We start from the raw sequence: 135,560 nt of genomic DNA, 5'->3' as shown, positions 1-135,560 counted from the left end.
AGGTCGGCCACCTCAACAAACAGCTCCCTGGCCTCGGCCTCCCCAGCTCTGGCCGCCCCACACAGCCTTCACTCTGATACACCTGTTACCCTGCCCACTGCAGCCGGCTCTGTCTTGAATCAGGTCCATGGGAAGCACGTCCCTTCTCGGAGTCTGCGCTGTCCTCCTGCTGCACCCGGACGACCAGCAGCCTTGCGGTCCTTCCCTGTTACCCCTAAGTCAGCTCTGTGTTAAACCCTCACCTTTGGCTCTCCCCTGGGAGTTATCAGGTGCTGTCATATAGGCCCCTGGCAGGGAGCAGCAGTCCCCACGGGGAAGAAGAGAACTGGTAACTCGGCCCAGGCCCTATCAGACCCTCTGGCCACTCCATGGGAGGGAGCCCTTATTCTGTGTGGCCCCAGAAAGCCCTGCCTCAGCCTTCAGACCCACAGCCCTTTGGCTGCTTTTGCATCCCTGGGCTTTTGAGGGAGGAGGACCCTTCCCTTGGGCCAAAGGGTTTGTTTCCTGAGCACCAGGCCCCCTGAAGTGATGAGAGGTGTGGAGAGTCACATAGACTTGGGCTCCCCACAGTCCAATCCTGGGCAAAGAGGCAAAAAGGGGTTGTACAGTGATAGGGACCCTACTATTTGGGTCTGCAGGTCCTGGAGGAAGAGGCTTCTGGGAGAAGTCCCCAAGTAGATAACCCCTGAACCGTGCCCAGAAGGAGGCCTGGGAATTAGCCACACAAAGGAGGAGGAAAGGACATTCCAGGATGAGGATTGGCTAAGAGCAAAGACAGGAAGTGCTGAAATACCATGGTGTTTCTAGAAGAGAAACCAGCATTTCCAGAACTCAGGAATGTTAGGAATCAGGCAGGGTGTGTAGAGGCATGGAACCAGAGGGCCAAGCAGTGGCCAGACTGCCAAACAATGTGCTAAGGAGTGGGAGACTAGAGGGGTCCAAGCAGGGGAGCTGCAGAGGCCTCTGTTGGGGAAAATCCCACCGGCTGCTGAGTGGAGGATGGACGGGGAAAAGGGGGGACAGAGGGAGAGGAGACCACCTGAAAAGCTATAGGAGGCCAGGGCCGTGGTGGTGGTGGCCGTGAGCAGCGTGGAAGGAGCTGGCCTGCTCTAGGAGATGAGGAGGACCTGGAGACTTACTGAGTGTTGGTGGGGTGTGGAGCAGAGGGTGCCTCCCAGCTTTCCGCCTTGGGGCAGACCCGGCTGGTGCCCTGCCCCAGTTCTGGCCCCTGTACAGGGCGCGCACTGACGTGACCTTGGCACCAGCTCTCACCTGGTGCTGAGGCCCCTGACCCGTTTCTGCCCCCAGGATCGTACTTCTCTACGCTGGACCGGCATGAGGCCCAGGATGGGCGCTTCCTGATGCAGCTCCCAAACGTGCAGCCACCAGCCAGCGGCGTCTACAGTGCCACCTACCTGGAAACCAGCCCCCTAGGCAGCGCCTTCTTCCGGCTCATCGTGAGGGGTTAGGAGCAGAGGGCGGAGCTGGCGGGTGGGATGGGAGGCTGGGAGCCCTGCGGGCACTTCCTGTGGGTCCCCAGGGCTGCCCTAGCACTCAGCAGCAGTGGTCGGTGGGTGAGGGTCGGCTGCTGAAAGCACATTCCTCCAGGCTGCGGGGCAGGGCGCTGGGGACCGGACTGCACCAAGGAATGCCCAGGGTGCCTGCATGGAGGTGTCTGCCATGACCAGGACGGCGAGTGTGTGTGCCCCCCTGGATTCACGGGCACCCGCTGCGAGCAAGGTAAGGAGGACAGGGAGCTAGGAGCTAGGCAGGAGAGGCTGCCTGGCTGGGGGAAGACTCTTGGACCAAGAGGATGGAGCTTGGTGGGTGGTGAGAATGCCAGGTGGGTCCCGGACCCTGAGGCCCACACGCTGTGTTTCTAGCCTGCAGAGAGGGCCGTTTTGGACAGCGCTGCCAGGAGCAGTGCCCGGGCACATCGGGCTGCCGAGGTCTCACCTTCTGCCTCCCGGACCCCTACGGCTGTTCTTGTGGATCTGGCTGGAGAGGAAGCCAGTGCCAGGAAGGTATGGACTGACCTGCCCTCTGCAGTCCCTGACCCAGACAGCTGGCCACAAGCTGGACCCTCCGCTTGGGCCCTGATGCACGCACCGGGCCCTCCACAGTCCCTGCCCACCCAGCCTGTCGTTACCCGGGCCCCAGCTGTGCCCTCGCTGCCCCTGACCTGTGTCCCTCTAACCACAACCCCTCTGTTCCCAGCCTGTGCCCCTGGCCACTTTGGGGCGGACTGCCGTCTCCAGTGCCAGTGTCGGAACGGTGGTACTTGTGACCGGTTCAGCGGCTGTGTCTGTCCCTCCGGCTGGCATGGAATGCACTGTGAGAAGTCAGGTACAAGGGTCTTTGAGATCCCTCAAAACAAGTCAGCCTTCACCAGACACATCTCTCCTTGGCTCCAAGTCCTGTGCTTGGGGAGCTCCGGGTTCAGGGGGTATTCTCACCGCCCAGCCCACATCACCCATGCAGGGCTGGGCAGCAGCCCAGAGTGGGTAGGAACCCAGAGGAGACCCCCAGTCAGTCTGAGAGGTTCAGAGAGGGCTTCAGGGGAAGAGGCAAGATCTGAGGTGGGGTATAAAGGATGAGCGTGAGATGGCTGGGGAAAGAGCATGGGCAAAAGCCCAGGGGTTGAGGACTCAGCGTCGGGTACCAGGAGAGTGGAGTAAGGGGAGGCTGGGGAGTGGTCAGAAGAGTCAAACCTCAGGGACTTGGAACAGCAGGCCAGCAGGTGTGCTGGGGGCAGGAGGGAATTGTTGAAGACGCAGAAGGCAGTCAGATTTGAGTTTGAGAGAGGGTGCACGCAGCTGGACGGAGAGTGGAGGCAGGAGACCCAGAGGGTCTGTAACAGCCCAGAAACGAGTGAGGCCTGAACCAGTGTTTGGCTGTAAGGCCAGGGAGCGGTCTGCTTTGGCCGAGAGAGGACATCGCGTTGGGGGCACAGGAGGTAGACCCTGCCCCCAGAGGTGGAGTACAGGAGCCCTGTAGGACTCTGCTGCGTTCAGGCTCGAGCGACTGCACAGATGGGGGCACCTCCACTGAGATGCACGACACGGGACGAGGGGCAGCTTGGTGGTCAGCGTCTGCCCCGTGGGGCTCCAGGATGCGTCCTCTCTCTCCCTAGACCGGATCCCCCAGATCCTGGACGTGGCCTCAGAACTGGAGTTCAACTTAGAGACTACGCCCCGGATCAACTGTGCGGCCGCGGGGAACCCGTTCCCAGTGCGGGGCAGCATGGAGCTGCGGAAGCCCGATGGCACGGTCCTCCTGGTCAGCCCCCACCCTGACCCCTTCCCACTCCCACCGGCCTCACAGTTGGTCCCTAAGACCCCGAGCCCTCAGGGCTTTCCATAGGCTCTACCCACTGGCCTGACTACGGCTCAAATGGAGTCAGGCCGATGGTTGAGAAACCACCACGGGTCCTCTGTCCCCTCATCAGTCCCCATATCGGCCACGTGGGTGCCCATTCTCTATGGTCTGTCTCCTTCCCCTGTCTCTCTCAGTCCACCAAGGCCATTGTGGAGCCGGACAGGACCACAGCTGAGTTCGAGGTGCCCCGCTTGGCTCTTGGGGACAGTGGGCTCTGGGAGTGCCGCGTGTCCACGTCTGGTGGCCAAGACAGCCGACGTTTCAGGGTCAATGTGAAAGGTCAGTGATGTCCTGGAGCCATGGAGGATGGACAGTGGGCTGAGTGGTGCTCAGTGGGCTGATGCCGCTCAGACTGGGCATTGTAGCAGGAAGGGCAAGGGCACCAAAACTCCCAGCCCAGCACCGAGCAGAGAAGAGGGCTTGTCATCAGCCCGAGGTCTGGGCTGGCCCGTGTCAGGGCAGACGCATAGCTGCATCTTACCTGGAAAGGACATCCCATGCCTTAGAAGCAGCATACCCTCTGGCCCTGCCCAGCCTCCTGCCTGGCCATGGCAGCCCTCTCCACGTCCCCACAGCCCCTACCCACCATGTGCCTTTAATGCCTCTGGGGTGCTCCTGCCCTCTCTGTGTCACCCCCTGGCAGTGCCAGGACAGGGGAGCACGTGGGGCACCTAAGCTCAGAGGGTGGCCGCTGCCCAGAGAAGCTGCACGGGGTTTCCCAGGGGAGTAGGGAGGGGGCTGCCCGTGCCCAGGATGGCCCAGAGCAGGGCATGACCAGGTTGCTTCACCTGCACTAGCACCCTAGCTCCTCTTGCCCTCTGCTCCTGACAGCCCACCTCCCCCCACAGACGCCCAGACCTCTCCCCTCTTTCTCTTTCTCTTCCTCCCCACTTGCTTTCCTCCCCTCCAACGCCTCCGAGCTGCCCCTTGAGCAGGACCAGGACCAATCCGTGTGGCCCGGGCTCCGCCTCCAGCCTGTCTCTTCTCCCCGGGCTTCCGATCCTAGGCAATTTGGGTTCAAATCCTCACCACAAATTCCAGGCTCCAGAGCCTTTAGCAAGCTGCTTAGCCCCTCGCAGCTTATTCCTCTCCGCATAGGCGGGGTATCCACACTCACCAGGGAGGGTTGTGTGAAGCAAGTCAGACGGTGCATTTAATGCTTGAAGTTGCTGTGAGGTTAGATGACGTATTTAAGCCCCGAGCGTGGGGCCTGACGCAGGGTATGTGCTCCATGTATGTTGACGTTTATTGTTACGATTATTTTTTTGAAAAATTTAATATATTTATTCAAAAGAGAGGGAACGAGTGAGCAAGCAGGGGGAGGGGCCAAGGGAGAGAGACAAGCCGACTCTGCACTGAGCACAGAGCCCAAGTGGGGCTCGGTCCCAGGACTCTGAGGTCATGACCTGAGCCAAAATCAAGAGTCAGACGTTCAACCAACGGAGCCCCCCAGGCGCCCCTATTGTTACTATTATTAAAGTGCTTCTCCCAAGGTTTCGGCTGTTCTCTGGCAACTCCCGCTAGGATCTGCGGTCTAGACCATCCCCCTGAGCTCCGGACCCATTTGGTGGGACCTCCAGAAGTGGGGGTCTGGTTCTAAAGTCAGTGTGGAAGGGTGGACCCACTTTATAGCTGGCCACCCCCTGCACAGCTAAGCTCTAAGCCCTAGGCACCCAGGGCTCCAGGGCTCCAAGCCCAACCCTGCTCTCACCCCCTCATGACACGCTGACACCACCACTCCTCCCACCCCCCCAGCTTGCAACCCTGCATCCTCCTCCCAGCCTCCTGCCCTCCCTCGCTTCCGGCCACCCATTCATCCATCCACCCATTCTTCTTAGAACAATCAGTCTGATAAGTGTTTGGGAGAGGCAAGGGAAGCAGTCACAGTGCGGATGTGATAACCTGGTAAGGAAAGCTCAGGCGGAAGTAGGAGCCGTGAGCGGAGTGAGGAAGCCAGGCAGGAACAAAAAGCTGTTGAGGGTAGAACTGGCTGATTCTAGGTGGCCTGGCCAAACACCTCATTCAAACCCTGCTTGTACCTCCTGCCGGCTGCCTGGCCATTGGCAAGGCAAACGTCTCCGAGCCTCAGAACACAGGGGAAGAGCCCTGTCTGGAAGGTCACAGGTGAAAGTAGAGACCGTATGTATGAAGCAGCCGGGATACAGCAGGTGTTTCATCACCCGCTTACTTTTTTTTCCCCTCCAATGAAGAGAGTGATAAATGATGGGGGGAGGGCGAGAGCAGGCTGAGAGCAGGCTCTCTCCCTGCCTGGGGTCTCAGCCTCCTCTGTGTGCCCTCCCCCAAATCCAGCTAGCCACGTCAGACCTTACTGAGCATCTTTGGGACTCTCTCCTGTCTTCACTGCCGGATCCTTGTGCCCCGAGCTGCCCGGGGGGGCTGGACGCTGGCCCTTCTGGTCATCAGTTGGGTTTGGTCATTTCCCAGCCCGGAGGGGCCCCAGTTCCAAACCGAGACCCAGAGATATCTTTGCTGGCCAGAGCAGAGTCCTCTGATTTTTCTGAGGACTGGGCAGGCTGTCTGGACCCTGCCTTACCTTGGGTCTCCTGGCAGTGCCCCCAGTGCCCCTGACTGCCCCTCGGCTCCTGGCCAAGCAGAGCCGCCAGCTCGTGGTCTCCCCGCTGGTCTCCTTCTCTGGGGACGGACCCATTGCCTCTGTCCGCCTGCACTACCGGCCCCAGGAGGGCGACCTGGCCTGGTCAGCCATTGTGGGTGAGCCCTGGTGGGGGGTGGGGACAGCTGGGGGCGGGAGGGGGCTGGGCAGGACAGGGGTATTGGGTAATAATGAGGGGAAAGGGCAGAATGAAAGCGGGGAGGACGGCAGCTTCTCCGGAGGTGGGGGCTGAGTAATGTGTGCTGCCCCCAGTGGACCCCAGTGAGAATGTGACTTTAATGAACCTGAGGCCGAAGACAGGATACAGTGTCCGCGTCCAGCTGAGCCGGCCCGGCGAAGGAGGGGAGGGGGTCTGGGGGCCTCCCACCCTCATGACCACAGACTGTCCTGGTGAGAGGCGAGAGTCACCCCTTCGTGTCACCCCAGGGGTTACCGTCCTACGCCCTCAGGGGTTGCCCTGTCTTGTCCCCACGCCAGGGGCCCTTGCCTTTCCCACTGGAGGTTGTCCCACCCTGTCCCCTGGGGATCACTGTCCTGTCCAGCCCCAAGGACCAACTGAACAGTTCTGACTCCTGACCTCCGGCCCCAGAGCCCTTGTTACAGCCGTGGCTGGAGGGCTGGCACGTGGAGGGCCCTGACCGGTTGCGAGTGAGCTGGTCCTTACCCTCGGTGCCGGGGCCAATGGTGGGCGATGGTTTCCTGCTGCGCCTATGGGATGGGACACGGGGACAGGAGCGGCGGGAGAACGTGTCGTCCCCCCAGGCCCGCACCGCCCTCCTGACCGGACTCACGCCTGGCACCCACTACCAGCTGGACGTGCGGCTTTACCACTGTGCACTCCTGGGCCCCGCCTCGCCCCCTGCGCGTGTGCTTCTGCCCCCCAGCGGTAAGCTGTGCCTGGAAAGGGGCTTGTGGGGTCAGGATGAGGGGAGGACATGGGACGCAGGAAACACAGAAGGACATGGGAGGTTACTGGGGAGAACACAGGACGCGTGGAAAACGTGGGCATTAAGGGCAAAAGTAGGATGTCAGACAGACATGACCGCATGGAGGACATGAGACGGGCTGATATGAGAGGCCAGGGGGAGGTGGGTCCCCAGGAGCATACAGGACAGGGAAGAGATGGGGAAGCCAGGGTTCACGTGGAGATCAAGGGTCATGGCGAGGATGTGGTGCACCAGGAGGACATGGGATTTGGGGGAACACAGGGCACAAGGAGCATGGGGAGGACCTAGCATGCTGGGAGGACCTGGGCCGCCAGGAAGACCTGGCACATAAGGAGAGCAAGGGGACGCAGAATTTTGGGGGTGAAGGGAGCTGTATAGAGTGGAATTCAGCCCAGAAGAGAAAGGAGGAGGTTGGTGGGGTGGCTCCCGTTCCGGGGTCCGCAGAGCAGGGAACACGGCTAGAGTGGATCTGACCCCAGAGCCACATACCCTGCTCCCGTGTGAGCCCTGCCTTCCCACCCCTATCTCCCTAGGGCCCCCAGCCCCTCGACACCTCCGTGCCCAGGCCCTCTCAGACTCTGAGATCCAGCTGACCTGGCAGCGCCCAGAAGCTTCGGCTGGACCTATATCCAAGTACATCGTGGAGGTGCAGGTGGCTGGGGGCTCGGGAGACCCGCTGTGGATGGACGTGGACAGGCCCGAGGAGACAAGCACCATTGTCCATGGCCTTAATGCTAGTACACGCTACCTCTTCCGTGTGCGGGCCAGTATCCAGGGTCCCGGCGATTGGAGCAGCGTGGTGGAGGAGTCCACCCTGGGCAACGGTGAGAGAGCAGGGCCCCGGGGGCTCCGGGTCCTGGGGTAGGTCTCCCTGCCCTCTCCTTCCACTCAATCTCCAGCTTTGGAGCTAGGACATCAGAGGCCCTTCCCAACAAGTCACCCCAGTCCTGATCCTGGGCACCCTGACCCTTCCTTGCTTCCATTGTCCTAATGCTGGGAAAATCCTGCCACTCCAGTGACCCATCGGCCTTCGGCCTGACCCCCTGGTCCCTCCTGGTACTTGGATCTCTGACCTCTGCCTCCCCCTTGACCCGCCCCCCTTCTTGTGCGCAGGGCTGCAGAGTGAGGGCCCGGTCCAAGAGGTCCAGGCAGCTGAGGAGGGCCTGGATCGGCAGCTGATCCTGGCCGTGGTGGGCTCCGTGTCTGCCACGTGCCTCACCATCCTGGCTGCCCTGCTGACGCTGGTGTGCATCCGCAGAAGCTGCCTGCGCCACAGACGCACCTTCACCTACCAGTCAGGATCGGTCAGTGCCCGTGCGCCCTGCGCGTGCGCGTGTCTGTCGCGGGCATAGGACTTCGCTCAGCAGTGCTCAGGCGTGCAAGATACGATTTTCTTTATTTTTCTAGAACTGAATTCAGTTCATAAGTCAGTTTATGTTACTGGTGAAATAGTTAATATTCCCAGTTCAAAATAACTCTGTATGTCCATATCTTACCACGGTTAATTCAGGATTCTCCAGCTTCTCACTGGAGGCGCTGTAAGCCTAGGTAGCACGGTGATGACACGGGAGTGGGGGCAGGAGGACGCCCGGGCGTCACACTGGCCTCTGTCCTGGCAGACGCTCCCAGACTTGGGAGCCAGCACATACCTGGGGCTGATGCCCTCAGCCCTTCTGTGGCGTCCTGCCCACGGGCCATTGGAACTGTGAGTTCCTAGTCCCGGCCTCATCTCTGCAAAGGCCAGGGCCTCCTCTGGGAGACTTAAGAGCCAGGAGGCACTCCCTGTACCCTACGGAGGGCAGCGTGTTCTGTGGCCCTCACACCCTTCGTCGCAACCCCTGTTATGGCTGTTTCCAGCGCTCCAGAGTTGTGCTAGACCGTGGTTCACCTGTCGCTGCAGGGGACAAAGGAAGTACCGCCTCCACTCTCCCTGGCCTCGCTCTAAACCTGCCCGAGCTCTCAGTCAGTCAGTGGTCTGAGCCCCTCCAGCCAGCAGGCCCACGCTTGGGTGGGGGCAGGGCATGCCCCTCTCCCAGCACCCAGCCTCTTCTCTTGTCACCACCTCCCATCTCTCTCTCGCACCTGCACGTCCTGCCTCCTGTGAGATCTTCCCCAGCGCTGTCCCTGATGGTCCAGACTCTGCCCTTGGCCCTCCACACCTGGGCCCTTGATAGTTACAGCCAAGCTTTGGCATTTCAAAAAAACAAAAATAACAACAACAAAAAAAAAAACCCAAAAAACAAAAAACCCTCTTCTCTCTCAAGGGCTGATCCTTGTAATAGAAAGCCTAGTGTCCACGGCTACTGTCTCTGCCATGCCTTAGTAAAAAGTCCCTTCAGAGATTCAAGTGGCTTCTTTGTTCCAGCTGCCCCCTCTGAGGTCAGCGGGCACAGAAAGCTGTCACTGCTGAGGTGGGGGCAGGGTAACGGAGACAATGTTGAGGGAGGGAGGTGGGAGAGCAGCCTTGAACAGACGCATAATCCTCATATCTGCCCAGACATACCCTCCCTCGTGTGCCCCCACGAAGGTGTACGCGTGTGCCACGCAGGAGTGCGCGTAGGCGTCCACCGTGGGCGCGTCCGTGGGTGTCCGCGTGTGTCCCTGTGCTTGGGCCCCTCCCTGAGCACATGTGTGTACGTGCACCTGTGTACAGTGCCCTCGGCTGTGCGTGTTTCCTGTGACTCCATGTGCCCTGTGTCCTTAGCCGCTGGGGAGCTGAGCATCAGCTCACCTAGGGAGCCACCCCCCCCCCAGGTCTGTGTTAACCCTCTTCCAGTTCTCCTGTTGGCTGCGCCCTGGGTCCTGTCCAGCTGTTTCCTTTTCCTGCCATCAGCCCTGCCCAGGTGGACCGGCTCCTACACAGTTGGGGGAGTGGGTGTTCCTCTTTGTGGTGGTCTTTCTATCTTCAGCTCCTGGGTGGTTTCAGAGCTAGAGATGGAGGCCAAGTGGGTAGGCAGTCATCATCTCTGCTTCTGCTGCTGGGGAGAAAACCACTCCGCTGATTCCCAGCGGCTTGGTGCTCCGTAAATGTGTCCTAGCCCACGGCCCGAGGCTGGAGTCCTCTGCAGGGTGTCCCTGATGACGTGACATCGGCACAGTAATGGGAAGCTTGGTGCTTACCATCACAGCTCAATCCAGTTCTTTCCTGTTTGAAATGTGGAGATATCCTCTCACCATTGATTCATGTCTTCCTGGCTTCTAGCTGCCTTACCCACTCCTTGTTCCAGAGCCCCACATACCTGATGCCTGGCTGCGGCCTCACATCTCTCTTCTTGGACATCTGTCCACCCAGTGGCCCACCGATGGCTTCATCCCCTATGGAGATTCTGTCTCAGTGTGTGTCCTCTGTCTGCATGTCTGCTCCTAGCTGACCACCAGAGTGCCCTCTGCGGGGGTCTCTGTCCATTTGTCTAACTATTCTTTGATGCCTCTCTGTGCCTCTTGCTGGCCCCGTGTCTGCTGCACGGACTGTCTGCCCACTTGTCCCATTCTGTGAAGGGCGAAGAAACCATCCTGCAGTTCAGCTCAGGCACCTTGACGCTAACCCGGCGGCCGAAACCGCAGCCCGAGCCCCTGAGTTATCCAGTGCTGGAGTGGGAAGACATCACCTTTGAGGACCTCATCGGGGAGGGGAACTTCGGCCAGGTCATCCGGGCCATGATCAAGAAGGACGGGCTCAAGATGAACGCGGCCATCAAGATGCTGAAAGGTCCCCTGGGAGCGACCCTTGACCCCCCCCCAGGCCCAGCCCCCTCTCCTTTGTCCCCCAGATCCCAGGCCCTACCTGGGTCCCTCCAGAACTGACCCCAGCCCTCAGTAGCTATGCCTTTTCTCCAGAACTATTTCTGACTAAAGTGATATTGGATTCTTTACACAGAGTATGCCTCAGAAAATGACCATCGTGACTTTGCGGGAGAACTGGAAGTTCTGTGCAAATTGGGGCATCACCCCAATATCATCAACCTCTTGGGGGCTTGTGAGAACCGAGGTAAGCCCCCAGCTCCTCACCTGTCCCTCTTCCCAGGCCCCACCCCTGCTCCCAGCAGCAGCTTGCCAGCGCTTCAGGCTCCCTTCTCCTACCGTGGGGCCGCCGCTAGCAGTGGGCTGCCAGCCTGGGAACCGCCACCCTGTCCCCATCCTTCCCTCCCAGGTTACCTGTATATCGCCATTGAATACGCCCCCTACGGGAACCTGCTAGACTTTCTGCGGAAGAGCCGGGTCCTGGAGACGGACCCAGCTTTCGCCCGCGAGCACGGCACCGCCTCCACCCTCAGCTCCCGCCAGCTGCTGCGGTTCGCCAGTGACGCCGCCAACGGCATGCAGTACCTGAGCGAGAAGCAGGTGTGCGTGAGCGTGCGGGGGGGGGGGTGCGTGAGCGTGCGTGAGCGTGCGGGGGGGGGGGAGGGGTGGGGCCGCAGCAGACCGCCAGCGGGCGCGGGGTCGGGGCGACAGGGGCGGACAAGACCCCGAGCTGCTGGCCTGGGCGAGTGCCGAGAACACAGGCCCAGAAGCAGGTCTGGGGAGGTGTGGCGTACGAAGCATCAGCGGGACATCTCGGTGGAGACGTTGAGTTGGCAGTTAGCGATAGCAGCCTAGAACTCAGGAGAAAGGTCAAGGCCAGTGACGTTCTGGGAGCCGTCACCCCACAAATGGTGGAGAGTCTCATGACAAGGGAGTGGACCCTGTGAGGGGGCCAGTGAGGGGGTGGGTGGAGAGACCCGCCAGGACAGGGTGGAGGGAGGGGCAGGGAATGGAGGCCTGAGCCAAGTCTGAGGATACCCTGCTTGAATGGAAGGAAGGAGGGGACAGTAGCATGAGCATGAGACCTAGAAAAGACATTTTAAAGTTAGTGAAGTTTTGCGTGTCTTTGAGGCAAAGGAGTAGGGGTCAGTGCAGAGGGGTTGATGGAGAGAGGTTTCTGAGGAAGGTGGAGGGTCTTGTGGGGAGGACTTGGGACTCAAGGGAAAGGTCACTTCGGGCAAGAAGAGGCCTTCCCCACTTTCACCAAGGAGGGGAGAGGAAAGGGGAAAGGGAGCAAGTGGAGAAAGGAGGATGCGGTGTGGTCACCAGGGACAGGCCCACCCTTGTCCCAGGAAGAGGGACGCAGCCTGAGCTTGGCCATGGCCAGGTCCCAGGAAGGAAGGGACAGCCAGCAGCATGACTTTGCTGAGGCAGGAGTCGCTGATCCAGGATAAGGCCTGGCTGGCTGGGAAGAAGGGAAAGGGGCTGTTACGGGGGGAGGGCACCCACAAAGACCAGCTGTGAGGTCAGGTCCCTCACGGGCCCAAGAGTTTGGGCTTGCTCACCCCCAGTCTTTCCTGACTTCTGCCCACGCTTACAGTTCATCCACAGGGACCTGGCTGCCCGCAATGTGCTGGTTGGAGAGAACCTGGCCTCCAAGATCGCCGACTTTGGCCTCTCTCGGGGGGAGGAGGTTTATGTGAAGAAGACAATGGTAAGTCTCAGTTTCCCCACTCCAGTTCCATGCCTGCCCCCCAGAACCCCTGACACAGGCCCCTCCTCCTCAGCCAACCCCTCGAACCCACTCTCTCCCAGGGGCGTCTCCCCGTGCGCTGGATGGCCATTGAGTCTCTGAACTACAGCGTCTATACCACCAAGAGTGATGTGTGAGTGTGGGGCACTGGAGGGATTGGTCCCCCAAAGATGCATACAGACATAAGCTAGACACATCCTAGGCACGCCTCGGGCAGTATAAGCGCGATTTGGGCATTCCCAGGGTATGTTCCAGGCATGGCACAGGTATGATGCAAGCGTGTCCTGGGTGTACCTTGGCGATGCCCAGCATCTTAGTGGGAAGGCGGGGGGCTAGCTGGAAGGAGGCATTGTCTTAGAAGGTGTTTCAGTGCTAAGATTGGGGTGGGGACTTTAGAGCTCTGCTCGTCTAACACTGGGAGATACACTGGACACGGTCGGGAATGTGGGTGGATAATGCCGGGGTGGATGGGGACACCATTCAAGGAACGTTCTCACCTTCGTCTCTGAAGGGCGGGGTCATCCCCACCTGAGAACCTAACCAGAGCACGACCGCCAAGACCCCCTCGTTATGCTCCTCACTCCCAGGTGACCATATTGGCCCCCCTTCTGCTCCTCTTTCCGGGGAACCCGGCCTGCCTGGTCCTCCAGCTCTGGCTCTGCCCATTGGCCCCTACTGTCCACCACAGCGACCACCCCTCTGACCGCCACTCAGCTACTTCCTGCTTCTGCCCCCAGACCCCCTAGATGCCCTCCCCCCACTAGAACTTCCATCCTGGTCTCACCTGCATAGAGGTTGCTACAGTATAAGAGGCAGTTAAGAGCAAGGGCTCTGGACTCGAATTGTCAGGGCTTGAGTCCAGTTCTACCACTTAGAAGCTGTGTGACCTTGGGCAAGCTGGCCAATCTGCCAGCACGTCAGTATCTCCATCTGTAGAATGGGCACAACAATAGCACCTATATCATAAGGCTGGTGCGAGGGTTAAATGCATGAATGTATACGTTAGGTGACCAGTGCGTGTCCCAGAGCAGGTCATTAAAATGTTAGCCGTGCTGATGTTGAGCCTGGGAGCAGCTATGAAGGAATTTCAGTGGATCTAATAATCTGTGAACTGAATCTAATAATCCGTGGAACAGAGCCAGCAGCTGGCCAAGGTGGACACCTGCAAAGTAGACCCACTCAGGAGCTGGGAGGGGCTGCACCTGGGGCGGGTAGACACTAAACTGCTGGCCCCAGGGCCTAGAGGGGAGCTAAGTACGTCCTTCTCATTTCAGTTGGTCCTTTGGGGTCCTCCTCTGGGAGATCGTGAGCCTCGGTGAGTTCCAAACTCCCAGACCCCAGCCCTGTCCTTCCCCCCCACCCCCCATTCCGGGGCTGAGAGAGTGCCATCCCCTCCTGCAGGGGGCACGCCTTACTGTGGCATGACCTGTGCTGAGCTCTATGAGAAGCTGCCTCAGGGCTACCGCATGGAGCAGCCTCGTAACTGTGACGATGAAGTGTGAGTGTCCTCAGCCTGGAGCCCTGGGACCCCCACCCCAGTCGACCCTGACCCCTCCTCTCAGCAATGCCCCATCCGCAGGTACGAGCTGATGCGCCAGTGCTGGCGGGACCGTCCATACGAGCGACCCCCCTTTGCCCAGATTGCGCTACAGCTGGGCCGGATGCTGGAAGCCAGGAAGGTGAGGAGCCTGGGGGTGACGGGGACTAGGGCTCAGCAGGCTCCAGGGGTGCCACCGTCATCTGGGCCACCTCTCCTGACCGGGCACAGAGCCAGAGTGACACCGCATGAACGGTCAGCTAACCAAATGGATGGATGGGTGAATGAATGATACGGTAAGTGAATGAATGAATGGAGTTAGTGGATGGGTGATCAAGCAAACATATGAACAAACACATAACTAAGTAGCTGAATCTGATAACCAGGTGAATAAATGAATTATCAGGGAAATACGAAGGAAGAAATCGATCACAGTGAGCAAGTGCACAGAGTTCTTCACATGAATTACTGACTAAGTAGCTGTAGGGATTAATAAACTGTCTTGAGAATGAAGCTGTGGTCAGCGGCACCTGGCTGGCCCCATTGGGGGAGCACGCGACTCTTGATCTCGGGGTGATGAGTTCGAGCCCCACGTTGGGTGTAGAGATGACTTAAAAATAAAGTCTTTAAACAAACAAACAAGAATGAATGATCAAATAACCACGTAAATGGATAAATGATAAAAAATAGCTTTATGAATAGATGAATAAATGAATGAATGCATGAACAAACAATTCATTTGATGGGTACATAAAGAAACCTAAGATGAGCGGATAAAAAAGATGTGGTATATACAGTTGACCCTTGAACAATGGATGGGTTAGGGGCACCGATCCCCTAGGTAGTCAAAAACCGGCGTAAGACTTTTGACTCCCCCCAGACTTATTTACTAATAGCCTATTGTTGACGGGAAGCCATACCACTAACATAAACAGTCAACTAACATATATTTTGCAAGAAGATCATAAGGAGGAGAAAATATATTTACACCACTGTAGAGCGTTTATTGAAAAAAATCTGGCGTAAGCGGACCCATACAGTTCAAATCCATGTTGTTCAGGGTCATTGTGGGCGATGGAATATTACTCAGCCATCAAAAAGAACGAAATCTTGTCATTCACAGCAACATGGGTGGATCTAGAGGGTACTCTGCTAAGTAAGTGAAATACGTCAGAGAAAGACAAATACCGTTTGATCTCACTTGTATTGGAATCTAAACAAAAAATAAATGAACAAACGAGACAGAAACTCAAAAACAGAGAACAAACTGGTGGTTGTGGAGACCCCACCCTTGGGCAAAATTGGTGATGGGTAAGAGGCACAAGAGGCGTAAACTTCCAGTTACGCAATCAGCGGGTCCCAGGGATGAAGGCACAGCGTAAGGGATGTAGTCACGAATACTGTCCTGACTTAGTGTGGTGACAGATGGTGGCTGTCAAGTCGCTGTGTTGTACGCCTGAAACTACATAGTCAACGACACTTCAATGAAAATGTTTTAGAAGAAAAAACCCCTCGTAACAGTGTGACAAGGGGCTCTCACCTGAACCCCCGGCTGTGGTCTGTGCTGGCTGCCGAGGGCCGCCCTGGCCACGGGGCCATCTTGAGTCTAACTCAGGGTCTCCTCAGGGAGCGCTACCACATTGGGAGCCAGGGAGCTCCAGGCCAGAGTCACCTGCACCCCTGGCCCGCACTGAAGCCTGTTCCGCCCCCCAGGGAGCTCCAGGCCAGAGTCACCCGCACCTCTGGCCCGCGCTGAAGCCTGCTCTGCCCCCCGGGGAGCTCCAGGCCAGAGTCACCCGCACCCCTGGCCCACACTAAAGCCTGTTCCGCCCCCCAGGCCTACGTGAACATGTCGCTGTTTGAGAACTTCACTTACGCGGGCATCGACGCCACCGCCGAGGAGGCCTGAGCCGCTGTCAAGCCAGAGCCCGGCTCTGCTGGTCAGAGCAGACTCCACTCTCCAACCTGTGACTTCTGATCCTTGCAGCCTCTCATCTCAGCTGCCTCGAGGAATTTTTTTATTTTTTTAACTTAAGAAAAGAGGGGATCCGGGGCCCTTGAGTGGCTCCATTGGTTGAGCGTCCACCTCTTGGTTTTGGCTCCGGTCATGATCTCAGGGTCCTGGGATCGAGCCCCACATCGGGCTCCATGCTCAGCTCAGAGCCTGCTTCTCCCTCTCCCTCTGCTCCTTCCCCCACCCCACTCTCTCTCTTGCTTGCTCTCTCTTTCTCTCAAATAAATAAATATATAAAATCTTAAAAAGAAAAAGAAAGAAAAGAGAGGACCCAGGGCTGGGGTGGGCTTCAGGGACTCGGGTCCTCATCCTCTGCAGTTGCTCCCATGCCTTCAGCAGCTACTCTTAGAGTGAGTGACTCTTCCCATTCTCCTTCTAGTTGGGCTGCTCGACGTGTGTATCCTCTTCTGCGACTCCCCACACTCAAGCCCTCCTCAGCTCCTCCACCCAAGCCAGCACCCATTCCCCGTTCGTCTACTCCCCACTCCTGGCTTTATCATCCGAAAAAAATAAATGCTATGAGACACTCCATCCAATGGCTTCCTTTCACTGTTGGCCAATCCCAAGGAAAAGTTGAACCGAAGAGAAACTGGACTTTCCAAGAAAAACGCTGTCCCCAGTGACACAGTCGTAGGCCCAAGCCCGCTGTCGGGGTCGCCTGTCCATGCTGGGGTATGTTCTGGAAGACCCATTTTACACAGACCACCACCCACCTCTCTGTTCTATGAGAAGTCCAGTTTCCCCGGTCTCCTCCCTGCTCTCCAGCGCCCGTCACCAGCAGCTCTCCCTACATCTCTGTGTAACTGCCAGGCCAGGGGTCTGCTCTGTCCAAAGAGTCCATGCCAGGATCAGCAATAGCTCAGCCTCAGCTCAGACTGACGCCTCAGCACCAGACCGATTCCGGCCTGTCTGGAGCTTCTTACGTCTCTAGGTGGCCTTCCCTAGCTTGGTAGCCACCTTCCTGGCCGGCCTGTGGGCCCCCAAGGAGGAAGGCAGAGATCACTTCTGAGTCCAGCCAGCCACGGCAGGATTCCTTTCCTTCCTCAGGATCTATCTCATAGGGTCCTGGGAGGCGCTCCTATCCTGAAAGCTAGTCCCGTATCAGCGCCTCAGGCTGTGTGGCTGTCCTCAGATTTCTCTCCGACCAGTCCTTAAGAAACAAGGCTTGTCTTGCTTCACGCATTTCTGCAGTGAATCAGATGAAATCAAAGAAGGTATAACACAGCATGGCATTATAGATTCTGGAATCACATGGACCCATGTCCAAGTTCCTGCTACTATCACTTCCTGTCTGTGTGACATTGGTCAAGTCACTTAACCTCTCTAAGCTTCCGTGTTCTCCCCTGAAGACTGGGGTTAGTAATAGTTACCTCACTGTCGTCAGCACTAAATGAGAGCCCACAGGCATGGGCTGCATTGGGCTTGGTACACAGTGCGTGCTCAGTGTTAGCTGATATTCTATACAATGCAAGGAGTTTGGAAGGGGTGGTGATTACCAGAATCTGTATTCCAAAGGGACTTGAATGGATGGAGTGTGGGGCTGAATTTAAGAAGAAACAAACTGGAGTAATTAGGCTATGCAGGACAGGGGAGGTAGGATTTGCTAGAATGAAATTTCAGATCGACTACAGGGATATTTGAAGGTCCAGGATGTGGAGATTAAAAGGTTGTCCTGGGGGGGGGGGCACCTGGGTGGCTCAGTCAGTGAAGTGTCCAACTCTTGATTTCAGCTCAGGTTATGATCTTAGGGTCGTGAGATGGAGCCCTGCAGGGGGCTCCGCACTCAGCGTGGAGTCCGCTTGAGATCCTCTCCCTCTGCCCCTCCCCCTACTCTCTCTCTGTCCCTCTCTCTCAAAAATAAATAAACTGTTTAAAAAGTTGTCCTTGGGGGCACCTGGCTGGCTCAGTCAGTTGAACATGCAACTGTTGATCTCGGGGCCATGAGTTCAAGCCCCATGTTGGGCAAGAAGCCTACTTACAAAACAAAACAAAGTTGTCCTTGATGGAGACCAACATATAAACAAAGTGCCTCTGTGGGGTGACGTGTGTAAACACTGAAATATAGCATTATAAACAGAGTATGTTGTAGATCCAGGGAGGGGGCCTGGGAAACACAGAGCAGGTAGAGTCAGGAACACTTTTCCAGAGAAAGTGACATCTTAATTTAGGCCGTGAAGAAGGATCCTGGCAGAGGAAACAGCACCTGTGACGTGTGGTATGCTCAGGAGCTGCAAAGAGTTCTGCGTGGCTGGAGCAAAAGGAAACTCTGGTCTGTGTGGGTCATGAGTCCAGAGAGGTAACAAGGGACCGGACGGGGTGGGGCCTTTGAGGCAGCATTAAGGAGATGGGTCTTTATCCTAAGGGCAGAGAGCAGCCAGGGGAGAGCTGAATGCAAGGGTGTGCCGTGGTCAGATCTGCATCTTTTAACAGTGTGAAGAATGGGTTATAGAAGAGCAAGAGGGAAGGGGAAGAGTATGTCTATAAATGTAGATACCTTAGAGGAAAAGGACACATTCCTAGAAAGGAAAGAACTACTGAAGCTGGCTAAAGCAAACATAGGCCATCTGAATAGAGTGATAACAAGGGAAGAGATTAAATTAGTAATTTAAAAACTACCCACAAAGAAAAACTCAGGTCCAGAAGGCTTCACTGGTGAATTCTACCATTTAAAGAAGAATAGATACTTGTTTTTCACAGACTGTCCCCTCAAAATAGGAAAGAATAGTTCTCGATTCACTCTGCAAAGCCAGTATCATTGCCTTGCAACTTAGAGCAGAGCATAGACATCACAAGAAAACCTCAGACTGATACAGCCTATGAATGTGGACATGAAATTTCTCAAGAAAATACAGTTGACTCTTGAACAACATGGGTTTGAAGGACATGGGGTCCACTTATATGCAGATTTTTTTTCAAGAATTTACAGTACCGTAAGTGTATTTTTTCTTCGTTATGGTTTTCTATTTTCTTTTCTCTAGCTTAGTTTACTGTAAGACTACTGTAGATAATACAAATAGTCTATGAAACATGTGTTAATCAACTGTTAGCAGTAAAATTTCTGGCCAACAACAGGTGATTGATAGTTGAGTTTTTGGGGAGCCAAAAGTTATGTGCAGATTTCTGACTGTGTGGGAGGTTGGTGCCCCTGATCCCATATTGTTCAAGGATCAACTGTACTGGCAAACAGAATCCAGGAATGTATGAAAAGGATTATACACCATAAACAAGCAGGATTTATCCCAGGAATGCAAGGTTGGTTTAAGATTCAAAAACCAATTAATGTAATACAGCAATAGCCTACAAAATACAAGCTACACGATCATCTCAATACAGAAAAAGCAACTGGCAAAATCCAACACCCTTTCATGAGTAAAAAATAAGCTAGGAATCAAAGGAAACTTCATCAACCTGGTATAGAGCATGTAAAAAAAACCCCACAGCTAACAACCTATTTAATAGTGGAAGCCTGAATGTTTCCCCCTAAAATCAGCAACACGACCAGGGTATCTGCTCTCCCCACTTCTATTCAGTATTATACTGGAAGTTCAAGCCAGGGCACCTGGGCGAGAAAAGGAAAGAAACAGCATCCAGACTATAAAGGAAGAAGTGAAACTATCTCTATTTGTAGATAACGTGATTGTATATATTGGAAATCCGAAGGAATCCACTAAAACCTGTGAGAACTAATAAATGGGTTCAGCAAGTTTGCAGGACACAAGAACAGACAAAACACAGTTCTCTTCTATAGACTGCAATGGGTAATCCAAAAATGAAAAGAAGAAAACAGCTCCACTTACGATAGCATTTAAAAAAGTAAAATACAGGGACACCAGGGAGGTCAGTCGGTTAGAGGTCTAGCTCTTGTTTTCAGCTCAGGTCATGAACTCGGGGTCATGGGATCAAGCCCCAAGCCAAGCTCTGCACTCAGCACAGAGTCTGCTTGTCCCTCTCCCTCTGCTCCTCTCTCTCTCTCGCTCTCTCTCATAAATAAAGCTTTTAAAAACAAAACAAAAACATACCATTTGTAAAATAAATGAATAAATACTTTGGAATAAATTTAACAAAGAGTGCAAAACTTGTACACCATTGAAAGAAATGAAAGCAAGATTAAATAAATGGACAAGGCTCTCATGTTCATGATTTGGAAAACTTCGTATCAAATCCATCCGCAGACTCAATGAAATCCATATCAGAATCTCAGCCGGCTTCTTAGTAGAAATTGACAAGCCAGTTCTAAAATCCATATAGAATTGCAAAGGACCCAGAATAGCCAAAACAATCTTGAAAAAGAATAACAACGTTGCAGGACTCACACTTCTGAATTTCGAAACTAACTACAAAGCAACAAATACCAAATAAATGAATAGAATAGAATCAACAGTCCAGAAATAAACCCATGTGTCTAAGGTCAACTGATTTTTAACAAAGACACCAGGAGCATTCAATGGGGGAAAGAATGGTCTTCAACAAATGATGCTGGAACAACTGAACGGCCACATGCAAAAGAATGAAGTTGGACTTCTACCCAAACACTATATGGAAATAAGGCCTAAATGTAAGGGCCAAAACTACAAAACCCTTAAAAGAAGACATAAGAGTAAATCTTCATGACCTCAGATTTGTTAATGGACTTTAGGGACAACGGAAGGACAAGTAACAAAATAAAAAATCGATAAATTAGACATTATCAGAATAGAAAACTTGTACATCCAAGGACACTATCAAGGTGAAAAGAAAACCTACAGAATGGGGAAATGTTTGCAAATCATGTGTCTGCTCAGGGACTTGTGTCTAGAATATATTAAGAAGACTTATAACTCAGTAATAAATAAAGAGACAACCCAATTTTTAAACAAGCAAAGGATTCAAATAGCTCGTTCTCCAAAGAGCTACAAATAGCCAATAAGCACATGAAAAGATGTTTGACACGTTTAATCATCCAGGAAATGCAAATCAAAACCACAAGGAGATACAAATTCACAGCCACTAGGATGGCTGTAATCAACAAGTCAGATAATAACAAAAGTTGGCAAGGAGAAATCAGAACCCTCATACACTACTGGTGGGAGTGTAAAATTGTGTAACCTCTTCAGAAAATAATCTGGCAGTTCGTCGATTAAACGTAAGTTTCCATAAGGGTTTCCATAAGACCCATTCCTAGGTATCTACCCAAGAGAAATCAAAACATATGTCCACGCAAAAACTTGTACACAAATGTTTATAGAAATGTTATTCATAATGCCAAAACGTGGAAAGAACTCAAATGTCCATCAAATGATGAACAGATAAACAAAATGTGGTCTGTCCACACAATGGAGTATTATTCTGCCATTAAAAGGGAATAAAGTACTGATCTGTGCTACGGCATGCGTGGACGTTGGGAACACCATGATAAGCGAAAGAAGCTAGTCACGAAAGATCACCTAGTGTATTTGCTTGTGTTTCATTTATATGCAATGTCCAGAATAGGCAAATTTATAGAGATAGACAGTAGATTGCAAGTCTGTAGAAGAAAACTGTGTTTTGTGTGTCGATCTTATGTCCTGCAGCCTTGCCGAACTCAGTTACTAGTTCTCAGTGGTTGCTTAGGGCTGGGAGGAAGGTGGGGGGGTAGGAGGGCAAGAGCTCAAAGTTTCAGATTTCTTTCTGAGGCGATAAAAAAGATCTAAAATTGAATATGGCTGCACATATCTGTGAATACTAAATTCACCTTTTAAGTGGGTGGCTTGCGTGGCATGTGAACTGTATCTCCATGAAAGTATTAGAGAAAGAATGTGTGAACGCAGGGAGATAAGCCCCAGTCCTGGGCTAAGGGCAGGCCCCAAGGGCACCCTCCCCCAACAGAAGATGCCCACATTTCCACTGTGGCCTCCTAGCAGCCAGAGCCCCACTATAGACAAGGCAGCAGACCACAGGTCCAGAGCACCTGGATTCTTGGCCTCAGCTGTCCCACGCCTGTCTAGCTTCAATCCTCACTGCTTCCCCCTATGGCTATATTCTACCGCCCAGGGGACAGCCTGGGGTGGGCAGGCAGAAAGTAAGAGACAAGCCCAGCCCATTTGTTTCCAGAGAAATGGTGGGAAAGGGAAAGAGGAAAGGCCAGGCACACCTCTCCAAGCCCCATTAGGCAGATGGCCGGGAACGGCGGCCCCGAGCACATTTATCCAAGGGGCCTCACTCAGCCCGTCCTGGCCACAAAAACGGAACTCCCGCCAGTCAGCCCTGAGTCATTCCCTCTCGGCCCCCCAAGGAAGGGGTGATTTCCTGCCTGGCCCTCTGGCCGGCTCAGGCTCCTCCCACGGGCTAGGCATCCTCTTATCTCACCCCAGGCCCTCTCCCAGGGCGGCAGGCCAGCCAGTGTCTGACCGTCGTGGGCTGGGCCCCCTGTTTCCTCAGCAGGAAACATGGATTCAGGGGTCAAAGACAGCCCAGCAGCTGAGTAAGAGCAGCTCAGGGCCAGGCTGTCCCACGGAGGATGGAGGACGGAGGCCTGACCCCACTGGGTTCCCCGCAGCTCTCTCACTGGGGGTCACTGCTGGACGCGTACTGGTGGTCCTTTCCCCATTTACTTGAAGTAAGCCTCTCTTGACGCCTGTCTTGACTCAGCCTCCTACTGTGGGAGAGACTCACAGCAGCCCCTTGCCGGGCGCCTACCGTTAAGCGAATAAAACGGATGAAACGGTGCGAGGTGTCCATGTAACGGTGAAAAGAACAGGCTTTGGAATCAAACAGACCTGAATTCAAATCTCAGCTGTGCCCCTTAACGGTGACTTTGGACAACTCATTTAATTCATCTCAGCCTGCATTTTCGCTTCCCTAAAGGAAGGACAGGGAACCTGAGAGAGTCACTGAGGGAAGAAACCAGACGGGGCATTAGCATCGTGCTGGCAAGTAGCCGGTGTTCACTGGCGGTAGCTATGACGATGGCAGGACAGGGGTCGGGGAGGAAGAGGCAGGCCCGCTCCCACCCAACTCTTACCCAGGAAGAGGGAGTTAGGATGACAGTTCCCCTCTGGCAGGGTTCTCGGCTTATCTAGCTCAGGCAAGGCTAGCATAGCTGTTTACATATAAAAGTACCCCAACAGGGGCACAAAATTCTAGGGGGAGTTCTGAGAGGAAGGAAAGGTTGTGTGTATGCAACCCAGATGTCCTCAGGGCAGCCCTTTGGGACCACCTTTTCCATTTATATCCCATTAGAACAGCTCAGTCCCTTTTCCACATCCTCGGGAAGTCCACACCCCCCTCTGTTCCTACTGGCCCCTCCCTCCCATGGTTCACACCATCACGATCACCTCTCGACCTGAATTCTGTGGCTGCCATCCTCTCTCCACTCCACAGGTATCACTCTTCTTCTCCCTTGGTTCTGAAAACACCACGGATGAAGGCTGAGCGTCGAGGACACTGTCACTGAGTGTGTGGGGGAGGGTGTTCTGGGGCGGCTGGGCATTCACAGAGTAGCCAGTAAACTCCAGCCTGGGCATGAGGCATCACTGTGCTGAAACTTCCCTCCCACAGTCCTTCTACCGGGATTTCTCACTGGTGAGGCTTTCTTCTCTTCGGGTTGCCTAGTAAGTCTTTCACTTACTAGCCCTCCTCCTTTTTGTCTGGAGCTACCACAGTATAATCCCAAATTCCCACCAGTTTCGCACTCTGCAAATTTATCTGTCTCCACTCCGTCTTACCAAGGCCGTGCCCAAAGGCTTGCCAAGTGGTTCATGATCCCAAAAGAGCTACAAGGCCTCTGGAAGGAATGTAAAATTGCCTCTCTCTTTTTAAATTAACCTTTCTGCTCTGTTACAGGTGGTTGGGGGATAAGAAAAGTTGGAGCCTGGTCTTGAATCACAAAGGGAGTTCCAACAGACTGAGAGATTGGGGGGTCCTGTGCCTGGGGAAGCAAGGGACCAGAGCTCTGTGGCAGAAAGGGGGTTGGGTTTGGGAGCAGTGAAGGGAGCATCTTGGGAAGGGATTCCAGGAAGGGGAAGATGAATGGCATTAGGCCCTTGCGTTCCAGCATCGAGAGATGAGTCTTGGCCCAAAGGATCCATGGAGCCGTGAAAGGATTTTACGCAGGGAAAGAATAACAGCAAATTTGAGCTTCAGAAAAAGCACTGAGTGAGGAGATTAGACCATCGTCAACTATCAGAATAGCAAACTTAAAACAACCTTGACAAAGGTGTGGGGAAAATACAGTGCCCTGACACCCTGCTAGAACAATCGAACAAGTGGAGCCATCCTTTTGGAGAGGGTTTGGCAATGCTGGGGAAGTAAGTGATGGGGAGATGGAGAATCCAGGGGCCCAGAGTTGCCTGTCCCTGACTGTCTGACGGGTGTGGGAAATCTGGGGAAAGGGGGAGAACAGGCACGGGCTCACCAGAGCCACTTCTCTTCACTGTTCAGTGACATCATTTTAGCAGCTTGAAATCGGCCATGGCAGCATATTTGCACCAAAAAAAGCTGCAAATGCTACAAAACACGGCTCCCTCCTGCCCCCAGACAGTAGTTTAACAGTAGACTTACTGTCTGAGCCAAGCCTCATCCAGCAACCCCTTAAATTCTCTCAGCAGCAGCTCCACAGAAATCAAATACAGGCTTTTCTATTTCTTATATCCCAGCAGAAAAGCCTGGGGCTGCTGACCTGGGCTGGACCTTGAGGAGCCTACTGGACTCTTTGGCCAAAGAGTGGGCATTACCTAAGTGGTCTCCTTTCCCCTAGGCCTCTTCTAGCTCCCCTTGATATTCTAAAGAAGCAAAGGACTGGGGAAGTCACCTCTTCCCAGCTGTGTGGAAACAGAGAAAAATGAGGAAATGACAGGGACAGGTAGCTGGACCTCCTTTCACACAGAGCCCCCATCTCAACTCTCGACAGACAAAGCCCCTTTTCTTGCGGGTTCTGCATCTTTCTCCACTATTACGTGGTCTCCCTGTAGAAGTCACAGACTGGGTAAGGCTTGGATGCAGGACTGGAGGGAAAATGAAGATTTGAGGATAACCTTCAGGTTCCAGGCTTAGATGCACAGAAACCCAGGGTGAGATGCAGAACATCGGTAGAGAAAAATCCGAAAGGGTGTATGGGAGTTAGTGATAGTTGCATTTGGGACTTGGTGTATTTAGGAGAAGTGCCCGTGGAAAAACAAATAGAGACACCCAAACGTAACTGAGAATTTGAAATTCAAGAGATCGGTACAGTCTTGGGGGTTACAGGTCTATAGATGGAACTGAAGCCATGAGATCACTCGGGGTGGGGGGGGTTGATAAAGGGCAAAGCAAGAACACCTGGGGAACAACAACATTTAAGAGAAAGAGTAAAGAAAGAAAGAAACTGGGAGGGAATGCTCCAGGGGGTAGGAGGAAACCAGGAGAATGTGATACTTTGTAGAAGCCAAGGAAGGAGGAGAATATCAAATGTTGCGGAAAGGTTGAGCATGATAACGGTTGAGATGAGAGACACAATGAGGTTATTGTGGCTGGTTGAGAGTGAGGACAGCGGTAGGAGACGAGATTGAAGTAAGCAGGAAGCATCATGCAGGACCTTGTATCCCCAGGCAGGACCTTGTTGGCCACGAGAAGGTATTTGGATATTATTCTAAGTGCAGTAAGAAATCATTAGCAGGTTTTAAGCGGGGGGGGGGGGGGGGGGGGGCGGGGGGGGATTCTGATTTGCATTTTAAAGATCTCGCTCTCCTGTGAAGGACTGCAGGGCAGGCTGCCCCGGAAAGAGTGAAGGCAGGTAGGAAGCTGCTGCTTGGACTAGGACGGTGGGACGTGGTAAATAGTGTTCACGTTCAGGGTACGTTTTGAAAGAATATCGAATAGGACTTATTAGCGAATTGAATGTAGGGTAAGAGAAAGATAGGAATCAAGGAGTACTGAGGTTTCGGGTTTGATCACTTGAGTAGACTGTGGTACCATTTACAGGGGTGGGTAAGACTAGAGGAAAAAGAAACAAAATCACAAGCTTCAGGGTGGGAACCAGAATGAAGAGTTTTACTTTGGCCATCTTAAGCCTAAGGTGCCCATTAGAGGTGCAAGTGGCGATGCCAAGCAGGCCAGGGCGACCCAGATCCGGAGTCCCGGGGAAGCCGCAGCCAGAGATACTGATTTTGAAGCCCTCAGCGTACACAGAGCATCAAAGCATTGGGAGTGTGTGAACAGGAAAGATGTGTTTCCCCTCTCACTTGCCCTGGAGGTTGGGTGGCCCGTGACAGGGGGCTGGGGGAGGCATCCAAAGTCATCCCCATTGGACAGAGGAAGCTGGTCCTTGTAACCTGAGAGCTGGTCAGGAATCAGGACAAGCCTGGCCTCAGGGACTTCTTGCAGAGTACTAGTGCCAGAGAAACTAAGACCTCACAGGAAGGCGGAAGGGTTTCCATTTACTCCCCGCCAACCTGCCCCTCCAACCTCTCTGTAAGTAACATTAATTCAGGAGAAGGAGAAAAGGTTGATACACACTTAGCCTCTAGAGCCAGCAATGGTAGCCCCAGCTGAGGCTGGAGAGGCTCAATGTAGGAGCTCATGGCACATGTACTCCTCTCCATCCCTGCAGGAGTCAGAGCTTCTGGGGCGCCTGGGTGGCGTCTGCCTTCAGCTTAGGTCATGATCCCAGCGTTCTGGGATCGAGCCCCGCATCGGGCTCCCTGCTCAGCGGGAAGCCTGCTTCTCCCCCTCCCACTCCCCCTGCTTGTGTTCCCTCTCTCGCTGCCTCTCTCTCTGTCAAATAAATAAATAAAATCTTAAAAAAAAAAAGAGTCAGAGCTTCTGAGAGGCGGTGTAAAAGCCACCCACCACTACAGCTCCCAGGAGGCAGCCTGGCCTTCAGACAAGGCATCCTACCTACTTTCGCTGCTAATGTGGAGAAGATGACCACGGCTGAGCCACTGAGGCCGGCGCTTCTCAAACTCAAATGTGTGTTCCAATCATCTGGGGATTTGCTCAAGGGCAGATCCTGTTTTAATAGGCCTGGGGTGGGGCCTAGGAGTCTGCATTTTAAAAAGATTTTATTTATTTATTTATTTAACAGAGAGAGAGAAAGAGGGTGCACAAGCAGGCAGAGGGAGAGGGAGAGGCAGGGTCCCCGCTGAGCAGAGGCCCTACGATGCGGGGTTTGACCCCAGGACCCCAGGATCATGACCTGAGCCAAAGGCAGACGCTTAACTGACTGAGCCCCCCAGGCGCCCCAGAGTCTGCATTTCTAACAAGCACCCAGGTGCTGCTGCTGCTGCTGGTCTGCAGGCCACACTGGGAGTAGCAAAGGACAAGAGGCAGCTCCGGAGACTCCCCTCCAGGGAGGGCGCACATCCGGTTCCAGGGAGACCGTGTGTGCGCACCAGGTTACAGAAGCCGTTCAAGCGGCGATAGGCACCGGGCGTTACGGCTGCGGCGGTCATCTCTCGGTGGAGTCCGCCTTCCTGCAGCACGGCGCAGCTGTCCAGCGCTGGGCTCGGAAGCCCGACCCCTGAGCTTTACCTCTTGGTAGGTCTGAATCTTAGGGCAGATCTTCTCACTTCCTGCATCTCGGTTTCCTCATGTCTATAGTGGAAATACTACTACTGTGAGGGTGAGCTGAGTTAATAGACACAGAGTCCTTAGTAAGTGCTCAGTAAATGTTGCTCTTCCTGTTGATAATACACGCTCCTGTGATAGTTGACACAGACACACGCGGAGGCTCAGTCTCCTGGTTCGTGGTCAAAAATGTAACCCCCATCTCTCTCCGACCAAAAGGCCTGTACCTTCTCTTGCAAATTCCTCCTACCCTCCTGCCCACTCCCACTCCCCCTCCCCTGGCCCCTGGCCCCAGTGTGGTCTGGATGGGCCCCACAGGGGCAGGGACAGGGACAGGACGTGGGGCTGTATCTGACAGGAACCTGAGGGGCTGGCCTGGGAGGGGATTGGGGCCCGGCTTCCTGAGGGGAGGATGGGCTAAGCCAGGCACACAGTGCCGGAGAAGATGCCCTCCTGGGCCCTCTTGGTGGTCACCTCCTGCCTCCTCCTGGCCCCCCAAAACCTGGCACAAGTCACCAGCCAAGGTGAGGTGTGTGGAGGGTGGAGATCACCTATACCCAGGAAGAGGGAGCCCTGGGAGGGGTGCAAGGTAGGAGGCTCCCGCCAGCCCCTTACTCTTGCCCATAAACATGGCTGGGGGCACCCAGAGCTCAACTCACCAGCTGTTCCTCAGATGCCTCCTTTCTGGCCTCGGATGCAGAGCCCCTGAACTGTTTCTCTCGAACATTTGAGGACCTCACTTGCTTCTGGGATGAGGAAGAGGCAGCACCCAATGGAACATACCAGCTGCTGTATGCGTACCCAGGGTATGTGCTGGGCTGTGCCACACTCCCCTATATCTGTCCTGTCCTTACCTCAGCTGAGCCCAGCTCCCGTAGCTTCCCTGCTTTGGCCCTGTCAGAGGACTACTGCAAGTACATGCCCTCGGTAGCCACTTAATGAACAGATGTGCTTTGGATATCCCCAGCGCCAGCCCCTGCATAATCCCTAATCCCACCTATCCCAGCCACTAAGCAGAAAAGTGGCAGTAATGGAAATAGAAGTTGGGCTTGGGCCCGGACCTGGCTTCTCAGGGCCCGTCATGGTGGCTGTGTCGGTGGAACAGACTTCTCCTACGCCCACAGGGAGAAGCCCCGTGCCTGCCCCCTGAGTTTCAAGAGCGTGCCCCCCTTTGGGACCCGATACGTGTGTCAGTTTCCAGCCCAGGATGAAGTTCGCCTCTTCTTTCCATTGCACCTCTGGGTGAAGAACGTGTTTCTGAACCAGACTCTGACCCAGCGAGTGCTCTTTGTGGATAGTGTGGGTAAGGGCCATCCCTCTGTCACCCTGGCCCCTCTATTTGCTGCCCTCAGTCCAGCTCCTAGGACCAGACTGGCCTGTGCTCTTTTAGGGCAATGTGGATGCCGTTCATTACCAGACCACCAAGGCACCTCAAGACCCCCTTATCATTCTTCGCATCCAGAGCTGGATTTCATTTCACACCAGAGACAACCTTGCCCCCCCCCATCATTAATCCATTCATTGACTCATTCAGCAGTTACAGAATACGTACTATGTGCCAGGCACTGTGCTAGGTGACAAGGATACAGAGATGAAGAGATCCCTGCTCTTGAGAGCACTGAGTCTAACAAAGCCGCAGTGAGGTCACTGTTCTAATGAGGAAAGGAGAATAGGATATGGAGCCTCCTTTGCCCTGGCCTCCAAGAGAGCAATGGCCTGTGATCTTCTAGAATCCAGGGGCTGCCCCCAACCCAGCTGCAGTTTCCCTCTCTACAGTCCATGGTTTGAACCATAGACTGTGGCACTCAGAGAGTTCTGACGTACCCTGTCTTGCCCTCAGGCTTGCCAGCTCCCCCAGATATCATTAAGGCTTCGGGCGGGAGCCAGCCAGGGGAACTTCAGATCAGCTGGGAGACCCCAGCTCCCGAAATCAGTGATTTCCTGAGGCACGAACTTCGCTATGGCCCCAAGGATCCCAGGAATTCCATTGGTCCCACAGTCATGCAGCTGCTGCCCACAGAAACCTGCTGTCCGGTTCTGCAGAGACTAAACCCAGTCCCAGCTCTGCACCAGCCTCCATGTGCTCAGCCCATGATGCCCCAACAGGATGGACCAGAGCAGACCTCCCCAACTAGAGAAGTATCCTGGCCTTCTTCTGCCCCACCTCCTATCTCCTATCCCAAATTTTGCCCCAAGAAAGGACAGGCCATACTTTGGGGATTCCAAACTGGGTTGGTCCTTTGGGAGTTAGTATGGGCTTGGGAGCCATGTCCATTTAGGAATCTCCCAGTTTGGGTCATTCACACCAACAAAATTGAGTGTTTCAGGCCTTTGAGTTAGTGGGGATTTCCCTAAAAAGCTCTGAACACCACCTAAAACCCACTGACCTGGCCCCTAGTCTGTGTGCGTATCTATTCACTGAGGAACTGGGCATCTCTCCGCAGGTATGCTATGGGGCTTCAAATGTAAGAGCTGGAGGCTGTCTTGGTTGAGGCAGACCTAGATTCTGAGGCTGTGGTTCTTCTCCCAAGGCTTCATCTCTAACAGTGAGGAGTGGAAGCTGCCTCATCTCAGGGCTCCAGCCTGGTAAATCCTACAGGCTCCAGCTGCGCAGCCAACCCGATGGGGTCTCCCTCCTTGGCTCCTGGGGATCCTGGTCCCTCCCTGCAACTGTGGACCTGCCTGGAGATGCAGGTGAGTCAACGAAAGAGTGGGAAGACGGGGAGGAGATAGAAAAGATCTCTGGAGAGGTCTGGACTGGATATGGAAGCTCTGAGAACCATGGTCCTTCCTGATAACCTTGAACTTGCCACTGGACAGACAGAGTGAACTATATTCAGGGAGAGAACAAAGAATGGGGTAAATATTCCAAGTTATGTGTGTAAAGATAATCTGGATACCCTATAGAGTGGGCATGTGTTGACCCTCATGGGACTTCCTTCTGTTAATTCAGTGGAAATTGGACTGCAGTGCTTTACCTTGAACCTGAAGAATGTTACCTGTCAGTGGCAGCAACAGGACCATGCTAGCTCCCAAGGCTTCTTCTACCACAGCAAGGCACGGTGCTGCCCCAGAGACAGGTGAGAGTTGAACTGCTGATTGAGCTAGATGTCCTGGGAGAGAGACAGGGTCATGCAGAAAGGGAGAGATTGTTCTCCATCTCCTTCACATCCCTTCCTTGTCCCAAAACCAACTGGTCTCCATTCACTCATCCTCCAATAGTTGTTTTACCTTCCCAACTTCTTTCCATTCCCATTGCAATGCCTTGGTTTAGTCCAGATTTAGTCGTATCACCTGGACCACTGCAACAACCTACATTCTCATTCACCTGCCATTTATCCCCTGTGCTGCTGACAGAATGACCTTTGTTAAACTCAAATGTTGGATGGCCTTCCCCTACTCAAATACGTACTGCACCTCTCCACATTCAAATACAATCAACACTTTGCCTTCAAGAATTACCACCAAGCTCCTCACTCATCTGTCACTCCCCACATATCCAATCTAAAACCAAGTCTTGGGGTTTTTTTTTTTCAAATTTTTATTTAAATTCTGGATAGTTAACATACGGTGTAACACTGGTTTCAGGAGTAGAATTTAGTGATTCATCACTTACATACAACATCCAGTGCTCACCGTAACAAGTGCCCTCCTTAATCCCCATTATCAACCTCAGTTTGTTACCTATCATTAAGAGTCTCTTTTGGTTTGCTTCCCTCTCTTTTCTTTCCTTCCCATGTGTTTATCTGTTTCCTTTCTTAAATTCCACATATGAGTGAAATCACATGGTATTTGTCTCTGACTGACTTATTTTGTTTAGCATAATACACTGTAGCTCCAACCACATCGTTGCAAATGGCAAGATTTCACTCTTTTTGATGGCTGAGTAATATTCCACATATATATGGAATATATATATACCTACACACACCACCTCTTCTTTATCCATTCATCAGTCAATGGACTTTTGGGCTTTTTCCATAGTTTGACTATTGTTGGTAATGCTGCTATGAACATTGGGGTGCAGTACCCCTTCAAATCTGTATTTTTGCATCCTTTGGGTAAATACCTAGTAGTGCAATTGCTGGGTTGTAGGAAAGTTCCATTTTTAACTTTTTGAGGAACCTCCATACTGTTTTTCAGAGTGACTGCACCAGTTTCCATTCCCACCAACAGTGTAAGGGGTTCCCCTTTGTCCGCGGCTTCGCCAACACCTGTCGTTTCTTGTGTTGTTAATTTTAGCCGTTCTGACCAGTGTGAGGTGGTATCTCATTGTGGTTTTGATTTGTATTTCCCTGATGGTGAGTGATGTTGACATCTTTTCATGTGCCTGTTAGCCATCTGTATGCCTTCTCTGGAGAAGGGTCTGTTCATGTCTTCTATCTATTTCTTGACTGGCTTATTTGTTTTTTGTTAAGTTTGATAAATTCTTTGTAGATTTTGGAGACTAGCCCTTTATCTGATAAGACATTTGCAAATATCTTCTCCCATTCTGAAGGTTGCCTTTTAGTTTTGTTGACTGTTTCCTTTGTTGTGCAGAAGCTTTTTATCTTGATGAAGTCCCAGTAGTTCATTTTTGCTTTTGTTTCCCTTGCCACCGGTTATGTTTCTAGTAACAAGTTGCTGCGGCCGAGGTCAAAGAGGTTGCTGTCTATATTCTCCTCTAAGATTTTGATTGTTTCCTGTCTCACATTTAGGTCTTTCAAACATTTTGAATTTATTTTTGTCTACAGTGTAAGAAAGTTACCAAGTCTTGTTGGTTTTACCTACTAAATATCTCTAGAATCTGTCCACTTTTGTTCATCACTGCCATTGCCCTAGTACGAGCCATCATGATGTCTCACTTGGACTACTGAGGAGACTTATTAGCTGATCACCTCTTAAATCCTCCAAATCATTCTCCACATAGGAGCCTGAGTGACCTTTTAAAGTGCAAAAATGAACATAACACTATCTGCTTAAAAGTCTTCGCTAGCTTCCCACTGATCTTGGGATTAAAAAAAGAAGAAGAAGAACCCCGTTGTGTGACCTTACAGAGTATTAACAGACTCAGTCCCTGAATGCCTCCAGCTTCATCTTTACTAGGCTGCCTTTTCCTCTCTATGACTCTTTGGTCCCCTTCTATCTTCCATATTCTCTCCTGCCTCTGGGTTTTTGTGCATGCTGTCTACCCAGCCCTCCTGTCTTAACCTTCAGATCTCAACTCAAATGTCACCTCTTCAGGGACCCCTCCCCTGATCTTCCTCATCAGGTCCAATAGTACTATTATACATACTTATTGCACCATTTACCTCTCCTTCTTAAGGAGTTCATAGTTACAATTTCACATTTATACTTATGTGGTTATTTGACTAATCTCATTCTGTCTCAGAACTCCAGTTGAGAGGGGCTGATCTTGACTATACATGATCCCTAAGGGCAAAGTCAATGTCTCCTCTTACTCACTAATGTATTCTCACCTACCACAGTGCCTGGCACTTAGCAGTTACTCAGTAAAAAACGGCTAAATTAATGAATAATGAAAAAACCACCATTAACAATTTTAATGTGCTCTTCCAGTGTTTCTATGTACTTCTATGTGTCTATACACATTTCATTTTCAATTTGAATTGGATCACATTATATATATGGTTTGCCAACTTCCTTTTTTTACTTAAAAATGTATCTTGGAGCCCATCACAAAAATGTAACTGATTCTTTTTAATAACTGCACAGATTTCCATGGTCTAGAGGTGCCATGAATGGATTAAAGGGGAGCAAAACTGACGTCATCATTTCTTCCGCCAAAACCTGCTCCTCCTCCTGTTGTCCTCCATCCTACCATCAACCCAGTTTTCCAGGCCTGACATGGTGATTTCCTCCACTTCTGCCTTTTCCCCACCCTCCAGGTCCAATCACAAACAGTCTTACCATCTCTACGTCTTCAGTATCCCTTGAATCCATCACTTTCTCTCCACCTCCATAGCCACCACCCTGTTTCTGGTCCTCATCACTTCATACATGGAGACCATGAAAGTGTCCTATTGGATTTCCCTGTTTCTAGTCTGTCCTCATAAATTCTTTCTTGCAAATTTCAGTTACAGTGATCTTCCCAAAGTACAATGCTAATTATGACAAGTTTCTGCTTAAAATCCTTAAATGTCTCCATGATTACTACAAGATTAAGTTCAAGTTCCTCAGAAAGGCCATAAGACCCTCCATGATCTTAGTCTGCCTTCTCCCATTTACCACTCACCACCAGGCCCTCTAAGCTAAGAGCATTCTGTACCACTTAGAATTTCCCCCAAAGCACCGTATCCTTATCTGTGCACAAGCATGTGCCTGGGATGCCTGTTTGTCCCCTTTGCCTATCCTATTTATAGTCCAAGACTCGGTCTAAGCGCTGCCTTGTCCAGGAAGTATTCTCTGACCCTCTGCATCTGGGTTAGATTATCCTCCTTAATACCCCCCAAACCAGCCAGTGCACACCACAGAAAAATACCAGCTATCTGTTTTTTTGCCTCTCCCACTGGAATGAGAGCTCCATGTTTATTCCTCTATGTATTCATCGTGCCTAGCGTGGTGCCTGGCACATGGTATCAATTACTTGTTGAATAAAGAAGTAAACACATAAATACATAAGTAAATAAGAGCTAGCCATTTAGGGATTATAATCAAGAAGGAGACATGATTCATTTGTTCAATAAACAATTATTGAGGGTGACTATGTGCCAGGCATTGGGGCTAGAGTGACAAAAGTGAAAAGTTTCCACATTGTTGGGACTTCCATTTTAGTTGGGGAAGGGGGAAGGGAGGGGTGACAAAGAAGTGAAGAGACCCATATAACCTGTTATATGGTTATATGATAGAGACTAAGTGGGAGGATGGGGGCAGTGGGTGCTCATTTAGACCGTGTGGTCAGAGAAGTCCTCACCTGGAGGCCTAAATGGCAAAAAAAGAACGAGTGACATGGAAAACTAGAGTCAGAGCAGTCGAGGGCAAGGCGAAGTGCAGAGTCAGTACCTGGGGCATATCCGTAGCAGCGAGAAGGCCCACGTGGATAAGGGTGGCAAACTGGTGTAAGAACCATAGGAGATGAGAATGGCCAGGTAGGGAGGAACTGAACCATGTCGAGTCCTGTGGGCCCTGGCATGGAGTCTGGATCTCATTCAAGAGGGGACAGGGAGTTATGGACGGATTTCAAGCAGAGAAGTGACATGATGTGACTTTCCTCTCGGAAAGGTATGTCTCTCTGTGAAATGACGCAGAAGCAAAGGTAGAAGCAGACTCACCAGTTAAAAGTTTGCCTTCGTCCAGGCCGGAGGCAGAGGCGGTTCATCGAATGTGGCCGTGGGAAAGATTCAAAATGGACAGATTTGTGATCTCGTCTGGGCATTATCAGATCCACATTCTGGAAGCAAATTCTGATGGCCATGTGGAGAAGAAACTCCATAAGGGAGTGGTGAAAATTAAGGCAGAAAAGCCAGTGGGGAGGCTGTTATAATCATCTAATATGAGAATATCACGGAGAGGTGACTAACAGGCCTGCTGTATGAGATTAAAACATGAGGATCTTTCCACCAGAGAGATGAAGGCTCTCTGAAACAATCCTGTGAAGTAAGGATTTTTAACCCATATTACAGATGAGGAAATGGGAGCAGAGATGAATCATTTATGAGTTGTATACCAATAAGCCAAGACCTGAGTTCTAGAGCCCAGGCTGTTTTCATGAATCATCTAGCTCTTCCCTTAAAAGGAAGAGGCTGGACACCAAAGTCAGCTTCAGAAAACAAAACATCATGGCGGGAAGAGAAAGAGAAAGCCTTGGAAGCCCATCCAGGGGAGGAGTTCGATTACAATCCCTACAGGCCAAATCCCCTGTGGGATGGGAACTATCAAGGTTAGTTTCGGAGGCAGGCCTGATTCAATAACTCTATTGGGGATGATTCTTAGGGACCCCGTCTGGGAGAAGTGTGAAGAGGAGAAAACCCCAGGATTCCAGCCCTCCCAGTTCTCCCGCTGCCACTTCAGGTCACGAAACGACAGTGTTATTCATATCCTTGTGGAGGTGACCACAGCCCAGGGTGCTGTTCACAGCTACCTGGGCTCCCCTTTCTGGATCCACCAGGCTGGTAAGAACTTTCTTCCCTTCTCCTCCCACCTACTTCCTGCCCCTACCGCCCCTGACCCCATGCCCAGGATCACCAGCTCTGGCACTTCTGACCCATGGCCCTGGGGGCATGATGTCTCATGCACAGAAGGGCTTAGGCCAGTCCCTGCTGGCCTCCCTGTAGTGCTCATCCCCACTCCAAACTTGCACTGGAGGGAGGTCTCCAGTGGGCAGCTGGAATTGGAATGGCAACACCCATCATCCTGGGGAGCCCAAGAGACCTGCTATCAGCTCCGATACACAGGAGAAGGCCATCAAGACTGGAAGGTATGATCGAGGATAAAATGCCCACAGATCTCAGTACACAGGGTACTCCCAAGTTTCATCAGGTCTGCTATCAAGAGTGAAGGTATCCATGTATCTGTGTCTGGGTTTGTATATCTGTGTCGCTCTGATTCAACTGGTATCTTAATCTTTCTTGGGCATCTGATACTGTTCACTACTCCCATTTAAAATTTTCTCTTTCCTTTGCCTTTGGGATATCAGTCCCCTGATTCTCATACTACTTCTCTGGCTGAACCTTCTCCCTTTTTCCTGGCTCTTCCTTTGCCACCCTTCCCTAATATGTTTTGCTTCCTGTAGTCCCATTCTAGACTCTTCTTTTCTCTTATAGTTTTAATGACTACGCATTAACTAGCCCAAACGTATCATTCCAACACCCATATGGAAAGGAACTTCTATGCCCTAGGTAGATTACCTAAACTTTGGAAGTCTCAGTTTTGTCACTGGTGAGATGGAGATACAGTATTTATCTTCCAGAGCTGTAGTAAAAAATTAAATATATAAATATCTAGCATACTGCGTGGCGGATAGAAGGTACTCAATATACATTAAATATTACTTGCTCTACTTTTATTCTCATTAACCATATGTATATACAACCTCTTACCAGACAGCTCTGCCTAAAAGCCGCCAGGGGCATTTCAGACCCAATATATCCAAAACTAAACTCATCCTCCTCCCCAAGTTTATCTTACCTTTGTATTGGGGTATGTTACATTCAGTAAAACACATAGATCTTAAATATACAATGGATCAATTTGTACATGTATACACTCATCTAACCATTACCCAGATCAAGCTATAGGTTATTTCTAGCACCTCAGAAGCTCCTCAAGCCCCTTACAGTCACACACACCCCAAGGTAACCACTCTTCTGACATCACCATGGATACGCTTTGACTGTTGTTGAAAACCTGAGAAAATAGAACCAGGTGGTATTTTGTCCTCAAACTGACTTCTCTGTTCGCTGACAGTGACTCTACCACGTACCCTGTTATCCAAGCCTGGAATCACCCATAACTCTTCTTCCTTTTCCCTCGTCCCTTCCCTCCATCCATCAACACGGAAGTTGAGTTTATTGTACTAACAGTCCTCAAATCCCTACTACCACTGCCCTTAGCTCATCTTTGACCACCCGGCCTGCGCGTCCATGCCTTTAACACACTGAATTACTCTGTAAGCCCCAACCAAGCAGCTCAGGCAGCATGACGTGCGTCCTCATGCTCCCATTCTGCCTTACGTATATCATCATTATAGCACTAATTACTTGTAATTATTTACCGGTTTGCATGTCTTCCTCATGGGACTTGTGAGAAACCATGCTCCTTTATCCTTTTCCCCAGTGCCTAGCCCAGTGGCAGATCCCCAGCAGGTAGTGAATGTTTGCTACGTGATGGCTAGTCTCCCCGCTTGTCCGCACGACGCTTGTTCCCTCTGCTTGGAATCTGTCCCTGTACCCTCAGCACCTAGCATCCGCTGCTGGATGCGCGTTACTTGTGAACAGTCTGTGTGGCCCTGAATAGCTGAATGTGCCCGGGGTTTCCGTCGCCTGACCTGGACCCGGGGGAGCGCTTCTGGCGGGATGTCCGCGTGACCTGGTCAGTCTGCACTTGTCTATGCATTTGTGTCAGGATGAGTAGTCGGTTCTCTGTGCAGACGAGGTCTGCGTGCCAGCGTGTGTGTCGGGACGTGTTTCTCTAAGGTCGTGCGTCGGGAGGGCGAGGCTCCCTGTCGGGGTGCTCTGTCTTGCAAGTTTTCGCCGGGATGCATGTATTCTGTCGGGGAGGCTCTTTGGGGGGGATCCCCGGAGATTCAAAGCGGTAAACCTTCGGCCAAAAGGATGCCAGGCTGTCGAGGCCCCGACCGACGCGGGCGCAGCGCCGCCGGGAGCCTGCCCACCGGCCCGTTCCCCCTCTGCGCAGGTGCTGGAGCCGCCTCTCGGGGCCCAGGGAGAGACCCTGGAGCTGCGCCCGCGCTCCCGCTACCGCTTGCAGCTGCGCGCCAGGCTCCACGGCCCCACCTACCAAGGCCCCTGGAGCGCCTGGTCCGACCCAGTGCCGGTGGAGACCACCTCGGACACCGGTGAGGGCTCGGCGGCGGGCAAGGCGCTCTGCGGCTGCGCGAGTGGGAGGGGGCGCCGGCGCAGCGAGGGGCGGGCGCTGAGGGGCGCCGAGGGGCGGGGTCCGGCGGGCCTGGGGGCGGGGCTCCGGCCCAGGGCGCGGAGGTCTGACTGGGTTTGTCCCCTAGCCTGGATCTCCTTGGTGACCGCCCTGCTCGTGGCGCTCGGCCTCAGCGCCCTCCTGGGCCTGCTGCTGCTGAGATGGCAGTTTCCTGCGCGCTACAGGTACCGCCCCGGTCACTCGGGAGACGGGTGGGGCCGGAGGCGCCTAAACAAGCCTCCCAGGGTTCCTCTGTGGCGCCCGCGCTCCCGAGGACCGAGGACCGCACGTCCACACCTGTGCTTCAGCCCCTTCCTGCACTCTCCCCTGGGAGTCGCACGCTTGCTCACCCTCTAACAGGCCCGCTATACCGGACCCCTCGAGCAACCCCACCTACTCCCATCTCAGTAACGGGCTGCTGTCCGCCCGTCGCCCAAGCTGGAACACTGGGCGCCTCCCCCCCTTTATCCAGTCCGGCCTGGTCTGCTCCTTCCACCGCCTAATGTCGCTCAAACAATGGGCCCCTTTTTTCGCCCTACAAACACTCCCGGGCTCGCTGAAACAGAGCCTCTTCACCCTCCAATCTGGCCTCACACAGCCACCCAAATAATCTTTCTAAAACGCACGCGTGCACTTGTCACTCCTCTCCTTAAGTCTTATTCCTAGCTCCGAGGATAGAGTCCAGACTCTGGAAAGTCCAGACTCTGTAGCATCTGCCCCCCCCCCGCCAGCCTTTCCACCCCCTCCCACCCTGTGCATCGGCTTTGCCAAGCTGTTGCTGATTTCCTCCACAAGTCCAGTGGTTTTACTTCTCAGTGCCTTTGTATGCGCTGTCCCCTCTGCCAGGGATCTCCTCCCCGCATGACTAACACGCCTTCATCTTTAAATAACTTTCTCCACCAACTCCTAGAAACCTTTCCTCAACCCTCCCTTATGGGTTACTCTCTTTGTGCCCCAGTACAGACCTCTACCACAGCACCAGTAGCATTTCACGGTATTTCTTTCTTTGTAAGTCTTCCCTATACCTTATTTGGTCATCTTTAAATCCTCAGCACAGTGCCTGCCAAACAGCATACCCTTAAATAAATGTTATTAATGACTTGTTTATCTGGGAAGACTAAGGCTGAAGAGAAATGTCACTGGAAGTTATAAACATGAGGATAGAAAAGTAAAACAAACAAACATGAGGATAGAGTCCGTACCACCTCAGTCCTTCCTCTGGTAACATCTCTTGGTTCTTGAGGACTTGGAAGGTGACTCCTCCAGGCAGCCTCTCTAGGTGACCCTAGACTAGGTTAGATGTCCGTCCTCTATGCTCCCATCTCTCCTTGAACATGTTTTTCTTCGAATTTTTAATTCACTCATCTGTATGAGCAGACCGGATTGGAGCCTCTATGCAGGTAATCAGATCCAACCCAGAAGTTGGGGGAGAAGAGGAAGGAGATGCTGCTGAACCAGCCAAACTCAGCTCCCTGTCCTCTCTTTGCCAGATAAGTCTCACTGCTCCCCTGGAGAGATATAAGTGAGGTCACAAAAGAAGCCTGAAATGTTGTTCAACTCAAGTCTATCCATGTGGAAATATGAGCCTCAAGAATCGCAGGGTCCCCCAACTTACCTTAGTCCACACTCGTCCCAGAGAGACCACCTTCCCCAGTAACTTAGTAATAAGCCCCTCTGGTTCTCTTCATTCACCCAGTCAACTAATTTCTTGAGGACCTACTATAAGCCAGACAGTGTTCTATCCCCTGGAGATAGAGGGCTGAGCAAACAGACAAACTCTTTGTTCTCATGGAGTTTATATTCTAGTGGACTGAGACAGACAGACACAAATATATGTGATAATATAACGTGTAAACAATAAGTCAAGTGCTATAAAGAAAAATAAATTGAGCAGGAAACAGGGACAGGGAAGGGAGCTGGTACTATTTTAGACATGGCAGTCGGGGAAGGCTTCTCTCTCAGGATGACATTGGAGCAGAGACCTAAATGAAATGAGGGAACAAATCAAGAGGCACAGGGAATAGCAAGTATTAAGGCCCTGAGGCAGGGATATTTGAGGACACTAAAAACCCTTTTTTGAACCCCCCCTTCCCTCCTTTTCACCTATGCCCCTCTAGCTTATCTTATTGCCTTGACTACACTCTTACTTCTCCAAGCCTTACTGCCTAACCTCAGCCTCAACTCCCCGCCACCTCAGTGTTCTCTTCCTCCCTCCCAGTTCACTCCTGTGACTCTCAGTCTCTTCTTCCTTCTCCCCAAGGAGCCTGAAGCATGCCCTGTGGCCCTCACTTCCAGACCTGCACCGGGTCCTAGGCCAGTACCTTAGGGATACGGCAGCACTAAGTCCGGTAAGTACATTCCCTTCTCCACTCCCCAGCACCAGCCCTGCCTGGAGTTGGATCCTTGCCCGATTGCACACTTTTCCAAGGCCCTTACCCACCAGCATACCATTCCTGGGCCCTATGCCCAGCTAACCCTCCTTCCTGCACCGTCCAAGTCCTCCTCCCCACTGCGCCTGCTCTAAGACAGATTCTTTCCCCCCATCTCTCCCAGCCTAAGGCTGCAGTCTCAGATGCCTTTGAGGATGTGGAACCCAGCCCCCTTGAAATTCTACCCAAGTCCTCAGAGAAGATCTCCGTGGCCCTGTGTTCCTCCCAGGCCCAGATGGACTACCGAGGATTGCCCCCTTCTTGCCTGGGGACCATGCCCCTGTGTGTGTGCCCACCCATGGCTGAGTCGGGGTCCTACTGCACCACCCACATCGCCAACCATTCCTACTTACCTCTGAGCTGTTGGCAGGCCCCTCTCTCCCCGTACCCTGGACAGATCCAAACCCGCCAGACTTCTTTTCCCAACCTCCCTACCCACCCCAGCCCCACAACACAAACATCTCAGACCTCACGTCCATCCCCCTCTGTCTGTCCTCATAGTTGGGCTCCCCGACACTGACAACGTTTGGTACTGCTGCAGACAAAAAGCCAGGACCCTCCCTCCTCACGCCAGGTTCATTTGACTAAGCTCCTCTAACTCACCTGCTTTCTCTCTCCTCCCTAATGCTCCACTCCTTGAAAAGACGTCTCCACATCCCCGCTTCCCATTTGCTCTTCAGACTACTTCAGTTCATTCCCCTACTTTGCTAACAAAACCACTCAGGCAGAATTCACGTCAAACCTTGTGATTGCAAGGTCCGGTAGGATCTGGTCAATCCTCAATTTATTTGACCTCTCTGCGGCATCTGTCATGGTGACTACTCACTTCTTTAAATTCTCTCCTACCTTGGCTTCCATAGTACCACCATCTCTCCTGGCTCTGAGTATTATGAGTAGTTAAAAGCATAAACTCTATAGTCGGAGCTGGGCTTATATTGCTCTCTTACCCACTTGCTAGCTGTGTGACCTTGGGCACATAACTTAAAAGTCTTTGTGCCTTGATTTTCTCGTCTATAAAACAGAGATAATGCCAGAACCCCACAGAGTTGTGAAGAGGATAAGTGAGCTAGTCTAAGTAGAGCACAGTGCCTAGGACATAGTATGTTTATATCTGCACTATTGTAATTATTCCTTCCTGTTCTGTTATCCTGGCGTCTCTCCCAACCCTTAATTATTGTAGTTCCTCAAGAGTCCACTGCCTTTCCTGTCAGCCGACCATTGCAAAGTTCTCATCTCCAGCCCTGACACCTACCATACTTGTGCTCTTTATGCAAGAGCCTTTTACATGTCTGTCTCCTGCTACTAGGTTGTGAGCTCCTTGAGGGCCAGGGCTGTGATTTATTTGCCTTTGTCCCCCAGCACCTAGAGCAGAGCTTGGTGCATGATAGTAGGCCTTCAATAAATGTTTTCTAAATGAAGGAAATCTTTCTAGACAATGCCAAGTGCCCTCATCCTCTAGGCCATTCAGTTGCAACAATAAATGTGCTTAGGTCAGGGGCGCCTGGGTGGCTCAGTCAGTTCAGTGTGCCTTAGGCTCGGGTCCTGATCCCAGGGTCCTGGTCTCAGGGTCCTGGAATCAAGCCCGCACTGAGCCCTTCATTGGGCTCCCTGCTCAGCAAGGAGTCTGTTTCTCCTTCTCCCTCTGTGTCCCCCTTGTGCGTGCACTCGCGCTCTCTCTCTCTTGCTCTCGCTCTCAGATAAATAAATAAAATCTTTTTAAAAATGTGCTTAGGCCATTCTGGTTATGGATTCCCCTGACTCATTCAAATTCGCAAATAAATGGTATTTTTTGTTTGTTCCAGACATACCCACTGTATTAATCAGGGTCTTGACAGAAATAGATGAGACACTCAAACTGGGCATCTCGGTGAGAGTTTAATAAAGGGCATGTTTATAAAGATAAGGCAGGATTTAGGAAAACCGTCAAGGAAGAATGCCGTACCCCAGTGCTAACAACAGCTGGGAGCTGGTACCACCCCAGGGGGGAGTGTGGTTACTAGACGTGGAGACTTTCTCTAAGAGAGGGCTGCCTGACTGGAGTGGTGACCTTCGGTAGAGAGCCAGCCTGTGAGGACACGGCAGGGAGGGAGTCGGGAGGATAAATAGCTCAGGCTCACTCTCCCTCCACCCTCCGTTGTTCTCCTCCGTGTTCGTTCGCTAGCACTGCCGTAACAAAGGACTACACAGTTGGTGGCTTAAACCGCAGAAATGTCCTGTCTCACGGCTCTGGAGGCTAGAAGTTCAAGCGTCATTAGGGTTGGTTCCTTCAGAGAGCTGTGGGGAAGAATCTGTTCAGGCCTCTCTGCTAGCTTCTAGTGGTTCCCTGGCACTCTTGGTGTTGCTTGGCTTGGAGAAGCAATACCCCCATCTCTGCCCTCATCTTCACATGGCGTTCTCATGTGTGTCTGTGTCCAGGTTTCCCTGTTTTATAAGGACACCAATTTCACTGGATTGAATGACCCAAATGACCTCATCTTCATTAATTATATCTGCAGTGATCTTACTTCCAAATAAGGTTCCACTCTGGAGTACTGGGGCTTCAATTCAACATATGAATCTGGCGGGGGGGGGCACAAAATTTAATTCATAGTATCCTCCCATTGGTGGAACCCAAACAGAAACCAAAGACCAAGGGGATCCATTGATATAGGCCATATAAATCAGCTTCACAAGGCACAGGGTGTGGTAGAAATGGATGTAAGAGTAGGTCTGAGTGGGACAAATGGATGACATCCAGTATACTCATTTTCCATAATTCCTTCCCCTAGCCATGGTCAGGGCCCCAACTCTAACGCTAGGGACTCAAGACTAGGATTGAGATCCAAACCATGGAACTTCTCACATTTACACCCACTCAACCATCATGTCTTGACCACTTTTACCTACTAGGGTCCATCTCCTCCAACGGCACTGAGCTACTGCTTCAGCCCTCTAACTAGTATCTCTGCCTCCAGTATCTCTCCATAAACCCAACCTGTATGCTGCCTCCAGAGTGATCTTCCTATTCATCCCACCTCGTACCCCTAAATCTTTAGCTTTACTCTGCAGAACCCGATCTCTTCTTCGTCTAGTGCTTTCCTGTGGTAGGATTAAAAGTATTAGCATCATGCCAAGCACATAGTAAATACTCAATGTTTATTGAGCTAATTTTGTTATCATCCCAACTGGGCTGTTCCACTGCCTAGATGTCACCTATATTTTATTCCTTCCATGCCCTTTGCTTTCCTAGACTCAAGTCCTTCAGGTGGGAGTTCTTCCATCTAACCAGCTCCTTGGCCTCTAATTATCCTTCTCTAAAGCCTTGTTCTCCTTCCCTTCAGTGTAAGAGGACATGATCTCTCTTTCCTAGACTGGAAAGCTCCCTGTGTTTTCTTTTTCTTTTTCTTTTTAAAGATTTTATTTATTTATTTATTTATTTATTTATTTATTTATTTATTTATTTGACAGAGAGAGAGACAGCCAGTGAGAGAGGGAACACAAGCAGGGGGAGTGGGAGAGGAAGAAGCAGACTCCCAGGGGAGCAGGGTGGAAAGCTCCCTGTGTTTTCTACCCCATTTTTTCCTGGGTAAGGTAACCCAGGCACCTTGTTCTATCAGCTGGCCTTTGCCCGGCTTCTTTCGTTTCCCTTGGCTCTTTTGCCTTCACCTTCAAACATGCATTGGCCTCTTGGTACTGGTTCCCTCAAGTTCCTGTGCACTGCCCCTTTCTCAATCCCAAATTTCTCACACAAGTATCCCATGTTTGCTGCCTCTACACTCTCCCCATCCCCCGCCTTCTTTCTGCAGCCCCTGCTCCAAGCACTCACTCTTCTGATCCAGCTCTCTCCAAGGTCACTGATGATTTGTCAATGGCCCAATCTGACCTTTTCTGCCATCAGTCTTCTTGACCATTTTGCATATCTTAGAATTCCTCCCTCTTCAAGGTCCATGTCAGGATAATCTCCACTGGCTTCTTTCATTCCTTTATTGTAAAATGTAGAATTCTCTGAGGTTGTCCCCTTATTTAGACCCTATCCTTCTTTTTCTCTACAGTTAACCTTACTCCAGAAGCTTTCTGGCCATGTCCTGCGTTCAGATATGTTTTGCTTGGCTCCTGTCTATGCAGAAACTCATTGATTCCACAATGCCTAGCAGATAAAAGTCCAAACTTCTTAGCTTAACCTTTAAGGCCCTGACCAGCCTGACTCTAAACAACCTCTTCTCCATTCTCTGAGGTTCAAGGTCCCCCTGTTTCCAACCTCAGGTCATCCAGGTAACTGGAAAAAAAACACAAAACTTTAAAATAAAAAATAACAACATTAAGTTTGGGCTAAGAGCACTAGATTTTTCTCCGTCATCATCAGAGTTGATCCAGATAATGATTGAAAACATGCTTTTTCCAGCTTCTCTCTGGGACAGTGTAGCGTATGGTTAGGTGTGCAGGCGTAAGCCAGATAGTTTGGTGCCGCTAGTTATTTTTGGCGGTATGCCTTCGGGCAAGTCTCTAACCTTTTTCTGACCCAGTTTCTTTGTCTATAAAAAGGGAATGGAGTATCTGCCTTGTGGGATTAAGGATTAAAGTCAATAATGTATGTAAACTGTTTAAACACAGTAGTTAGTAGATGGCCAATAAATGGTACCCATTATTATCTTTATTATTGCTGCTTCACCTCTAAGCATATTCACACAACTCATTCAAGTCCTTATTAGAGCACCGGATTGAATAGGAGTCAGACCTGGCTTCCCACCAACCGTGTGGTCCAGGGCAAATCCCTTCCCTGGGCCTTGGCTTTGTCATCTGTGAAATATGGGTATGTTGCCAGGGTGGGGAGGGTGCACCACGCGCAGATTAGGCTAGTGGATCTGCAAAATTCCTGACCCCTCTGAAGCCCCATGGAGATAAGCCACCATGTCTCTCCAAAGGCAGTCCAATCTTATCTCCAGATAGGCAGCTCTGAGTCCTGATCTTTTTCTTGACCTTAAGGAATTCATCCCTTCTCCAGCCTCATTTTCCCTGTCTGGAAAACAACAACAAAACAATTTTTAAAGAACAAACACACGTGCTACTTCCTTCCTCGCAGCGCTCCTACAGGCACCAAGCTAACTAGCTCTGGCCTTCTTTCTGCTCCTAAGCTTCTCAATTCCTTCCCCACCGCTGCCCACCTGCCGCCTTTCCTTTCTCTGAATGGCTCAAGTGCTTTAGGTCCCTCCACCGAGATCTGCACTTAAATATATCATCAATACAATCCACATGCAGTTTTTTAAAAAATTTTTTAGATATGTATTTTTGAAGTATAGTCGACATACAGAGTTATGTTAGTTTCAGGTATACAGCATAGCAATTTGATAGTTCTATGTATTACTCAGTGCTCACCATGATAAGTATAGTCACCATGGTGACAACCATATATTATTATACTATTATCGACTATATTCCCTATGCTGTGCTTTTCATCTGTGACTATTTTATTTTATTTTAATTTTTTTTAAAGATTTTACTTACTTATTTGAGAGAGAGAGAGAGCAAGAGCACAAGCAGGGGGGAAGGGGCAGAGACAGAGGGAGAAGCAGACTCCCTGCTGAGCAGGGAGCCAGACATGGGACTCGATCCCAGAACCCTGAGATCATGACCTGAACTGAAGGCAGACACTTAACCAACTGAGCCACCCAGGAGCCCTCTGTGACTATTTTACAACTAGGAGTTTGTACTTCTTAATCCCCTTCACCTGTCTTACTCATCACCCCACCCACCTTGTCTCTGGTAACCATCAGTTTGTTCTCTGTATTTGTCTTTTCTGTTTTTTTCACTTTTTTTCTTTATTTTATTTTTTGGATTCCACTGTAAGTGGAATTACATCGTATTTGTCTTTCTTTGACTAATTTCACTTAGCATAATACCTTCTAGGTCCATCCATGTTGTTGCAAATGACAAGATCTCATTCTTTTTTTATGACTGAGTAATATTCCAATATATGTGTGTTAATATGTATCTTTTTTTTAAGTTTTTATAGTAATACCAGTTAGTGAACATACAGTGTTATATTGGCTTCAGGTGTACTTAAGAGTGCTTCAACAATTCCACACATCATAACACGCGCACTCCCGGCGCACATCCCACGCATTTCAAGCGCGAAGGGGAAGCCGAGGAATGAATGGAAGCGGCTCGGGAATGCGGCCCAGCGCAGGCCCCGCCCCCAGGCGCGCCCCGCCCCGCCCCTCCTCTCTCGCTCTCAGACACCCGTTTTCTGGGGACAGGTCTTAACCCTCTCACTCTTCAAATCACGTCCCATGGCTGGGTTCTCGTGAGATCTGTGACTTGCACCGGAAGACCCGCCTCCTGTGCCGTAAAAGGCCAATGGGCGAAGGCGACGGTTGCGGCGGTTGGGTTTTGAAGGAGCCAATGAGTGCTCCGAGCGGAGAGTTTAAGAAGCGTAGGTCGGCACCGCTCAAGCCGGTCCGCGATTGGAACCTGCTGGGGGTGAAGGTGAGAGGCGGCCGGGGGTCCCGGGGCGGCCGGGGTGGCCCTGAGTGAGTGGCCAGCCGTCCCAGATCGAGCACGGTCGCCTTTTCCTCCAGGACTCGGCGGGCACCCACTCCAAGGACCCCAGCCCCTGCAGACGCCCCCATGGCGCAGTTCGTGTTCGAGAGTGACCTGCACTCGCTGCTGCAGCTGGACGCACCTATCCCCAATGCACCCCCCGCGCGCTGGCAGCGCAAAGCTAAGGAAGCCGCGGGGCCGGCCCCCTCACCCATGCGTGCGGCCAACCGATCCCACAGCGCCGGCAGGACCCCAGGCCGAACTCCCGGTCCGTGGGGTGCGGCGGGACATCGGGAAGGGACAGGGGATGGCTGAGAGCGGCCTTCGTGCCTCCTCCCCCAGGAGCCTGGTCAGACTCTCTGGCTTCCCTCTCCCCGCCCCAGGCAAATCCAGCTCCAAGGCTCAGACCACTCCCAGCAAACCTGGCGGTGACCGCTATATCCCCCATCGCAGCGCTTCCCAGATGGAGGTGGCCAGTTTCCTCCTGAGCAAGGAAAACCAGCCTGAAGACAGCCAGACGCCCACCAAGAAGGTATGTGGCCCAGAGGGGCTTAAGGCACAAGACCCGCCTGTGTAATCTGGATCATGCCATCGTGCCTCACCCCCACCCTTTGTGCCAGGAACATCAGAAAGCCTGGGCTTTGAACCTGAACGGTTTTGATGTGGAGGAAGCCAAGATCCTTCGGCTCAGTGGAAAACCACAAAATGCCCCAGAGGGTAAGACCCGAAGTTCTTGGTTCTTGGAGGGAGGTGTCAGCCCATCCCTGGGGTTGAGGGGAGATGCCTGTCTGTTCTTCCCACCTGAGACTGAGGAGAGGGGAGGTATTGACCTTCCAGGCTAGGGGCAGGGGGAGGAGTCCGTTGTCCCAGTGTGTGGACCCACTCCTTTGCCGTTGCCACAGGTTACCAGAACAGACTGAAAGTGCTTTACAGCCAGAAGGCCACGCCTGGCTCCAGCCGGAAGACCTGCCGTTACATTCCTTCCCTGCCAGACCGAATCCTGGATGCCCCTGAAATCCGGAATGACTACTGTAAGTGCAGCCTTCTCTTTACCCATTGGATGGAGGAAGAGGGCCCGGGGACCAGGCAAACAAGGAAGCTCATGCTCTTCCCTTTCCCTGCCCTGGCAGACCTGAACCTTGTGGACTGGAGCTCTGGGAACGTACTGGCTGTGGCGCTGGACAACAGCGTGTACTTGTGGAGTGCTAGCTCTGGTGACATCTTGCAGCTGCTGCAGATGGAGCAGCCTGGGGACTACATATCTTCTGTGGCCTGGATCAAAGAGGGCAACTACCTGGCTGTGGGCACCAGCAATGCTGAGGTGCAGGTGAGACCTGTCCCTGTGCCGCAGTTCTGTGGCGCCCAGACCCAGGGGGCTTGTCGGGCAGGAGGGTGTTCATGGCAAGTCACAACCTGATCCCAGCAGCCTTCTCTCTCTAGCTATGGGATGTGCAGCAGCAGAAGCGGCTTCGAAACATGACCAGTCATTCCGCCCGAGTGAGCTCCCTGTGTTGGAACAGCTATATCGTGTCCAGGTTTGTGGTGGTAGCTAGTCTGTTGTGAAGTCAGTCTGATCTTTGCCAGCTCTCCCCAGAGGTACGCCTTGGAACTGAAGCACCTCACTGAACCTCATTCCCTTCCCCCCTGCAGTGGCTCACGTTCTGGCCACATCCACCACCATGATGTTCGGGTGGCAGAACACCATGTGGCCACCCTGAGCGGCCACAGCCAGGAGGTGTGTGGGCTGCGCTGGGCCCCAGATGGACGACATTTGGCCAGCGGTGGCAACGATAACTTGGTCAATGTGTGGCCTAGTGCTCCTGGAGAGGGCGGCTGGGTTCCCCTGCAGACATTCACTCAGCATCAAGGGGCTGTCAAGGTGAGAGTGGGTTGGGTTGGGGCCTCTGCAGGCCCTCCCCCAGAACCTGGGCACTCTTAAGGGGAGATGGGATGGTAGGATTGATCGGGATTGCCCTGTGACCCCTGTAGATCCTTGTCTAGTTCTTGTACCTGCTGACCCCACCTTATCCTACCTAGGCTGTAGCTTGGTGTCCCTGGCAGTCCAATGTCCTGGCAACCGGAGGGGGCACCAGCGACCGACACATTCGCATCTGGAATGTCTGCTCTGGGGCCTGTCTGAGTGCTGTGGATGCCCAATCCCAGGTAGTCTTTTGCCTGTTCCACCTCTCCCTCCCGGAAGTATTCTTACTCTGTACGGTCTTCCTTGGGCAACTGTCCCCTCCAGTGGCTTCACCAACTCTATACCCTGATGATTTCCAAAATTCTAACTCAGCTCTCGTTCAAGAGGTCCAGACCATACTAATGTCCGTGGCTTAACTCCAACCTCATGTCCTATAGGCAGCAACACCCTAATATATCCTAAATTAAATTTGTCACTTCTTATCTCCCTGAAATGTGTTTCCCCTCCTCTTATATGGAGAGAGATAGAACTTATTCAGAAATCTGCAAAACTTCTAGAATCTTTCTTCCTCCTCACCTAGTCCCCAAAACACATCATTTTTACCTCAGTATCATTCACATGGGTCCCCTCCCCTCTTGGTCACTCTTCTTCCCGGTGGAGGCCCATTGCACTGATCTCTCAGCACCCTTTTCTTATCTCCTCCAGTCTGTCCTCTGCACTGGGTCTCGTGGTCTCTTACTGTCCTAAAACCCTGCAGGAGCTCCCTATCACCTGCAGCACTTAATCCACATCGGGTGGGATGACATTTGAGGCCCTTGCTGGTTGTCTCCCTGCACCTACTCCAGCTTTCTCTCCTTCCACCCTCGTCTCCCCCTGCAGCCTTCATTCTGTTCTAAACTTGGGCTCTGGAGCCTGAGTTCAAATTCTGGCTTTGTCACCTACTTAAACTTGCATGTGCTCTTAGGCAACTTGCTGACTTCCTTCTTCTTGATTCCATATCTGTTAAAATGGATAGTAATTCTAACTCTCAAAAAGCTTTTATAAGAACTGTGATGATTCAAGTCTGAGTCTGGCACCTGGCAGGGTGCCTAACACTCAAATGGACTTAGTTCTCATTTGAGTAGTGTTGGCTCTATGTATGTCGTGCCCACACCCCAAACCCTCTCCACAGGTGTGCTCCATCCTCTGGTCTCCCCACTACAAGGAGCTCATCTCAGGCCACGGCTTTGCCCAGAACCAGCTGGTTATTTGGAAGTACCCAACCATGGCCAAGGTGGCTGAGCTTAAAGGTAGGTGCTTATCAGATATTTACCCAAAGGTACAAAAGTAGTGATCCGAAGGGGCACCTGTGCCCCAATGTTCATAGCAGCAGTGTCCGTAATAGCCAAACTGTGGAAAGAGCTGACAGATGAATGGATGAAGATGTGGTATGTATATATACAATGGAATACTACTCAGCCATCAAAAAAAAAGAAACCTTGCCATTTGCAATGACATGGAAGGAACTAGAGGGTATTATGCTAAGTGAAGTAAGTCAATCAGAAAAAGACAACTATCATATGATCTCACTCATGTGGAATTTAAGAAACAAAACAGGATCATAGGGGAAGAGAGGAAAAAATAAGACGAAACCAGAGAGGGAGACAAACCATAAGAGACTCTTAATCATAGGAAACAAACTGAGGGTTGCTGGAGGGGAGGGAGGTGGGGGCATGGGGTAACTGGGTGATGGGCATAAAGGAGGGCACATGATGTAATGAGCACTGGGTGTTATATGCAAGTGATGAATCACTAAACTCTACCTCTGAAACAAAAAAACAAAAAAAAAAGGAAAATCCATGAGGGGAACAGGTTTGAAGTGAACGGTGATGAGTTTCCTTTTGAACATGTTAAGTCTGAGCTGCCTCTGAGATACTAAGTTGGGGTGTCAGTCAAGCAGTCTTATCTAAGACTAATAAGCCACTGACACGTACCTCTGAAACTAATAATAGATTATATGTTAATTGAACTTAAATTTTAAAAATGGGTCAACATAAAAAAAGAAAAAGGTAGGTGCTAAGTGACCAAAGCCAGACACAAAAGGCCACATATTACACATGACTATTCACATGAAGTGTCCAAAGGAGGCAAATGCAAGGAAATAAAACAGATTGATGGTTACCTTGGGCTGGGGGAGAAGGTGATGAGGAGACTTTATGGAGCGATGAAAACATTCCGGAATTATTGTCGTGATGGTTGCACAACTTTGTGAAAATACTAAAAACCAGTCAACTGTATACTTCACAAGGATGACTTCTATGTTACGTGAGCAATTATCTCAGAGGCGTTATAAAAAACAAAAAAGGTGGGGGGCCCTCAATATTGGAGGCTGGAGGTGTCTCTGCATTTATACGCACTGCTCTCCCTTTTGCCCTCCTCGTGCCTCAGGTCACACGGCCCGGGTCCTAAGTCTGACCATGAGCCCAGATGGGGCCACCGTGGCCTCAGCAGCAGCGGACGAGACCCTGCGGCTATGGCGCTGCTTTGAGCTGGACCCCGCGCGGCGGCGGGAGCGGGAGAAGGCCAGCGCGGCCAAGAACAGCCTCATCCACCAAGGCATCCGCTGAGGACCAACTCCTCACCTCACTTGTGTGGGTTTTTTATTTTTCTAATAAAGTCATGTCTCCCTCTCTTCTCTTTGTATGACCTCTGTCCCAGCAGCCTTCCCAGAGGCTCCCCTCCACTGTCCTCAAGAGAGCCAGAACCGTCCCTCCCGTTTGCAGACAGGGCTGGCGCCTCTCCCGTTCACACACGTACACACGCAGCCTCGGTGGTTTCCTCTGTCACTTTTAATGAAGACCTAAGTGAGTGAGCAGCCGCCACAGGCTGTATTCCCAGGCCCCCCACCCACCCTGACCTTTGGCCGAGAAGCTTCTGCTTCAGTGTGGGGTAGGGAAGGAGGGATCCTGGGTCCACAGTGACGGATTATTGCTGACCTCTTCAGTGTGAGGAAAAAGGCCACAAGACCCTGGCGGGGGCCAGTCCTGAGTGCTCCTCTCCCAAGCTGAAGGCAGGGAGGGGGAGTAGCGTCCAGCCCTTTCAGCCCCCAGCTCTGGAGTGGCATGAGCCCATGTCCTTGGAGCTGGCCGGGAGAAGGGGGCGAGGAGCGGAAGCCGTGGTCCCCTGTGTACCAGCCGTGGGAAGGGGAGGGCCTGTCCCCTGCTCAGTCCTGACCGCACAGGCCCTGGTCACAGGTCACTGGTGTCGGCGGGGAGAAGTCAGATGCTGCCCAAGGCGCAGTCCTGAGGCACTTAGGTGGGCACCTGGCGAGGCCACGCTTCTCAGTTGGCCTTGACTTTGGTGGTACCTGGAGCTCCGTTCTGCTGAAGCACACGGGGCAGCCGCTTGCCCTTGGTGTAGGAGTGGTACCAGAAATTGGAGAAGAGCACGAAGAAGATGGTGCCGTACACCCAGATGAGGTGAATGATGGTGGGGTACTGGTAGTCACAGCGGGGCAGGAAGTAGTACTGCGAGATGTGCAGCGAAACCAGGACGAACTGGATCTAGAACGAGAAAGGGGTCAGGGGACTGGGGAGGTGGCGGACAAAGACCAAATGTGGAATGTGGAGGCATGGGGTCAAAGGTGAGGCAGGCTTAGTAAAGGCAGGATCCAGACCAGGAAGGCTGGGGGTGGTTACGGGCCAGGCCCCTCACCAGCTGGATGGCTGTCATGTGCTTTTTCCACCACAAGTAGGGCTGAGCGACCGGGCCGAGGGCGGACAAGCCATAGTACAGGTACATGACCACATGCACACAGGAGTTGATCATGGCGTGGAAAGAGCCCATTCCTCCTGTCGGGACAATGAACAGGGTCAGGAGAGTCGAGCTGCTGGTCCTCAGTGCCTGCCCCTCTTCCCGCAGTGGCCTTGACCACTCACCCGGGGCGATTTTTACCCCCCACCACCAGCTCCAGGGAAGCACTGAGTGGTGGAAGACATGTAGGAAGGTCACCTGTCCATCTTTTTTCCGGAGAATGAAGATCACCTGAGAAGAGTAGGGAACTGGGATTGAGAGCCAGGGCCTCTCCTTTCTCCCCCCAGCATCCTCGGATCTCCTATAACCACTCACCGTGTCCATCAGCTCGATGAACTTGGAGAAGAGGAAGAGCCAGGCCACTCGAACCATCTGCAAGAAGTCAGGCAGCCTGAGGACCCCCACACTACTCCACCAACTTCCCTGAACTGGCCCATGAGCCCAGGTCACAGCCAAACTGCTATCCCCAGGGTGTTATAACCTAGCTCCCCCCACTCCGCCCCCACTTACCCTTAGTGCCTCCGGGCTGTTAGAATAGTCCACGGGATCGCAGCGCCAGGTATAGGTAGTCAACCAGCCAGACATCAAGAACTAGGAAGGGGTGTGGATTAGACCACCAGAGATCCACCCTGCCCAATCCCTCCTGCTATCTAGCTGAAGAAATGGATCTGAGCCTCTCTGGAAAGGAAATGCCATGCTCTGACCCCAAGGCCTGCCCCTTCTCCTGCCAGCAGGAATGAAACCTAGACATCCCAGGGGCCCACCTCATAGACAATGTAGAGGGAGAGCGCCACCAGTGAGAAGTTGTAGACAATCATGAAGCCCCGGAGCTGGAAGGGCTTCCGATTGGCCATGATGCGGGGCCCGAGGGAGAGCACGAAGTACACGTAGGTCAGGAGGATGGAGGTCATTAGCAGGGGGGACCCCATCAGAGGGTAGCCCTGGATCCGAGGATCTGTGGATAAGGGTCAAGGAGTCAGGAAGAGTCACAGGGACCAAGCGGCCCCCACCAGGTATACAGGCATGGGGTCGGGTCACAGAGGGTCAAGGGGTTTGCAGGGACTCTCCAGCAGGAGACAGTCCTAGATCCAGGGATCCCGGGGCAGGAGGGAGGACAGCATCTTACCCGCGTACGTCATCATCTCCTGGTACAAGTTCACGACCGCCTCCATCCTGGCTAAGGAATCTGGGGAGGCATGGGGGGCCATGGGTGTCAGGGCTGGCTATGCCCCCATCCCATCCCTGACCCACAGACAGGACACAGACCAGATGAGACAACTCCCGACACCTTGCAGAAAGGACAGAAGAGTGAGGAAGGAACGGCTGGGGACTGGGGGCAGGAGGCACGGCTTCCCCACATCCTGCCTGCTGGGAAGGGCTGTTCCGCCCCCCTCTCCGCACCTCACTCGCCCCCCTCACTCCCTGCTCCGCCACCCAGATTCCTACCACCCGACCTCACCTCCCCTCTCCAACGGTGAACTCTCCAGTTGTGGTCTCCTTCCGGAGACTCTTGCCTCTCCTCTCCAGAATGACCGCCTCTCCCTTCCCAGCCAGTCTCCCACCTCTCTTTTCTCCCCAGGGATCCTCCCCTCCGACCGCTCCAATCCACCTTTGGGAAGCTCTCGGCTCCCGGGAAGACTCCCCCCACCCCTGCCCGTTGCTCCTCTCTTCTGCCCTCCCCAGGCTCTCACCTCCAGCGACTCTCTCCGCTCTCCGCTCCCCGCTCCCCTCCTCTCCGGCACTCCCCTCCTGCCCTTCCTCTCCGAAGCCTGGCTCTTTGAGACTCCTGCCCCGGCGGCTCCACCTGTCTGACTAGATCTGGGAGCGCCCCGCCCTCCACCCGCCCCCGCTGCCCTGCGCATGGGGTGGAGGGCGGGTCCAGGCCACAGGTCAGGGCCCGGAGGAGCAGGACCCACCAGGATTGAGAAAGCCAAGAGTGAAGCATGGGACTCACCACCCACCCACCCCGGATGGCCACATGAGCTAAGGTTCTAGCTTAGTTTTGAGCGAGAAACCTCGCGGGGCTCCAGCCCTAGCCTTGGCCCAGAGAGAACTGCTGAAAACCCACACCCAGCATCTTCTCCTAAACTAGCCATAGATTCTCAGTTGGTCCTGCTTCAGGATGGGTACAATCACCCTTCTCTCCCTGGGAGGGGCAGCGAGGCCAGTGGCATGTGAGGAGGTGGGTGAGTGGGGGAGGTCTCAGGAATCTTCCCCTCCCTTAGGGAGGGTCCTAATGAGCTAGGCCCTCTCCTTCTCAGAACCTGAAGGAATGTCGGGGGAGGCCCAGACCCAGGAGAGCCTGGGATGCCAAGGCTGTCCCAGAGGGGCAAGGCACTCCCCAGCCAGCCAGGGCAGCAGATGGCCTGGGAACTGCCTGCATTCTAGCATGCCAGGTGCCCCCTAGCCGTGCAGGCACTAAGTGAGGAATATACACGTCGCTCACCTCCACCGAGGCCGTCCACGTACCCCTCACACACTCACCTGGGCACACAACCCACGGATGCTCTTGCAGCCTCCACGGGGACCCCAACCGCCCCCACCATGGTCAGGGCCCAAGCCCTCCCTCTCGCACAGCTCTCCCCAGCACCAAGGACAGGCCGACCCAGGGCTGGCACACCTGAGTACACTACACGCAGGGCCCACACACCCCCTGCTGACATTCACCACCCCCCCTGACACACCACCCAAGCAAGCCCCCGTGGACTTTGGCATGCAGAGTTTTTGATACTCAGACCCACTCCTAACTCCATTCCCACTGGCAACACACCCAAACCACTCACATGGCCGCCTTCCCTGGTCCTGCATTACCCACCATGTGCAAACGCTCGCGCTCGCACTCCCGGGCCCACACGCAGCTTTACTCACACGTACGTGAGTCACAGGGAAATGTGGTCACAGACATAAACTCAGACACCCCACTTAGAGATGAATGAACATAAAATCACCCTCCCCACATTCAGACACACCTGCCTTCGGTCATGCACACAGATCTCTTTCACGGACGACAACAGCCATTCATTCATTCACAATCGGACCCCGCTGGCCGCCTGTCCTGTGGTGGGGCCTACCTGGCAGCGGCCTGCGCTCACACACACAGCTCCTCCCTGACCCATGTGAGCCTGCCAGCTGGTTATCTCTCCCGCTCGCTCTCAGCCACCACCTCAAGTTCACCCCCTCCCAAACACTCCTGCACCCTGGAGGTCAGGAGTGGCTCCAGGCTCTGGAAAGGACCTCTCCCCCTGCTTGAGGAGCACTGGGTGTGTCCCTCGCAGGGGAACTCAGGCGGGAGCTTCCTTCCTTTAAGATGGATGGAAGGGAAAAGGAGACAGGCAAAGGAGGGGGGAGGGGAAGGGAGGCGAGAAGAGCTGGGAGCAAGGCAGAGGGAGGGTAAGAGGCATAGAGGGGCAAGACCCGGAGGTGGTGGAAGGCCTAGGTTTAAGCAAATAGGGGCCGGCATCGGAGGGAGGCTGCTGGCCAGGCCCGGCCCCAGAGAGCTGGGACCTCCCACCCACGGTCCCGGGAACAGCCTCGCCCACAGGCTGGGCAGGGCAGGGCAGGGCCAAGCGGGCACGGTGCCCGGGCACGTGAACAGCCCGCCCGTGGAAGGTCCAGACTCACCAGTGGGGGGCCAGGCGGGCAGCAGTGAAGGGCTCGGAGGGAGCAGGGCCAGAGAGAAGTCCCCAGGGCCAGCCTGCCTGCCACTTCCTCATCTGCTGGGCCGACTTTCTGTCACCAGAGGGGGACGGGGCGGGCCGGGCGGGGGGCGCCTGCTGATTGGCCCCGACTCGGCTCGGCCCGAGGGGCGGGCGCAGGGGCGGGCCGCCAGATTCCGGGGCAGGAAGCACGCCCAGCCCGGACTCCCCACCCTTTCCCTAGGCATCGGGCAGCCCGCCTCCATCGGGTCGCCCTGGGCCGGCCCTCGCCCGCCGGAGAGGCACCTGACTTCTTCCTGACACTGTGTCCTCCTGGGACCTCCGGTGACTGCCTGCCAGCGCGACCAACACATCTTCTGTTTGTGGCAGGCCCACCCACCTTGGGACGCTGCGGAAAGTTCCTTTCCTCCAGGGCTCTCTCTCCAGAGGGAGGTGGGAGGGTTGGGCGGTAGGTAGCACGTGTGTGCTCCGGGCTGGTCTGGGGTAGCAGGGAGGTCTCAGCCCCAGGGAGCAGCTGGGCCAGAAAGCCTTCTCGACCAGCCCGTGAACTTGGCTGAGCCCTGGCGTTAGGAATTGCTAAGAGGACTAGTGGCCCGGGGCAGGAACAGTGAATCACTGGTTAAACGGGCCTTGAAGGTATTGAAAGGAGAAAAAGGGAAGTGAGGACAACTGTGGCTGAATGTAGTAGGGCTTGAAGGCCAACCCGGGCAGTTTGGTTTTATTCTGGAAGCAGAGGAGAAACAGTGAGGATTCCTGCGGTGGCTACAATCAGGCCTGTGTGATCAAATATTTATTGAGCACCTACCATGTGCAAGCCTGTGTAAGTGCTAGTGACACATGGGTGAAGGAGGCAGATGCTGGTGTCCGGGCGCGGGGTTTACTGGCTAGCTGTCGCGTCACTCTGGCAGCCAGGGCGATGAGGTTATTGAGGCAGACCAGGTGAGAGCTAACAGCCTGACCTAAGAAGCTTTGGCAACTGATGGGATGGGAGTGGCAGACACTGGAGATGTCCTCAAGCCAGGTGGACTGACTCTCCAAACTTAGCTGTCTACCCAGCTTCCTGCACTGCGCTCCCAGCTCCACACGCTCACCCACTAGACTGAACTGGGGCGAGGACGAAGTTTGAGCGGAATGAGATGTGCAGCCCAGCGGCTCCTGGAGCGGTGCTTTGCGTACAGTGACCCAATGACTGCTTGTCGGACCAGACGGTGTAAATGTGGACGGAAAGGGGATTCAGAAGAGACAGTGGTTTGGGAGAAATATGTTCATAAATGGTGGGATGTAGCCATGTAGGAGTTTCGTCTTAGAGGTAAGCGGTCAGAGCCAAACTAGAGCTATGATCCAGAAAGGAAATGGCAGAATTCAAAAGGCTCAAATTTCTTAGCGTTCTAGCACTAAGGCCTCCCTGACCTGGCCCTCAGCCTCCCACTCTACCTGTTACTCTCCTGTGCTAGGCTTTAACTGTTCCCTAAGGATGTCTACATCTTTCACACACTCCCACCCCTCCAAGCTTAGTCCCCTGGCTCCATACAAGGTACACACAGCCCTCCCAGGTAGTAACCGCTCCTCCCCTGCCGGCCCCTGCAATCCTACAGCGATGCAATTATCACAACCTCCCCGACTCTTCAGTTCCTCTCAGCCAGAGGCACGTGTTAGTCGTCTCTGTATCTCTTGCACCTGGCCCAGTGGCTGGCTCATTTGATCCTTTTCCTAATGTTTGTGGAGTGAATATGAGAATAAATGAGACTGCGAGAAAGGCAAGAGGGCGAGGGGCCCAGAGTCAGGCGGGGAGAATGGTGAGAATTCAGGCGGCTTTCTACTTCCCGGGCGGTGGCAGTCTCCCTTGAGTCCATAATTATTTGTTGAAAGCCTAATGTGTTCCAGGTATACTTTGGGGTCACCCGACTCCACAGGCCTGAGTTTACATCTTCCAGTGAGCACCTGCGTGACCTTCTGCAAGTTGCCAAACGTCTATAAAACAGGCACGACGGCGCCTCCCTCATCCTCGCGAAGAGAGGAGGAGCTGGCCCACGCACAGCACTCGGCCCTGCTTCATACAGGGTGGGAGGCAACCACGACGTCAAGCACATACCACTGCCGATAACCAGTACGTCAGTCTTGTGTGCGGACTCATGAGCATTGGTTCAACAGATCCTTCCTACGCGCTCAGTGTGCACACACTGCTCTGAGAGCTCTAATGAGAGGTTCTGGAGTCAGTACCCATCTAGGGACAAATGAGACCCGAACAAAGCAGACGACCAGACAGGATGGGCGGTCCCAGAGGTCAAACGTAGTAGAGGCAGGGAACTTCAACTACCCACTTATTCACCTGGGCCCCGGTGGGAAATGAGCACAGCAGGCCCTCAGTTGAGGTTGACTACACGAATGAACACGCACCAAGACTCACTTCGCTCAGTTCCTGTCCTGTTCCTGGGAGAAAGCATCTCTGATGGACATCACCTGGCCCCATGTCCTACCAAATGGCATCTCCACGGCTCTGGGTTTCCTGCAAAACACTCGCAGTCTAGAGGAGGAGACAGACGTCAAGGAGACCAATCATAGTTAGCATGTGGTGAGTGTTCCCACAGAGATAAACGCAGAGGCTTATGAAAGCACCGAGGGGAGGCACCCTACTCCAGGGTGGGGGTGAGTTCTTGAAGGCTTCACAGAAAGGACACTAAGCTAAACGTTGACGGACACTTTCTAGAAAGCAGGGAAATGCATTCCAGGCAGAGGGACGCATGAGTGTAAGGCACAGAGGCAAGAGATGTGGCAGGTTGGGGGGGCTCTGGGTAGTTCGGAGTGGCTCCAGCTCAGACAGCAGAGGTCAGGGCAGGACACATGAACAGGAGTCAGTTTACATAGAGCCCTGAATGCCACGGTAAGAAGTGTGGATTTTGTTCTGTTTATGTTTTTCAGCCCTGGCTGCACACAATCACCTGGGGAGCTTTTAAAATATCAATGTCTGGCTCTCACCTTCAGATTGATTCTAACGGCTGTTTTTAACGGGAAGAGGCCTGTGCATGTTTACGTGTGCTGTGGAAGGAGACAGTGGGATCCAGCGTACACACGGGGGGATTAGCCTTTGGCGAAGGAGAACACCTCACAGACTGACATGTACGGAAAAGAAGGGCAAATTTGTCAGGGGACTGGGAGTGAAGGAGGTCGTCTGGGGCCTGCGGAGAAGCTGGGTTAGAAGGGGCAGGCTGATAAACTGGAGAAACCGAAGGTGTCCAGGAACTCACAGGCTTGATAAGGATGAAGGCCAGGTGTTGGGGAGGGGGGTGCAGGGGAAGAATCCCCAGTCCAAAAGCTAAACTTCCCCCTCCTTCATGGAACCTTCCTAACTGGAAGTGAGGTGACTCCCCCCCCAGGGTCCCACCCTGTCTGACTGGTCACTCACTGCTCTCTTGGGGGCCCTTCTCCACCCTCATTCCGCAGAAGATAAACCACAGACGTACTTTCTGCGAGGGTTCAGTCTGAAAACCACCAACCATGTGAACGCAAACAACTCCGTTCTCATGATTATCTGAGGACTTACATGGTTCAGCGGAAAAGTTAAAAGGAACTGGGATCAAAGAAGCAGGAATGGGAATGAGGAACGACTGGACAAAGGCATGCCTGTGTGTGTATGAGCAGGCGGGCTAACAGTGGAGCAGCGGAGGGGACAGAGCATGGGAGACGCGGGGAGTCAGCTAAAAACGATAGGAACTGCGGGTCTAGGCTAACGGACACCAGGAGTGGCAGGGAGAAATGGAAGTAGTCTCCCGGGGGCTTCTCCCTTTCCCATCCCATAAAGGACAAAAGACACTTTCTCCATAGTCGCCAGGCAGAGTTGGGGGGAGGGCTGAGTCTGTGAGGACAGGGGAGTGAAGAGAGGGGAGGGGTTGTCAGTTAATCCTTCTGCATATCCTTGGGCCTTCGCCAGCCAGTTAGTGTCCTCCACCTAAGGCTGAGGCCTCCACTGAAGGAACCGGAGCTGGCAGAAGGGAGAGACTGCGTGCAAACATTCATCACATCTGTCCGTGGGTAGCCAATGCCTACACACTGCGGGTAGCATTCAGTGCTCACTGAACAGAACTAAAGAAACTCAGGTAGGGGAAGAGGGCTGTGATAGAACCTGCAGAAAAAGCTGTGGAGAGAGAAAAGGGGAGACTTTTGGTTCGGGGACAAACCAGGGGAGGTGATCAAGATGAAGGAAAGAGAGTTAGCCAGATCTGGAGGATGAGTTGAGAAAGGCCAAAAGGGGAAGAGAGAAGCGCAGCTTATTATTCAATACTTCCTCTGGCAAGAATGTGGCCCTAAGAGCTGCTTTCCATGTGTCCATATGGTTCACTCCTGTAACTGCTATTATCGCCCCTTCATGGACGGAAAGCACTGAATCAGAAAGGGTGATGGATTTTTCTCAAGGTCACATGGCAAGTATGGCAGAAGCAACACAGGTGTTCCAGGCTGAGGGAAAGTGGGGACGAAGGGATGGAAGGAGGAAAGCACAGCACAGGTGCAGGGAATTGCTACGCCTGATTCTGCTCGGCCAAACCACACGCTGCATGAGAGGCCCTCGTAGGCAAGGAGGTAAAAAAGTTGGTTGGTCCCCAATCATGAAGTGGTTTGAATGAAAGAATGAGGAGTTTTGTTTGTTTGGGGGCATCCCTAAGAATTTTAAAGAAAGGGGTTGGTATGATCCCCCTTGTTCTTCAGAAGGACAAACCTGGGGACAATATGGTATCTCACCAGGAGGAACGGAGAGGAAGGGGAGCCAGCTGGGAGGCCATCTACAACGCACAGGTGTGACGCACAGAAGGCCTGAGAGGATAGAGCAGAGAGAGGACACAGAATTGACAGGAAGGTGGTCATGCTGGATAACTCCGGTGGAGCAGAATGGAGGAAATGAATGCATCTGGGGACATCTGGAATGTGAAGTAAGATAGCACATTCAGCAGGCAATCTTAAACACAGTTCTGTACGTTTAGAAGGATGGACAGGGCTCAAGGAAAAAAAAAAGGTAAGGATTCTCTGAAATCACATAAAGTGGACTGTGAGAGCTCACTTTCCCAGCCCCTTGCTTTCATTTCCTTTAAGGAATTCCTGCCCCCACTCCATTGGCCTGTTAATCATGGTTGTTCTCCCCACTTCCCCCAATTCGAGCTCCTAACAGGCCAGAATCCAAGCAAGAACAATCAAGAGTTCCTGCGCGAGATGAGCCCTACTGCTACAGAATGCAGAAACAGAGACAGAGAGCCTCAGACCTCCGAGCCCCTGAGCCCACCTGTAGCCAGTCACCCTTCAGCCCTCCACCCGAATAACCCAAATACAATCGGGTTCCCCTTTCTTTGTTTTTGGTTAGGCTAGTTTAATGGTAATGTGCTATAATCAAAGCAGTCTAATATACCACAATGCAATAAAAAATGAAATTGCTCAGGAGACAGTAGTGGAAGAGAACAGTAGTTAGCATTTGAGTGCTGACTATACCTCAAGGGCCTTTTATGCCCTTCTAAGAAGTCTGGACTTTAGGGGCGCCTGGGTGGCTCCGTCAGTTAAATGTCTGCCTTCGGCTCAGGTCATGATCCCAGGGTCCTGGGATCAAGTCCCCACATCAGGCTCCTTGCTCCAGCGGGAAGCCTGCTTCTCCCTCTGCCTGCCACTCCCCCCACTTGTTCTCTCTCTTGCTGTCAAATAAACAAACTCTTAAAAAATAAAATAAAAATAAAAAGTTCGGACTTCACCCTGTAGAAAATTATGAGCTACTTACAGGTTTCACTTTAGTTTTAAATATGTTCAGTTGAAGGTACCCTTTTGAGGTCTGGGCTATAATCCCATTTCACAGAGGTGGAAACTGAGGTTCTTGGAAGTGAGGTAACTTGCCTCAGGCCACACAATGGATGTGTCCAGATGAGGTATAATTGAAGAACAGTCAAGTGTACAGGGAAGGAGGAGGTAAAGACGTGATAGGAGTAGGTGACACTGGAAGGATGTTATTCACTAGATGAACAAGGGGCCCGGAAGCAGGAAAAAGAGAGGCAGACAGTCCAAGGAGAGGGCAGAGCCTCTGTCAGCAGTGGAGGTGGGACACAGCGCCTGACTCCCAGGTCCTGGCTCCAGCTGAGAGTACTTCAGGCTTGGTGGCAAGAACCACGGAGCTGCCATGACACAACAAGGCCTATGGGACAGATGGTGAGCGTGAAAAGAGGCAAGCACACGCTCCGATCTGTGATGCCCGGGGAACTACAACAGCAGCCCGTGAAGCCCTGAGCCCAGACCTGGTAATCACAGATGAACGAGGAGGGAACTCATCACGGCTGCACGGAGAGATCTGTGCGTGGTGTAGGGCCCCCTTTAGGGACAGAACTGTAGGCTGACTGTGGAACTGAGCCTTCAACTGGTTTGGACAGAAGATACAGTTTAGGAGGGAGGACAAAGAACATTTCAGGTGACGGAGCTTATCATTTGGCCTCAGAGCAAAATGACACAATTTAAGAGACCAAACTAGGCTTTTATGGAAGAGTATGGGCATCAACTAAGTGGGAGAAAAAAAAATTCACAAAACTAGATTCAAGAATGACGTATCACACCAGGTAAAAAATGCTCTGCCTTCGGTTCTGAAGGGACGCCGTGGGGGATGCAATGTGCGCAAAGGATCTCTCAGAAGGCTGAGCTCCTGAGGTTGAGCGTGACGTCAGCATAGACAAGGTGCAGAGGGAGGAAGAAGTTAGCTCCTCCTAAAGGGACTGATCGATCATTGGTTTAAGCAATAATTACTGCCAGCAGAGTTCTAGACACAACCCTGAGGATAGCGAATATTTATCCAGCTTTTATCGTCAGGCACTACTCTGAGCACTTCACTGCGTATTAACCTATTGAAACATCAGAGCAGCCCTACAATATAGCCACTGATATCATCATCCCCAGGAATAAGGAAACTGAGGCACAGAGGTAAATTAACTTTCCCGAGCCACACGGCTAGTAAGTGGCACAGCTAGGATTTGAACCTAGGCAGTCTGAACCTGCTCTTTTAACCAAAATGCTACATTACTCTCTCTGCCCCAAGTCAACTAACTCACACCACACCACTACTGAGAATAGTAGCAGCTAGCATTCACAGTGTTTATGACGGGCCGATGCTAGAGTATGCCAGACACACACACTTCATGCCAAAGATCACCTCGTTCCCAGGTAGATGAACTGGAATTCAAACCCCAAGTTCAGGGTGCTTGAACCTGGGGGACAATAAAGAGCATAAAAGAGGAGGTAACTGACCTTACTTACTTAGAGTGGCACTGAGTTGTGCCTGCACTGGGTTGTCGGAAAGCTTCACAGAGGAGTGGCTCACGGGCTGAATTTTGAAAGATGATTGGATATTCATCAGACAGAACGATGGACAAAATGTTACTTGCAGAGGGAATGGTGGGACTAAAGGAACGGAGGCTAGAAAGTCTGCTCCTTTCGGGAAACTTCAAGCAGCTTGTATGGCTCAGGAACAGAGTGGGCGGCAGGACAATAAAGAAACTAAGTCAGGAGACGTCAGGGGGCCAGACTGCACAGAATCTTACTTGCCTTTCCAGGAAATCTGAGACATTTTTCCAAATTTTTCAGTGAAGTAAATGTAATGGCAAAAAAGACACAAAGAAATATCCCCCAGGAAATCTGGTGGCTTACTCTGAACCCCTTCAGACTAGGAGGAATTCCTGGAAGTCTATTTTCTCCTAATAATGCATATGAGATAATTTTGTGTCCTCTGTTTAAATTACTTACCCTCAAGAAAATGAGTGTTCCGGGGTGATTGGATCCTGGATTGCCACCAACCTGCCAGGTGTGTGGACTCCAGTTTGAGAAACATGGGGAAGGAACTATCAAAAGGATTTTAATCAAAGGAGCAATGTGATCTCATCAGCAGTTTAGAAAGACCTGGCAGCCACATCAAAGATGGGTCAGAGTGGGAGACAGGGAGTCTGAACATCACTTTTAGGGAAAGAGGGCCAGGGCCTAAAATGCAGGGCAGGATAGATAGATATTAGGGAGCCAGAACAGATAGGATTTGGCACCTGACTGGGTCATGGGGGGCTGGGAGGGAAAGGCTAAGGATGGCTTCCATAGTCTCGGCCTAGGTCACACCCAGGAAATTAGGGAAAGCAAAAAAAAAAAAAAAAAAAAAAAACCACAACAGGTTCAGAGGGAAGGATGACTGGACTTGAACATTCAGAATCTGAGGTACCTATGGGTCCTAGGGGCAGAGAGCGGTGAGCTGAAAATAAAAGTGGTGGTTACAGGGACAGCGGGCAGAGGGAAAGAAGGCCAAAAGCTGCAGAAAAGGACCGGTCAGAGGAGAAAGAAATGAAAAGGAACTGGTCAGCACTATGAAACGCCATGGAGATCAAGTAAGAAGAGCACTGAAAAAATTCTGGATTTAGCCAGTAGGTCAACGTATATCCCTTAGTAATTTCTCTGGACAGTAATCAGGAGTTGACCCAGGGTGGGCGTTTGGAAGGATTCAGCCTCCGTCCTGCCTGGTGCTGGGATCAGCTCACACGGCTCCTATGTCCACAGGCACAGAGAATACATTGTCCGTAAGGAGGATTATTCTGTACAAGCAGTTCAAACAAAGAGAGAGGTTGTTCCCAGCTGCCTGGGGGAGGTGAGAATGGGGTGGAAAAGGGACCAGCCTTGCATTAGGGCGTTCCTGCAGAGACCAGCCGCCCCCCTGAGAGCAGGACAGGAGGTGGGCAATCTACACCTCCAGCTCAGTTCCCAAGCCAGAGCCCATTACAGAACCGGAAGGAGCACTTGGCTACGGCCTATCAACAGTGGCTGTTTCACAAGAAAGTAGCAAGCTTAAGTAAAGTTGGCTAGGTAGGGCAGGAGTAGACCTCAGAAGGGGTAGAGAAAGGGGTGACTGGGGTACGAGTAAAAGGGAGGGTCAACAATGACAGAGTTCTAGCCACAGGGCAGGCCTGGAGATGGAGCGGTCCCAGGCAATGGTGGTCATGCTGATGGAGATTAAGTAAACTCCTGCCATCAGCAGGGTGAACTCTGCGCTGTAGAAAGATCTCACGGTTTCACAGTGCTTCTTTCTCCATCCTAGGCATAATCCCAGGAAACAATGGCCTAATCTCATTCTCCAGAGGCCCTGAGAGGAGGAGAAAACACGTCCCCAGACAAAACAGAGCAGTCAGAAACAGAGGAATACCACCAAAGTAGAGTGAGGGAGCCATCTTTTACAAATCCTAAATCTGAGCAAGGAAGCACCTCACGTCCTCCTCTTCAAAGGGAGCGCCATATATATTTGCGCCTGAGGGAATGGAGGGAAAGTATGTGTGAGGGGAGGGAGATACTTTCCACTGGGGCATTTGCTGGGTTCTATGGGTCCCAAAGTTGGCGATGCTACATAGGTGTGGGTACTCCAGAGGATGTGGGGGTTGGAAGGGGTCAGAAATGAGAACATGTGTTTCCAGAGTAAAGAATATAGAGATGTGAGTGCCTCCAGAGGAAGGAATGTTTGCATAAGGGCCCAAGATGTAGGTGAGGTCCTGCACATGTTGCTGTTGGGGAGGAGGACATTTCCACCTCAAATATCATGGTGGGAATGAAGGTAGTATTAGTCTGAGAAAACAAAGAAACGGGGTTGGGGCCTCTCAGTGGAGGGAATCTTCTGGTGGAATGAAGGACAGCAGTCACCAAAAGCTGCTTCAGGGGTTTTAGAGACGTACAACTTGAACTTTATCCAATATGGCAGTTCGCTCTGACACTTCCAGCCGGGAGAAATAGGGTAAGGACATAAGGAACACTTGACAGAGCAATAGACAGGTCTGCTGAAGTGGGGGAAAGGTCTGGCATTGCCTCAGAGCTGATAACAGGACTCCCCATGCTGTTGTGTGCTATGACCACTGAACTCTGTGGAGACCATCTCTTGTCTCGATGGAGCAGGAATGGATGTGACATTGGGGACCACTTTTCCAGTCCTTTGCTGCCACAGCCTGGCAGCATTTGGCCCGGCACCAAACAAATGCCCAAGTACTGCTGTGTGACAGGAGAGAACAGAAAGAAGGCAGCTGGAAGGTATGAGTGGGCCCTCCTCATACCACTCAGGATTTTTAGATCAAAGCTAAGCGAGGCTAGAAAATGTTTTATGGAGAACAAATCAGAATTGCCTTGCAGCAACTTTGAAAGTCTCTGACCTACGGTCTCTGATCTCTATATAGCTCTCTCATAAATCACTGTCAGCTAACACTGACATGGTTGCCATCAATTTAAAAAACTTTATTCAGAGAAACCCTTTGGTCTTCCCCTGACTCAGACCCTGCCCCTGCCTGCAAAGGAGCACCAAGAAAGGCTGCGTAAGTGCAGACCAGACTCACACTGCTCTTCGGCTTTATGCAAAGCAGGCAACGGTCCTGGTGGCTGTCCCCACCCACCAGCAATCTGGCTCTTACTTGAGTTTCATTGGACTGGAGGAAAGGCATCCTGGCTAGAATCTAGGAACTAGGCACTATTATGAGGACAGCTAAACCCTGAAGAAAGATAGTGTGAAGTGTAATTCCCCTCTCCCTCTAAAGTAAGAAAAATGAGTCCAGGGAAGAAAGGGCTTCTTCACGTGCTAAGAAAATCCCTTTCTCACACAATCCTACCTAGAAGAGCAACTTTCTGGGAAGCCCCCACCTACTGGACCTTCAACATCTTCTTTCATGTGTATGGGGTAGGGTAAAGGATAGGGAACTTTGTGACTATTTCCCGGGTAAGAGCTGAACCGGCTTCTCAGAGGAGAGGAGGAGGAGAGCAGGCCCACACTTCACCAGAGCTGCAGGTGGACCGTTTGACCCAGCCCAGAAGCTTCGCTGCCCACAGCGCGGAGAGATGGCCAGGATGGAACCGGGGGGTGGGGAGGGGTGGGCCTGAAGAGCCCTCATGCCTCTAAGGACATACAGAGGCTGTGACAGTTTCTGGCCGCACAAAATAAGCACAGGTTTCAAAGAGAACAGAGCTGTCCGTGATCTTGAGTCCAATAGCTCACCACTGACGGGAAGCAGCGTCAGATGCCACTAAGTTCTGGATCCAGGACTGAGGAGGGCAGTGGGGAGAAGTGGCTGTAGAAACTGTCATTTATTGAATACCCGTCATTTCATAGACTGTACTAAGTGTTTTACATTCATTTTCTCATTTTAATTCTCACAACAACCCTATGAGGTAGGTATCATCACCATTTACAAACAAGAAAACAGGCTGAGGAAAATTAGGTCACTTGCCCAAGGTCACTCAGCTAGTCAGTGGTAGAGCTGGGACCTGTCTGGTGCTGAAAGCCCATGTTCTCTTTATTGGACCCACCTAGTTCAGCTTTGGGCAAAACGCGATTTCACTGCCCAGCTCTGCAAGGGGCACCTGGGAGTGGAGGTTGCCGGCCACACTCACCGCTGGTAGGGATGCATTGAAGCTGACTTGATGTTGGTTTTTATTCCACTTGGCATTTTCCCTAAAAGGAACATAAGAAAGACGCTTGAGGGGCGCCTGGGTGGCACAGCGGTTAAGCGTCTGCCTTCGGCTCAGGGCATGATCCCAGCGTTATGGGATCGAGCCCCACATCAGGCTCCTCCGCTATGAGCCTGCTTCTTCCTCTCCCACTCCCCCTGCTTGTGTTCCCTCTCTCGCTGGCTGTCTCTCTCTCTCTGTCAAATAAATAAATGAAATCTTTGAAAAAAAAAAAAAAAAGACGCTTGAAGCATGGTAAGACTATTATGATAAATCAGAGAGGTGGTCTCCCAGGTTCCCTTCTGCCACCCCCTCGCTCTATCACCTCAGAACCTCTGTGGCCTCTGACCCTGGGTAGCAAAGATGAGAGGTGTGGATCTTGACCAGCGCTCTCCCTGCAGGTGTCTGGGAGGAAAGGGCTGATGGTAGGAGGGCTCAAAACACACCCCAGCTGTCTCCTGCTCAGCTACTCCTGGAAAAGACAGCTAGACCCCATTTAATGTCACAGGTAAAAAAAATAGGTTTTTTCTTATTGTAACTGTTCCTTTTCCTGGACAGCTTTGAAAAAAAATACCTCTTCTAGCTTCGTCCATCTGAACTCCTCCAAACTGTTCTTGTAACTATTAACAGTGAGCAGGAGAGACAGGATACAAAGAAAAGAGTACACGGAGCTTGCCCGTTTGTCAATTCTCAGCACACCTACTGAACGGTCTTAAGACTGTCGGTCCCTCTAAGAAAAGACCCTAACAGCACACCCAGTGTCCAGAGAAAATGGCACAGAAGGGTAGCTGAGACAGAGCTTTAAGATGGGGTGGGAGGTACAGCTTCTGCTGCTCCAAGTTCTTCCTTTCTCTGGTGCCTGCTACAGAGTTTCAAAGATTTTTACTCCTCAAAAATTGTTTTCTGGGTCTGAGCCAAGAAGAAAGGAGAAAATCTCCAGCTCTGGGATGTTGGAGGCTCAGACAATCCAGCTTATTCCTACTTCCATGCTCAAGGCCTGCTACCATGTCCTTCCCTCCACCTTACCTGTTTGACCGGCTTGAGCCATCTGCACCCCACTGAGCAGCGGCTGCTGCTGGCCTGGAGCTCCCGCCATCTGCACCTGCTGTAATCCTGAGGCTCCTGCAAGGATTGTCCCAGCTCCAGGCTGGCCCGGCTGGCCAGGACCACTGCTGCCTGAAGGTCTCCAGTTAGACAGCCCCTTTCCGAAGGCCACAGCGGCTACTAAGGCATTGGTGTCTGCAGGGTTAAAGGTCTGCTTGTTTGGCCGGAGACCTGAAGGAAAAGGTGAAGTGAGGAGCCTGAAGTATGCCTCTGACCCTGGACTGAAGCTAGCAGCAGGAAGACCAGGATGATCCCCGGGGCTCGGAGCACCAGGGCTCAGCAGCATCCACACTCACCGGGAGCCCAAAGGAAGAGCCCCCGGAGACCCCCCACAGCTATCTTGGAATTCTCCCCTCTCATTTTGCCCATTTCCTCCACCTGCTCCAGGGCTAGCCCTAAGCACACACGGCGAACAGAATGGACGTGTCCCTCTCCTAAGCAGTTCGGTCTTCCGTCCTCACTTCACCACCACCAAAACGACCACTCCCATCCCAGCGATCTTCTCCCTCTTTCCCTTCTCCGTGTCGCCGCCAATCCCTCCGTACCTCCACTCTCCGATTCCCGTTCCTCTTTGCTGATTTTCTCCAGAAGGTTTGAACACATTTTATTCAAGCTCTGGATCTGCTTCTGTAACACACACACATTTGTGCAGAGATCAGGGCAAACAAGAAATGAGTGTGGTCAAGTTTCTTCCTTGGGCTCTTCCAGGGGCAACTTATGTGTAACCAACTGTGTGTGCCCACCAGACACAAATGGCAACGTCTAGCTTCTCGTGATGGGACCCCAGAGGTTGGGGGGGTACAGGTGGGCAGCGACGCGGTCCAACCTGAGCTGCGTCAGCACCGATGCGGGCCGCATCCGTTGTGAGCTGCTTCTCCTGCTCTTCAACCTCGGGGTCCGGCTTGGTTCTCAGATGGTCAGGGACCACCTCATGGCTGAAAACAGGCACTCGTCCTTCAGTCTGCCGCTGTAACACACAGATTGGATAGATCCTCCTACGCGATTCAAGCAGATTCAGTCTGGCCTGATATACACAGTTCCTTCCAGAGGCAAATGGTACATTTTCCGGGAAAACACCACCTGACATAGAGTCTAGCTTCCTAGGACACTCTTGCCCTTACTCCCTGCTTCATTTCTGTCTCCTCACACTTCTGTTTCTACCAGACCTAGAGGCAAGTCTCTCTTTGCTACATTTTAATAAAATGCCAAAGTAGACAAACTCACAAAAGAACATACTTTTTGCTAAAAATAGGTATTGGAGGAGAAAGGTCCTTGCCTTAGTGACACAGGCCTCGGGTTTATTTGGCACTACTTGGGAAAGGCTCCCCAACTCCAGAAGGAAAAAAAGCAAAGCCTCCAAAATGCAGCCCTTGCTTTCTTATTGCCACACACTACACATTCAGAACTTCTAAAATAACCAAGCAACATCTGTGCTCTAAGTCCTCATCTAAGACTTTAATTTCCCATGTTGTACCCTTCTCCTCCTCTTACCATGAGATCTTCATCGCGGTCTGGGGACAGCACGAGAGGGATGATGACCTGGTTACGGAACAGTGGTGTCTTTTCATGCTTCAAGACCTTGTTCAAAGTGTTCAGCTGTCCAGAGAGCAAGGCAAAGCTGTCCAGGACAGAGGGCCTGGTGGTGATAAGAAGGTATCAGAATGTTCTCAGTAAAGTAGCCTTGGAGGGGTCCTTCAGACTAGGAACACCCAGGCTCACCCCAAAAAGACTCATAGCACTACAGCTGGACTGGGCAGGAACCAGACTGGCTTGGGATTGTGGAGTTAGGATTATGGGGTTAGGAAAGAGAGACACACTTTGAGTTTCTGACACAGGTGGAGAAATAAGGCAGTTCATTCTTTGAATGGGGTGAGGACCAGTGGCGAAATAAGAACCACAGCTGTACCTATCACTAAACATTCAGAAACTGTGTAAAAGCTTCCTCTCAGGCCTGAAAATAGGATCCACACTTCCAGAGTAGGGTGGACCTAAAAGACTCAGCAATATCTGTAGTAAGAGATCCAGGATGAACACTGGATTCTACTGTAGTGGGAGGACCCACTGAGGGAGTACCTCCTCCCAGAGAAGTCAAAGGGTGAGAATCAAAAGCTAGAAAGAACTTGGGTTGGGAAACTGGGCATTCCTCTACTTCCTCGCCACAGTGGCACCAGGACAAACTTCACTGGTTAAATGCTGGGAAACCCAGCTCTTTCCAATCAAAAGATGTTTGCCAAGTGATAAGTTGTGACATCACTGGCGATGTCCTATCTACCAGGAGGTCTGCCCCTCCTCCCCCCACACCCATGGAGCCCTCCTCAGCTTGCCCTGGCAACCCTTACCAGGTCAGCCGGTCATACTCGTTCTCCAACTTATAAATGAAACTCCCCAGTGAGTTCTTCAGATCAGCCACTTGACTCAGCAGTGCATCTAATGATGCCTCAAGCTGCTTCTCCTCCCTCTGCACCAATAGGAACAGGTTGGTTACCCAGATAGCCGTGAGTATGACACATACAGAGGAAGGCTGAAAAGCCAGGATGACAGTATGCAAAACTAGTCAAATAACACAGGACCTCCCTGGCGCAGGACAGCCAGGTTGTTTTCTATCTTTGGTATTTGGGTTACAGACAGTATCAACCCTTAGACCTTTCAATCCATTTGCCTGACCTCGATTCCTCCTTTCCCTCATCATCTCCTAATTCATGTCTGGCTTTTCTCTGCATTGGAAACACTCCATACTCTCTCTTTGAGACATTTTCACCAGACCTGATGCCTGGGCTTTATTACCTTTTGTGCACCTCTGCAGCATATGTATTTCAGCTTCTCCTGTACTACAATCTGCCTTGTGAGCCTGGCAGTTCCTGCCAATAACATAATCTCTGGGAAACCTACCCACACATGAAGGTTTCCCTGAGTACCAGGCTTGTACCACCACTGCCCCCCAACCTCCCCCCCTTTGTCTTTACCCTCAGCATTTGATGTTTTCAAACTTCTTTTTGCTGAATTAATCAGCACTCATTTTATCTCTGTGCCAATATTCCTGTGTCCCTTTCACAAGCTTAGTCAACTTATAAACATTACTGACAGCCAACCAGGAGCAAGAAAGTAAGTGGCAAGTGAAAAACAAAAAAATGCGCACGCTCCTAGGCACCAGAGAAACAATTTTAAATGTTGACGTGTCTGCACACATTTTCCCTCCCATCTGTGGTCTCCAGTTTTACTTCATTTCTTCATCCTTAACAACTAACAGCTCAGGCTGCGAAGAATGATGCAAAATCGTCTTACAAACTCACCAATCTATATGACGTGAGCCTTGATCCTAGGTTCCACCCACAGCCTCAGATTATACTTAGCTCAGCTTTCAGCCACCCTCTCCCCCCTCCCCCCGCAATTCCTTCACCCCTCAGGCTTCTCTCCAATTCCAGATCCCTTGTTAGGTCTGCATCCAACAGCGTCAATCCAACAGCCTAGGCCGGGGCCTGAGCCAACCCGCCACTTTCTTGAGCCGTCTTCCTTGGGCTGCATTTCAACCTTCCCAGATTACAGTAGCCTGATGCCTTCGTGCATCCCCGTAAATCCGCGGGGCCTCCTCGCTTGCGACTCGGCCAAAGGCTCCTGCCAAATGGGCCCCACCCCCCCTCCAGTCTGCTGTGCCTCCCCATCCTGCGGGCCCTTACCGGTCAACTACGGGCTCTGCCCTCTCCTCTCAGCCCCAATTCCTCACTCTACTCGACCAGCCCACTCTCAGTCCTGTTACCTGAACCTAGCTAGCTAGCGGTCAACAGCCCCAACCCCCGCTCTCACCTGCATTGCGGCGGCAGCGCCGGCGGCGGCGGCGGCGGCAAAGACTTCCCCTTCCGGTTGCCAAATCTGCGAGCCGCTCTGAGAGGGCTTCGTCCGCCAATCAGAAAACTCAGAACTCGGCCCTCCCACTCACTTCCGGTTCCTGCGGGGCTCCAGTAGTCGGGTCAGGGGTCACGAGCGGAGCATCTTCTCTGGCCCGGGCCGGCGCGGGAGGGATGTGTGATGGCCTCGGAGCGCCCGGAGCCGGAGGTGAGGGGCGGGCGGGCGCAACGCTGGGCGCTGGGCCTCGAGCCCTGAGGCGGAGGGTCCGGCGGCCCGGCGCGGCGGCGGCGGCCTCCTCCTGGTCTGGGGGCGGCCGGGCTGAGTGGCCTGGGTAGGGATCGGCCCAGCCCCGAGGGCCCGACAAGTGAACCTCCTCCCCGCTGCCCGCAGTTTCCTCAGGGGGGGCTGGAGCAGAAACCCGTCACTTTGTTTTGTTTATTGAGATTTCAGACACGTCGCCGACCCTGGGGCTCTCGGATTCTTGGTCTTAATAATGATACTAACAAAACCTGTGGTGTGATTTCTGCTGCAATTTCCGTGGGCAGCTCGGCAATAGACCTACTTAGCTGGCTTATGCATTTCTCCAAACATGGGAATGCCGTAAACAGCATGAATTAATTTAGTTGTAGCGCTCGTGCACGTAGGGAGCAGCTTTGGTTTCGTGAAAAAACATTTGACTCGGAGTGAAACCTCGTCCCAACATTGGCTCTGCTGTTTAGCTATCCGTGCAACTTTGGGCAAGTCTTGACTGTCGGGATCCTGTTTCTTTCTTCATAAAATACCTGTCTTATGGTGTGTTGTGAGAACTTTACGTATTAAACCAGAAAATGTGTATGAGGCATCCGTTAGCGTTAATGCAAGGAACTTATACCTACATGATGTTATTCAAACTTGTGCAAGGAAGGGAAGGTGGCAATACCCGTTCTCATTTACAGTTAAGGAAACTGAAAACTGAAGGAGGTTAAGCACCTTACCCAAGTGCTACTCAGTCAGGGGAGTAGCAGAGTTTTGAAGTTAGAAGATCTGAGCATAAAATCTATCAGATTTGGAAAGAACATCACTAGAAGAGGTGCCCAGTGTTCTAAGAGAGTATATGAGTAGGTGGGAAGGGTGAAGGGTGTGTATAATGACATAAATAGTAGTCATTACTTATTGAATGCTTACTGCATGCTGGGCACCATTCTCAGCACTTTACCAATATCAATTAGTGCTCTCATCCATAGACGTATTTATCATCTCCATCTTTCAGTTGGGAAAATTGAGGCACAGAGCTCACCAGAGTAACATGGTTACACAACTAGTAAGTAGTAGAGGCAGGACTCCCAAACAGGTGGCTTGGCTCCAGATCTTACGTTTTTAACCATCGTGATTTTTAGTATAATAACGTAGTCACAGGATGGCAAATCTCCAGTTTGTTGGGATTTGATGTGATGAGACCCAAGATTAAGTAGGAAACCTTGTGCTGCTTAAAAGAATCAGATGGGGCGCCTGGGTGGCTCAGTCAGTTGAGCTCTTGGTTTCAGCCCAGGTCATGATCTCGGGGTCGTGAGACTGAGTCCCACATTGGGAGGGAGTCTGCTTGAGATTCTCTCTCCCTCTCCCTCTTCCCTTTCCCCTCTCAAATAAATAAATAAATCTTTAGAAAAATAAAAGAATCAGACATGTTCCACAGGGATGGTGGAGTAGCCCATGCATCTGAAATACCAATATTGACATCGGAAACCGGGGATGTACTGTATGGTGACTAACATAACATAATAAAAAATCATTAAAAAAAATAAATAAATAAACCAGAGAATCTGAAACCTCAAAAAAAAAAACAAAAAGGAACAACAAAAAAAAAAAAGAAATACCAATATTGAGAAAGACTGAAAGAATTTGAGCATCTCCTTAAGGATTAAGATGAGAGGAAATGGGGGGACGTTGTAGGGAAATACAACATACCTTTTAGTCAGGTAATCTAAAACATCGTTGTGGGCTCAGTTGGTTAAGCATCTGACTCTTGATTTCGGCTCAGGTCATGATGTCAGGGTCATGAGAACAGCCCCAGGTCAGGCTCCACATTCAGCGGGGAGTCTGCTTAAGATGCTTTCTCTCCCTCTCTCTGCCCCCTCAAAAATAAATAAATCTTCAATAAATCCCCCTCAATAAATAAATAAATAAATAAATCTTAAAAAAAAAAAGGGTAGAAATCTAATGCAAGCCATATATGTAAATTTTCTAGCAGCCACATTTAAAATGGTAAAAAGAAACAAATGAAATCAATTTTAGTAATGTATTTTATTTAACTCTACATTTCCAAAATATTACCATTTCAACATGTGATAAATATTTAAAATTATGAGATATTTATCATTCTTTTTTGTACCAAATTTTTAAAATCCAGCATGTATTTTACACTTAACAGCACATCTCATTCTGCACTATCGGACTAGCATCATTTCAGGTTCTCAGTAGCCCCGTTTGGTAGTGGCTGCCGTATTGATCAGTGCGGATCTGTAGTAGCTTAGAGTCAAGACGCATACTTGTGGGAGTCTCATTCAGCCAAAAGTTAAGCATGTGTTAAGTTCTTGATTTGCATTTCTGAAAATTTTATCTCACAGAGTAAGGGGAGTGAAGAGTTCTGCCACTGGGCAGAAAAGTGACTGACTTTTAGAGGTTGTTACAATCTCAAGAGAAAAAAATTGGGCAGAGTCAGATTTAAGAAATCATTCATTCATCAGATATTTAAAATATTTTATGAGTGCTACTGTGGACTCAGAATTGTGCTAAGTATCAGGGTGGATGCCAAGCAGTGTAAGACAGACATGTCTCCTATTTTAATGGAGTAAACAAACATTGAATTATAATGAGGGCTGCAAAGGAAAACTACAGAGTGAATGAGTGCTTAAAAGGGGTTCTTACCTGACTGTTAAGAAGTGTGAGGGGAGGAGTGGTTTGGGATGCCGTCTCAGAGAAATGACATTTCAGCCTGAAGACTGAGTAGAAGTTGGCCATGAGCAGAGGCAATAGTGAAAATCCTGGGGTGAGAAGGAGCTTAGAGTCTTCAGAGAACAGAAGAAGCAGCTGCTAATGTGGGTGCAGTGTGACAGTGAGAACAGCTAACACTTCCAGAGTGCTTACTGAGTATCACCTAATCCTTGTAAAATGTCTATGAAATAGGTATTATTAGTTTCTTGATGTAACAGATGAGGAAACTAAGGCACAGAGAGGTTAAGTAACTTCACCAAGGCCTTATACTAATAAGCAGCAGCAGAACCAGTGTTTAAAAGATCCTAGATGCTCTAACTCAGTGGGAGATTGGGGAGAGATGAGAAGAGTGAGATTGAGCCCATGCTGGAGGTTTAGGACTTCGGCATGCACACAGTAGTAAGGAGCCTTCAGACAGTTCAAGGGGGGAGAAGTGTCTACATTGTTTCATGGGATTCTGTTAACAGAAAATAGCACGAGGGTTGGAAAAGGCTTCAAAGATTATTTATACCTTAACCACAAAGGTGGACAGGTGCAAAGAACAAACAAAAGCCAACAAATGGAGATGGGCGATGTTTCCTTCATCCTAGTGTACATGGTATGCAGCACGGTGCCTAATAATGTATTATTCATCTTGTTATACGTGGTATGTAGGCCTCAATAAGGTTCCAGAGAATGCTAGGCTTCTTCCACCATTGTTCGGATTCTCATGTTTAATTGCAACAACATCCTTATGAAGTAGATATTCTCACCTACATGTTATCAATGAAGAAACTGAGGCCTGGAAAAATTAAGTAACTTGTCCAAGCTCACATAGATAGCAAGTAGTAGAACCAGATTTGAATCCAGGTCTCTGACTCCAGAACCCTGCTTTCTCTTTGCCAGACTACTCCAAGAGTAATGCACTTCAGAGTCAGGGGGATTAAATATCAGGGAACGGAAGTTCCATGTGAGTGTGGATGCTGGGAGAACACAACTATTTCAGAGATTGTCAGACATTAAAATGGAAGAATCCCTTGGGGAGCCTGTTAATTTAGGTTCCCAAGTCCTATCAACTCAAATTCAGTTGGTCTGGGTGTTGCCCAGGAACCTGCGTTTTAATAAGCACCTCAGGCCATTCTGATGTACCTGGTCCTCGGATCACACTTCGAAAACTGTTCTAGCTGCTTAAATTAATTCTTAGGTTTTCTGGTTCTGATCATTTACATTTTGAATGTGAGGAACTCTTTGATATGATGGTTTGAACACATACCTGTTGACTCTGAAGGATCGTGGATGAAGGAGAATGTTGTGTGAAAGCTCACGTTGAACAAACATCCCTGGTTTCAAGAGGTAGATTCTGTAAGAACTGGTTGATGAACTAGGTGGGCTGCAGCTTGGCCTTGGGCAGTCAGTCTATCATTCAAATCAAGACAAGGTGGAGAAATGGAAGTGAAACAGTAGTGGAATTAAGCAGCCTACTAATTACTACTAATCTAAAGAACGTTTCTAATACCACAGCCCCTGAATGTGTCCTCCATCTAGTTTGTCCTCCCCTTCCCTCTTCACGTAGCAAACCCTGCTTGACCTTCAGTGTCACTTTTTCCTAAAATCTAGCCTGGGTCAGGTTACTCTGTTGTATGCTGCCATGGAACCACATTCTTCTTCGGTGCACTTAACTCAGTTTGTAATAATACAGTAATTAAGAATGGTTATTTGATTAATTTTTTTCTCCATTATAGGGTAAACTTTGTGAGAGCAGAGAATGCCAGTTTTTTGTTTCCATGGTATCCTTAGGACCTAGCCCGGTGCTAGCATGTAGTTGGCTCTCCATAAGTTTGTTGACCAATGAATGAATGCACACTGCACACTCTCCTTGTCTTTGTCCGGACCAGGATGAGGACTTACTGGCGTCATGATCAAATTAGCAGGAAATTAAGCTGAAAAGAGATTTGCTAGAAGGCAAAAGAGCACTCTGAGCCTCACATTAGAATAATAGACTGAGTCTATCCAATTTAACAGGACTAATTGAATAATTGTATGTGTCCGAAAAAGCGAGCTGCATGAGGACGGAATGGAGGATGTGTCTTAACAGCAACACAAGTGAGAATGTCATGAAAGTTCCCTGCGCCAATGGTATGGTAAAGCTTCCAGATAGAACTTAGGAGACTCTGAATCTATGATCGCACGTGGGTCTTGTGTTCCATCTGGCCCCCACATTTTAAGTTGAAAAAGACCAGCCAGAGTTCATAGGCATATGATCCAAGATATAAAATAGTGAGGAAACTGGAAACCATGCCGTTTGAGATACACCTAAAGAACTTGGGAGAAGTTTACTCTGGAGAAGCAGAGACTCAGGACTGCCCTCAATGCTTGGTAGCTTCTCCTTTGGCAGAGGATCAGACTTCCCTGTGGGACCTTAGGAAGTAAAACCAAAAGGATGGGTCAAGATTATATCAAGAAGACATTTTGGCTCAGTGTAAGGAAATGCCCAACTATGCCAGGTAACTGGAGAAGAGCGAAAAAGGTGGTGAATGGCTGTGCAGGACTCCTTCCAGACTTAAAGAAGCATCTGATCGATGAATGACTTGTTATTACTTGTTACACTAATACGTGCATTTATCCTTTTACATGCCGTTGGGGTAGGTGATCATATTTATAGAGAGGAAACTAAAGCTCAAGCTGAAAGGCTCAGCTATCAAAGTACACTTGCTTTCAAAACAAATCTATTAGAACCCACACCAGCACCCTATCCCCAGATTCCAAGAACAGTTAAAAAAAAAAAAAAATATATATATATATATATTATATATATATATTAGAAAAGCACATGTTAGTGAAAACCTGGTAAAAAACAACTTTCGTGGAAGCATGAAAAATCCAAACAATAAAATAGGCTAGTTTTTCCATAAAGTAGATGAGGAAGGACAAGAACTGTTGGACAACAAAGAGCAGAGATGTTCATAACAGTGAAAAATTAGGAATCACTGGTAAGAAATTCAGAACATAGCTTGAAACAGAGAAGAGAATAAATAAAGCTTGTGAGGGCAATTTCCCTCTTTTATACATTCATTCAACAAATATTTGAACACCTAGTGTGTCTTGGCATTGTGCTAGTTGCTTAGGGATACAGCAAAGAACAATATATAGACACAGTTTCTACCTCCCTGGAACTTCCAGACCTGTAAGGGAAACAGACATTACAAAATCCACAAATTCTTCATTATAAACTGGTGCTATGAAGAAGAACTACAGACTGCTTCGTGAGTGCCTGACAGAGGTACCTAACTTAGTGTAGGGAACCATAGAAAGATTCATCCATTAAACCCAGAATCGCCAAAATTTTAGTCCTAGAAGATGGACTGAGCAAGCGTTCCCAGTTGTTCTTATGGTGCTGACCCATGGGCACGCGTTCTCCCATGTGTAACCCAGCTCAGTTGGGCCCCAGACTCCCTTTGGTGTTTCCTGTGTAGCTGAAACAGGCTGGTGTTTGGAAAAAAGTCTTCACTAACTACCAAAGAAGAACAAGAGGAAAATAGTACCGAGATTAGTATTAAGATTATCTCACCTTGAGAAGAGTAGTACTGATGATTAGTTTTAATTTTTTTTTTTTTTAAGTAGGCTCCATGCCCAGCGTGGAGCCCAACATGGGGCTTGAACTCACAACCGTGGGATCAAGACATGAGTTGAGATCAAGAGTTGGACACTTAACCAACTGAGCCACCCAGGCACCCCCTGATTATTAGTTTTAAACATCAGCTTTGCTTTGCTTAGAACATATGGTGAATTCCCTTATTCAGCAAAACCATATGGAGCATCTAATGTGCCCAACACCGCTATAGGCTCTGAAGATAGAGTGATAAAACAAGACTGCTGAATTCGGGTATCCTTCCTATTCTGATAACACTCCAAGCCCCAGCCCATCCTTTTCTAGATAAGAACCTTGGCAGGGATCCGGCATCAGCAGTTAGACAAGAGTGGGCAACCATCTTACACCCACACCAGCTCAGTCGGTTCTGAGAGAGAGCTTGACTGGTTTATGAGAGCATCCCACCTTGAGACCTAAGGGCCAGGCAGAGGGCAAGTAACAGCTGCAGTGTCCTTCTTTGCCAGTAGATCCCTTTTCTGTTTCTAGCATCTTGGCAATAAGGGTGTACAATCTGATGGGACCTTTTGGGGGAACGGTGATTAGAAGTGATGGTAAATACCTATATCTGATTTTTCCAGTTAACTGGGAAATCATTCTGCAGCTTACTGGTTTCCAGTGCTATCTTAGCCATCTTGACACCATTTTGCTACTTTCCAATTAATCACCAATTTTTGTCTTATTCCAAAGATTCCTTAAAATGGCAGCTAAGCTCACTTGTCTTGAAAGTTTAGTTCAGCTGATGTGTGTATGTGTGTGTGTAAAACCAGGCTTTCTCAATGAAAGGCAGTGCTGGCTTTACATTCTGGCACAACTGCTGTCTCATGGGGGGACCAGTCTCAAACAGTTCACAGAATGGCTGCTTTGAGTAGCTCTGGTCTAGGCCACTGTCATCTCGCCTGGTCCTTAGGGGATCTTTCTAGGGCATCTCCAGAAGGGATTTTTTTAAATGCAGATAAAATGTTCAACTGCTTTGCTGAAAAAAAGTTCAGTAGCTTGCCCTAACTCTGGTGATAAAATCCAAAATCCTGGCCAGCACCTACCTGAGCCCAGTGTAGGGAAACAGTATAATAGAGAGTTATGTGATTTTAGGTTAGTATGGAGACCTAACAAAATAATACTGAATCACATGTTTAAATTGTTTTTCTTTCTAATCATGCCAGAGCATCCTTTCTGCCTGTAGAGACCCATCACGTTCCTTCTTTTTTTTTTTTTTTTTTTTTTGAAGATTTTAGGGACACCTACCTAGGTGGCTCAGTCAGTTAAGCATCTGCCTTCGGTTCAGGTCATGATCCCAGGGTCCTGGGATCGAGTCCCACATTGGGCACCTTGCTCAATGGGGAGCCTGCTTCTCCCTCTCCCCCTGCTTGAGTTCCCTCTCTCTCTGTGTCGCTCTCTTTTAAATAAATTAAAAAAAAAAAAGACAAGAGTAAGAAAGAGAATGGGGGGGAGGGGCAGAGAGAGAGGAAGAAGCAGACTCTCCCCTGAGCAGGGAGCCCGATATGTGGGGCTTGATCCCAGGACCCCAAGACCATGACCTGAGCCTAAGGCAGACACTCAACCGACCTAGCCACCCAGGCGCCCCGAATCTTTTCTGCTCTTTCCCCAGTTTTATCCATTTGTCACTCTCAGTCGTTGGATGGTGTGGCTCATGAGGCCTGAGTGTGACCTCTGATCCTCTACCCACTGATTGTGTTAAACCATTTCACTCTTTTGGGCCTCAAGTTTTTTTCTGTTAAACGTTTTATGTGCAGACTGAATGAGCTTGTGTGAAGAGCCTTGTATTGTGCCTGGTAATAACCTGTAATAGTTAACTTTTATCAGATTCTTTGTAAGTGCCAGGCCCAGTGCTGCTCTCCTCACGTACCTGATTTCCTTAACAACACTAGATCGGTATTGGGATTAGATCATTTTACAGATGAGGGCACTGAGGCTTGGGGAGGTTAAGTACCCTTTCCCCGACCTCACAGGCTACTAAGAGGCCGAATCGGGATTCATGCCAGATTGTCTGAGTCCAAAGTTCTTGCACTTAGCTTCTCCAGGATCTGCTAGGTATAGTATAGGTGCTCAAGGAATGGGAATGCCTTTCCTCTTGCCTTCTGCTCTCACCCATGCCACGTCCCAGGGGCTGTTTCTGTGTCTTTTGCTGTGTGTCTACTGTCCTGGAGAAGAAAGGCTTTTTTCATCTTTAGTCGTGGCATCTCTGTTCTCCACTCTCTTCTCTTCCCTCCAGGCACCCTTCCTTAGTATTTTTCTAGGGTTTTTTCTATTTCTTCTTCCCATTTCCCCATTTAGGGGGAAAAACCCTTCCCTTCCTTTCCATACCACATTTCGTAACAGGCAGTCCCTGGCCTCTGTTCATTTGTCTTCTGCCACTCTCATCAGTGCTTGCAGCCTGGCATCTCCCCCTGACCTGTCAGGGACCAATTTGTCTAAACCAGGAGGACAGTAATCGTTTCATCGGAGGTGAGAGTAAGAGAATAAAGGAATTTCAGATAAACCTTGATCAGGAGGAAACCTTGGGGGAGTTCAGACCAGTAGACCCTTGTTTTCTGCGTGAGACAGTAGGCGAGTTTATCTGCTGGGACCCCAGGGGTTGAGAGATCGGGAAACATTCAAGGGGGAACAGGAGAGGTTGCTCACCAGGGAGAAGTAAAGGATGGGTAAAGGCCTGTCCAAGGTGGCACGGCAAGGTGACGAGTTTCTTTGTGTCAAAGTGCAGCTGGCGTGATATATGTGCAGATAAGAGAATGTCGAATCCATCCTGAGTCAAGATTTGTCGGGGCTTGTGAGTGGAAGGACAAGGACTCGGATAAGGGAGCTTATGCTGGGCAGGACACTGTTGAGTTGACAGCCTGTGAGGCAGTAGTGGGAAAGGTCTAGACTGCCGACCACTAAGAAGTGTGGAGGCTGGGAAAAGTGTAGGTTATGACCCAAAGAAGTTGAATTTTGAGGCATTCAGCAGGCTTACTAGTCATCCAGTGAAGAGTCCTTTAGTGGCCTCTGTGGTCAAGGCTTCTTAGGAGGAAGTGTCCGGCATTATCGAGTATCTGCTCTGTTACAAACAATTTACTACACATAGCGACACAAAAAATAGAACAAGACACAGTCCCTGCCCTCAACGAGCTCGTAGCTTATAGGAGAAACACCTTGACGTTCGATAATGTGAAAGGGTCACTTGATCAGCACTGAAGCCCACGTGGGGGAGTGGGAGCGGAGAAGCGAGTCCTTGGGAACCCCTTGCACTGAGGCGGGAGTTAACTTTTCACCTCTGCCGCCTTGCCTCTCACTTATGTATTGTGAACTCCTTGGGCAAGTTCCTTGCGCGGTGATCTGCGGATACTAGGAACTCAGTGAATTGTTAGAGATTTTTAAATGTCTCTTTGTCTGCAGGTAGAAGAAGCTGGGCAGGTGTTCCTGTTGATGAAAAAGGATTATCGAATCTCCCGAAATGTCCGCCTGGCCTGGTTCCTCAATCACCTGCATCAAACTGTGCAGGCCACACCCCAGGAGATGCTGGTGAGGCCCAGAAGCACAGGATGTGAGAGGCCGGCTCAAAAGAATCTGCTTTTTTAAGAGGGTCCTGGAAACGGGAGGGGAGACTAACTCTGAGGGGTCCGATTCTAGGATGGGCAAGTGACTTTGCCCACAAGATGATTCCACAGGGGAAATGTTGTTTAATTTTCCAGACAGGAAGAATATATGGTTGGGTTGCGGGAGGTGGAGCCAATGGTTTGCCATTTTGGATATAGCAGTTCAGGTCCTGGAAATACAAGGGTGACTCTTCCCAGACCCTTTCCTTTTCTCTCTGTTCTAATTGTCAGCTCCAGTCCGAGCAGGAGTTGGAAGTCCTCAGTGTCCTGCCCCCTGGGTGGCAGCCAGATGAACCAGTGGTCCCAAGGCCGTTCCTCCTTGTACCTTCCACCCGGGTCACCTTCCTGGCTTGGCAGTATCGATTTGTCATTGAGCTCGATCTTAGCCCGTCTACTGGCATTGTGGTAAGGGGTTGGGGGGAGACAGTGGGAGGAAAGGAGGGAGTAGGGGGTGAGGGAGAGAGGGAGAGGCCTGAGAGAAGTGGAAAGGGATCCCAGCCTACCATTGGAGGAAGGAAACAGGCCTTTAAATGGTGAGTGTTGAAAGATCCCCTCCATCCGTGGCACCATATTTGGGGGTGTGATCAACCTTCAGAAAAGAATTCCCATGGAAGCTGCTCGTTTCTGCCCTCTGCTCAGGGCTCCTTGTGGTCACACTTGAGAGATCTTTCTCTGCATTGCCCTCAGGATGATTCCACAGGAGAGATCTTGTTTGATGAAGTTTTCCATGCCCTCTCCCGCTGCCTAGGCGGGCTGCTTCGACCCTTCCGTGTGCCCGGATCTTGCATCGACTTCCAGCCTGAGATCTACATAACCATCCAGGCCTACTCCTCAATCATTGGCCTGCAGGCCCACCAGGTAGTACATCCTTTCCCCAAGTCTGTATGCTCAGACCTCATTTCTGATAGTCTGCTGACCAAGTCCTTGTCCTGTCGCTGCGGTCTGTGCCCAGAGTCCCCGGCTCCGCCAGCTTCTTGAACCTCTTTACTAGTCATCTCTGAGTCTCTCTCCTCTAGAGAAGTATCTGTTCCTCTGCTCTTCAAGAGCCTTCTCATGAGCTTGATTGGACAAATGCCTCTCTCCCTCTCCTTCTGTAAGTCTGTGGTTCTAGCCCTTGGATGTCTGTTTTATGACTCTACCACCACCAGCCTCCTAATTTGATTAGAAGATTGGCTTGTATCCTGACTCCTGGCACTATCCCTGGGAGATGATCTTTTAGAATATTTTTATGATTTTGAAATATAACAAATACCCAGAAACATAATTTCTCCCAAGGACAGAGAGGGTCATTTTCTGCGAGGGCCCTGTGAACTGCTAGGTGTTACGCTGACCGTACGGATAATGACAAGACTTATCCACCACCAAGCAGGCCAGCACAAGACACTCCTTTTGGACGATAGCCAAGTCTGCTACTGCAATATCTGGGGCTTAGATAAGCAGTGGCCCAATTTCCCCTCATCTGCTTTTAACCACCCTCAACTCACTGGTAGGGGCTTACCCTGAAACTGTCCCTGATGGCCATGTTGTCACCTTACCTGTCAAACTGGCTTTGAGACAGGGATGCAAGGAACGGCACCTGAGGGTCTGAAATCTGCAGGGCGTTTGGTGCTTGTCTGGGCCCCAGCCCTGTGCTGTGGTTCAAGTGATGTCCTAGCACAGCTGGTAGGACTGTTGGTTGTAGGCAGCATCCCCAGGTAGAGGCTGGGCTTCGCAGGCCCCAGTAGCCAAGACAGGGATGGCACAGGTGTTAGGTAATCACTCAACGCTCAGTTCATCTTGGAAGATGCTTACGGAAGCCCGATCTGTGCAAGGCCTGGGCTACGTCCTGGAGTCGCAGATGAATCAGACACTGTCCCTTTCCTGATGGGAGGAGTTGAGAGTTTAGTGGGGGGGAGGGGGAGACAGATATTGAAGGAGGTAATTTCAGTTGAATGTGATAAGGACACTGATAAGTAATGACTTAGGTGCGGTGGGAGCAGGAGCACCAAGAAGGAGCACCCAGCCAAGCCTGGGGCTGTGACAGGAAAGACTTTTGCACAAAGAGGCATTTGAACTGAGTCTTGAAGGAAGGATTGAGGTTAACTCTTCAAAGAAGGGGAAATGGGCTTTCGAGACGGGGCCCAAAAGCAAAGCCACAGAGCTATGAGACAGCGCTCCCAATCACAGGTGCCCTTTGACACAGTAATTTTGTAATTCTCTTTGACACAGTAACATTGGATGTGGGGGCGGGGAGTTGTAGTAAAGAGGAGACGAGAGAGATAAGTGGAGAGACACCTGGCTGGCTCAGTCGGTGGAGTGTGCAACTCTTGATCTCAGGGTTGTGAGCTCGAGCTCCACGTTGGGTGTAGAGATTATTTAAAAATAATATCTTTTAAAAAGAGAGAGAGAGCTAAGTGGAGGCAGAATTACGAGAGGCTTTGAATGTCATGGCTAAGAACTTGTCCTTTGTTCTATAGAAGAGTTTATCATGGTGATGACCAGCACTGAATTGGATTCACATACCCGTGTATTTGCTTGCTGGTTGTGGGCCCTTACGCAAGTGACTTCACCTTTCTGCACATCTGTGTCTTTTCTCCAAAATAGGGATATTAACAGGACCAATATCATATGGTGACTGAGTTCATGTGTATCAAGCACTGAGAACAGTGCCTGCCACATAGAAAACACGCAAAAATGTTAGCTATTAAAACTGTTCACTGTTATTAAAACTATTAAAAACGGAAGGTTTTTAAATGGCCAGTAACGTGATCAGATTTGTACATTGGGAAGATGGATTGGAGGACAGCTTCTGTGCTGAGAGGGCGGGCAGAGGGTGAGCGCAGCCCTGGAGAAGAGGCAGGCCCTGAACCAGGGCAGCAGCTGTGGGGAAGGAGGAGGCTTACTCAGGTTACCCCCCCGGCCCAGGGTCAGCCCCCACCCCGTCTCTAAAGCTCCCCAAGATATATCGTGCTGTTCCTTAAAACAAAACAAAACAAAACAAAAGATCATAAGAATAAGGTATGTCCATTGAAGGAAATTTGAAAAATACATAAAATATAAAGAAAAACAAAACTCACCCATAATACACCACCCAGAAATAAGTACTATGAACGTTTGATGGGATGTTCTTCTTGTCTTTGAGTACTTGTTTATCCTCCCTCACTACCACCCCTCCCTCCAAAGAGAGGAGAAACATCAGGCCATTTGCATGGTTTGACATCCTGCTTTTTTAATGTATAATCTGGGCATTTTTCCTTGTCAGTAAGTATTCTTTGAAAATATGATTTTTAATTGCTGCCGAGCTTAATATTTTATCACATTTATCATTCTGTATTTGGCCAAACCCTACTGTTGGACTCTTGGGTTGACCCACTTTTCATTCCTATAAACAGTACATTCCAATCCTATAAACAAACAGATGTGAACATCTTTCCCACCTTAGACCCCAGTTCCTACTATTCCTCTGATTCTGTTTTTCTTCTCATAGTCAGGCCTGTGAACGTACGGAGGCCCCCTCTCCCCTCTTCTGCCTGTGACCACCCATTTCCCCAGCCCCGAGTAGGGAGTGAAGGGGTAGTTGTTGCCCAGGAGGGCAGGGCAGGGGGTAGTGTGCATGTGAGAACGTGGTGGGAGCCTGGCAGAGAGGAGAGATCACAGGGGCTTCCAGGCCTGTGTGAAATTTCTAGGATGAGGGCACTTTTTTATGTTGAAAGAAGGAAAGGAACCCCATGGAGAAAGAATGAAGGTATTAGATATTAGACAAAAGGCCCAAGATTGGTTGGAGATAGCTTTGGGGAAAAAAGCGGAGGAGGAGTCTTTTTTTACCTCAAAAGAACAACAAAAACATAGATGTAAACATGGGGCAGACTTTGTGGGTATTTTCAGTGGATTAGAGAGTAGTACACCCCTGGGGTTAAAGTGAGCAGGCAGTTCCCATTGGCTGGTTTCCTTTCTCTGTGAAGAGGTGGGTGGGCGTTACCTGCTGAGGGGAAGGAGAAGGAAGGAACACTCACTGGGAAGATGATTTTGAACCTGAAAGGGAAAAGGTCCAGAGCTGCCTCTGTGTGCCGTGCTTAGAAATCAACAAGAATAAAAAAGTATGAGTCAGAACGAGAAAAGCTTGGCCAGGCTGAGGTGGGGCAGTCTGGTGACCTGAGATGGAAAATCTTAGGGCACCCCCATGCGGGAGTTTGGGGAAACCCAGTGTGCAGGACCGAAAGCAGAGGAAGATTGTGAACCCAGATTAAGGTCACGAATGGCCCGGTATCCCTGATGGAGTAGATGATCTGATAAGAGAGGAACTGGCTGTGGATTTAGCTGACTTGAGATTCTGGGCGAAAAGTCAGGATTGCCTAGAGGGAGCTGAGGAGAATAAATAGGGAGACCAGAGGGGGACTTTCCAGTGTCCCCCTGATGCTCATATCTGGTCTTTTCCTTGTGCTTCTCAGGTGCTGGTGCAGGGCTGCCTTTTGGACCCTTCCCAGCGGGAGGCGTTCCTGCAGCAGGTATATGAGCAACTCTGTCTCTTTGAGGATAAAGTGGCCACCATGCTGCAGCAGCAGTACGACCGCCAGAGTCAGGTATGTGCGAGAGAAAGGAGGTGGAGGCCACTTAGAAAGAGGAGCTATTAAGGGACAGAAGGGAGAGAGGAGGGACAAGCCCCAACATGGAGCGAAGAGGGCAACAAAAGGGGCGAGTAGACGGAGGGAGCCAAGGATAGAATTGCTGGTGAGTGCACAGGACAGGTTCCCTGCCGGAGGAGGGCTCAAATCTGTGCCCCAAGGCACACACTCTTGCTGGGAGAAAACGTGAAAGCCATTTGCCTGTGTGTTTTCAGTCCTAGAACTCCTCCCCCACTGGATCCGAGAAGGTGATTATGGGGGGCTTTGTTCTCTAGGACTTTGTACAGTCAGGGATAAAGCTGCTTGGACTCATTCAAATGCACTGCTCATTCCTTTGGGTATCCTAGAAGTAGCCAAGGAAATTAAGTCATATCTGTGTGAAGACTTAATATGATTGACGTAGAGAATATTTCTTCATAGTGATGGGAAACTCTGGGTAAGGGGCCTCGTCGACAAAAGGTGGGGAACCCTGCTCCAGTATAATCTGGTGCTCCATCTGGGGCCGGACTCCCTGTCCATCTGCAGGTCAGCATCTAAGCACACCCTGGGAGAGCAAGCACAGTCAGGACTTGGCTACATAGCGGGGGATTGGGGTTAGGATTAGGCCTGCCTGGCCTGGCCAGTGCTAAGCTATAAATTCTGGCTTGGCTGTGGGTGCCATCTGTCCAATTCTGTCTCCTCTGTAATTTGGGCCAGGCGGAGGACCAGTCCCCGGACTCAGGGGAGCCTCCGGGCCGGAAGGTGGGAGTCTCCATGGTGACAGCTGACCTCGGGCTCGTCAGTATGATTCGTCAGGGCATCTTGGCACTGCAGTTGCTCCCCTCAAACTCTAGTGCAGGTCAGTAGAAGGAATGTTCCTGGGGTTGGGGAAATAGGAGGGTATAAGAAGGGGACGTTATCAGTATTGATTGAAGTTCCAGGGCACCAGTGGGTCCCCGGGAAGAGGATCTATCTCCTCGTTTGAGGTGAATGTGAATGAGTGTGTCTCTCAAGTACTCTCAGCTCTGACAACCATCGGGGACCCTAGTGGGAAGGAGTGGTGCTCCAAGCAGAGCCCCACATCACTTAGGACACTGGGACCCAGCACTCAGGAGGGAGCAGCAGGACGGAAGGGAAGAAGGAAGGGTGTCTGTGGATCATAAAACGCATCAGGTGGTGGCACCGAGGTCCTCAGGGCCCCATCAGTTGGATGCCCCCCTGTGACTTTGATCTGGTCAGCGTCCCCAGGCCTGTCCGCTGTTTCCTGCGCCAGGTATCATCGTGATCACAGATGGCGTAACCAGTGTCCCTGATGTTGCCGTCTGTGAGACGTTGCTGAACCAGCTTCGCAGTGGCACCGTGGCTTGCTCCTTTGTGCAGGTGAGGGCTTTCTAGGAAGGAGGAGAGGGAAGTGTGGTACGTCACAAAGTTGGACATGGCTGGTTACTTTCCTACAGGTGACGATTTCCCACGTAAAGCCAATAACATAGTTGCCTGTGTGTTAGTGGGGGGAATAGGTGTCGTGTCTAGAACAGGGTAGGTGGCGGTGGTGGGAGAAGACTCTCATCTTCGTCCTTAGGATGTGGGTAGACGTCATGTTCTAGGAAAAAGAGTGCTGAATTTGAAGTCTGATGCTTCTGTCCAGCCTCATCTCTCCCGTTAGATTACTTATCACTGTTTTGATTGCAAGGATCAGAAAACCCAACTCAAAGTTGCTTGAGCAAAGGAAGGAATAGGAATATTCAGCAAGCCACAGGCAATTTGGATTGACAGGCCGTAGGGGGGAAGCAAAGCGCTGTGGGAGACAGGCCGCAGGGTAGGCATTGGCCAGAACGTGAAAAGCTGGTTGTGCTATATTGAGGCTCTTCAGGATAATTCTTTGGGTGACGCAGGTAAGCACAAGGAAAGTCACCAGTTGGGTTTATGTTTTATAAAGGTCACTCTTGGTGCTGTGTGAAGGCAGAAGTGGAGGCGGGGCGGTTATTATTTGCAGTGCTCAAGGTGAGAGAGGAACAGGGCTTAAATTAGGGGAATAAAAGGTAAGAGACAAGGGGATAGAATTGAGAAAATGAAGAGGTAGTCAGCATGACTTACAGTTAGCAAGGTGTGAGGAGTGAGCAAGAAAGGGGTCAAGGATGTCTCCAAGTTTGTGAAGTCAATGGTGACTGGGTAGCTGGCGGAGCAAACGGGAAGAGAAGCAGTTGGGGTCGACTGAGAACAAGATGATGAAACCAGGTTTGTGCATGTTGCGTTTGAGGCACCTGTGGGTCAACAGAATAGCAGCTGAAGGCATCATCTTTGGAGTTAGACATGCTTGGCCTGAATGCTGGCTCCACTTGCTAGCTGTGTGACATTGGGCACATCACTTGATTCTTGGTCGGATTCATTTGCGAGTGGAGATGATAACAGTGCCTCCCTCGTTGGGCGAGACGATGCATTGAAAGTGCTCAGCAGAGTGCATAATTACGTCATAGACGGCTGCTGTTCATAGCAGGTAGCAGTTGGGTATGCAGATCTGGTACTCAGGAGACAGCGCTCCTCAGGAGAGTTAGGGTTTGTCAGCCTGCAGATGGTAATTGAGCAGAGAAGAGGGCCCCTGAAGAACCTTAGGGAACACCAGTGTTGAGAGGTCTTTCATAAGAAGGGGGCCCACCAAAGAATGAAGGGAAAGAATCAGACAAGAACCAGGAGATTCTCATGTCAGAGAAGTCTGCATTTGGGGAAGAAAGGAGCAGTTAACAGTGTGAGATGCAGCAGACAGGTCAGGTAAAATGAGGAATAAGAAGCACCCTCTTGATTTGGTGATGAAGAGGTCACCAGGATCTTATCCAGGCCATTTTGGTGAAGAGGTGGCAAGGGAAGTGATTACAGTGGGTGGAAGAGCGTATGGGAGAGAAGGAAGCAGAGACAAGCAGACATGAGGACTACGGCTGTTCCGATCAAGCGGGGGCAGGAGAAAATGGAAGCTGGAGGGGAGTGCAGGGCAGAAGAGGCAGGTACTTTGTTCTGTCAGTTTGTTTTCTATGCTAGAGACTTCAGCTCGTTTCTGAGGACCTGTGAGGAAGCAGAGTTTGAAAATAAGGGAAAGAAAAGGAAGCCTGATGGAGTAAAGTCTCTCTGTTGACAAGAGGGCACTGGCTCAAAGAAGTAGATAAGGGTCTCTTTGGGAGTGGAAAGGAGTCATTTCTTCCTTTGAAACTAGAAGGATAGAAGTGACGATGGGGATAAATTCAGCCAAGGGTTTCTGGTCCCTCTCTGAAGGAAAAGGTGAGGGTGAGTACTGTGAGGAGGGGCGGCCAGCACTGGGGAGAACAGTGTTGAGGACAGCCCTGAAGGACCTGCTGGGCTGGGTGTCGTGTGTTCCCAGGTGGTGCCAGCCTAGACAACGGTGCACCTTTCTCCATTTGAGATCCCCTGGCGAGGTGGTGATCCTCTTTGGAGTTTGGAGGTTGAAGCAGAGTCCAGTCAAGAGGGCAGGGATAGCTTGGAGAGCGGAGGCTCAAGGGCTGGCAGTCTTAATGAGGTCAAAGAGCAGCAGGAGTGGGAGGATGGAAGGAGTCCCGAGGGGTACAGTTGTGTGTAATCAGTAGAATGTGGCAATTGAAATTGCGCAAGTGAAGTGGTTCCAAGAGAAGCCAGGGGCCAGGGTGTAGGCAGCGGGCCGGCGAGTGGAATAGAGAGGATTCCTGGAGATGAAAGGTCAAGGAATTGAATGAAACAGCTCAAGTTGGTCTGTCACCATTTTCCGTCAAGGGCCAGCTAGTAAATATTTTAAGCTTTGCTGGCCATACGGTTGTCACAACTACTCAGCTCTGCCTTTGTAGTGTCGGAGCAGTCGTAGGTCAGATGAATGGGCACGGCTGTGTTCGAATAAAACTTCATTTACGAAACCAGGTGCTGCGCTCGATTAGACCCGCAGGTTGTATGTAGTTGGCCGGTCTCTGATCTGTGGATTTAGTATTCACGATACGGTCCACGGACCGGCAGCATTGGCATCACCCGGGAGCTTGTTAGAAATGGGAAATCTTAGGCCCATCCCAGACTTACTGCATTTTAAGAAAAAAATCCCCAGGCATTTTGTATATACCCTAAGGTTTGAGAAGCACTTTGTTAGAGACACTGAAGTCTCTCCAATGGTAACAGGAAATCAGTGAACCACTTCTCAAAATGTTTAGTGAGTGATGTAGTCTGGCGTTTGATGTTCTGCAGAGGGGTGTGGCCAGATGGCGGGGCTTCAGCCAGGGCCCAAGGGAAGGAAGGCTGCAGAGCCATGGTCTGTCTTGGGAGAACACTGACCCACTTCCCGCTCTGTGGTGCCCAGGGCTGGGAACAGCCACCAGCCCAGTCTCTTCCACTCTTTGTACTTCCTTCTCGAGTGCCTGCTTTGGTGCTAGGCCTCTAATTGCTCATTTTCTCTAGGTGGGAGGAGTTTACTCTTATGACTGCAGTTTTGGCCATGTGCCCAACGTGGAATTGATGAAGTTTATCGCAATGGCCACATTTGGTTCTTACCTGTCCACTTGTCCTGAGCCGGAGCCAGGCAGCCCGGGTCTGACTGTCTACCACCGGGCATTTCTCCTCTACTCCTTCTTGCGCAGTGGGGAAGCCCTGAACCCCGAGTATTACTGCGGTGAGGGGCAGACTGGGGCCAGGGGTGGGGGGCCAGGGAGTGTACCACAGACCTGGAGGTGATGCAGGAATGGGTCCCTGGGGGGAGTGTTCTGGCATGGTTCTCTCCCCTGGGATGGCAGCATGGCCTCCCCCCCGCCCCCAGCTCTCTGTCAGCTCACAGATAGCCACCTGCCTCTCCCCCACTTGCTGGTCTTCTAGGCTCTCAGCACCGCCTGTTTAATGAGCACCTGGTCTCTGCAAGCAGCAACCCTGCCTTGGCTCTGCGCCGGAAGAAGCACACTGAGAAGGAGGTGCCCGCCGACTTGGTCAGCACTGTGTCTGTACGCCTTCGAGAGGGTTACAGTGTCCGCGAGGTCACACTGGCCAAAGGTGAGGGTCACTAGGCCCTGCCCCGTCGCTCAAGTCTCAGAGCTGCCAGACAAAGCGGAAGGCACTTAGGTATCACCCGTGAAATTCTGCTCGTCGTTGGAGACATTGGGTTCTGAGCTGCCTTCAGGGCCTCGTTCTCTCAGCGTTGAGCCTCCCGGTTCCATCTCCTTTGTCAGAGGGGGGGTCAGCAGAGGGTGGTGTGGTATCCTGACCGTGGCTCTGTTTTCACATCACTCCTGCAAACTTCTGTTTGTGGCAGTTGGCAGGCTCTAGGCCTGAAATCTCTGGAACCGTGCTTGGAACCTTTAGCCAAGCTAGAGTTCCAGGAGGTAGGTGGGGGTTTCGGAAAGAACTCAGTCCCAGCTTGGAGTCCTATGCCCTCTTCCCCTGACTAGCCTCCCGCTTCCCCTGAAGGAGGGTCTCAGCTGGAGGTGAAGCTCGTGCTGTTGTGGAAACACAACATGCGCATTGAGTACGTGGCCGTGGCGCCCTGGCCCCTGGAGCCTGAGGGCCCTCGAGGAACACGGGTGGAAGTGACAATGGAAGGGGGCTATGACATTCTGCACGACGTGTCCTGTGCACTGAGGCAGCCCATTCGCTCACTGTATCGTACCCATGTTATCCGACGGTTCTGGAACACGCTACAGAGGTGAGGTCACCCACCGCTCAGTGAGTGATGTCCCGTTTGGGGGGGGGGGGCAGAGGTGTGAAAATGGGAGCTAGTGAGAGACCCGCTGAGGCCCGGGCTTGTGTCCAGTGTCCCATGTCCCCCTGGGGCTCCCTTCCTCTGTGCCCGCCAGAGTTAGGGGTGGCTCAGGGTTGGCCCTTGCTCTGCAGCATTAACCAGACGGACCAGATGCTAGCCCACCTTCAGTCCTTCTCTTCAGTCCCAGAACACTTCACGCTTCCTGACAGCACCAAGAGTGGAGTGCCGCTCTTCTATATCCCGCCCGGCTCCGCCACCCCGGTGAGTGGCTCTGACGCTCGTCAGCCCTGCTCCACGCCTACCCAGGCTTGACTGGCACAGCTCCTGGAGCCCAGAGCCACCTTCTTTTTCCTTCCCTCTCAAGTCCGAGGCACGTAAACCAGAATTCCTAAGCTTTAGCCTTGAGAACAATTCTCCCTCCTTCCAAGTTCCTGGCAGAGAAGGGTCTGTAGAGAGAGGCTGTCCTCAGCTGACCACGCGGCTTGGAGAACATGGAGGTGCCCACGAGCCCCTTCACCCCACCTCCACATGGCGTATTCTGGCCTCCCCCGGCATCTTCACCCATTTCCCACCAGTGCCAACCACCGTGAACTGTGCACTTCCGAGGACCAGAGCTTCCTTTGTCCTGTGCTGACTTCACACTCGGCCCGCGGACGTCAGCCTCATGCCACCAGGCGGTGGCTTATGCTGGCACGCAGTGGCCTCACCCTGAGCTCCTGCCGTCCCTCAGCTGCTGTCCTCCTCAGGCAGTGATGGACACACGGCAAGCTCTGTCCTTTGCCTGAATTTAGCTGAAAGGGCTACCCAGTCTGTCTCTGGGCTCCTCCCAATCTGGCCTTCGTCCTAGAGGCCTCTGGGTTTTGCTCCTGTCCTAGGCTGGACTCTGAGCTCCTCTCTGACCCCCGGACCCCACGGTCCTGTTGGCCGTTTGGCCCTTGTGCCGTGTTTCGCCACGAATGCTCCTAAAGGGCAGCGCTTGCCGTCCCCAGGTGCTCTCCCTTCAGCACAGTGGGTCCGACTCCTCGCACGCCCAGTTTGCGGCCTACTGGAAGCCTGTGCTGTCCATGGACGCCAACTCCTGGCAGCGCTGGCTGCACATGCACCGCCTGGTGCTCATCCTGGAGCACGACACGTGCGTGTGTCCTCTGCGGGCTGAAGGGACGGGGTGGGGGGGCGATGGGGAAGGGGGCGGCCAAGGAGCCCTCCCCCACCTCAGCCAAGGAAAACTGATGACCCTTCCCTAGCCTTCCCGGTTACCCACCCCCACATCCTCAGATAGGACTGGGCAGAGAGGGACAGCGGTCTGTGCTTTGCCCCCAAGCTTGGGGCTTCCCGGTCTGACCTGGGCCCACACCGCTCTTCCAGCCCCATCCCCAAGCACTTGCACACCCCCGGCAGCAACGGACGCTACAGCACCGTGCAGTGCAGGATCTCGCACTCCTCGCTGACCTCTCTGCTTCGGGACTGGAGTAGCTTTGTGCTGGTCGAGGGCTACTCCTACGTGAAGCTGCTCTCCAGGTGCGCGAAGTGATGGGCCCTCGCGCCTCCCGCTCCACCGCATCCCATGTCTCTTCCTCTAACCCCAAACCTCACCGCTCCTCCTCCTCCCACCCACTGACTCCCGGCCTAGAGCTGCTCACTGACCCCCATTTCTCCCTAGTGCCCCCGACCAGCCCCCCTCCTCCTTCTACATGGTCCGCATCATTTCCAAGGCCCCGTGCATGGTCCTTCGCCTGGGTTTTCCCATCGGCACACCAGCCCAGGCCCGACACAAGGTGAGCCGGGCCCTGACTGACTCCGAGATGCAGGAGCCCTGGAGGGTGGCCTGGCTCTTTCTCCCCACACCATACAGGGCCAGGGCCAATGGAGACAGGAGCCCCCAGACCAAGGAACGCTTGGAGTAGAGGGCTATCTCACCTTGTCTGGGGGCCCCTTCTCCCAGACCTAGAGGGGACGGGGTTAGGAGGATCTGATCACATTTCTCCCGCAGATTGTGTCGGGCTTGCAGGAAGAGATCCTGCGGCTGCGTTTCCCCCACCGGGTGCAAAGCAAGGAGCCAACACCCAAGGTCAAACGGAAAGGGCTGGGGGGCATTGGTGGGGGCAGCTCTCCCTCCAAGTCCCCCCCGATGCTCGGCCCGCAGCAGGCCCTTTCTGACCGGCCTTGCCTTGTGGTCCTGCATAAACCCCTGGACAAGCTCCTCATCAGGTTGGTGTAGAGGCTGGAGCCCAGGCCTGGGCACATGGGAGCCCCAGCTGAGGCTCAGCTGGGTCTGAGTGGAGATCGAAGGGTTACCTCTATTGCCCAGGTATGAGAAGCTACCCCTGGACTACCGGGCGCCCTTCTTACTGACACTGGAGCCACCGGGGCCACTGCCATTGGTGTCGGGCCGCTCAGCCTCTTCCAGCCTAGCGTCGCTGTCCCGCTACCTCTACCATCAGCGCTGGCTCTGGAGTGTCCCCTCAGGCCTGGCCCCCGCACTGCCGCTCAGCGCCATTGCGCAGCTCCTGTCCATCCTTACTGAGTATGTTACCCGGGCCCAGCCGGGCAGCTCAGGGCGGGGAGAGAGCAAGTGTAGACTCTGGGTTTGGCCCTGGCAGAAAGCCTAGGTCAGACCCTGCCCCTCTCTGAGCCCCTGTGCTGCCACCGCCATTACGCACAGTATTTAGCTCCGAGCAGCACCTGCCACTGCCCTCCCCTGCCTCCCCTCCGCCCCCCACCCCAGTCGACTTATTTTGGCCTGTGCAGCTAGGACTTGCTGCACCTGGGGCACCAGTAGTCTGAGCAGGACTGCCAGCAGACAGGTCTGCCTGGTGGCTGCTGGAAATGGCCACGTAAGCGGCTCGGGGGTCAGGGGGATGCACTCTGAGCGTGTCTCCCCCTCTCATCCCGTCCCCACCCTCACCTTCATGGGGCTTCAGAGTCCGACTCTCCGAAGGCTTCCACTTCGCCTGCAGTGGGGAAGGGATCATCAACATGGTGCTGGAGCTTCCGGTTCAGGTTCGTGAACTGGAATCCCTCGTGACGTCTCCCTGCCAGAGGCTGTCAGCACAGGGACACTTGCCGCTCAGCTGGGTTGGGACTGCTGTAAACTCGGCCTCATGGGGACCCTGTGACCAGAGGACCCAAAACCTGAGGCCAGTCCCAGGACAGTGTGGCGGGGGCTGGGGTCTGAGGGCCCGAGCTGGCCTGGCCGAGATTTACCCAGGATCTCCTGTTCTGGCCCCCAGAACGAGCCCCTGGGGCAGGCTGCAGGCGAAGAGAAGCACACCTGCGTCATCCAGTACATCCTCTTCCCCCCTCACTCTACCTCCACCAAAGACAGGTGAGACCCATGTCCTCTCTGGGAGTGGCGTCTCTCCACATTCCCACTTGTCCCTACTGGCCCTGGAGTTCTGTCTCACGGGCTGTTAGAGAGTCAGGGTAGGGGGTGCTGTTTTCAGATGCTTCATCAGGCAGACACTGGTCCCGAAAGGCCACATAGGAGTTACATCCGTCCTGTGTTCCCTCCATGGACTGAGCCCCTGGCACTCGGCTGTGGATCAAATTCTCCTCTCTGCCAGGCTCAGGGCTCCTCCTCCTTTAGCTTCTCAACAGATGATGACAACGACGTGGAGGTTGAGGCCCTGGAAGGAGACTCAGAGCTCAACCTGGTCACCGAGGTGTGGGTGGAACCTCAGTATGGGCGGGTGGGACCCGGCCCTGAGAGCTGGAAGCATCTTCAGGACCTGACATACTCTGAGATCCCTCGAGCTGTGAGTGACCTCTGAAAGAGCCCCATGCCTTACCGGGTGAGGCGCCATCCCCTCTGGAGGACCACAGCCTGTGGGCTTCCTGGTCCCTCCGAATCTCTCTGTTCTGCCCATCTGTGACTGTGTGTGCTTCTTTGAGAGCTGGACACCAGAGTACTCTGGCCTCGGGCAGGCTGACCCCTGACCTCTGCTGTGTGTGCCCTAGCTCCACCCTCGGGATGCTGCCTGCATAGGCTCCATGCTGAGCTTCGAATACCTGATACAACTCTGCCAGAGCAAGGAATGGAGCCCCCTGCCCCCCGAGCCAAGGGTCTCTGATGGTCAGTGGGGAAGGGGCCCCTGAGGGGGAGCTGGAGAGTGGAGGGTGGGGAGCAACCATAGCTGGGGCATCTGGGTCTCACCGTGGGTCTCGTCTTCCTGCCGTCCCTCCTAGGATTGGACCAGGGAGGAGATACCTGTGTCCATGAGATCCCTTTCCATTTTGACCTAATGGGACTGTTGCCTCAGTGTCAGCAGCTCCAGATGTTCTTCCTTCTGCTTTCCCGAGGTGGGTGAGCTTCCTACTTACTGACCCACAGGGCCAGCGGGCGTGGGAGTGATGGGCACAGAGAGTAGATGAGTCTGCCAGTGAGCAGATGAGTGCTGGGGCCAGAGGAGGCTTGGAGGCTGCATGGGGGCCGCTGTGGTCAGGGCTGAGCCAGCGTGCTGGGCAGCAGCAGGCTCTCGGTGCTGAGCGGAGTGTGTGTCGGGCAGAGCCAGAGGGCGTCCCCCTTGCCGAGGGGCCCTGTCCCGCCAACGACATGGTGCTGTGCCTGCTGCACAGCTGCCTGGGGCAGGAGCTGAGTGACCGGGAGATCCCGCTGACCGCTGCTGAGCAGGCCACCTTCTTGAGTGAGGTGCTGCGACGGACCTGCCACAGTCCAGGTGCGCTCCCGCCTCTTGCCTAGATGGCACACTCTGGCCCAGCCCCCTTTTCCCCACCCTTGGTGGGGGGGGTTCTGTCTTTGGGTTTTGGCCTCCCCATCTCTTCACCTCATAGCCCTGCATCTCCGCTGGCCCTGCCTTCGTCCACTCACCTCAGCCCCCGTTGTAGGTCCAGAGGAGCCACCTGCAGGGGGCCATGGGACCCTAAAGGATGGAGCAGTCGACAGCACCCGAGGCAGTGGAGACTCAGCGCTCTCTCCCCTGGTCAGCACTGCTCTGTCTCCTTGAGCCCGTTTTCCCACCGACCTCCTTCCGTTAGCACATACACATGCCCGACTTTCTGTCACCGGGGATGCTAAGTGCCTCCTGCCAGAGACGGGATACTGTCACCTCCCTTTGTCCTGAATCTTAGAAGCTATACTTCGAGCTGCACTCCAGGGTGGATGAAGGGAGCAGGGGTTGGGTGGTCCCTTGCAGATTGCGCTGATTTTGTTTCTTTCTTACAGGGTGGAGGCCTCCCTGAGACTCTCAAGCCTCTCCTCTCTGCCCAGCCCCCACAGTGGCGCTGCTATGCAAGGCTTGTGACTCCCCAGCATGTGTTTCTAACTTTCCTCCCAGCTGCCTTCTCAGGTGCCACCTGCTCACCTTTGTCACTAGACCCAGGTACAAGCCCTGGACTCCCCCACCAGCCCAGCAGGCAGCTCTGACTTCTCTTTTTTTCTCTTCAGATGTCCAACAGCTGGCTGCCTATGGCCTGGAGGGACCCTCTCAAGAGGAGACCAAGCCTAAGTTCGGGGATTGGAGTGGGGCAGCCAGCCTGAAAGATCCGGGAGCACCTGGGGTGAGGCCTGCCAAGGCCCAGGTCCCCATGCTCAGTGTCACCCCAGCCGGCGGTAAGGTTGCTGACTCTTAAGTCAGTTAAGCAGGAGCAGGAACGGGAAGAAGTAGAAGGCTTGGAGACCATGTGACACCTCTTCCCACAGGCACTGACCAGAACCCAGGAGACCTAAGCCCACCTTTCCGTCGGGACTTACAAGCTTACGCTGGACGTCAGGCTCCACAGACAGAGGGTGCAGATGGTCCCCGGACCCGATGTCCTGTTTACATCTATAGCTGTGCCCTGGAAGCGCTGAGGGAGCAAATGGTTGGCCTGCAACCCCCTCAGGCACCCCGAGACCTCATCTTCCGGTGAATACCCTCAGTGTTGACCTAGGTCCTCCCCCAGCCACGGCCCCCAGCCAGGGCTCGTGACCACCACGCTCCGGGTGGTGTCCAGGCGTCTGGACAGACAGGTGGATGATCAGTGTCCAGACCTCCGTCCATGGCCCGCTGACGCCTAGCTTAGCTTCCTTCAGCAAATCAGCTGGACGTGCTGGGCCATGAATATATTCGGTAGAGACATATGGACAGTCCATGGGAGCGTGGGTAGATAGGGAGTCTGAGATATCCCTTAGGAGAGTTGGCCAAGTTCGCCCCTCCGTCCTATTTGTAGGACTCAGTTCCTCGACCAGCCCTCCGCATCCTCAGCCTGGATGGAACCCAGGTTCAAGGAGGCAGCCAACCATTGTGCCTTGCTGCAGGAGCACGCACAGCGATGCTACGTCCGTGGTGAGGGAGCGTCAGGGAGGAGGGGGGCCTTGCGGGATTACGGGCATGGGGACTGGAGGGGCCGTTCCAGAGCTTGACCGTCATGGCCCTTTCCGCTTCCTCAGGGCTGTTCCGGAGTTTGCAGCAAGCGCAGAGTGTCTCCTCGCAGGACTTGCTGATAGCGGTCGATGCCTGCGAGGAGCTACTACAAGAAGTAGACATCACCCCTTTCCTGCTTGCACTGTGTGGCCACACACGGGGTTTGCCTCAGGCACCCCCAAGCCCTGGGCCTCTCAGCCCTGGGCCCTTCAGCAGCAGCATCGAGGAGGGCCCCGAGCCTCGGGAACGAGCTGTCCTGGCTTCTGAGTCCAGGTTAGGACGGTCCTGGAATGACGTGTCGGGGTTGCATGAGGTCCGAGCCAGGCGTAGGGCTGTGCGAGGTCATGCCCACACACCGGGGAGGCAGCTGGCTTCTTGCTCCCACTTATCAGTCTCTTCTTTTTCTCTCCTCTTCTGGCGTGGAGTGGTGAGCTGGGTGAGGGGTAGAGTTGCCGGCTGCCATCAGTGAAAGTAGGAGCTTGTTCTGGGGACCCTCATGCAATAGTAGTAATTCCTGGAACCACTCTGTGAGTTTCAGAGTGTGTCACTCGCTGCTGAGTCCCCAGCAGGTCCCTGATGAAGGGAGGGAGGAAGGCCAGCGAGCAGACAGGTGTGTGTCTGGCCCTCTGCAGTGTATTAGCATCAGGGATACAGAAGAAACACAGGGAGGAGGGTGCTGATGACGCCAGGCCCAAACTCCAGCCCAGTTCCCTGTCTGGAGCTCTGGACCCTCTACCTGTCATGCCCCGAATCTGGGCATTTTCTCCCCACCTGTGTTCTTCCACAGTGAATGAGATCACCCAGTGGTCTGAGTCAGAAAGCTGGGAGTCCAGTCGTTAAGAAACGTGGGGGTTCGAGCCAAAATGTGTGGGGTGGTTCTCCTTACCTCTGCCACTGCCTGTGCCGTCGTGCTAAGCACCCTTGCTAGAGCCAAAGACGGTGCGTGCTGCTCCCAGTAGGGAAGCAGGCTCCTCCAGGATTTGGTGGCTCTTAACGCCTCGACGCCTCTCACCCCCACCCTGACCACTCAGCATAGAGACCGAGGACCTCAGCGAGCCTGAGTTTCAGAGCAGCCGTGTCCCTGGCAACCCAGACCCTAGCCTGGAGATCTCTCTGACGGACGTCTGCCAGCTCAGAGGAGAGGCGCATGACGCCCTTCATAGTCTCATCCAGGTGGGACGCTTGGTGGAGGAAGAGGAGGGTGGAGTCGCGCCTGCCCCGGTGCGGTGTGCTCTCCTGGGGCAGGGTGCGTAGATGTTTACTCTAGGCTGGGGGGAGTATTCTGCTGAGGGCCGGCTGGCATAATAGTCTCCTCCTAACCCCCTAACAGGAGAAGTTCCTGGAGATCAGCGGTCTTCACTTCCGCACGGTGCCCTCCAATCCACACTACTTCTTCTATTGCCCTCCATCCAGCCGGCGAGAGGTCAGTGGCTTCCTCTCTTTGTCTCAGACCCCCAAGCCATAGCCCCACACGCCCACCCAGATCCTTTTGACTCTTGGCTCCTTGAGGCTCCGATGTGGCTCTTGTCTGGCCTTGGATAAAGCTGTCTCTTTCTTTTGCTCAGGATGAGGGCCCCCGGGACACAGTAGACAGAAAAGTCAGTGACCTGGAGTTCTCAGAAGCTGAGCTCATAGGAGAAGAAGGTGTGTGGGCAAGTGGGGAGAGGTGGGAAGGCTGCTTCAAGCCAGGATTCGGGGCCCTTTGCCAGCCTGCCCCAATAAGCACACGACGTGCATCCCCGTCTAGGAGACACGTCAGCCTGCTGTGTCGTCACCGAGAGTGACCCAGAGCTGGAGGTAGAATACCGCGAGAGCCGTGAGCCTGACCTGGGGCCGGCGGGGCTTGACTCCGCCTCGCTGTCAGATGCAGACACCGTGAACCCTGATGAGGACTCCTTCAGTATCCTGGGGGGCGACTCACCGACGGGGCCTGAGAGCCTGGTGCGTGACCTGCCGCCTCTCTTCCTGCACCTCACGTGCTCTGTGCGGCTGCGCGGGCAGCACAACTCAGTCCCCGTGTGCAGTCTGCCCACCTGCCTGGGTGAGTCTGGGGTACCCCGGGCGGGACACAGGTCCCAGTACAGCCCGCCTGCCTGTTGGGGGGTCGGGGGCAGAACCTACGGCTATAACTCATTAGCACAGGGACTTGAAGTCTGTGCTTGTCCCCGGGCTCCAGCAACCCCTGACTGTCCGCCTCTCCCAGGCCAGGTGCTTTCCAGTCTGGAGGGCCCCCCCGTTGGAGGCCGAGTGCCCCTGAGGGACCTCAGTGTTACCCTGGACGTCTTCGTGCTGACCTTGCCTCTGGAAGTGGAGCTTCCCCCGACCTCGGACCCTCAGCACCACCGGTGTGGCAGCAAGTTTGGTGGGGGCGGTCTGGGCCTTGCTGGGGTAGGGGCCCATTAAAGGAATCTAGGGACGCCTTAAGGATTCCAAGAAAGGAGTGCTGAGGAGGTCTAGGAAGAGAGTAGTTGATCTTTGACCTTCACTCCTACCCTATTCAGGTCCACGTCTGAAAGCAGTGCTTCATTCCCACGATCCCCAGGGCAGCCATCATCTTTAAGGTCGGATGATGGCCTGGGGCCCCCACTGCCACCCCCAGAAGAAGACAGGTACTTCCCCTTCCGCCTCTCAGAGTTCCTTGCTCCTTGTCAGTTTTGTTTTCTGGAAACCAACATCTAAACCTTTCTTCCACTTAGGCACCCCGGACTATCCAACTTGGCCACACCCCACAGACTGGCTATTGAGACCACCATGAGTGAGGTGAGGGCCTTCCCTCCCCCAAGCTAAGCACTGTAACTGATACCCTGGCCAGCATATGAGTAAGGAAGGGGCCCCTTTATTCTGGGATCAAAGTAAGGACACCCTAATCTGTGAGGCAGGGTCTTCTAGTCTGCGAGGGAGGTGATGCCCCAAGCGGCAGGGGAGGTGCCCTTTGCCACTTCCCGGATTGCTCTGTGATTATAGATCCACTGGTTGCTGGAGGATGAGATGGTGGGGGCCCTCCGAAGAGGGGGCATCCCACAGAGCCCTGCCCTGCACCGGGCAGCTGCCCACATCCGTAGCTCTCCTGGACGCAGCACCTGCCTTCGCCAGACCCTGCCACTGAGTTTTGTGTTTGGGCCAGAACGTTCCCTCACACAGTTCAAGGAGGTACGCTGCCCTCATAACACCCCCTGGTCATCCTGGGGCCCGTTCTTCCCTGGACTCCAGATACAGAAGTAGAAGGGCCTCTCCTGGTTTGAGTCCGTAGCATTGCCCTCCGGACAGCCTCCTCACCACATTGTCCCTCACCCCATGCCTGGCAGCCCAACTCAGTGGGAAGAGGAAGAGACCCAGCCTCCCTCCTTGCCACCAGGCCTTATTGAAGTCTAGGCAAGTCCCTGACTCTCTGGGTACCTCAGCAATGGGGGTGCCAGTGTCTGCTTCACCAGGTGGTCGTGAGGATCTGATGAGGAAGTGTGGGGTGCCATGAATAGGCAGGGCTGCTCTTGCCTTAACTGTGACCTTGGCTCCTGCTCCCCAGGAGTTCCGCCGCCTTCACCTCCCTGGCCATGCTCTTCTTGAGGATCCTGACAGTGGCTTCTTCTTTGTGGCAGTTGGCCAACAGCCAGGGGCATCCCAGGGGGAGCCCCCTTCAGCAGCCTGGGCTTGGCACAGCCATGAGGATAGGGCCGAAGGCATCGAAGGGGGGGTGAGCCTTTCCTGGGATGACCTGGAAATGGAGGGGGTGGAGGTAGATGTGTGGGGGCTTGTATTCAGTTCTGATTTCTTGCCCCTCAGGCCCTGACAGCCAGCCCCCAAGCCCCTGGCTCCCCAGAGGGTTCTGAGGGCGCTCCACTCCTCAGCCTGCCACAGGGAGGTAAGAGAGGACTTGGGCAACAAAGTCTGGGGGCTAGGACCAGGGACTTGTAGATCCCTGGCCCTGTTTCCATTTTTGGACGGCGGTCCTGAGCAAGATCAGTAGAGGTTCCAGGCCTTTCCCTTCTCTTCCCAGGGAGCCAGCCTGGGCCCAGCCGGGGACTGAGCCTTATGTCCAGTCAGGGCAGCATGGACTCTGACCACCTGGGTAAGCTGGGACAACGCGGGGAGGACTCTAAGCTGATGGGAGGCAGACGCAGGGCTGTGCGGCAGAAGGACTGGGCAGGGGACATCAGAAGGGACTGACGTGAAGGGACCAGGCCCATCAAGCCTGATACGCTTGGAGGATCAGATGAGCCAAAGGATGGGGCTGAACTTCACGTTTGACACAGGTTACGATGGTGGCAGCAGTGGCTCAGACAGTGAGGGTCCCAATGAGACCCTGGGGGAGAAGGCTCCCTTCACGTTGCAGACCCCACCTGGGCCAGCACCTCCCCAGCCTTCGTTCTCAGGCCTCTCTGGGCCCTGCCTTCCTGACTTCTGGCTCATCGTTCGGGTGCTGCAGGACCGTGTAGAAGTGTACGCCCACGCACGGTAAGCAGGGCCCTGCACCCTGACTCCGATGTCCGCTGCTTTCCCCTGGTCCCACAACACTCCTCTTCAGGGTCGTTCCAGAGTAAGACTTGGGACCGAGGGTTTGGGCAGGGGTCTGACTATTCTGACCACTTCCCACAGCCTATAGCAGAGCAGGTCACTCTCTGCTTTCCTAATGGAGTTCAGAGCTGGTAAGATTTGGGCTCCTAGCCAAGCATTAAGAGCTTCCACAGTTCAGAGCAGCTTCAGAAGTTGACATGGGACTAACAGGTGATATTTACCAAGCACTTACACGTGGCAGACGCTGTTCTGAGTGTTCCGCCTGGATCAGCTCCTTTCATCTGTGCCACAGTCCTAGACTGTATTATTCTCCTTGTGGCAGGGGTGAAGAAACTCAAGCACAGGTAAGTTAAATACTTGCCCAAGGTCACAGGAAAGGGCAGATCCAGGACTCCCAGCAAGGCCCCCGGTTAAATATGGCTCCTGTCATGGGGTGGAGTGGGTTTGAGAAGGGCAGACCACCCTCCTGCTGAAGATCTGGGAATGGAGAGAAAGGAAGCTTTGGTGCGCTGCCCTTGTGGAAGCTGATGAGCCTGGAGTCTGTGCTTCCATAATTGCTGCAGAGAATTCCGCTCTTCCCGTTTCCACCATGTTTGCCTCCCTCGGTCCAGTCCTACTCTCTTTTCATGGCTTCTCTTGGCCCCAGCTCCCAAGCCCCCGCCCCCCCAACTGTGTCTGAGCCATCCCTCCCCTCCAGGAGCCTGATTCGGGAGGATGGGGGGCCAGGCACCGAGTGTCGCCACCTGCAGCAGCTCCTGGTGAGGCGAGTTGGGGAGATCTGCAGGGAGGTCAACCAGGTAAGGGACAGCTGGGAGCAGGGCTGTCTAGGCTTGGGACACTGCTCAGCGAGGAAGGGCTTTCCAGGAACTTGACCTTCGGAGGCTCTAGATCCATCTTGGACATTTCCTTAGACACCTAGTCTGGGGTGCTCTCACTCCCTGGGCTCTGCAAACTGGGGCACGCTCCCTCACCCACTCCCAGTAACATGGGTCACTCTCCCAGACCCTGGCTGTGAGCTGTTCATCTGCGGCATTGCGCTAGCATTAGGGATATAATAGTGAACGTGACAGGGAAACCCTGACTCTTTAGAGCTTGCGTCGAGTGAGGGAGATAGACATTGAACAACTAAATTACATGAATTATTTCCACTACGATTATGAAGAATCATACAGAAGAAAAGTAGAAAGTGCGACGAGCACGTAGGACAGGGTCTGACCTTCTGAAGTGTCAGGGAAAGAATTTATTTTTTTAAGCTGAGACCTGAAGGATGGGGAACAGATTCTGGCAAAGAGGAGGGACGAGTGTTCCTAACCTGGAATTCAGAACCCTAAGCCCGGTGACTGTGAGACACATCTCTGACGCCCCCAGTGATTACTGATGCTCTCTTGACCACTGACCCCCCGTGATAACGGGCATCCTCTCTGGCCTTTGATCACCCCTGACCGCCACCAATTGTATGAGGACTATTTCAGTTCCCTGATACCCGGCTCCTCCTCCCAGCGGCTGCTTCTGCAGGACCTCCATGACAGTCACGTGTGTAACTCTCTTCTGGTGGCCGAAAGTGAAGAGGATCTGTGGCGCAGCGAGACCCCCTTCCACTCCCGTCAGCGGGCACCGCTGCCGAGCGATGGTGAGACCCCACCCAGGAGCCTCCCTCATGGGCTGCTGCCGCCCTTCCTGTGTCCCTACTTGGGTGAGAAGATGAAGGTAGGGTCACCGTGACTTGGTCACCTGTGCCAGGAGAGCAGAGAGGATAGGACAGAAAAGGGTCACTGAGTTTGGCTGTTGAGAGTTCCCGTGTGTCATTAGTGAAAGTAGTTTTGGCGGAGGGGTGGGACTAGGAACCAGGGGAGACAAGTGGGAGGATCTTACACGGGTGGGGCAGAGAAGAAAGACTCGTTCAGGTATTGTGGCAGGCACACAAGGAATTTGACAACAAGCCGGACTCGAGCACATGTATGTTCCACAGTGAAGGAGCCAGGAGACAAGGAACGGTTGAAGAACACAGGAGAAAAGGGACTGTGGAAGGGGCACTTGTCTTCCTAAGGCTGCGCCTCTGCCTGGCCCCACCTTCCTTTCCAAAATGACCATCTCTCCCCTTTGGGTAATAGGGCCGAGGAATGGTGTGGGGGAGGGGGTGAGCGAGTCGGCCAGGTCACAGGTGGGAGAAGATCAGAGGGGAGGAGCTTAAGGCCTGGTAGGAGGATTTGCCTTCAGATCGGCTGTCCCTCCTGACAGGCAGGCACAGGACCCCTTTGGGCTTCCTGAGATTTCTGGTTGCGGTTAGGAAGTCCGATACTCTTCTCGAGATGCTAATTGAAGTCTTGACACTTCGCTCTCTTCTCTTACTCCTGATGACCCCTCACCCCAGCTCAGAGGGGAAAACCAAATGATGTCCTTCCTTTGCAGTTCTCTCATCTGGTTTAAAAGTAAAATCAGACCACTTCTTGTTTTTAATATTCTCAGCAAGTCTATAGGTGAACGTTCCTAACAGTCCCGGACATCACATCTCTCAGCACATCCTGAGGTGTGCTCCATATCACAGCACCATTCCCCTAATTAGCGGACTTCCCAGGGTTTGATGGCTTATTCTGCACATTGAGCATGAGCTAGGATAGCCGCGCACCTTTGCTGCAATGCCTTCTAGCAGCGTGCGACAGAAGACGGTCAGAGCCCGGAGACGGCGCTTCCTCATTATAGTCTCTCCACATGGTTTTGCTAGAGCCCTCAGCAGCCAGCATTCCGTTCCAGACAGCCTCCTGTGTGCTCTATACGCTGCTCACATCTGGCAGCAGTTCTCTGGGAAACCAGATGGCCACTTCTGCCGTACGGGGAGGCTCATCAACCTGGGAAGTTGGAAAGGGGCAGACAAGCACTGGACTGTGTCCTTGGGCTCCTGCATTCTGCCCTGCTGCCCTATGGTTTCTTTTGGAATAGCTGTCCTTCAGAGCAGTGTTTTCCCTGACTCTGCGGGTGTGTACCAGCACTCCTGTCGTCTTGGTTCTAACGGGGTTCTCATTGCCACTGCCTGTGAGTACGTGGACGGGGTGTATGTTATATATTACATTACGACACAGCCAGAGTGTCTTGACATTATCTTCAGGATTTTCTCATGCTTTGCCTTACCTGACACCTCTTCTTAGCTCCTTCTCCACATGTCCCTGAGACCCTTTGTGCTGTGACCTGGCTTCCTGAGAACATGGTCCTGCCTTGTTATCTGAAATGACTCTTTCCCCTGCAGGGTAATAGATAGGGCCCAGGAGTCCTGGGGAGTGAGAACAAGTAGCCAGTTCATAAGTGAGAAGTAGGAGAGCAGAGGGCCGTGTTCCGCTTCTGATCACTGTCTCCCTTCTCCCCAGATTACGCTGCTGATGAGAGCTGTGCACCCCGAGGGTATCTAGCCGCCACAATGCAGTTTGTCCCTGGCCATTTCTCCTGTGACGTTGTATGGGGAACCGTGATTCGAGTCCATTCGCGCCTGAAAATGGGGCCCAGCATGGGGGTCTCTCGGGGTGTGTGATGGGTATGAGAGGGCAGGCGGGGGGGGGGGACCTGGAGAAGGGGTGTCCTGAGCCCCTATTATTCCCACAGCCATCCAGGCCCTGCGCTCCGTTCTTAATGCCTTTTCTGTGGTGAACCGGAAGAATATGTTTGTCTATCAGGAACGAGCAACGAAGGCTGTGTACTACCTGCGGTACGTGGGCCCCGGGAAGAGGTGGTAAAGCAGGGGTCAAGGATGGTGGCAGAGGCGGTATGTCCAAAAGACTGTGCCGCTCTCTCCCAGGCTCCTGGAGACGTCCTGCAGCGAGCGGCCATGGGAAGGTGACACGTTGCCCCCCTCCCTAGCTCTGTCCCGAAGCCAGGAGCCCATCTACTCTGAGGAAGCCTCAGTACGTATCACCCCCACCCCCGATGCCCCTGTGCTCCCTTCATACTTTGCCCCCTGGAGCCAGGCCCTGACCCCAGTTTCCCTGTAGGGTCCTCGGTCTCCCCTGGACATGGCTTCTAGCCGCAGTTCCGACACTGCTCGTCCTGTGGGCCAGGTGGACAGGCATATCCAGCTGCTGGTGCATGGCGTGGGGCAAGCAGGTAAGCGCTGTGTGGAGGGGGCAGGGGAGTGACCAGAGGAGATTCTGGGATCCTCCCGAGACTTCTCTTAGCACCTTTCTGCTCTAGCTCATGCCGTGCTCTGGGTTCCCTCAAGCAGGAGCCGGGCGGGACAGACAGACATGTTTAGAGGGTAGGCCTTGCAGGTGACTGAATGTAGCTCGAGAAAGAGGAGTCATTAAAGCTGACCCTGAGTATCTGGCCTGGATGACTGGGTGGATGCTGGCTCACCGGCTGGAGACCAAGGGCAGGTTTGGGGTGAAGGTCATGCGTTCAGTTTGGGCAATGTGAGCATGAGGTACCCTGTAGGCAACTGGCTGTCGCAGCTCACGTTTACGGCTGGTTTAACGTGGACGGGGCCTTGCGCTAAGACCGTTACCTACCAGGTAGATGTTATTATTACTCCCATCTTACAGATGAGGACACTGAGGCTTTGAGAGGTGACACTCACCTGTGCAGGTACACAGTGAACTAGAACCTGGCAGAACTAGAGCCTAGTGCTGGCTGCCTCCAGTATGTGGGGGGATGTTCAAGTCTGGTAGTCAGGGGCCGGTCTGGGGGTTGCCGGCTCCTCTGCCAGGGTCCCCACCTTCCTGCCGTGGCTGTGTCAAGGTCCAGAGATTACCGATGAGCTAGTACGGGTCCTGCGTCGGCGCCTGGACGAGGCCACGCTGGATGTCATCACGGTCATGCTTGTTCGGAACTGCAAGCTGACACCCGCTGATGTGGAGGTCAGCTCCCTCCCAGCCTCTGGCCGCCCTCCGAGGCTCGGGTGCGGGGACAGTCTGTGCTCTACCCTCTCCGGGCAGCTCTGACGCCCCTCCCTGCTCTCTGCAGTTCATCCAGCCGCCCAGCAGTCCCCCATCAGAAGTGCTGCATCTGGCCCTCCCTGCCTCCTGCAGGCCCTGGCTCCCTGCCCTGGCCTGGTACCTGCGGCAGAGCCTGCTGGTCTTCCTGCACTCTCCCAAGTACACGGACAGCAACAGCCGCAACCACTTCCAGGTGAGCTTCGGCCCCTTGCCGCGCTCCCCTGACTGCGGAATCCTTCCCTGCGGGTGCCCGCAGCTCCCCTTCGCCTGTGGACCTGGATACACCCTGCCTCCCCCACCCCTGCGCCTTTATTGTCTACCTGTGTCTTCCCGCGCTCCCGGCGATGCCTGTCCGCCGTTCCCCGCTGTGGATACCATCCCCTGATGCTTCCCGTCCATCTGCTTGGGCTTAGTTCTCGGTGGTGCTTCTCTCGCCAGCACCCGCTGCCACCACAGGGCGGCCTCCCCGACTTGGACATCTACTTGTATAACAAGCCTGGTGGACAGGGCACCGGCGGCAAAGGTACGACGCTGCAGGGCGCAGGCCTGTGCCACTCCCGCGCGCTTGCAAGAGCCTTTTCCTGCCTTGCGGCTGACGGGGCCTTGCCCAGCCTTACAGCTCAGGACGACCTGGAGGTCTTGGGTTTGAGCCTTCGTGTGGGTTTCTACAGGGGTTGCCTGCATCACTCTAGCATTCGTGGATGAAAGCGGGAGCCCCATCTCACTGGCATCATGGCCCCCCTCCTCTCCGGGGCCCCTAGACCCACTGCAAGAGGAGGAATTTGAGCAGCTGACCCAGGTCACTCGCTGCCCGATCGTGCCGGACAGTTCTTCAGGTGGGCCAGTGGAGGGTGTGTTCAGTTAATGCTCTGGGAACCAGAGGGCACCCTCACGTCACCCCCGTTCTTTCCTCCAGCTCAGAATGGGGCCCCACGGCTTCGACTGGATGTGTGGGAGAAGGGGAACATCAGTATTGTGCAGCTGGAGGAGAAGCTCCGGGGAGCAGCCCGCCAGGCCCTGGCTGATGCCATCATGGAGCTGCGGCTGCTGCCAGCCTCGCTGTGTACAGAGGACACATCTCCAGGTACGTGGGGTCCAGAGAACGTGCCAGGCCCAGGCAGTACGCTGTTTCCGGTGAGGTTGCAAAGGTGGGCGTCCGGGAAGGCATCACAGAGGCTCCCTCTGAAGTACACATTCAGTTGTCCTTTATCTTCTCTGCGTCAGCAGGGCGACATGCCAGCAGAAGTGCACACGTGCAGTTGGTCCTCCTCAGGAACCCCTCACACAAACACGTAGCTGTCAGCTGCATACACCGACATTGACTAACAGGTGGAATAGGGGGCAAGTCGCTCTCATACCGTCTGAAGTAGGCATTGGTGGTCAGTGACAGGAGTCTGTCACGTCTCATGTCCACAGGAAGTCTCCGGAGCGGGTCGTTGGAAGCTAAGAGCCCTGCGGGCCGAGCTAGCACCTTTCCCCCTGGCCCCGGCCCCGGGGAGCCTGTGACTCCCCCCAGCAAAGCTGGCCGGCGTAGCTTCTGGGATATGCTGGTAATGAGAGGGTGGGAAGAGGTGGTGGAGTTGGCATCTGCCTTCGTGCCCGTCCCCTAACTCCCCTACACCCCGTAGACCTGGCCCCGGATGGCCTGTTACATAAAGCAGTGCTGTCCCTCGGGGGGTGCAGCGGGGCAGGTTCTGACGTAGCGAGCCTCGGCTTAACAAGCGCCCTCACTTCCCTTTTCTCACGGAGCCCTCACAGCCGCCCGCGGGAGAAGTAGGGCTTTTACCAGTGAGGGTGCCAGGGCTCGGGAAAGCTGAGTGCTCCCCAAGGCCAGAGCCTGCCCCTGGGCCTCCGAACCCCCCAGGCTCTCGTTACTGGTCCTCGACACCCCCATCCTTCACACCATCCCCCTTCCCAGCAGCACTTCCTCATTCACTGCCTTGCCCCCAGAGTAAAACAGAATGTGGGGACTTGGGTTCCCCCAAAACAACTGATGACATTGTCCTGGATCGGCCAGAAGACACCCGGGGCCGGAGGCGTCACAAAACTGAAAGTGTTCGGACTCCGGGTGGAACTGAGCGGGCACCAGGCCCAGATTCTGGAGCCCAGAGACAAAGGTGTGTGTGTCTGTCTGTCTGTCTGTCTGTCTGTCGTCTTGTCACATCATGGGGGGTTGTGAAGTCACAGGTGGGTGTTGGGTGTATGTAAGCACACACGCATCACGTGTGGAGGTGGGGCTCTTACTCCCGCTGTGTCTTCAGACGCCGGACCACACAGCTAGAAGAGGGTGAGGTGGGGACCCTGCAGCCTGTGTTTGCTCGTGTGACTCAGCGCTGGATGGAGTTTATGGTTCAGATTGGTGAGACCCCAGCACCCCCGTCCCCTGTACTCAACCCCATGGCCTGGTCCCCATCCTACAGCCCCACTGTGACTTCTCTGCCCCGGTTCCAGGTTGTGCCTCAGTGTCCAGGAGCTCCACCCACATGGTGTCCCGATTTCTCCTTCCATCTGTCCTCTCTGAGTTCACCACTCTGGTCACGTCAATGGCCGGAGACACCAGTGTCCGTGTCTTTGAACAGCATTTGTGAGTTGGGGGTCTCCTGGGGGCTGAGCTCAGACAGGTGGGGGCTAGGCCTGGGAGGTGATGGCCAGGGAGTGGGGCCATGCATGGTTGGTCTGCTCTCTGTCCCTCCCTTCCTCCCTCCAGGGGTTCAGAGCCAGAGATCTTCAGTCCTTGCTCCCTTGGACAGCTGGGCCCAGCACCACGCCCCGCAATGGAGCGGCATCTGCTGCTTCTGGGAAGGAACTTCTTGCAGTGGAGGAGACCAACCCAGCAGGGTGAGGGCATGGCCTAGAGGGGGTGAGCTCAGAGTTCTGCGGGGGCAGGATGGGCTCCAGGGGATCTGCCTCCAGACCCCAATTTAGCGCTCCCCCCTCCAGCTGCCAAAGCCGTGCAGCGCTTTGAGCCAGGAGGTGACGGGAGCTCCGGGAGAAGTGCTCCCCGGCAGAGGTTCTTGCTGCTGGAGGTCGTGGACAAGAAGGTAGATGTGGGGCCAGGGGCTGGGTGGGAGAAGGGGTGCAGTGATCTCACTGACCCTACCCCTGACTTCCAGCTGCAGCTGCTGACCTACAACTGGGCTCCAGACCTGGGAGCGGCGTTGGGCCGAGCGCTGGTTCGCCTCGTGCAGTGGCAGAACTCGCGTGCCCACCTCATCTTCTGCCTCCTGAGCCAAAAGCTTGGGCTCTTCCATCATTACGGCCAGTTGGACTTCCCGGTGCGGGATGAAAAGGTGCCCGTTGCTCGGGCTCCCTCCTCTAGTTCTGGTTCCTACGGGATTAGTTCAAGGAAGTGCCAGTCCAGAAGCAGGGGAGAGGGGACAGACTGAGGGCAGAGGCAGTGGGGGGAGGGAGCATCTGAGAGAGGAGGCCATGGGTTGGGAGAGGGTGTCTGAAGGCAAAGGCCCTGAACCCATTGTGACACTCCGTCTCTCTCAGGAGCCAAACCCGTTCCTCCTGCCTACCATGGAAGCGGAGACCCTCATCCGGAGTGCAAGCCCCCCCCTGAGCCGTGAACAGGGCCGGCTGAGTGCATCCTCTCGGGGCGGGGGCCCCCTTCCCCTGGATACATTCCCCTTCGATGAGGCCCTGAGGGATATCACGGCTGCCCGCCCCAGCTCCTCACTCGGTCCTGTGCCCAGACCCCCTGATCCCGTCACCTACCATGGACAACAGTTCTTGGAGATCAAGATGGCAGAGCGCAGAGGTGAGGGCCGTGGGCTGGGCAGGGGCAGTCTGTGGAGTGTGGGAGGGAGAGGAGTGACAGCTCCTGGGGGCCGTGACTAATGCCCGCACCCCCCAGAGCTGGAGCGCCAGATGAAGATGGAGAACCTGTTTGTGACCTGGCAGCAGCGTTCTGCCCCAGCCAGCATGCCCATCAGTGTGAGTGGCCCAAGCCCGTGTCCTCCGTGAGCGTCCTGTGATCCTTTCCTGGCCACCGTGCTAGCACTCACTGCCTCATCTCCCCAGGCCACAGAGCTTGAGACCCTGAAGCAGTCGTCCCGCCTGGTGCATTACTGTGCCACGGCCCTGCTCTTCGACCCCGCTGCCTGGCTGCATGGGCCCCCAGAGACCTCTGGGCCCTCCGAGGGCCAGGTGAGGCTCCAGACTCCTGGGTTTCTCCCATGGGACTTCCCTTTAGCCGCCGTGCCCTCCGTCCTTCACTCCCGTGGTGCGGTTGACAGCGGCTAGAACCTGCCTTAATCTCCACTCCCACAGCGGCGCCATCGCCCCGAGTCGGGGGCTGGGAGCCGGGAGGCCCCTGCGAGCTGCGAGCCCTCGGACGCACCTGCGCCGGGTGCCCGCGAGGAGCCTTGGCTGAAGGAGCTGAGCTTGGCTTTCCTGCAGCAGTACGTGCAGTACCTGCAGAGCATGGGCTTCGTGCTCGTGCCGCTGCGGCCCCCCTCACCTGCCCGCAGGTGAGCCCCCTTCCTCCCCTCTCGCTCCCCTCCCCCGCTGCAGGCGAGGCCCCACACAGCCTCACTCTCTTCACCCGGGCCCCATCTGAACCACGTGGGCCTTGTGCACGTCAATCCCACCGGGCAGAACACATCCACGAGGGTCAGGGTCGCCTTCGCACGGGCCGCAGGCTCGTCCTGTGAGCCTCACGGCCGCACAGGTGTGTGCACAGCTGCGTACATCCTCACAGGCTCACGCCCACGGCCGTCTTGCGTGCTGACGGCCGGTGTGCATCCACGCACGGGGAGCTCCTAGGCTTCTGGATCTGGGGCTTAATGATTCCCGGCCCCATCACCGCAGGGACCTCTCCGGGTATTTCTCACGGTTCGTGGCCCAGGGAGCCCTGTCCTCGCCGAGTTAGTCTCTCTCACCAGGGACCTCTGCGCCAGGCCCGCCTGTGTCACTGTCCTCCGGCCCGTTGTGGGGCAGTCGTGACAGGTCTGAGTCTTGCAAAGTAGGCAGCTCCTCTGTCACCACCTTTCAGCTCCCCAGAGCACAGTGACACACGGCCACCTTTCCTGTCCTCCATCACATTTCAGATTCCCATTTCTGTGGCCCCTGCTTTTATGTTCCTCTCGACACCGGAGCCTCCAGATTCTGTGTTCTCAGCACCTTCCCAGTGGCTGTGGGGACGCACCTCTTCGTGCTGCACACGCTTACTTCTGTGTGCAGGTTGTACTTCTTACTCGGGACACCACGTGGCCAGAGCGCCGGTTCCAGCTCCTTAGCGTTTCTGAAACCAGCTGTCCAGCTCCCAGCCTCCCTCCCTGTTCCAGGCATTAGGAAGAGAGGACAGGCCTGCTCCTCGGGGACCCCGCCCCTCTCGTTTCTGGGGAGGGCCCGAGGAGGAGCTCTGCTTGCTGCCCTCTCAGGTCCCCCTAAAGGAGCGTCTCTGAAAGACTTCAGTTTCCATACTTTCCATTCAGTTTGAAGCTCTTCCCAAAAGTCTGGGTACCTTTTTAAAACAAAAGACACTGGGGGCACCTGGGTGGCTCAGCCAGTTGGGTGTCTGACTCTTGATCTCAGCTTAGGTCTTGATCTTAGGGTCATGAAATCAAGCTCCACGCTGGGTGTAGAGCCTACTTAAAAAAATAAAATAATTTTTTTAAAAAAGACAGTAGGGTGAAAAATACGTTTCTAGAGCCAAATTTATAGTTAGACCTTCCTCTCTCACCAGTCTTTAACCATCACCAATCACTGCTTAAGTCTCGTTCCAATTTCCTTGAGGATTAAATGAGACATTTCTTTTCGCCAGAGGCTTTGACACACAGCGCCCCCCCCAACCCCAGATCGCCAGCAAGAGCTCTGGCGGTGCATAGCTCCCGAGGTAATGCGTGAACCCTGCTGGCCCTTGCTGTTTCCCTTGTTCGCAGTACCTTCCCTGCTTCTCTTCTCCCCTTACCTCTGAGTTGAGTAGGCCTGTGGGACCCTAAAACTGCCATTTCTCAGTCAAAAGAGAACCCCTTTTTCCTCTCAGAGGAAGGTACCTAACCAGGCTATCAAGCATATCCTTGATTTTTCCTCTTCCCCCAATCCCCACTCCCCCCAGTACAGGGACATCTCCATCCCCTCATGGTGTCTCCCCGTAGTCTCAGCAGCTTCTCACGCCCTAACCTGACCCCTCTCCTCTCACTGGTGGAGAGGGGCCTGCTCTCTACCCCCCCACGGAACACTCCTCCAGTTTCCCCTTAGAGCAGGAGCTGCTGCGGAGCCCTGCCGCGTGCAGTCTAGACCTGGACTCCAGTCGCAGCTGCTTACACAGCACAGTACCCCAAACAGGTCCTTCGCCTCTCCAGCCCCGTCTCCACTCTTGCAGAACGCTTGCCCGTGAAAGCGACTGTGGGTCTACTGGCCAGACTGCTTCCCCACTGGCCTGCCTCATCCTCCTCCCTCTTCTTTTCTGCAGCACCAGCCGGCTGCGGGCCATGGCTATCCTTGGAACGGAGGGTCGCGGCTCCTTCTCCTGCCCTAAAACCAAGACTGACGGGAGCCCCAAGGTAATGCATCATTGTGTACCTTCCCTGACAGTGCCATCAGCGATGCCCCAGACCCAGGTGTCACTGAGCCAGAATCACTGACCCAGAGGACTCCCCTGCTGGTTTGAGGCTTATGAATCCCCAACCCTTGCCCTTGAACCCTAGTCTTTCTCCTTTCTTTAGAGCACTGGCTCTCCGGTCACCACCTACCACCTGCAGCGGGCACTGCCCGGGGGCATCATCCTCATGGAGCTAGCTTTTCAGGTGAGCGGGAGGAACAGTGAGTGGGGAGAGCCGGACCCACCCGTCTCTTGCCCTCCTGACCTCATCTTCACCCTCTCTCCAGGGCTGTTACTTCTGTGTCAAACAGTTTGCCCTCGAATGTTCCCGAATCCCCATGGGCCAAGCTGTCAACTCTCAGGTATGTGGTGGGGACAGAGAAATAGAGGATCTCAGGCATAGCGCATCCCCAGTGCGCTGTGGCCAGTAAGAGGAATGCACGGGTCGTCTGGTCCAGTGGTGATCTCTTGCTGGGGACTGGCCAGGTCAGTGGCCATTCCGGCACCACGACTGGGTCATCCACCCATCAGCCCCATTCTGGCAGCGGGCCAGAGCTATATTCCACCATAGCACTGGAGGCAGAAGGTGCCCAGCACAGTGGCTGGTCGGGCCCTGTGGTCATCATGGCACTGACAGGAGCTCGGCACTGTGGGCGATCCATAACCCTAGATGGTCAGTGAGGACCTGTGAACATAGTGGGTAATCTGACACATGGGTACGTCTGTGCCATGGGCAGTCCTGGCCTGACCTAGAGCTGGAGACAGCCAGGCTTTGTCAGGATCGCCACTAACACTTAGAATGAGGACCAGAGTTCCCAGCCACACGGCATACCCCTGGCACTTGGTTGTTATTTATGTCCCTGTCTGTCTGCCTCAGGGCAGGGCCTCTCTACCCATGAGGGCCCAGCTCCCAGCAGTGCTCAGAACGAGTCAGGATCGAGTGAGGTCAGGGACCTGAAGCCCTCTGGACTTGAGTGAGTTCTGCTCCTTCGGTCACCAGGCAAGTTGTGTGAGGGCCTGTGCCTTCTTTGTGCCTCTCATCTCATTCCTGGGATCAGGATCTGACTGGGCCTAGTCTGCCTGACTCCTCGTATCTGGATAGTTCGCATCCAGCCAATGGATGGTGGTTGCCTTTGCCTTGAGTGTGGACACCTAGTCCAGACATCATGGGATAAGGTGACCCAGAAAGCGTGGTGACTTTACGTGCAGAAAGCTCCCTGGGCCAGAGTGCTCCAAAGGGCTCCAGAGGGAGCTCTGGAGAGGCAGGTACGTGTTCACACTCTGCTGTCCTGCTTGTGGGAAAGACCCAGCTCCGTGACTCTCTCGAGCTTCTGGAAGTCCTTGTGGCTTTCTGCCCCTGATCTCCATCCAGTTGGCTCTGTCTCCCCTACTTGTGTAATCGCTGACCCTACGTAGATTTCTAAATCGCTTGTACTGCTGCTGTTGTTACTAAGTGTGGGGGATGCGTACTCAGCGGAGGGGAGAGTTTTCCTCCTGCTGCGCACATAAGGGGACCTGTGCCCCCCACGGAGGTTTAGTAAGTGCCCCCTGAGCACACGCTAGTCGGCGGCAGGACTGGGGCTGAAATCCAGGTCTGTGGCCGGAGCCCTCAGCTAACACACACCATCATGCACCATCCCCGACAGCCAGGTCAGCGACGTCCCTGAGCCTGAATTATGTCCCCCGGCCTCCCTCACTTCTTCCCCTCCTCCATGAGCATCTGAGCGCCTTCCCCGGGCACCGCTTAGTGCTCGCGATCGTCGTAATCCGTGGGCAGTTCAGTTTATCACACGTTCTCTAGCTTTACAAAGACCTCTGCTTTATCTCTGTGTGGGTGAGGGAGCTGAAACCGAGACACTGTGACTCAGCCAAGACCACACGGCTACTCTGACCCCTAGGCTGTCGCTCCTTCGGCAGCCAGCTCTTTCCTTTTCTATAACTCCTGTGCCCAGTGCTTTGGAGGGCATGGGCGTGTAGGTCCAGCCAGCCAGGCACCACGGATCCAGCCGCTAACACACTCTCGGTGGTGGTGACTTCCGCCAGGAGAAGCACCAGCTCCGTGTCTCTGTCTGCCTTTCTTCCTCCGTCCATGGTTCATTCATTCATTCACAGATCAATTAGAGGAGGCCCACCCTGGCCTAGCCTTGGCAGGATGTCCCAGAGGACACTTCACGAACAAGTAGGAGCTAGCCAGATTTGGGGAGCAGGGAGAGCAGCATTCCAGGCAGAGAACAAGCAGGTACAAGAGTGTGAAGAGAACATGGGATATCTGGGAATAGCAGGTAGTTTGATGGGAAGGTCAAGGTGGAGAGGTGGGAGAAGCCAGGAAAGACTTCCCAGGAGCACATGCCATGCCTGGCCTCCCCTGGCCGCCTGCGTAAAACTGCGGCCCTTCCCTAGATTTTCCATAGATTTTGCTTTTCCTAGATTTTGCTCCTCTCCCAGTGTATCCCCAGCGCTCAAACAGTACCTGGCAGGCAGTAAACAAGTATGTTTTGCATCAGTGGGTCTGTGCCGGACTTTAGCAGAACCTGGGCTGGAGTACAAAGGCCGATCTATCAAAACAGTCATAGTTTCACGTAAACAGAATGATAGTTCTGTATGAAAAAAGAATACACTGAGGGCTTCCCACAGAAGTCATTCCGGCAGAGGGGGTTCCCCTGGGCCCACAGCAACAGGGGGAATACGAACTTCCTCTTCCCATGGGAAAGGGAGGGAGACGGGAATGTGCTGGGCAGCCTGCCGGGTCCTGACCGGGTCCCCGCTGCTCCCCCCAGCTGTCCATGCTGTTCACGGAGGAATGCGACAAGGTGCGGGACCTGATGCACGTGCACTCGTTCAGCTACGACTTCCACCTGCGCCTCGTGCACCAGCACGTGCTGGGCGCCCACCTGGTGCTGCGGCACGGCTACCACCTGACCACCTTCCTGCGCCACTTCCTGGCCCACCACCCCGACGGGCCGCACTTTGGCCGCAATCACATTTACCAAGGTCGGTGCCCAAGGGCAAGCCGGTGAGCCAGAGATAGAACCTCTGCACCTCCTGTCCGGTGCTGTTAATCACCTCATGTCACTTGGACTGTGTCTCCGTGTTTCTGGCTTGTGTCTTAAGTTCTTCACACTGTTTCCTATCAAAGTTTAGACCCCGCTCTCTGTTCTGAGCCACTTTGGGCCCGTCTCCATGTTCTACAGGACCTTAGGAGCCCCCGCAGAAAAGCAGAGCCAGTCCACCTGTCAGAGCCTTAGGAACGTCTGTCCCCTGTCCTACCTATGCAGTGTGTCTGTCGCACGCTCAGGGTCTCCTATAACTTGCCCCCCAGGGACACTGGAGCTCTCCACGCCGCTCATTGCTGCTCACCAGCTGTACAACTACGTAGCTGACCACGCCAGCTCCTACCACATGAAGCCGTTGCGGATGGCCCGGCCCGGAGGCCCAGAACATAACGAATATGCCCTGGTATCGGCTTGGCACAGGTGAAGTTGTGGGGGGGGGCGGTGCCAGCATGTGCTCTGGTGGAGCTGAGGTCGGGGCCATCGGGCAGTAGGGAAACGTGTTTTCTCGAGCCAGAGGGATGGGCTTCATTAGAACCTTGGGGCTGGCATCTTCCCCACCCCCACTGTACAGCTCCGGCTCCTACCTGGACTCTGAGGGGCTTCGTCACCAGGACGACTTTGATGTGTCCCTGCTGGTGTGTCACTGTGCTGCACCCTTCGAAGAGCAAGGAGAAGCCGAGCGGCACGTTCTGCGGTCAGCAGATCCCCCACCTCGAATTGCGCAGCCTCCCCTGTGCCCTCGCTCTCTGTGTCTCCTGCTCTGATCACCCCATTCCTGCCCCCTCCCCACCACAGGCTGCAGTTCTTCGTGGTGCTCACCAGCCAACGAGAGCTCTTCCCCAGACTCACCGCTGACATGCGCCGGTTCCGGAAGCCACCCAGACTGCCCCCTGAGCCAGAAGCTCCTGGGAGCTCAGCTGGTAGTCCTGGGGAGGCCTCAGGGCTTGGTCTGGCCCCTGGACCAGCTCCCCTGTTCCCCCCACTGGCTGCAGAGGTGGGCGTGGCTCGGGCACGGCTGGCTCAGCTGGTCCGCCTGGCTGGAGGGCACTGCCGTCGGGACACCCTCTGGAAGCGCCTCTTCTTGCTCGAGCCTCCAGGGCCTGACCGGCTACGGCTAGGGGGGCGCCTGGCCCTGGCAGAGCTGGAGGAGCTCCTGGAAGCAGTCCATGCCAAATCCATTGGGGACATTGATCCCCAGCTGGTAAGCGGCTGTGGGTTCTAGAAGGGGCTGGTTTGGATACTAGGGATTCTAGCAGCAGCCAGGGTAGAGGGTGCAGAGATCTCAGGTGGCCCTGGGACTGCAGATCCAGCCCTATGGACCTTCCCCTAGGACTGCTTCCTGTCCATGACGGTCTCCTGGTACCAGAGCCTTATCAAGGTTCTCCTAAGCCGCTTTCCTCAGAGCTGTCGCCATTTCCAGAGCCCAGACTTGGGAACTCAATACTTGGTAAGTCTCTTTGAGACTCCTCTGAAAGGGGAGACATAGCCAAATGCCTCATCAGAGAGATGAGAGGTCCCTGAAGGAGCCCCAGCCCAACTAAACAAGGTCTGCTTTGGCAGGAAGCCTAGATGGAATGGAATCCATGTGAAACTCTTCAAGCACTGAGCACGAGCCTCGACATAGGATTCGTGAGAACAGCCTAGGGCTCTGACCTTAAAAGCTCACAAAAAAAGCACAAACCTTTGGCTAGAGACTCTGAAGGCCAAGCTCTGGAACCTTATCAGTGGTTGTTCTTAGCGGCTGAAATCCCAAGAAGGACCGCAGAGGCTTTAAAGCCTCGTTACCCCAAGTGTGGTCTTCACACCAGTGGTGGCGGCAACACCTGGGAGCTTGCAGACTCTCAGGCCCCAGCCCCGCCGACCCAGCACGTGCCGTCCAGCCCAATCCCCAGGCGCACGTGAGAGGCTGAAGCACTACCTGGGCCCGGTAGAGGGCAAAAGGCTCAGGTGGTAGCCAGAGAGCGTGGGGGTTAAGAGACTGAAGAGGTGGGCCTGATGAGAGCAGTGGCTGTGGAGAGGAGATGTTCAGAAGAAGACTTCAAAAAAAGTAGGAACTTGTCCGTAGGGAGGGGTCCCGCAACACTGCTTGTGGGCAAGGCTAGTTTCAGGGTGCGAAGGGGCGTCCTGGGATGCTGAGGTGAGTTGGTAAGGCTGCAGTTGTGCAGGGGGTATGAGCAGATGGGGGTGCTCCTGTGGGTGGTGGGAGTGCTGAAGCAGGCGTGGCTTTGGGGGAAGGGTGACGAGTCAGAGGTCGTGAGGCCCTCCCAGGACCACATTCTAGGTTTACGGATGCTGGAGCCCAGAGAGAGAGACCTGGGCAACAGCTACATGAACAGGTGGTCACTGAAGCCTGGGAGTAGAGGGAATCACCTGGAAGAGATCACAGAGCTGAGCAGAGGGGCAGTGAGGCACAGGGGGACAGTCCCAGGGGACTGTCAAAGAGCTACAAGACCCAGGGGCGCCTGGGTGGCACAGCGGTTAAACGTCTGCCTTCGGCTCAGGGCGTGATCCTGGCGTTATGGGATCGAGCCCCACATCAGGCTCTTCTGCTATGAGCCTGCTTCTTCCTCTCCCACTCCTCTTGCTCGTGTTCCCTCTCTCGCTGGCTGTCTCTATCTCTGTCAAATAAATAAAATCTTTAAAAAAAAAAAAAAACTACAAGACCCAGGACAGGAGGCAAGGAGGGGTTATGCCAAGGGTAGAGAACTCTCCGTCACTGACGGGCTTCAGTGTGCCAGCTTTGTGCAGGGCCTCCAGATAGACGAGCTCTGAAACCTTCCAGTCAGGCGCCTCCCCCTCATTCTGAGGAGGCTGGTCGGGCTGACAGAGCCAGCGAGGATGAGCACTGAGGTTCAGTTCAGAGACAAGGTCCTGGCTGACTGGAATGCACGTGGGCTCGGGTGTGGTGATGGAAGCAGGCCTTCCTCACACCAGGCCCACTTCCAGAATGCCCTCAAGGAAGGTGGATACTGCCTCAGGTGACACAGACCTCACTCCCCATGTCACTTTGTCTTTCACTGCAGGTTGTGCTGAATCAGAAGTTCACCGACTGTTTTGTGCTGGTGTTTCTGGATTCCCACTTGGGAAAGACGGTGAGAACAGGGGTGAGGGGCTTTGTGTCAGCCTAGTGGGAGGCTCCCCCGCGAGCCTGCTGAGGTCCCTGCTCCCCGTGCCTGCCCTCCCTCAACACTGCATCCCCGCCATGTTCCCCACAGTCTCTGACAGTGGTTTTCCGAGAGCCCTTCCCGGTACAGCCCCAAGACAGCGAGAGCCCCCCTGCCCAGCTGGTCTCCACCTACCACCACCTCGAGTCCGTCATCAACACAGCTTGCTTCACCCTCTGGACCCGCCTCCTCTGAGGGCCAGGCCAGTGAATGTCACCGTTCCTCAAATCATGGGGGTCTGTAAGATTGTACACTTGAAGCAGGACTGACCAGCCCTTCTGGGTCCAGACACTGAAGGACACCAAAAGCTTTGTGACTAGATCTCAGGGGTCTGCAGCCCCAGCCTCGAAGTGGGAGCTGCCCTCCCCAAGCACTTGCCTCCACAGGGCTCCAGAGGGGCAGGTGAACTCCCTGAAGTGCCCATCTCCTCTCAGGCCCTGGACCCTTCCAGAAAGGGTCTCTACCTTCCCGCTCGCCTGGTGGAGTCCCAGGAATTCACACGAGTGGCAAGCGCTCACCCCCGAGAGCTCCTCTGCCTGAACGCTGCCTCCAAGTCTGGTTGCCGTCAGCCACCCACCCCCACGTTGAGCCCTCTGGTCATTTCCCGCTTGAACATCATTGCTGGACGTTGCCGTTGAGATTCGACACCTTGGTTCCAATGCCAGCTCTGCCTCTGAAGCCCCTGTGACCACAGGCAAGCCCCTCAGCTCTCGGACCTGTGGTTTCGGGCGTGTAAATGAGGAGGTGGGCTCAAAACCCCCGTGTGCACAGCAGCACTGGCGCAGGAGACCGGAGCACTGGAGCGTGAGCTGTGTGTCCCCTCTCGTCCCTTCTCACCAGGGGGGAAGCAGCCCCGGGAGCGCAACAGGTTAGACACTGTGTGTCCTCCCCCCGCCCAATAACACACATGTGGCAAGTGTTCAGCAGGTGGTCTTTAATCCAGGAGATGGGGGCTGCAGGGCACCCTGTCCCCAGCGGCAGGCAGGCGCAGGGCAGGACCTCACCGGCCAGCCTGTGGGCGGCCCCGCCTATCCCAGTAAGAGCGAAGCCAGTTCAAGCCCTCCACTGTGTCTCCTGAGGAGAGAGGGAGGTGATGGCCTCAGCCCCCGAGGAGAAAAGCAGCCGTGTCCCATACCCATCCCTCCAGAGCTCCCTGCCCCAGGGCCCGGCCTGGAGCCCCCACCCCACTCACCTTGAGGCCGGTACTCGCACCCCACAAAGCCCTTGTAGCCTTCATCCTCCAGCAGTTGGAATAGATAGGGGAAGTTCAGCTCTCCGGGGCTGTCGGGCTCCCCCCGGCCCGGGACCTGTGCCACCTGCACGTGCCCTAGACACAGGTGAGGGCAGGTGTGGGGCCCAGGCTCCAGCCGAGTCCTGAGGGACTGATGCTGGGGGGGGGGGGGCACAGCAGACGAGAAGGAGCAAAGAAAGAGACCCCTCTCACCAACGAGGGGCAGGAACTCCCGTATGTTTCCTGTCAGGTTCCCATCCATGATCTGCCAGTGGAACAGGTCCTGGATAGAGAATACTAGTCGGAGACCGTGCAGGCCCCCTTACCCCCACCCCATTCTCCCCAGATGTGGGGAACACAGGCCTTCTGAGAAGCATTCCCTTTCTTCCACTTACCATCTGTAACTGGAGGTTGGGTCTTCCAACCTTCTGTAAGATGGCTGCCGCTGGGAGAGAAATCGGGGAGAGGGCCATGAGACCCACGGAGAGTACAAGAATCAGAGGGGACTCGGGGGGCACAGGGCTGTGGTCCTACCCTGCTGGGGGGTGTCCAGGAAGTACTGGGGGTCAGTGATGCGGGTATTGATGGGCTCCAGCAGTCCCACGAGGCTCTCCTAGCACCATGGTGGACCCGTGAACAGAGCTCTCCCCCAGTTTTGTCCCCCCTCAGCCAGTCACTGGTGAAGCCCCTCACTGTTCCCTCTGAGCTGGGTAGTGCCCGGCCTCGTGCCTCATTGGCTCTCCCCACCTTGTGCCCCGCCCCGCACACGCAGGCATTCATGTCAGTATGCCTGTCTGTGTGTCCCTGGTCTCACCTGAGCCAAAACCCCAGCCGCGTGCCTCAGGTTCTCCAGAAAAACTGTCTCCATTTCACTCCTGACGGCTGCTCGGTCCGCCCCCTGGGGTACTCGGCCAGCCATCAGGTGAATCCTGGCGGAAATGGCACTGGAAGAGGCTGGGGGGCCCCTGTCCTGACAGCAGGCCCCTCATTCCTTTGTCTCCGCGTGTGCCTCGTCCAGCTCCCTCCCATCCCCCCTGCTGGCGGGTCTGTCACCTGTACTCCTGTGTCAGCCTGAGGCCAAGCCCCTTCCCAGATACCTTCTGAGGGCCACCCCAACCTCCCGCCTCAGAGACCTCTCATCAAGCCCTCCCTGTCTCTGCTACCTCTCCTTTCCAGTGGCTGTCTCCTCGCAGCTATAAACGTGCACGTCAGCCTCTTTCTAACAAGTATTTTGACCCTTTCCCTTAAGTATTCCGTGCTGCTTGTCTCCACTCCTTGCATCTGTTAGCTTCTTCCCATCTGCTTTCTGCCCCCACCACACAGGTAATGACCCTGTTACCAGTTCCGTCTCAGCCCATTCACCCTCAGTGGGATCTGACATTTATTTGACCAGCCCCACTGTGCCTCTTCCACCTCCCTGGGCCATCACCTGATCTTTCTTGGCCACACCCAACTCCAACGGGTCACATCTCCAGCCTCAGGAACTCTGCTGAGCACCCCAAGCCTTCTCTTGTCTCTGGCCACTGCATCCTTGCCTCCAGTGCTCCTTACATCAAGCAAATGCCCATTCATTCCTCTGAGACCCAGTTCAACATCACAACCCGTAAGAAGCTTCCTCTGATCCCAGACAGGTGCCTAGTCTGCTCCCACAGCTGTCATCCACTGACCCTCAAATGGATCACTCCCTATGTTTGCTTTGCTATCTCCCTAGTCAGACAGCTCCTGGCACGGGATCCCAGCATGAAAGAGTAGCAAACTGAGAATGACACAGGACAAATAAAATACAAAAGGCAATTTACAAAGGACCGGCGCTGGAGGAGTGAAGAGCCAGTGCGCTGACTCCCGAACCTCTCCAACCTGGCGTTCTCTCCCAGACCCCAAACGTGGGGCAGGGTCTTGGAGGAGACAGGGCAAGATGGGGAGGAGGTGGAGGAGGAGAGGGCAGGATACCTGGGACAGCCCAGAGCCTTGGCGTACAGCACTGCCTGCTCCAGCCCCTCTCGGAAGGCCGCTTGCCTCCCGGGAACGGCCCCCAGCCCCATTTCCCCTTTCTCTCGGTCTCCTGCGGAGAGAACGGTCCTCAGCCCCGGCTCGCATCCCCGGGCTCCCGGCGGCCCCCGCCCCCCGCCCCGGGCCCGCGGCGCACCAGGGGGCGTGTTGATCAGCACCAGCCGCAGCCCCGCTTCCCGCGCCGTGCGCGCCAGGGCCTCGGGCGGCTCCGCGTACGGCCAGGCCACCTCGGCGGCCTCGAAGCCCGAGCTGCCGGCCGCCCGGAGCCGCGCAGGGAGCCCGGGGAGTTCGGGGAACAGCCACGACACGTTGGCCGAGAAACGGAGCGGAGCCATGGCCGGCCGGGGACACGCGCGCAGGGCAGAGTCCGGGGTGGGCCGGAAGGCGGAAGGAGGCGGGGCTCCGCGGACCGGACCCGACCCGGCCTGGCGGGGGAGCGCCGATCCCGGGCAGGGTGCTGCGGAGCCCGGGCCCCGCGGGGAGCGCCGATCCGGAGGGGGGCGCTGCGGGGCCGGGTTGGGCCCGGCCGGAGAGGGCGCGTCCGGGTAGTCCGACCCGAGGGGAGGCGCGCTGGCGCCGCGAGCCGAGCCAGGAGCCCTCTGTGCCAGACTTTTTTGGTTAGAAAAGCAGTGTGGGCTAAAGACCACGGACGGTCCAGAAAAGTGACATTTTTCGAGACTCGAGAAAGGGAAATGCGGGGAGAGGCGACAGAGCCGAGGAAGAGGGAGCTCCGCCCGGGTGTGGGCGGGAGAGCCTCCTCCGCCTCCCGGTTCCAACCCCGCGCGGGTAGACGGGGGCCCGGGATCCCTGGGCTGAGAGCCCGGAGAGAAGGGCAAGAGAGAACGGGGCCGTCTCGAGAACGTAGTTAAAAGTGAGGAACGTGAACTTCAACAAATACTTAGTATTTATTTCATTATAAAAATAGTATATGTTCATTATGCAACGTTTGAAAGCTACGAGACGAAATCAGGAACATTTAAATCACCAGTCGTCTCACCCCTAACCGTTAACTTTCCCTTACAAATTAAAAAATAAACATAAACAGATTTTTTTTCTTAGAGAATTCTGATCATACTGTACATGCAGTTTTGTGGTCTGCTTTTTCATTTAATATTATTTTGTTAACTTTTCCGCGTGTTCAATATCCTTCAAAGTCATTGCATTCGCTGTTCATTGTGCCATACCCGCAACCCAGAATTTATCCTACTGCTCTGTTGATGGTCGTTAGGGTTTTTCACATTCGTGTGTGCGTGCTGCGAAAGCACTTTAACGCACCTCTTGGCTCCTTTGAAATGTTCATTACAGTATTTGCCAGCGCAAAGTCCTTTACAAGGAAAACTGGCCCCTCCGCTGGTCTCTGCGCTGAGCGGCTATGGGTGGGCTGTTCCCTCTTATCCCCAGCTGATTGGGCCGCAGGAGGACATCTGATCCGAGGGCAGCCAATGCTTCAGACGGCCGGAGACTCATTACTTGCCTAGTTTGGAGAGATGATCTAGCCAATCAGATTCTCTTTCTCAAAGTTCAAACCAGGAAGTGCTGAGAAAGTCAACTAAGAGGTGGTGTTGCCCGAAGATGATTGTGGCCGTAGAAACAAAGTAAGCAGGACTCGGGGAAGGAGCGCTAGTGCAGACGGGGTAACCAAGCCCCAGAGTATTAGGGGTAGAGGTAGCACGTTGAGAAACCTCTGCGCGGAGTTTCTCCGCTGGCGAACCCCACAACCGCCTGGGATCTCTGCACTTCCCAGGCTGGGATGTTTAGACTTACCTAGGTTTCTCTGTCTGTAGCCTCTTAATGTTTCTTGAGAGAATTGCAATGAGTTTATTTCATCCTCAATAACCCGAATGACTGGGAAAATGCCTAAGGTTGGACTTACGTAGTCAGCGAATAGGAACATGTTTAAGGTCTTGATGCTTTGCTGAACTGCTTTTCAAAAATATTGCAACCAGTACGCGAGTGGAAGTCCTCTTGGTCTGTTTTCTGTGCTAGCTTTGACAGAAGGAAGCTGCAGGCGCAACGTGAGGAGCCCCCAACTCGCACGGCCTGTTTGTCACTGCTGGCCTCGATGGCAAGGCAGGCCCACTCAGCCCCGGGGGGTCCAGGCGGGCATCACAGTTCATCCAAGTGCGAGCAAGTTCGGGTTCTTCCGCTCTGCCTCTGGGAGCAGACTGCCATCGGCTCGTACTGATCACCTGATTTCTTGCCTATTTGCAGCTGGTGTTACACTTGGAACTTTGACTTGTCCTGAAACGTGTTTCTTGGATATAGTCCAACCAGGACGTGACCTCACTAAGTTTAACATTTTAATCAACCCACATGTTTATAGTCCAATGTTGACCATGCAGAATAACATCCAAGGAAAGTAATTCCTTTTTTTTTTTTTTTTTTTTTTAAGATTTTACTTTTTTGTCCGAGAGAGAGCACAAGCGGGGGAGCGGCAGGCAGAGGGAGAGGGAGAAGTAGGCTCCACGATGAGCAGGGAACCCAACGCGGGCCGCTCCCAGGACGCCGGGATCATGACCTGAGCCGAAGTCAGACGCTTCACCGACTGAGCCACCCAGGCGCCCAGAAGTAATTCCTTTTTAAAGCTTCACTGTAAATCTCTGGGTGTGTCAATTCTACTCAAGACTTTGAAAGCGCCACCATCTGCTGGGGTCCACTCCTTTGCGTGTATACCCGGCAGGGCGGCAGAGACGATGTATAAATATAAACTAGAGGGGCACGACGCACTTCCCCCTTAATTTTCTTCAACACTTTTACATTATACGTCAAAATAAATCCAAGAGGAGGACAATGCCTGTGAAAATTCTTTTCTTTTTTTTAAGATTTTATTTTTAGGGGCGCCTGGGTAGCACAGTCGTTAAGCATCTGCCTTCGGCTCAGGGCGTGATCCCTGTGCTCTGGGATCGAGCCCCACATCAGGCTCCTCCGCTGTGAGCCTGCTTCTTCCTCTCCCACTCACCCTGCTTGTGTTTCCTCTCTCGCTGGCTGTCTCTGTCAAATAAATAAATAAAATCTTTAAAAAAAAAAAAAGATTTTATTTTTAAGTAATCTCTACACCCAATGTGGGGCTCAAACTCACGACCCCAAGATCAAGAGTCGCATACTCCACCAACTAGGCTGGCCAGGTACCCCGAAAATTATTTATTTTCTTTACTCACTGTTTGACTTTCTGCCATATGCCACTTTGCAACATAGGCATTACACTAAGTTATTATTACAGATCTTGATTCTTTGCATTTAACTTTGAACCAAAGAATTTGGTATGACAATGAGTTAAGGTAACAACTTATAAATAGTTACATGGATGATGACTAAGACTTGAGTGCAGAGTTCAGAGTCTTGCTTAATCACTGGATTGCACTTGCCAGTGTGGTAAAAAAGAAAAAAATATATATATATATATACACACACACACACACACACACACACGCACACACACACCTCATGTGACATGCAAATCAAAACCTCAATGAAACTCATTTTAAACCTTCCAGATTGACAAAAAATTTTAAGTCAGACATGATCAAATATTGGACTGGTGTTGGAATCACTGGAGCATTTATTCACTGCGGGTAGAAATGTGTGAATCCCTGCAGTCACTTCGGAAAACCGTCTGGCGGTATCTCTCAAGGCTGAACACCCATATACATTTGGCCCCATAGTTCCTTTCCCGGGTCTGAAGGAACATTTGCACAGGCCTACCAGGAACCCTGCGACGTTCACAGCAGCACTACTTATGTAGCAAAAATGCGACCCTAAGCCCAGTGTCCACTAACGTGGAGAGAGATGAGTGGCAGGGTCGCCATCCAGAGCTGTATAGGAAAGTGAAGAGAAAGCTGGTGGCTCGACGATACCATGAAGGTTGCTCTTGTATTCCCGGGATATATGAAGAGCTCAGTGAAGTTTGGGTCAAATTGGAAACAACAGTGTGAACACATCAACCGGATAAATCTCAGCAACATAATCTTGAGTGAAAGAAGCAAATCCCAGAGAAATACGTAGAGTGTGATCCCATTTGTACAAAGTCCAAAGCAGGGAAGACCAAATCTTACACCATGTCTCGAGTAAGGATACGAGCCTGTGTGGTAAAACTGTGAAGATGAGCAAGTGAATAATGATTGCAAACTTCAGGGTGAATGGTGAGCTCCAGGCGGGGAGGGAAGAGGGGAGCGTCAGGGGCTTGAAAGTAATGGCCCTCCCCGTTCTCTGACGCTGGCCGAGATGGTCCTGTGTGCGCGCACCTCCATTTCATCACTACTCTTTATATCTCGCATCTATTTTATAAATACCATTTGCATCTGTTTCATATTTAATAAAAATGAGTTTGTAAAACCTTCTGTAAGCGTTACTGCCACCTGTTTGCACATTTTGCATTAATCCTTCTGGTAGTGTCATCTTAACTGCAAGGCTTTTTCTACCGACTCAGCCTGTTTGTAATAGACTGTAATCACCACGTTTGGGATTCAGTGTGTCACTGTTCCGCGTAGCGGTCTTTTATCATCTTACCTGCCTAGAACCTATTATGGTAGCCAGCCTGTCCAATGGTCCCCCCATGACGTCCACCTCCTGGTCTTCACAACGTCTCCCCTTGAACGTGGGCTGGACCTGGCAACTTCCTCCTAACAAATAGAATAGAACCACCGAGATTAGGTTACAAAAAGGCTGTGGCTTCTGTCTTGGGCGCCCCCTCTCACTCTTTCACTCCCTCACTCAGGAAAACCAGCTGCCCTGTGGTGAGCTGGCTCATGGAAAGACACAGGTCAAGGGGCTAATGTCTCTGGCTAACAGCCAGCAAGGACCTGAGGCCTGCCGGCAGCCATGTGAGCAAGCTTGGAGGCAGATCTGCTACCATTAAGCTTCAAGACTGTACCTCGAACAACATCTTCATTGCAGCCTTGTGACAGATAGAGTTTGAAGCAGAGATACCAGTTAAGCCACACCTGGACTCCTGACCTACCGAAACTCCTCGATAGTAAATGTTTGTTGTTTTAAGCCACCAAGTTTTGAGGTAACTTGTTAGCAATGGTAGGTAAGTAATAAAGCTTCTCTTCTTCTGGGTAAGTTCCCTGGTTTGAGAAAACAATGTCATTTCTACCACTCCTGCACCTTAAGTTGTAAATGGGTGCTGCCATTTTCTAATATGATTCTCTCGTCCAAGTCCCAGTGATTGGTCCGTGAGTGGGCACCTGACCCAAGCTGGAGCAACCGTATAACCTGTTACAGACACAGTAGGTCGCCTACCCAACGTCTGTTCCCTCTTTTCTCCTTCCTACTAGAACCATAGCTCAGGGGGACAGTCAGCCAGAGAGAATAAAGCTACTTACAGAGCAAAGTAGCAAAGAAAAACCGAGAGGCATTGTGTTCGGCACTTGGAAACTCTGTAAGGGAATCAACCAGGCTGGCCTTCTTATTTCATCTTAACTCTTTCTAAAAACCACATGTCCCAGAACGAACTTGCTTTTTTACATCCCAGGATCCAGCATGGCGCCCATTTCGGGAAATTCTTGGTTCTCTTGGTAAAATGTAATTTCCTCAATGTAAAGACCTGAACCCTGTGCACTGGGGCTATGTATTTATGTCACTTTCTGGATTTATATAATTTCATCTGGCCTGTAGCGGAGTCTTTATCTTTCCAAGTCATGACTATGCTGATGTTGTTCATTGCACCCCGTCTTCATCAAGCTCTTTCCTACCTTGTCTACGACAGGAGCATCTTCGTTTCTATTCCACTTTCTTTTTTGAGCTACCAGTCTTTATACCACTTCCATACAGCAATGTTCAAATTGGAGTCCACATATCATGTTCTATATTTTCACATCCAACCATGTGTTCAGTCACAGGTGCCTAGATGTAAGAATATCAACATTCAAGCGTTACTCTATTTTTTTTTTTTTTTTTGAGCCATTGAAGCTACATTGCTAGGGCTTTGGAACTGATCTTTCCTGCTTTTCTCAGTATGCCAGCCACCGTCCGTATCACACGGATTCGTGATGGCTTAGAACTGTGTTGGAAAGGAAGCTAAGCCTTAGGTCAAGTTTTTCTTTCATAGTTTTCTTTTATATCCAAGCACGTCATAGAGAAATAGCCATGGTGTATCTACATTAGGGCTCTCCCACTAACATTTCAGCACGCTCAAAACGAATCATCTCGCACACACGGTACATTGAATAGCATCATTATACAAAACAGCATGGAATCATTTTAGGAAATTTGTTTGCATGAACGATCATATAATATTCTTGGAAGAGTATTATCGTATTTGCTGTTTCATGTGATGCACCCTTATCTTGCAAAGGAGATTTCCTATATAACTGGCCCTCTAGTTTCTATTCTATTACTGGTGGTCGGATCACATCCACTCTTCTTGTGCCCTTTCCTTACATATGCGTGCCGTTGGTAACACACAAGGCCCGCGGCAGTCTTAACTAATGGAGTGTTAACTAACCACACACCACACCCAAACTTTAAATTTGGTGAAATACAACCAGTGTATGCATGACTCAAAGGGTACCGGTGTGAATATTCAAAAAGCCGGTTTTTACATTAGACATTGTGAAAAACCTCAGTAATCCTGACTACAGAATCCTATCCTTCCCTTGTTTAATCTTTACACATGTGAATTCTACTCTTGGTGTTATGTCTATATTTTTTGCTGCTTTTTCTTTTTCAATAGATATCAGATATATGTAGGAAATATATTTTTAGGAAAATATAAATAAACTCAGTCTACCTTACTGTTCTCTTCCCCTTTCTTTGGCCATGCTTTTAACTGCATTTTATTCCAAAATATGTAGATTTTTAAAAAGATTTTATTATTAAGTAATCTCTACACCCAACATGGGGCTCAAACCCACAACCCCTAGATCAAGAGTCACATGCTCTTTTGACTGAGCCAGCCAGGCACCCCAGAATATGAAGATTTTTATCATTCCCCTATTGATGGAGAAGATTGCCTCCAAATCAGCACTATTACCAGCAATAAGCATTCTTGTATATGTTTTATGTGTGTGTACAAATACGAATATTTCTCCAGCATCCATCCCATAAGTGGACTTGCTGGGCCACAGGACATGTGCATTGAAAGCTCTAATTTGGGGCACCTGGGTGGCTCACTCAGTTAAGCAACTGACTCTTGGTTTCAGCTCAGATCCCGATCTCAGGGTCATGAGATCAAGCCCCACATCGGACTCTGTGCTCAGCACCAAGTCTGCCTGGGATTCCGTCTCCATATCCCTCTGCCCCTTCCCCTTGCTCTCTCTCTCTCAAATCAATAAATATATCTTAAAAAAAAAAAAAAAGAAAGCTTTAATTCACTGCTAAATTGCTCTTCAAAGGGTTTTATCAAATTGCATTCTTTCTAACCATCTATCAGATTACCTGTTTCCCTGCATCTTCATCAACACTGAATCATGTCAGTTTTTAAGATTCTTGCCAACCATGGGGCGCCTGGGTGGTTCAGTTGGTTGAGTGTCTGACTCTTGATTTCCGCTCAGGTCGTGATCTCAGGATAGTGAGATCAAGCCCCACGTCAGGGCTCTATGCTCCGTGCTAAGCTGGGAGTCTGCTTGAAATTCTCTCTCTCTCTCTCTCCCCCTCTGCCCCTCCCCCACTCTAAAATAAATAAATAAATCTTAAAAAAAAAAAAGATTCTTGCCAACCCAAAAAGGAAGAAATGTCTTTATTTTTTAAAAAGATTTTATTTATTTATTTATTTGAGAGCGAGAGAGCAAGAGAGCACAAGCGGGGGGAGCAGCAGAGGGAGAGGGAGAAGCAGACTTTCTGTCGAGCAGGGAGCCCGACACGGGGCTGGATCCCAGGACCCTGGGGTCATGACCTGAGCCGAAGGCAGTCACTCAAATGACTGAGCCACCCAGGCGCCCCAGAAAAAAATCAAGTCCTTGATTATTACTGAGATTGAACGTCTTTCCAGATGTTTATTTGCCAGGATGACTCCCTCTTTTGCGACTCGCTTACTAGTAGCCTTCGTCCGCTTCTCAGTTGGGTTCTTCGTGTTCTCATGAATCAGTCAGTGGGTGCTCTTTATAGAAATTCCAGACATTACATCTTTAGCTTTTTTGCTTCTCTTTCACTTTATTTAAAGCAACATTTGCTGTTCGGTGTGGTGGAGGAGGGCTGCCTTTCCATGGGCTTCCTGTTCCTGCGTGGAAGGAGGCCTGCCCTCAGTCTTCCCCGAGCTGAGGAGTGACTCCCATGGTTGATAACTTGGGTGGAAAGGAGGAGCCAAAATGCTCACCTCAGTCCTGTCCCCCCGATCTCCGGGGGAAAGCCGTCCTCCTGCTCTGCGCGGGGCCTCCCGTCTGCCGGGCCGGCCCTCACAGGGCTGACCTCGGGGAGGGCTACCGGCAAACCCGCCGGCCTAGCAGACCTAAGCCACATTTCCAGTATCAGCGGTGGCAGTCGTAAAAGTAATATTTGTCTCTCCATCTGTCATACTCCTGTGTCTATCTCTTGATAGGTTCTTGGATCAGTCAGAGTCCAAACAGAAAACAGATGGCACATTCAAATTAGGATAATTCAGGCGATTTTTAAAAGGCACCATTTATGAAGGTGTGGGCAGGGCGTAGGTGAGATATGCCGGCTGGCCCAGCAGCCCGGGGCTAGGAACAGCAGGTCTGCCACCAGTGCCAGGCCTGGCAAGGTGAAGGGGAGGGGGACGCAGTGACTCGAATCCAGGAGGAGCGGGTCATGTGGAGACAGCTGCCCTCCAAGGAGCAGAAGCCCTCAGAAGGACACTGGCGGCTTGAAGCGGCCTGCAGGGAGGAAGCCCGAGAAATAGATACCCTGACCTCTCCCTCCTTCCGCCTTCCAGTCTCTAGATAAACCAAACAGATAAGCCAAACCAAACAGATAAGCCAAACCAAACAGAGGCGGAGGACAAAGGGAGCCCGTTGATGTAATCCACAGATCTACCTACTCGGACAGAGAGCGAGGAGGAAACAAACTCTGGAGGGACAGACACGTCGTATCTGGCACAGTTCACGTCTTTCCTCCCTCGGGTACACTCTTACCCTGCATCTGAGCGAGAAACTCATGTCCCAGTCCACGTAATGCACAGAGTCCCACTGGCTGCTGTTTTGCCATGAGGCAATCTTAAATCCGGCATAATCCGCACCCCTCCCCCACCACTGATAGTCTCCAGGTAAGGAATCAGGTGAAAGGTAGGGGAAGCAAGCCAGCAGAATCCTGAAGTGGCCTCTCAAATTCCTGCTCCCCAGCGTGCACACACCTCTCTGATATTCAATCAAACACTCATGTGGGTACTGCTAGAAAGAGAGTTTGCAAATGTAGTTATTGTCCCAAACCAGTTATGAAAGGTTGATAACCCCAGGTGAGCCTGACCTAATCAGGTGAGGTCTTGAAAGGGTGAGGGCTCTTCCCGGAGAAGGGAATCTATGGAGGCCTCAAGCCTATGGCCACAGGGAACTGAATTCTGCCCCAACCACGTGCTCCTACAGAGGACCCTGAGCTCCAGATGAGAACACAGCTCAGCCCTGATATTAGCCTTCGGAGCAGAGAACTCAGCCATGTTCACCATGCCTTGGACTTCTGACCTCCGGAATGCAAGCTGATGAACGGGTGTTGTTTTCAGCTGTTACATTCGCAATAACACGTCAGATCGCAATAGAAACCCGACACGGGGTGAAGAGTAAAGTCACATAAGCATTGCTGTTACAGTCCTCGTCTCTGTAGCTGGTGATGGGGCCTAAGTCACATCCCAGCAGGCTGCTGGCCACACGGATCCCAGTTCCCTCTGCCCTCTCCTAGCTCCTCAGCGGGGTGAGCCTCCTGACCTGGTGGAATGACTCACACGTTCCTTCTGTAGGAGCCGAGTCATCGGTAGTCTTGCCAGTACTGGGTTGTCCAACTTCCCCTGACCAGAGCTTCAGAGCAAGAGAGGAAGACAGGTGCCCTCCACGGAGTCTCCTCGCCCTCACTGCGGCACCACAGTTTCCCCTGGTGATCAGGGACCGTGACCCCAGCCACGCTAGAGAACCCCTGCACTGCGGTGTAGGGACACGAGAGCCTAAAAGGAGCAGGGTCAACTTCGAGTTCATGAGCACCACGACCGTGCGTCCTGGTGCAAGAACTGCTACGGCGCCCGCGAGAACCTTCGGATCCACCGAGCCTGCGGTTCTGAGGACGGAAAGCAGAAAGGTCTTCTCTGAACCACATATCCTGGCTCTGGGGAAGATGACTCATCTACTGACCTCGGGTTTAAAGCATATGCCTTTTTTTTTTTAGGTTTATTTATTTATTAGTAATCTCCACACCCAATGTGGGGCTTGAACTCATGACCCTGAGCTCGAGGGTCGCGTGCTCTTCCGACTGACCCAGCCAGGCGCCTCCAAGCATATGCTCTTTGGAAGTTGTTTTCTTCCTGCTGGCGTGTGACCGAGGCTTTAGAAATCCACTTGCTGGTTCTCTCCAGCTCCTCGATCCTGGGAGTTAACCACAGG

The 135,560-nt window shown here is 52.9% G+C and overlaps 7 protein-coding genes and 2 long non-coding RNA genes across 19 annotated transcripts in view; 5 read left to right on the top strand and 4 right to left on the bottom strand.

Annotated features, from left to right (window-relative positions):
• TIE1 (tyrosine kinase with immunoglobulin like and EGF like domains 1) overlaps positions 1-16,533 on the top strand; it is a 19,384-nt gene extending 2,851 nt beyond the window's left edge. For 2 of the 5 annotated variants that reach the window (XM_026498311.4, XM_057310719.1), the window contains exons 4-23: positions 1,309-1,464; positions 1,609-1,740; positions 1,884-2,024; positions 2,218-2,346; positions 3,134-3,279; positions 3,513-3,657; positions 5,950-6,108; positions 6,263-6,400; positions 6,600-6,896; positions 7,491-7,781; positions 8,071-8,261; positions 10,456-10,666; positions 10,835-10,945; positions 11,108-11,298; positions 12,299-12,412; positions 12,514-12,584; positions 13,726-13,766; positions 13,853-13,949; positions 14,031-14,130; positions 15,826-16,533. In XM_026498311.4, coding sequence (XP_026354096.1) covers positions 1,309-1,464; positions 1,609-1,740; positions 1,884-2,024; positions 2,218-2,346; positions 3,134-3,279; positions 3,513-3,657; positions 5,950-6,108; positions 6,263-6,400; positions 6,600-6,896; positions 7,491-7,781; positions 8,071-8,261; positions 10,456-10,666; positions 10,835-10,945; positions 11,108-11,298; positions 12,299-12,412; positions 12,514-12,584; positions 13,726-13,766; positions 13,853-13,949; positions 14,031-14,130; positions 15,826-15,897 — 2,933 coding nt within the window. In that variant the 3' untranslated portion in view covers positions 15,898-16,533. Of the gene's footprint in view, positions 1-1,308; positions 1,465-1,608; positions 1,741-1,883; positions 2,025-2,217; positions 2,347-3,133; positions 3,280-3,512; positions 3,658-5,949; positions 6,109-6,262; positions 6,401-6,599; positions 6,897-7,490; positions 7,782-8,070; positions 8,262-10,455; positions 10,667-10,834; positions 10,946-11,107; positions 11,299-12,298; positions 12,413-12,513; positions 12,585-13,725; positions 13,767-13,852; positions 13,950-14,030; positions 14,628-15,825 lie in introns of those variants that run through there. The other 3 variants (XM_057310716.1, XM_057310718.1, XM_057310717.1) reach the window with 3 other exon arrangements.
• Positions 16,534-28,142: 11,609 nt separating this feature from the next.
• Positions 28,143-42,247, top strand: MPL (MPL proto-oncogene, thrombopoietin receptor). The gene is made up of 11 exons (XM_048220458.2): positions 28,143-28,307; positions 28,626-28,804; positions 29,342-29,640; positions 30,033-30,195; positions 30,455-30,581; positions 35,434-35,612; positions 35,775-35,917; positions 37,855-38,014; positions 38,180-38,276; positions 40,352-40,439; positions 40,645-42,247. The coding sequence occupies exons 3-11, from the start codon at positions 29,503-29,505 to the stop codon at positions 41,038-41,040; spliced, it is 1,491 nt and encodes a 496-aa protein (XP_048076415.2). The 5' UTR covers positions 28,143-28,307; positions 28,626-28,804; positions 29,342-29,502; the 3' UTR covers positions 41,041-42,247.
• A 4,506-nt stretch (positions 42,248-46,753) lies between these two features.
• On the top strand, positions 46,754-51,626 carry CDC20 (cell division cycle 20). Its single transcript, XM_026498306.4, has 11 exons — positions 46,754-46,982; positions 47,075-47,304; positions 47,420-47,568; positions 47,657-47,753; positions 47,939-48,067; positions 48,167-48,363; positions 48,477-48,571; positions 48,687-48,915; positions 49,074-49,199; positions 50,129-50,246; positions 51,385-51,626. Exons 2-11 carry the CDS (start codon positions 47,124-47,126, stop codon positions 51,561-51,563), a joined length of 1,500 nt encoding a protein of 499 aa, XP_026354091.1. The 5' UTR covers positions 46,754-46,982; positions 47,075-47,123; the 3' UTR covers positions 51,564-51,626.
• Positions 51,627-51,767: 141 nt separating this feature from the next.
• ELOVL1 (ELOVL fatty acid elongase 1) lies at positions 51,768-56,496 on the bottom strand. 4 transcript variants are annotated; one of them, XM_044383919.3, is made up of 8 exons: positions 54,441-56,496; positions 53,876-53,935; positions 53,514-53,704; positions 53,260-53,340; positions 53,065-53,121; positions 52,875-52,980; positions 52,651-52,787; positions 51,768-52,499 (listed from the first exon to the last, which is right to left on the bottom strand). In XM_044383919.3, the coding sequence occupies exons 2-8, from the start codon at positions 53,919-53,921 to the stop codon at positions 52,278-52,280; spliced, it is 840 nt and encodes a 279-aa protein (XP_044239854.1). In that variant the 5' UTR covers positions 53,922-53,935; positions 54,441-56,496; the 3' UTR covers positions 51,768-52,277. The 4 variants fall into 4 exon arrangements, with proteins under 4 accessions (XP_044239854.1, XP_026354093.1, XP_048076414.1 ...); XM_026498308.4 differs by having other exon boundaries at positions 56,371-56,496; XM_048220457.2 differs by having other exon boundaries at positions 53,876-54,037; positions 55,821-56,339.
• Positions 56,497-56,606: 110 nt separating this feature from the next.
• Positions 56,607-59,386, top strand: LOC130543481 (uncharacterized). The gene is made up of 2 exons (XR_008958860.1): positions 56,607-58,977; positions 59,325-59,386. It is a non-coding gene; the product is annotated as an uncharacterized LOC130543481 (long non-coding RNA).
• An 8,151-nt stretch (positions 59,387-67,537) lies between these two features.
• Positions 67,538-72,831, bottom strand: MED8 (mediator complex subunit 8). The gene is made up of 7 exons (XM_026498305.4): positions 72,768-72,831; positions 71,306-71,424; positions 70,458-70,602; positions 69,793-69,933; positions 69,512-69,593; positions 68,889-69,137; positions 67,538-67,866 (listed from the first exon to the last, which is right to left on the bottom strand). Exons 1-7 carry the CDS (start codon positions 72,771-72,773, stop codon positions 67,802-67,804), a joined length of 807 nt encoding a protein of 268 aa, XP_026354090.1. The 5' UTR covers positions 72,774-72,831; the 3' UTR covers positions 67,538-67,801.
• Positions 72,832-72,894: 63 nt separating this feature from the next.
• SZT2 (SZT2 subunit of KICSTOR complex) lies at positions 72,895-122,764 on the top strand. Of its 2 annotated transcripts, none has more exons than XM_026498301.4 (72): positions 72,895-73,016; positions 82,798-82,923; positions 83,229-83,402; positions 83,685-83,855; positions 87,425-87,556; positions 88,295-88,436; positions 88,851-88,957; positions 91,997-92,207; positions 92,408-92,578; positions 92,993-93,227; positions 93,416-93,545; positions 94,274-94,416; positions 94,650-94,802; positions 94,945-95,059; positions 95,275-95,492; positions 95,593-95,808; positions 96,206-96,284; positions 96,515-96,609; positions 96,871-97,039; positions 97,242-97,356; positions 97,470-97,583; positions 97,790-97,960; positions 98,130-98,224; positions 98,467-98,590; positions 98,689-98,853; positions 98,944-99,148; positions 99,453-99,568; positions 99,673-99,919; positions 100,678-100,819; positions 100,977-101,069; positions 101,212-101,290; positions 101,394-101,687; positions 101,850-101,991; positions 102,148-102,255; positions 102,343-102,406; positions 102,611-102,796; positions 103,170-103,337; positions 103,427-103,505; positions 103,641-103,712; positions 103,897-104,098; positions 104,856-104,955; positions 105,659-105,788; positions 107,518-107,670; positions 107,750-107,852; positions 107,943-108,048; positions 108,136-108,247; positions 108,878-108,996; positions 109,103-109,267; positions 109,513-109,597; positions 109,746-109,910; positions 109,991-110,158; positions 110,491-110,624; positions 111,025-111,191; positions 111,336-111,433; positions 111,526-111,658; positions 111,782-111,912; positions 112,015-112,115; positions 112,188-112,364; positions 112,570-112,837; positions 112,934-113,013; positions 113,101-113,226; positions 113,350-113,549; positions 115,496-115,586; positions 115,749-115,829; positions 115,912-115,986; positions 118,402-118,615; positions 118,944-119,097; positions 119,249-119,371; positions 119,473-119,878; positions 120,008-120,124; positions 121,701-121,769; positions 121,893-122,764. In XM_026498301.4, exons 1-72 carry the CDS (start codon positions 72,990-72,992, stop codon positions 122,034-122,036), a joined length of 10,290 nt encoding a protein of 3,429 aa, XP_026354086.2. In that variant the 5' UTR covers positions 72,895-72,989; the 3' UTR covers positions 122,037-122,764. The 2 variants fall into 2 exon arrangements, with proteins under 2 accessions (XP_026354086.2, XP_026354087.2); XM_026498302.4 differs by having other exon boundaries at positions 72,918-73,016; positions 112,188-112,349.
• HYI (hydroxypyruvate isomerase (putative)) lies at positions 122,755-125,491 on the bottom strand. 3 transcript variants are annotated; one of them, XM_057310714.1, is made up of 9 exons: positions 125,219-125,491; positions 125,023-125,134; positions 124,502-124,618; positions 123,887-124,001; positions 123,607-123,685; positions 123,468-123,517; positions 123,286-123,355; positions 123,034-123,168; positions 122,755-122,915 (listed from the first exon to the last, which is right to left on the bottom strand). In XM_057310714.1, the coding sequence occupies exons 1-9, from the start codon at positions 125,415-125,417 to the stop codon at positions 122,842-122,844; spliced, it is 951 nt and encodes a 316-aa protein (XP_057166697.1). In that variant the 5' UTR covers positions 125,418-125,491; the 3' UTR covers positions 122,755-122,841. The 3 variants fall into 3 exon arrangements, with proteins under 3 accessions (XP_057166697.1, XP_057166698.1, XP_026354089.1); XM_057310715.1 differs by lacking the exon at positions 124,502-124,618 and having other exon boundaries at positions 123,887-124,037; positions 125,219-125,485; XM_026498304.4 differs by lacking the exon at positions 124,502-124,618 and having other exon boundaries at positions 125,219-125,480.
• Positions 125,492-127,449: 1,958 nt separating this feature from the next.
• Positions 127,450-135,301, bottom strand: LOC125282906 (uncharacterized). Its single transcript, XR_008958861.1, has 3 exons — positions 134,895-135,301; positions 130,776-130,926; positions 127,450-129,701 (listed from the first exon to the last, which is right to left on the bottom strand). It is a non-coding gene; the product is annotated as an uncharacterized LOC125282906 (long non-coding RNA).
• Between the last annotated feature and the right edge of the window lie 259 nt (positions 135,302-135,560).

The sequence above is a fragment of the Ursus arctos genome, unplaced genomic scaffold, assembly GCF_023065955.2.
Source record: "Ursus arctos isolate Adak ecotype North America unplaced genomic scaffold, UrsArc2.0 scaffold_12, whole genome shotgun sequence".
NCBI classification, from domain to species: domain Eukaryota; kingdom Metazoa; phylum Chordata; class Mammalia; order Carnivora; family Ursidae; genus Ursus; species Ursus arctos.
The sequence above is the reverse complement of the archived record's forward strand: the minus strand, read 5'-3'. Positions and strand labels throughout refer to the sequence as shown.

What these genes read in the sequence shown, in the direction of transcription:
- CDC20 (XM_026498306.4), top strand. Translation starts at nt 47,124, where the DNA reads ATGGCGCAGTTCGTGTTCGAGAGTGACCTGCACTCGCTGCTGCAGCTG. An exon ending in GACCCCAGGCCGAACTCCCG is followed by an intron (nt 47,305 to 47,419) that starts GTCCGTGGGGTG and finishes TCCCCGCCCCAG; the next exon opens with GCAAATCCAGCTCCAAGGCT. An exon ending in CAAGGTGGCTGAGCTTAAAG is followed by an intron (nt 50,247 to 51,384) that starts GTAGGTGCTTAT and finishes CTCGTGCCTCAG; the next exon opens with GTCACACGGCCCGGGTCCTA.
- MPL (XM_048220458.2), top strand. Translation starts at nt 29,503, where the DNA reads ATGCAGCTGCTGCCCACAGAAACCTGCTGTCCGGTTCTGCAGAGACTA. An exon ending in AAGGCCATCAAGACTGGAAG is followed by an intron (nt 35,918 to 37,854) that starts GTATGATCGAGG and finishes CCCTCTGCGCAG; the next exon opens with GTGCTGGAGCCGCCTCTCGG. An exon ending in ATACGGCAGCACTAAGTCCG is followed by an intron (nt 40,440 to 40,644) that starts GTAAGTACATTC and finishes CATCTCTCCCAG; the next exon opens with CCTAAGGCTGCAGTCTCAGA.
- ELOVL1 (XM_048220457.2), bottom strand. Translation starts at nt 53,957, where the DNA reads ATGGCCCCCCATGCCTCCCCAGATTCCTTAGCCAGGATGGAGGCGGTC. An exon ending in CCCTCTACATTGTCTATGAG is followed by an intron (nt 53,341 to 53,513) that starts GTGGGCCCCTGG and finishes ACCCCTTCCTAG; the next exon opens with TTCTTGATGTCTGGCTGGTT. An exon ending in TCATCGAGCTGATGGACACG is followed by an intron (nt 52,981 to 53,064) that starts GTGAGTGGTTAT and finishes TACTCTTCTCAG; the next exon opens with GTGATCTTCATTCTCCGGAA.
- MED8 (XM_026498305.4), bottom strand. An exon ending in TCGGTGCTGACGCAGCTCAG is followed by an intron (nt 69,594 to 69,792) that starts GTTGGACCGCGT and finishes TGTGTGTTACAG; the next exon opens with AAGCAGATCCAGAGCTTGAA. An exon ending in GGCTCAAGCCGGTCAAACAG is followed by an intron (nt 67,867 to 68,888) that starts GTAAGGTGGAGG and finishes TGTTCCTTTTAG; the next exon opens with GGAAAATGCCAAGTGGAATA.
- SZT2 (XM_026498301.4), top strand. Translation starts at nt 72,990, where the DNA reads ATGGCCTCGGAGCGCCCGGAGCCGGAG. An exon ending in TTCTGGAACACGCTACAGAG is followed by an intron (nt 93,228 to 93,415) that starts GTGAGGTCACCC and finishes CTTGCTCTGCAG; the next exon opens with CATTAACCAGACGGACCAGA. An exon ending in TTGAGACCACCATGAGTGAG is followed by an intron (nt 102,407 to 102,610) that starts GTGAGGGCCTTC and finishes CTGTGATTATAG; the next exon opens with ATCCACTGGTTGCTGGAGGA.
- HYI (XM_057310714.1), bottom strand. Translation starts at nt 125,417, where the DNA reads ATGGCTCCGCTCCGTTTCTCGGCCAACGTGTCGTGGCTGTTCCCCGAA. An exon ending in GCTGATCAACACGCCCCCTG is followed by an intron (nt 125,135 to 125,218) that starts GTGCGCCGCGGG and finishes TTCTCTCCGCAG; the next exon opens with GAGACCGAGAGAAAGGGGAA. An exon ending in CCTGGACACCCCCCAGCAGG is followed by an intron (nt 123,518 to 123,606) that starts GTAGGACCACAG and finishes TTTCTCTCCCAG; the next exon opens with CGGCAGCCATCTTACAGAAG.